General features: G+C 43.1%; 2 protein-coding genes and 1 long non-coding RNA gene across 5 annotated transcripts; 2 read left to right on the top strand and 1 right to left on the bottom strand.

The window, feature by feature from the left end:
- Positions 1–7,936: 7,936 nt before the first annotated feature.
- BCO1 (beta-carotene oxygenase 1) lies at positions 7,937–42,640 on the top strand. Its single transcript, XM_082232349.1, has 11 exons — positions 7,937–8,141; positions 12,776–12,904; positions 17,846–17,975; positions 20,716–20,863; positions 22,970–23,117; positions 23,837–24,063; positions 25,667–25,924; positions 34,314–34,419; positions 35,203–35,297; positions 37,345–37,456; positions 41,515–42,640. The coding sequence occupies exons 1-11, from the start codon at positions 8,057–8,059 to the stop codon at positions 41,709–41,711; spliced, it is 1,635 nt and encodes a 544-aa protein (XP_082088475.1). The 5' UTR covers positions 7,937–8,056; the 3' UTR covers positions 41,712–42,640.
- LOC309537527 lies at positions 38,384–39,643 on the bottom strand. Its single transcript, XR_014221957.1, has 2 exons — positions 39,232–39,643; positions 38,384–39,056 (listed from the first exon to the last, which is right to left on the bottom strand). It is a non-coding gene; the product is annotated as an uncharacterized lncRNA (long non-coding RNA).
- A 10,017-nt stretch (positions 42,641–52,657) lies between the features above and the next one.
- GAN (gigaxonin) lies at positions 52,658–86,673 on the top strand. Of its 3 annotated transcripts, XR_014221930.1 has the most exons (12): positions 52,658–54,088; positions 69,847–69,961; positions 71,723–72,073; positions 72,784–73,001; positions 74,343–74,464; positions 75,903–76,015; positions 76,199–76,348; positions 76,765–76,901; positions 78,186–78,314; positions 79,817–79,926; positions 81,432–81,988; positions 82,020–86,673. XR_014221930.1 is itself a non-coding variant. In XM_082232336.1 (11 exons), exons 1-11 carry the CDS (start codon positions 53,913–53,915, stop codon positions 81,611–81,613), a joined length of 1,803 nt encoding a protein of 600 aa, XP_082088462.1. In that variant the 5' UTR covers positions 52,658–53,912; the 3' UTR covers positions 81,614–86,673. The 3 variants fall into 3 exon arrangements, 2 of the variants coding, with proteins under 2 accessions (XP_082088462.1, XP_082088463.1); XM_082232336.1 differs by having other exon boundaries at positions 81,432–86,673; XM_082232337.1 differs by having other exon boundaries at positions 53,948–54,462; positions 81,432–86,673.
- The last annotated feature ends 31,048 nt before the right edge of the window (positions 86,674–117,721 follow it).

Here is a 117,721-nt window from a genome sequence, read left to right as displayed (position 1 = left end):
TGGGTCATGCTTCCCTTCATTTCTCTAGCTTTCCAAAATTTAGAATATGCGATCACTGGAGCACCAAAAATTAGGGAAGAGGCAGGATGGTGGCCATTAGTCAGCACTGCCATTTTTTTTGGTGGCAAATCTTATTTTCTTCTCAGAATATCCTGGAATGACAAAATGTCCAAGATATTCTGGAAAAATAAAATGATGGCTCCTGGGAGTCAGCAACTAAAAGAAGCTTTCCATACCCAAAGGATTCATAACTGAGATCCTTTTTTTCATATTACATATGTCTATCCTTTCAAGAAATCACCCCCTTTGATATGCAACTGTGTGAGTTGACTCTTACGCAGAACGAGCATTTTTTCAGGACGTAACACCTGCTGATCTGAAACATTTACTCCAAATAGTCCCAAAGAAATTGTCCCAGGATGGTGCCTCATTCCCCACAAGTTCTTATTATACTTTACAGCCTCTTGGCTCATGGTATAGACTGCCCTCAATGGAAGGACTGTATCAGGCCACCCCATTCCAGCCAGCTCAAAAGGGCATAAGAGGACAAAGGGACTTTAAGGTAAAGCATTATATTGTAAGTCACATCACAGTACACAGGCATGCATTGTTTAGCTGGTGGACTCCTGGTATGTTTTTCATTATGTTCCCTTAGCCAGAAGGGGCCATAGCTCAGTGGCAGAACACACGCTTTGCATACATAAATGTTTTGTGTCAGCTCCTGGTGTATCATGTAGGTTGTGAAAAACACAAAGGAGAAACACTCCTGGTCTGAGATGTCAAGGAAGAAGTCCTGGACAGACTCCGTTTAAGGCAGCTTCATATGTTCCATATGTTCCTGGAGGCAGGCAAATGTTGTCTCCATCTTCAAAATGGGGGGAAAGAAGACCCGGGTAACTACCGACTGGCCAGCTTGATGCTGATACCAGAAAAGGTCTAGAACAGCTAATTAAACAATTGGTGTGTGAGCACTTAGAAAAGGATTTTGTGATTACTAAGACCCAGAATGGGTTTCTCAAAAACAAGTTGTGGCAGACGAATCTCATTTCTTTGACAGAGTTACTAGCTTGATGGATCAGGGGGATGCTGTAGGCATAGTGTATCTTGATTTCAGTATGGCTTTTGACAAAATCCCTCATGATAGTATTGCTGAGAAGCTGGTAAAATGTGGGCTGGACAAGATAACTGTTAGGTGGATTTGTAGCTGTTTGACTGGCCGAACCCAAAGAGTGCTCATTAATGGATGCTCATAATCCTGGAAAAAAGTGACAAGTGGGATGCCACAGGGTTCTGTCCTGGGCTTGTTGTTATTCAACATCTTTATAAATGACTTGGGTGAAGGAATTGAGGGGATGTTAATCAATCTGACACCAAACTGGGAGGGGTAGCTAATGCTGCAGAATCAGGATTCAAGATGACCTTAACAAATTGGAGAACTGGGCCAAAACTAACAAAATGAATTTCAGTAGGGACAAATGTAAGGTTTTACATTTAGGCAGGAATAACCAGCTGCATTAAATATAAGATGGTAGACACCTGGCTTGCCACTAGGAGATGTGAAAAGGATCTGTGGTCTTCGTAGACCACAAGGTTAACAGCAGCTAATTCTATTCTAGGCTGCATCAACAAATGTATAGTATCCAGGACAAAGGGAAGTAATAGTTCTGCTCTATTCTGCCTTGGTCAGAACCCACATGTAGTACTATGTCTAGTTCTGCTCTCCACAGTTTAAGAAGGACATTAACAAGCTGGAACATGTGCAGAAGAGGATGACCAAGATGATCAACAGTCTGAAAACAAACCCTTATGGGGGAGTTGGGTATGTTTAGCTTGGTAAAGGGAGTTGGGTATGTTCAGCTTGGTAAAGAGGAGACTGAGAGGAAATATGATAGCCGCCTTCAGATATCTAAAGGGCTGTCACATAGAGGATTGAGCAAGCTTGTTTTCTCCTGCTCTGGAGGATAGGACCTGAACCAATGGATACAAGTTACAAGGAAGGAGATGCCAATGAAACATCAGAAAGTACTTTCTGGTGGTAAGAGCTGTTTGACAGTGGAATGGACTCCCTTGGAAGGTGGTGGACACTCCTTCATTGGAGGTTTTTAAACAGAGGTTGGATGGCCATCTGTCATGGATGCTTTGGTTGAGATTACTGCATTGCAGGTGTTTGGGCTAGATGACCTTCAGGGTTACTTCCAACTCTACAATTTTATGATTCTGTTATTCTACTAACCATTAGCCACACCATCCCTGAACATTGGGCATGTTGGCAGAGGCCGATGAGAGTTGTTGCTCTTGTTTTTCTTGTAGGAGAACAGTCATAGCTCAGTGGTTGAGCTCAGTGCTTGAGCCTTGCAGGTAAAACTCCCCTGCAGTGCTAGTGTTGACAGTTCAGAGCTAGAAAACCCAACTTGATATAAGGCAGCTTCCTATATCCCTCTATGCAAAAGTGGGCAATATTTGTGGTTCCCCATGCCCCCAGATGATGTTTAGTTACAACTCCCACCATCCTTTACCATTGGGCATGTTGACTTGGGCTGATGGGAATTGAAGTTGAACAATAGAAGGAATGCACCACTTTGGCTATTCCTGCTGGAGGGGAAAGACTGTGACTCAGTGAGAGAGCACCTGCTTTACAAAGAAAAGGTCCCAGGTTCACTCTCCAGCATCTCCAGACAGGGCTGGAAATGTCCTGTCTGAAACCCTAAGAACCACTGTTATTCATTGTAGACAATAGTGAGCTAAATGATCCAATGGACTGACTCACTATAAGGCAGCTTTCCATGTTAGCTAACCAAAAGGAAACTAGGTTAATCCATCCGCCTAAGGAGAGGATCAGAAAAGGTACAGACAGCCAAGGAGACTGATAGTAGCAGTTTTCATTTTTGCACGTTCCCATTCACCCAAATGTCCTCCTTGCCCTCCACTTCCAAGGCACCGCTCTGAAACGTGTCCCCTTTTTCTGGCAAAGAGATTTTCTTGATTCCTCAAAGCTCATTTCACAATATACATTCTTCTGAATTGTATAAGCTGAGTCAGCTGCTCCAGCTAGTGCTGTCACAAGGTTATTGAGGTGTTTATCTTAATTGGTAAGATGTAATAAACCTTCCCTTGATAAGCTATCTTGACTGGGTACAAAAACCAACACATTCTCAGTACACGCACCCAAAGTTAGCAACGGTAGGTTAGGCTGGGAGACTGTGACTGACCTGAGCCCACCTAGTGAACTTCGTGGCTGAGTGGTTTTCCAGCTCTAGACCAGGCATGGCCCAAGTCCGTTTTGGGGGCCTAATCCGGCCCGCCAGTCAGTTAAATCCATCCCCTGGGGTAAAAAACCTCAACAACTATTTCCTGGGGTAAAAAACCTCAACAACTTAAATCCCAAAAAAGGTCAACAACTTCTTTGGTTGGCCCTTTGGTCAGCCCTCACGGCCCTTCATCAAATCTGGCCCTCTTTTGGAAAAAGTTTGGACACCACTGTCCTAGACACATACCCTCAAAGTGTGGCAAATAAATAAATAAATAAATAAATAAACGTTGCTTAGCTGTCTATTGAAAGATTCAAGAGCTTCATAAATATACGGTTTGTTTACTAAAGAGCTGTTCTTGTGACACTTGTAGGTGGAATGAGTACATGCTTGGAGAGCAGAGTGGCTGCAGCTAGGGTTTCACATGGGTTTGTTTGAAGGTTTGAAGAAAGCCTATGTGTGTACAAGCATTCCCACTCTGGGAGGCAGCATGGCCCTGAATACCATTTGTTCAGCATCGCACATGGGGAGAGTTGCACTCAGGTCCTGCTTGCGGGTTCCCCATAGGCATCTGCTTGGCCCCAGTGAGAAAAAGATGCTGGACTAGATGAGTCTTTGGTCTGGTTCTGCAGGGGTCTTCTGATGTTCTTAAGCGGACGCACAGAAACCTCTCAGCAACATCAGGAAACTTGGATCAGCCCTCAGCTATTAAATACACTTTTACTTTATTGCCAACAGGTATCACGCCCGCAAGGCAATCTCTAACAATGATAATGGTTAGACCTTGCATCTCCTGGCACAAGGAGATAACAACTCCCAATCAATTCAGTGAATATATTGCTATGTTCTGAACTTACCAATTTTGCTGTTGCATCTGCTGGCTCATAACACGCTGCCCAGGCTGATTCATATATGCATCAAGCTTGCTAATACTTTTATTTACAGACCCTGCTCTTACTACGGAATTATGCAGTTTTAAGTGCACTTGATAAGAGAGCCACGTTTAAAACAGTTAAGTCTCCTCTGCTCCATACAGCAACAGAGATAAATGGCAGGTTCAAAGGTAGCTAGCTGTTACCTGTTGTCATTCAACTGCTGTTGACTATGATAAATAGAAGAAGAAATGAACGAGTAAGACCTGCAGTAAAATGTTGCAGTGCTGAGTACTCCTGCTCAGATTTCCAAACAGGATACTCCATTTTCCATTCCATCATCCGACCACCAGTGTTTTGCACTGGAGAAGGCTGTGTACCTTTGGCACCCAAACAGTTTTCCAGCTTTCCATTTCTTTGCCATGCACTGGATATGCTTTTGGGATTAGGCTGTTATAGACACTGACTGGTCCTGATAGCTCCACTTTGAAATATGCAATGGATAGCTTAATGCTGGAGCACAAACATGGCACGCAAAATGTCCCAGGTTCATTGCTTGTTTGGTTTGATTATGTCTACTGTACTCTGCTTTACAAATCAATTTCCAAAAGCAGCTTCCATCAAAAACCAAAATATAACAATAAAATACTGCATAGAAATAAAAAAAGACGTACAGCTGTACTAAATTCCAGCAACCCCTGCCCCTGCCCCTGGAATAAAAATATATTCGAACACCATATAAAATTGGGAAGAAAGAGAAAGTCTGTCAGCTTCCCATGGAGAGAATTCTATAACTTGTGAAAGCCTAAATAGTGTTTTGTTTATATTGGAGAGGCTGATGCTGTGAGTGTATCTTACATATTGATTAATTGCCACAGATTATGTGGGGGGGATTAAAAGCAGGAGGACAACACAGAAAGTGCAGAAATGCTAACAGTAAATTTGCCTGGATTCTCTATAAAAGGCAGAGATGCTCCCACTTGTTCATTCTCCACAGTAACGTATCTTCCTAGCCTTGGCTTTACAGCCCAAGGATAAGATCAGCATTAGGGCTCCTGTGGTTTTCTCATAATATGTGGCTCTGCCCTTCAACAACCTAGGAACAAATTTTGCAGATCTAAAATATTCCTGGACCTAGTTTCAAACTTATGCAGCAAGAGCCTTATTCAGTAAAAACTGCCATTTAGTTCTAGCAGACGCATATGTTAATTGCTTAATTGGTTATTAAGAGAGATTTAAACACATTCTGGGACAGCGGTTAATAAGCTTCTGATTTTCTAAGTCTAATTCACATGAGATTTTGTGACATGCAATGGGTCGTGCAAAGAGTCTTCATGTGGAGCATGTAACCTCACAGTTAGCGATGTTCAAGTTTCAGAAGGGAAAGAAGGGGGAGTAAGAGTCAACAAGAGCTACTTTTACTAGCATTCAAAGTTAAATTATTATTATTATTATTATTATTATTATTATTAATCTGAAAGCCTTTGTTGTGACTATCTTCTATTTTCTGATACAAATTACTGGTAAATCACTGTTGGATGGATATGGGATATGGGGGGGGGGAGCACACCAATTTTTGAAAAGTTGTTAGTGTAGGCATATTTGCCTCAGTTTCCCTTATATCTCCCTCCACCTCCTGTTCCCTGCCATAACTGTCTGTTTTCACCCACTTAGGCTTGTACCTTCCTTGTAGAACGGATCTGGTCTCATGACCCCAGACTTGAGCAATAGCCAAAGCACAGAGACTAAGGAGGACAAGCCCGTCAAATGTGTGGCTGCAATACTGCCAGCTGAAGGCCATGTCGAGGTTCTTGATACCAAACCTGTAGGGTTGTGGTAGAGCATCTGCTTTGGGTGCTGAAGGTACCAAGTCCCTGGCATCTTCAGGCAGGGCTGGGTCCTCCAGATGTTGTGGGACTCCAAGTCCAATCATCCCCGGCCAGCATAGCCAATTATTAGAGGCACATCTGGGCATCCACAGGTTTCCCACTTGACCACTTTGATCTGCAGAACAGGCATTTTATAAGTGTCAAATAATGCTTGCTGTGCAAGCACCTGATATTTTAGTGCGGCAGTTCCTATTCTCTGGAATACACTGCCTAATGATATTAGGCAGGTAACTTCATTGTACACTACTTTTTAAATGGCTGCTAAAAACTTGCCTACCCAGATGCGTAAAGTGGTACCTCAGGTTACATACGCTTCAGGTTACATACGCTTCAGGTTACAGACTCCACTAACCCAGGAATATTACCTTGGGTTAAGAACTTTGCTTCAGGATGAGAACAGAAATCATGCTCTGGCAGCATGGCAGCAGCAGGAGGCCCCATTAGCTAAAGTGGTGCTTCAGGTTAAGAACAGTTTCAGGTTAAGAACAGACCTCCGGAACGAATTAAGTATTTAACCCAAGGTACCACTGTACTTTAATTCTGTACATTTGTGTTTTTATTTAAAACTGTTAATTTTATCTACCGTATATACTCGAGTATAAGCTGACCCAATTATAAGCTGAGGCACCTAATTTTACCACAAAAAACTGGGAAAACTTATTGACTCGAGTATAAGCCAGTTCAGCACACCAGAGGCTGGTGGCAGCGGCAAAGGAGAAAGAACAAGCAGCCCAAAGGGGCTGCTTTTGGGCTGCTTGTTCCTCTACTGCCTCTGCCGACAGCAGTAAAGGAGGAGGAGGAGGAGGAAGGAGCAGCCCGAAAGGACCCTCACTCGAATATAAGCCGAGGGGGGCTTTTCCAGCATAAAAAATGTGCAGAAAAAGTCAGCTTATACTCGAGTATATACGGTATGTTTTGATTATTTTAATCTACTGTTTTTAAAACCTGTTTTTATTGCTATTTTTAAAATGGATATTTCATATGCCTCTCTTGATATGAACATAATACTCAGACCCTTAGATTTTATTTTATCTGTGGAATGCTCTTCTCCAGCTGGCACCATTGCTGGCATTGCTCCAGTGCTAGGAAACGGCTTACACTTCCCCCCAAGGCTTTTGATACACTAAGGCAGCGGTTCCCAAAGTTGGTGGTGCTGTGGTGGTGCTACCCAGGCAGGCGCTGAGAGGTAACCGGGCAGCACGAGGTGCTGGAGGTGCCAATGACTATCAAACTTTGAAAAGCTGGTATCCCTGGATCGAGTTCATCAGTTTAATTGAATCAATTAAACTACATCGTTTTAATTGGATTTTGAATATGTGCAAATGTTACTGTTTATGTTATATTCCTTAGTGGGTTGTGCAAATTGCTATTCTGAATAATGCTTTTCATAGAGTAGGCTAAGGGGTGCTGGGGGAGGGAGTTGTTACTGGTCTACTCCCAAAGCATCCTGTGGCTGTTACGGGTTTGTTTTGTTCCACTGTTGTGGTATAATGTATATTTATTTGTTTTAAACGTGTTGCAGGTAACTTGGAGACCTTTTTGCAACAAGCAACTAACACGTCTAATAACAACAACAATTAATAATACAATTTTATGTAAACCACTATGTGGTATACTATATTAATCTTGCCAAATAACAGTATGATTATAGCAGAAGTAGTAATCTATTACATATCGAAGCAGTGGAGACAAGACATGCAAACTTCCCAAGCTAAGGAGAAGCCGATGGCGATTTGGGAGGGATTTCCTCTCCTCTAAACTAGGTGATCCTAAACCCCGCAACTTCGGGGCGCGCGGACTAGCCTTTGCAGAGAAAGTGTGAAGCTCAGCAGAAAAGTAAAGAAAGTCCTGCGGATTAATACTCAGCCGTTTAGAAACCACATGGTCACCCTTTAGCCACTAGCAGTCGGCTGGGGGCGGACTTCACCCTTTTACCCCCGTAAATATAAATAACCAGAAAAATCGGCGGGTCCCCCCTTCCTTCTCCAAAGCCTTAGATGGGAAAGGAAGGCTGCAAATCGCACCGTCAGTAGCGCCGGCTGGGACGATGGCAGCACCTGTAGGGGTGATGGAAGCGATTTTTGCCAGAAATAAAGAGGAGCACCCGGAGCCCCTCCGAGCAGAAGTGCAGGGTAAGTGCAACAGGCAGCTAGCCAACTGCGAAGGAACTCAGATTTTTTTTTTTGGGGGGTGTTCCTGCCTTTCTCCAGAGAAGACTTCTTTTTCCTCGACGTGTTTACTCAGAGGCAGGTCTGCCTGAGCTGAATGGGGTCCACTTCGTAGTAAACAAATATCGGGTTGCAGTTTAGGGATCGCAGATAAATTATTTCTCTCCCCACTTCCTGTTTATGAGCATTTCCTATATCACCATCTGGGAGGGAATGTGGCTTCACTGCCCTTGGACTTGAGCCTCAAAGTCCGGTTGAGGCGGACAAGTGGCGTAACACTTGCCCAAATACATTTAAACGTCCAAAACAGCTGGGGGCAGGTTGATTTCCTCGGAGCTAAATAGGGGGAGGGGAGTCGTACTTTCACTTTTCCCTGGTGGTGGTTTAACGTCGTCTTCTTCCTCCCCCTCGCCTCTCTGAGCTTTCATCTGCCTAGTCAGCAAATTGGCCATTTCCTCAATGCTTGCACCGAGAGATTGCTACACACACCCCCGGCTCCATTTTTCTTACAGTTTTATTTATCTAAGGCATTTATATACCTAAGCAATGTACATGAAATAAACCACACAAAATAAAAATTCATCACCTTAAAATTCCCGCTGGGATAACTAAGGACGTTTTAGGCATGTGCGGAAGTTTAGCGAGGAGATTGAAGCGAAAAATCTCTCCTTCCTTACATTTTGTTTACTTACTTCTTTATTCCCCCCCCCCCCAAAAAAAAACCCACTCAGCTCCTCCAAGAAGTTCAGGGCAGCATACATGATTATTCACCCATCCACCTGTGATCCTTGTCTAACAATAAACCTGAGAGATAGATGAGGCTGAAATATAAGAATTCTGGGAACTGTACTTTGTTAAAGATGCTAGTAATGGTTGCATTGTGATAAGAGAATCATAGATTATTTGAGGAAGTAATGTGCTTTCAATGTGATTTAAAGTGTGCTGTGTGTGTGCTGTGTACACACAGAGAGAGGGGGGGGCTGGCTGGGGGACTCAAGTACAGTACACCCAGTGAGATATTCATGGCTGAGTTGGAGATGTAAACCTCATTCCCATCATGGTTTGCCAACTACTACACTGCACTGGCTTACACAACCAACAACACACACTAGACAACAGGTATAGGGAACTTGTGGCTGTTCAGATATTTTTTGGACTACAACTCCAACCAGCCTCAGGCAACCTGGCAGATAGTTAGGAATGATGGGAGGTGCATTCCATCAACGTCTAATGGGTGAATGTTTCCCCAACCCTGCATTAGAATAATATGTAGTATAGATTTGTTGCTCTCTCTTTTAGCAAACTCAGGTGGTAAGCACTAACAGGTTTGTAACCAAACTGGGTTCACAGAGAAGCAACCTCAGAGGAAACTACAGTTTTGCAGAAGTACCAAAAAATACCCCCAAAACCCTCTCCTTCCAGCAAAAGAATAAATCATGTTCAATATCCACATAAAAATTGACTGTTGTGGGGAGCACACAAAATGAAGGTGGGGATGGAATGGAGAGGCCCTGTGGCCATGGTTGGCTGGCACCCTAAAGCGGAGCACTACTTTTAAGAGGTGAGATTGTGCTGCAACCTTTCGTTGTGGCTTGCAGGCTTGGAAATTTAAAAGTCTGTTCCCAATATTCTGCCAGATTCTAGCATGATCTCAGAGGAAGTCTAAGCAGATGTTGAGGCAACGTTATATCGATAAGGCAAGACTTGATTCTCAGTAGCTTGATTTGCCAGAAGTCGATTTTCTAAACCTAAACAAATGATTCAGGTGTGTGGAGAAAGTTGTACCCAGCCATTGGGCCATTACTGCGCTGTGGGCAAAGTCTTGTTTCAACATTGCACATGAACAGGAATCTCATAGCATGGGTGCACAGCAGGTGAACCCACTGAGATGTCCGGGATTCCTTATGATGCACAAAGCATTCCTCCACCTGTATCCTACCCATCATAATGACAGACACTTTGCTACTTTAGTAAATAAAATCTCATTGTTCTAAAGAAAGGCTTTCTCCTATTTTTCCTACAAAACTGCAACCAACAACTAATGAGGGAATACAAAATATTCTTCATTGCATTAGCATACCAGATCCAAAAATAGCTTCAAAGCCAGACAAGTTCAAGACCCATCAGCACTGTGAAAGATTCAGGTTTAAAAGATTTGGTTGACTTCCACTGTGCATTGCCATTTTGATTTTTTTTTTAAAAAAAATAATAATCTAAATTATTACAAATCAAACCAAATTAAATTAGTTTAATACAAGTTCTTAAAATCCAAATTACAGAGGAACCAACCACAAATCATGCTGGAGACATGAAAGTATTAGCTCCCCCACCAACCCCTGCCACACATACCGTAGCACTAATCCACATCAGGGACTCTCACAAGAATAAAGCTAAGTTTGACATTTCAAACCTGAGACACCAACATATCCTGCAGTCTGGACTTCCTTCCTTCCCTATAAATGCCTTGTGCATGTGGCTAAAATCCCCATATAAAAACGGAAGAACAGCATCTTCTCTGCCTGCCTGCCTCCCGCCTCCCTGTTTGGTGTGTGTGTGCGTTTGCGCGTCTTTCACTGTCAATCATCATGTAATGCAGATAAGCACGTTAGATAAACCTAGCTCTTTCATAAGGCATTTATACTGGATTAGATCAAGCCATTTTATAAGAAATATGTTGCTCTTGTAAGAGGGTAGCTTGATTTGGGTTAAATATTAGGGCAAACATATCTTGGCACAAAGGATAGTTAAGTAAGAGAAAAGTTGCCTCAAGTTATAAAAGGAATAATAATTAGGGGAACACACAAGTTATGAGATTGACATCATTGGAAATGTTTGCGACTCAGACAGGATAAGTAAGCCTATGTAGTATTGCTGAGGGCTGCAGGGAGTTGTAGTCTGAACCATCTGCAGGGCACCAGCCTGCTGAAGGCTGGCTGAGAGCGAGCCAAGAAGAGGCAAGCTCCCTTGGATCATTTTCCTTCTTTACTTGTTCCTTTGAACAGCCAAGTTCCCTTCATTTTCAAAAGCACTTCGCAATGTGGCATGAGGAAGAGGGTTGTCGAAGGAGGGGAATTATCTAAAGCTCCCTTGAGTTTCACTGGCCTAGTTTCAGAGCCTTTGGATACTGGTTTCCTTTTTCTGGCATGACCAATGGCTTGAAGATATTGCTGTCATAAATTCTGCCATGGTCAGTGCGTCGTAAGTCTAGCACTGGCATTATTACTGTGACTTGGCTCATCTGGGATTTGCATCGGCATGAGTGCCTTTGTGAAGTGTGTTGACATCCACTTCTACAGATACACACAGAACTAAATGATAGGTAGATTTAAATGGACAGTGTGATTGTTATTGTTTACAATAAGAGAGAATTCCCCATTTGCCACTCAAGTGAAGATTGTAAGGATGTAGAGGAGCACTCCTGGTGGCAGCTAAATCTACAGAGGTAGTCTCTGTTTCACATACAGAAGGTTCAAGATTTAATCCCATGTAGGGCTGGGAATGTCCTTCATCCAAAACCCTGGAGAGTTAATATAGACATTACTAAGCTTGGGCCAAGGTTCTGACTCAGCATATGGCAGCTTCTTATGTTCCTATCTAGCCCAGTATCCAGTTTCTCATGGTGGCCAATTCTGTGTAAGGGATGGTCCACCACCACTGCCTCTAAACATGTAAAGTCCATAGAGCCGCACTTTAACTTTTCATGGTCGGAATTTGGGGGAAAGTGTGGCTTATATTAGGCCAATACAGTAACAAGTAGGACCTACAACAGACATTTCAGGATTCCAGCCACTTCATTCTCTTCCCCCTGGTTTTTCATTTCTGCCCCCTGCCTTGCAGCCACCAGTCAGTATTCTGTGGCGGCTGAGTTCTCATTGGTCTGCTTTAGATAGTTCCTCCGCCCCGCTCCCCCACTTGGGGTTATTTCTCAAGATTTATTTGCTACACTTGCAAAACTCTGGCTTCTCCAACTCTGCTGATAACACCCTCTTGCGTATGGGTGGTGCCATTATGGCTATATAAACAATGGCACTCACAACCAAAACATCAGAAATAGAAGAGATTATAGGCCTACCCTCTAAAAATCCGTGTAATCCATGATAATTGCTCAGCCAAACTGCTTTATTCCCCAGACTGCAGCTGGATGAGAGAGGTTCAAGGGTTAAGCCTCCCTTTTGGTGATCTTCCACTTCAGACTGTGTTGCCAGTAGCTAAATGGTTGGGGAGGGGTGTCTAAACATACTTACAGAAGTACTTGCAGTTTGTAGGTCCATCCTAACAGTTGGGAGAAACAGAAGTTTGAGTAGTATGGGGTTTTTGAATGGTTTCTTTATTGGGATGGTGCCACCCTACTGACTTGATACACCTTTTTTGCCTAATGCATCCGATACCTGTGTCTGGTAGCATCCTTCCATTTCTAAGATCACCAAACAACCTCCATCCTGTCACTTTTGACATGTTGCAAAATTGATCTCAGCCTGCCATATTAATTTGGCAGGAGTGAGGGCTGGGCAATTGGGGGTCATTCAACAGAAATACTTCTGGGGTTCCATTGAGGCAGAAACAAATATCCTACTGCAAAAAGTCCCTTTCTTTTCCAGGTGAGATCCCAAGCTGGATGGAGGGGATCCTTCTCCGTAACGGTCCAGGCATGCATACAATCGGGGAAAGTAAATACAATCACTGGTTTGACGGCATGGCTTTGTTGCACAGTTTTACAATTAAAAATGGTAAGCTTGTTTGTATTGCATATCTATTAGTAGTAGTAATAAAAACCTATCTGTCCACCCAGGCTTTCCCTGGGTTCCTGTTGCCTTTGGTAACTGTTGTTTACTAAAATCTATTTTTCTTATTAAATTTTGTGTGTGTTTTGATGTGAAGCTGTCTTGGTATTTTCTGGCATAAGTTTAAGGCATAGCTATCTTGGTATTTTCTGGGTTGGCGGGAGCAGTACAAAAATCCATTTTATAATTATTATAATAATAATTGTTGTTGTTTAATTAGTATTATTATTTAATGGAGGGCACCCTATTGACTATCTCTGGTTTCATGTATCACCTTCTGTATCTATTCAAAGTCCGTTTTGGTATCTTCAACTAAAACGATGCCACAGATCTTATCGTCAGAGGCATCCTGAGATGCCATACAGGTAAAATTGAATAACTCATTGTCAAATGCCTACAAGGTTGTGCCCAGCCTTCTCTTTTCTGCAGGTTTAAAATATTCAGTTTTGCGAAATGTTGGTCTGACATAGAGAAGGGCTTTGTCCAATATATAACTTACGGGTTTATGAACATGTGCCTTTAAAGAAGGAAGGCCAACTTCCATTCTGAAGAATGTCTCAGGTGTACAATGTGGGACTACAACTAGTGTACACCATAACTTATTTTTGGTTACACTGAATTCCTCTCTACTAGAGTTATCCCTAGTAGAGGGACACGGGTGGCACTGTGGGTTAAACCACAGAGCCTAGGACTTGCCGATCAGAAGGTCGGCGGTTCGAATCCCTGTGACAGGGTGAGCTCCCGTTGCTCGGTCCCTGCTCCTGCCAACCTAGCAGTTCAAAAGCATGTCAAAGTGCAAGTAGATAAATAGGTACCGCTCCAGTGGGAAGGTAAACGGCGTTTCCGTGTGCTGCTCTGGTTTGCCAGAAGCAGCTTAGTCATGCTGGTCACATGACCTGGAAGCTGTACGCCGACTCCCTCGGCCAATAAAGTGAGATGAGCGCCGCAACCCCAGAGTCGGTCACGACTGGACCCAATGGTCAGGGGTCCCTTTACCTTTACTAGGGTTATCCCAGATTTCTGCACAATATCACAAAATACAAGTTCAGCAACAAAAACATTTAATGCCAGTTTTAACAAAACATAGCCTGCTGTACAATACAGTATCTTTGTTATCCCTAATAAATAGGCAGAGTGCCACTGAGTGATTTTGCAAAAACGGAGTCCAATCAGATGTTGGATAGAGCCCCCTTCTTCCCCGCCACCGGCTAATAGACAAACTGAAGAGGAACATAGGAAACTGCCTTCTATTGAATCATACCTTTGGTCCATCTACCTCAGTATTGTCTGCACTGACAGACAAGGGCTTTCCAGGATTCTAGGCAGGAGACAGACCTGGAGATGTTGGGGATTAAACCTGGGACATTGCATGCAAAGCTTATACGAGGCTTCCTCCACCTCGGCCCTCCAAATGTTTTTGGCCTACAACTCCCATGATCCCTAGCTAGCAGGACCAGTGGTCAGGGATGATGGGAATTGTAGTCTCAAAACATCTGGAGGGCCGAGGATGAGGAAGCCTGGGCTTATACTCTGTCACTGAGCCCTTCTGCACACAAATGTGCAATGCAGCTGATTGGAGAGTGAGTGCTCAAAAGGCAGATTTTACCTCCAGTTACCACAGGATGGAGACACACCACAGGAGATGAGCAGCAAGGTGTCTTATGCCACAATAAATGCATTAGTCATTTGTGATGCCAGAGACATGCCATAATTAATGTGCTAAAGCTTTTGTGGGCAACAGGTCATGGCTATCTCTGTCAAGCTCCACATGGATGTTTCCCAGAGGCATTGGCTAGCCACTGTTGGACAGTGAATGCTAGTTTAGGGGAGAAGCTGAGATCTAATCCAAAGAAAAAGCTTCTCAACTTCAGATCCAGTGATGGCAATTTCCCTTTCTTTGTTGTTGTTTAGTCGTTTAGTTGTGTCCGACTCTTCGTGACCCCATGGACCAGAGCACGCCAGGCACTCCCTTTCTTTAGCATACATTATAAATATCTAGCACTGTTTGGGCTCATGACCTAGATCCTGTTTCCTTACACCCTGGTGCAGTTTAAAGGAGGAACTGCAACCCAGTGGAAGAACAGCTTGTTTGGGTGCAGAAGGTCCCAGATTTGATCCCTGGCATCTTCAGATATTTGCTCAGGTGGCAAGTGATGGGCAAGACCTCTTCCTGAGACCCTAGAGAGATGCTACCAGCCATCAGTTGGGGGTTGAAAGGAGTTATAGTCCAAAACACCTGAAAGTCTCCATGTTGGCAAAGTCTGGCCTATGGAATTGCCTGCTAGGCTAGAGAACAAATAATCTGACCTGGAATAAGACAGCTTCCGAACTGTACATGTGATGGTGGGAAAGTACTTAGTGACTTTCACTTCTGCGTGATAAAGGGGAAGTACTCCGCATATGTTAAGAGGCACAGCATTTTCTCTGCTCTTGCCTTTTAGGTTGAAAGTCAGTGAATTATTTTAAACAGGGATGTGGAACCTTTGACCTTCCAGATGTTGTGGGACCCCTGTCCCATCAGCCCGGCCAGCATGGCCAAGGGGTGATGGGAGGGGCATGAATTTCCCACTCTTGTACAGTTCTTCAGCTGTTTGGGACTATACTGCCCATCATCCCTGACCTTGGGCCATGCTGGAATTGTAGTCCAAAACATCCGGAGGGCATCAGGTGGGAGAAGATGGTTAAAGTCATTTTCCCCGAGCTTCTGAACCCAGTTGCTGAGGTCTTAACTCTGCTCCATGATCAGGGACCAGGGAAGCAGGTCTGCGCTGGTGATTTCTTTCCTTCCTGCTTCAAGCCATGAAGTAGAAGCCTCTTTATGGAGGCTGGGTGTAGCACCAGGGAATGCCAGGCTGCCCATAAAAAAATCTGTAAGATTCATCTTTATGGTGATGCACACAAGATCTGATGGGTTTCCCAAAGGTAAAAGGGCAACTTGCTACATTAGCCTAGTTTTCACTGACTTAAAGTCTGCCCTTCTGCAGTTTTTTTTTTTTTAGCTTCTGAAGCCAAGCATGAAAGTAGGCCACTTGTGAAACAGGTTTCACTCTTCAGCCTATTCATTATATAGTAATGAATGACCCCAATACGGGGAGTAGCAGCAGCCAAAACAAAGTGACCTTGGCTTGATCAGGAGCAAATAGTTCACATGATCCTTTTCTCTGCCTTCCCAATTACTTCTGGTCTGAACTTTGCCACAATTCTGAACATGTGAAAAGTAACCACTCTGCGCTTTCTGTTTAACACAGCACAAGCTTGAAGAGGTTGTATGTTTCCAGGACAGCAGATGCTGTGTTTTGGGGATTTCACTGTTATCATATTCTTATTCTGGTGTTTTCTTTAGTTTGTAAACGTGTTTCCACAATTTGCATTTTTACAACACAGCCAATGAAGTAGTGAAGTTTGATTTTTCTAATCAGGGTCATTGGCAGGCCCAGCCGATCGGGAATTGTTATGGGTTTTCTTCCTTGTTCTGAAACAAATGCCTTTGTGTGCCTTGATTATAAAAGCTTCTAACCTTTTCTAGACCCAGTACCTTCTTACACAACCTGGATAGCTCAGTCGGTTAGAGTAGACCGCTCCCCTTCCCCGGGGGGCGGTGTTGCAGGCAGGCCACACGCTCTCCCCATGTACAGTGGGGGACGTGGTGATGAGTCCTGGCTGCATCACGCCCCCCAACCGACCAATCCAGCTGACCAGGGGGCGTGGCTTGCATTATTTAAACAGCCGCGCGGCCAGAGGGTTCTCCCTTCTTACCTCCTCTTTCGTCGGATCTCTACCGCTGCTCCCGTTCTGCTTGCCTTAGCTTCCTGCTTCACTGTGTAAACAAGCAGTAGTTTTCTTTGCTTTTGCCTCTTTTGGGTGCTGAAGCAGCCGGTTGCCTTCGCTTGCAACTTGCGGTTAGGCATTGGTAAAACCTGGTTTACCTGTTCCTCCCCTTTAAGAGTATTCCGTTAAAGGGATCTGGGGGGGGGTGGATCTTGTCTGAAGCCTGGGTATGGGCTAGGGCCATGCCACGACCCCATCAGGGACCCTGGGGGAGCTCTCAGTTGATGTACATCAACAGGGCTCCCCCTACTAGTGGTTGACCCTTACTAGACTACCTGCATGGCAGGGAGGAGTCAGATATAGTCGGTTCAATTCCAATGCCTAAGCCAATACCACTCATATTCTTTAACCAATAAAGTTGTGGCCTTAATTATCCCATTTACCTGAAATACTGGTGGCCGTGTGTTTTATTATTCAACAAATGGAGGAGGGCTCGGGGCCTTGACATGCAATGGTGCTGATGCTAAGGTTGCAGGCTCAATCTCCATATGGGACATTTGCATATTCCTGTAATTGCAGGAGGTCGGACTAGATGATTCTCAGGGTCCCTTCCATCTCTACAATTCTATGATTCTAACCCTTGTCCTACATCGTGAGATTTGTATTTTTCATGGCAAGTATTTGGGATAGCCTATGTGATGCCTTCCAGATGTTGTTGGACTGCAATTCCTATTGGCCCCACTGGCTGGGGCTGATGGGAGTTGGAGTCCAACAACATCTGACTCACCTTTAAGTGTGAAGTTCATTGAATCTCTCCCCTACCTCTAGCTCAAGCGCTGTTTGCAGGCTTCCCATAGGCCCCTGGTTGGCCACTGTGAGAACAGGATGCTGAATTAGACGGCCCTTTGGCCTGACCCAACAGGGTTCTTCTCCTGTCCTTAATAAGAAGTCCCAAAATCATGGTTAGAACTATGTCTGCTGAGGTCAAACTAAGGTGTGCCTTTTATACAAAAGTATCAAATTCAGTTTGCATAATGAGTGGGAAATTGGAACCATATTAATCAATCCATGTGTGGTTTACATGTGCATATAAAGCTTTTTCTTTTCTTTTCTTATCAGGTGAAGTTTTCTATCGAAGTAAATACCTCCGCAGCGACACATACAATTGCAATATTGAGGCAAACAGAATCGTGGTGTCAGAATTTGGAACGATGGCTTATCCAGATCCATGTAAAAATATATTTGCCAAGTAAGCAATTCTTTCTATACACAATGTGATGCTCTTCCCTGCTTCCCTTTGAGGCCTAGCTCCTCAGTGCCCCTTCTCTCAGCTCCTTCAGAAGGAACCAGGGTTGCCCTCTACCCACCCTCTTGTCACCATCCCCATTACCTTGCATGAGTGGGAGGGCAACCATCTGCAGCACAGAGCCTCCTGTACTCAGGGAAACGCCCCATGCAATATAGAACCCTGATTTTCTAGGCTCATAGGAAGATAAGAAGCTGCCTTACTGAAACAGACCATTGGTCCCTCTAGGTCAGTATTATCTACACTGAGTGGTCACAGCTCTTCAGGGTTTTAGGCAAAGAGTCTTTCCCAGGCCTACCTGGAGATGGCGGGGATGGATCCTGGGACCTTCTTCATTGCAAAGCAGATGCCCTGCCACTGAGCTACAGCAAGCTGCAGATGGTCAACTTCACAACTCATGGAAGTTGACACTAGCCTGGTTTGCAGCTAATGCTAAACTATGGTTTATTAAACTATTGCTTAACATTATGTAAAACTGTTGTTTATTAATGATGTTTACCATTAACCATGGCTTAGCATTACATGTGAACCAGGCCACTGTCATGGCACAGAGTTGGCACACTTGTCCCTACTCTCCCTATTCTACTTACTTATGAATATAATGCCTCCTTACAAAGTGCTGCTTTTCATATATACACAGACACCTGCTCCTTCAGTTGACAGTGAACCACAATGAACCATTATGGGCTATTAACTTCTAGCTATAGGTTTAATGAAGGAAATTGTTGTCCAGCCACCTTAAAAATACCTACGTGAGAACAGGATTCCTCTCCCAACTTCATTGACTCAGAGGTCTCCACCTCCCTCTGCATACATAGGCAAATGCAGGAATTTGTTTAGTCCAATTAACATAACCATATCACCTGCAAACCCAACACTGGCATAAATCGGAGGGTATGTATGTATGGAATTTTGCCCAGGTCACAATGATTAAATTGTAATGCAAGCTCTGCATACCTGCCAGATACAAATACTATTTGCTACCAATCAGCTGAGTCTACACCTCCCCTCTCTACTATTCCACTTGTGCTGATCAGAGGGAAACAGTTCAACAACAAGGGAAAGGGGGCCTAGGAGGGGAGGCAGATGAAGGAGAGGAAGTAGGCGTGGGAAGTGGCTGTGAGTTAGAGGGGGAGGCCCTTTGGGTCACATAGAACCCTTGAGCCAGAAGTTCCTGACCCCTCCCCTATCTTTGATTACAATTACATGTGACATATAAAGTAGAGTGGGGAATGTATGGCCCTTCAGATGATTTTGGAATCCAACTCCCATCGGCTCTAGCCATCATGGCAATGGCCAAGGATGGGAGTTGTAGTTCAAAGCACCTGGAAAGCCAGAGGCTCCTCATCCTTGATTCCAAGCGTCACTACTTAAGCTGGGAAATGTGTGTTTATGTTTCAGCATCACAAAGATACCTGGGTGCTTTCCAAAATGCATTTTGCTGATGTTAGTAGAGGAATGTGACATCCTAGCTACCCAACACTCCATTATTCAGAATTTCAAAAATTTAGTAGATACTAGCAACATGGCAGACAGGACACATAAGAGTATCTACCAAATGCCGTTCTTAGCTCAACACACCTGGTGCCTGGTGTCAGGCTAAGCCCTCTCTGTTTACCCAGGCCTTTGGTTAATTGATGTTGCTTCCTATGGTGGTGCTCCTTGGTCCTTCGATTAGCATCTTATGTAGATTACATTGCCAGTGTTTCTTGTTTTTTCTGGCCTTATTTTGCTTCTGTGTGTTGTATTTTTACTTTATCAAGTCGATTTGAGACTTTTTAGTGTAAAACTTGTCCGATAAATAAAATATATGACATTTAATCCACCAATAGGCCGAATTCACAAACACGCCATCCCTTGAGTGGTGCCTTGCATGTGTGAATGACCCATTACAGGTGTCTTCCCCCAACCTGGTGTCTTCAAGATGATTTGGACAAACAACTGCACCATCCCTGACCATTGGCCTTGGTGGCTTGGGCTGATGGGAATCATAGTCCAAAACATCTGAGCAGCACCAGGCTGGAGCCATAGGTAGAATTTAGTTGCTGCCTGAAGTACCATCCTATTGAATGTGATGTATTTACAAGTTCAGCTGCAGGTTAACACACATCCGGGACGGATACTAGCGAGGGGAGGAGGCGCATTGTACGCCCCGACACTCCCCACTGTGGCGGGCGCTATACTGGCTGTGACGTCGCATGGGGGCAGTGCGTGCGTTAGTCACGCACCGTCCCAACGTCACCTTCCCGCCCGCCCGCCCGCTACATGGTAAGGGGCATGTACGCTGGTCACTGCATTGAAAGGGGGCATGTACGCTGGTCACTGTTTTGAAGGGGAGTGAAGAACACACACACACAAAAAGGTAACTTGTTAATTTAACGTTTATTTCTATGAGGAGGAGTAATTCTGAGGGGTCAAACAAAGAAATAATAAAAAGTGACAAAAAAACTTATTTTTATAATGACGAGTTTTGCGGCTCCCAGTTTTTTTTTCTTCGGAAACTGGTCCAAGTGGCTCTTTTTGTCTTAAAGGTTGCAGACCCCTTGTCTAACCAAATAATGTGCATGCATATGTACCACACAAGTTTTTCACATTTTCTTGGCATTTAGAGATGTATCCTGGGGAAGCTGATAGGAAAGATTATCACTGTGATGCAATTTCCCCTCCCTCCCCTTGACCACAGGGCGTTCTGTTATTTATCCCACACAATACCTGAGTTCACAGACAACTGTCTCATCAACATAATGAGAAATGGTGACGATTACTACGCTACAAGTGAGGTTAATTTCATTAGGAAAATCAATCCTCGGACTCTGGAAACCTTGGAGAAGGTAAGCATTGGTGTCTTACGAGTAGACCTCATAAGGCAAAAGGCCAGAAAATGAGAGCAATGGTAAAAATGCTCCTCAAATGATAAACCACTTTGCTGCAAGGAATGATTTGACAGATACAGAGGGTATAGTTGTAAACCTAATTCCAAAGGAACTTGTGTAGGAAACCCCACTGTGCTGGGCCACATCTGCACTATTGTACCACAATCATGGCCTCCCCCAAAGAATCCTGGGAACTGTAGTTTGTTAAGGCTGCTGATAGTTGTTAGGAGAACCCTATTCCCTTCACAAAGCTATAGTTTTCAGAATTCCCTAGGAAGAGGGATCAATTGTTAAACCAATCTGAGAACAGGCAAAAGAAAGGAAGCGGGTGTCTCTCAACACAAGCTCCTTCCAGAACCAAGCTCCCAAGTCCTTTCACACAAAAATCCACTTCAGGCTTTATTCCAAGCATGCCTTTTCATCAGCCTAAATTAGGAGGGGAAAATACTTTTTAGCTGTTGCTGTTGTTAGACAAATTGAGAGTTTGAAACCCTTGCAAATCACCCAGACATCTACCTTCTGCCCATCCCTGCTTCCAGTGTACCATTCAGTGCAATCCTATACGTGTTTGCTGAGAAGTAAGGCCAACCACAGTTTCAGTGGGACTTAATTCCCAGGGCTGGATCCTTTCTCAACATTTCTTTATTCATGTCTCATTATAGCACTCTGAAGACAACTAAACCTGGGAGGTGGGGATGCCACCTCCTGGCCAGACCCCTGATCTCTACATATGGATTTTCTCTTCTACACAGAGCCAGGCATCTCCAAACTGTGTGTCCATATGCTCTGTGTACAAGAGCTGTTCATGCATCGATGTCGGGACTGGAGCTAGCAAGCATGATTCAGCTCTGCCACTGAGTCCCGGCATTGATTATCATCATACTTAATTGTCCTCATAAATCTTACAACCTTGGCTAATGCAGATGAATCTGTCAGGTGTAATTAGGTTTAGTGGATCCTATCGCTGTGGGGTGCAGTTGTCTTTTTGCATGAATTATACTTTGGATTAGATAAAGTGAGCCTTCCATATCATCCTATAATTCAGTCATGCAGCCATCAGTGGTCACCGTCAGATGGCTTGTTTATGGAGCATCTTGATTCATTTGTGGGCATGTTTTATGATGCCCCACCTGGCAATTGTTGCCCCACACTTTCCAGTTTTCTATCCCTTTCATTGCTGCAAAAAGTTCATCTTTACAATAGTGAGTTTGTTGCCAGTTTGTGACTGAACCTCATGCATCAAAATAGTGACGGTCTGGACGGAACCCTTGTGGCCCACTGCCATTTTAATCTGTTAAAGTCCCTTTGATTCTAGTACTCTTAAACTTGCAGGATCTGAATGAAGTATAATTCTGAACCAATGCTTTAGTCTGGGGTGGGCAACCTTATCTCTTCTGCATTCCCTTAGGGGCCAAATGTCTAGTGAAGTGTCTGCGGACAGCGCTGGCTCCCGGCCTATAGAGTGAGATGAGCGCACAACCCTAGAGTCTGGCAAGACTGGCCCGTACGGGCAGGGGTACCTTTACCTTTATAGCTAGCATTGGATGGGCCATTCCTTCTCTCTCCCCACCAGTCCCACCTTTCCCCCCATCCTTTCCTCTTGCGTGATATTAAGCTAAAGGCCGCAGGTTAAATACCATTGTTTCAGTCTTTGCTCTTTCTGGTGAATTGCCCAACAGAATCCTTGACAAGGGTAGCCGTAGGTTCAGTGGAGGCTGGTTCTCATTAGGACTGGTAGGACAGAAAGCAAGGAGGCAAACTGTAGGTGGAGCCAAAGCCAACGTTAGCAAGGCTAATATATTTCTCCTGAGTTCTACAAGGGCAACACTGAGGCTAAGGAAGAGGAAGGCAGCAGCCAGTGCCACCCTCTGAACTGTTAGTTAAGTAGGAAGGGAGGCAGGTGGGAGTTGCATGCAGGTAGACGTGAGTCTGGTGGGGGGGCACTGTTCTGTTTGCCCTAATGGACCAGCCTTCCCTGAAAGATACCAGCACTTTCTGGGATGTGAATTATGATCATTAACACATCCCATCATCCTTCTGTCTTCTTTTGCTGTCCTGCGGTAGGTTGACTACACCAAGTACGTGGCCATCAATCTGTCAACATCCCATCCCCATTATGACAGTGCTGGAAATGTTCTCAATATGGGTACCTCCATTGTGGATAAGGGGAAGACAAAATATGTTATCTTTAAGATCCCTTCTTCAGCACCAGGTAAGAGGCACAAGGAGCTGGCATCTCTGAGCTCCTTATTAATGTGAAATAAAGCAGGATTGGGTGGATTTGTACAACACGTTGTGCTTAGAGAACACCAGGGACTCTTCCTCTCCTAACAGAAGTAGCAGCTTGGGGGGGGGGCATTTTAACCAGGATCATAGCAAGGGAACAACCATGCTATATGGGTAGGTGGTCTATGAATAAAAAAATGACCATGTGTGGGTGAGCAGGGTGTGTTTGTGTGTGTAGGGGATGAAGGATGAATTTGCATCTGCATTTTAATGTGCACTTCTCAAACTGAGCCATCCTTAAGAATTCACACTTTATTGAATTTTGCAGTGCAGTTCTGCAGCTGTTATGTGTACAAAAATGCATGTGCTCGATCAAGTGTGCATAAAAATACACACTATTGTGAAAATAGCATACAAAATTGAACTTAAGATTGGGGGGAAATAAGAAACTGAGAGAAACCGAAATTGACGGATTTGTTCCTTCCCTACTAAAGGGTTGTTTTCCTGGCCCCCTCCCCTCCTAAATTCATGCTTGAAAGAAAACTTCTGTAGCTGATAGAAAGCATTATTCAAGTCTCATTATGGCAGGGGGTACGGTTGTAAGGGAAGAACTGGTGTGGCAGTTCTCTGGTTTGCAGAAGAGCTCACATGCCCCAAAATGTTGACAACCCTCGGTGTATGTGTTCTTTTTATTTATTTATTTAGCAAGCGAAAAGAGGAAAAAGAAGTCGTGCCTGAAACACCTGGAAGTCATGTGTTCCATCCCCTCTCGCTCCCTGCTCCACCCAAGCTATTACCACAGCTTCGGCCTTTCGGAAAATTACATCCTCTTTATAGAGCAGCCCTTCAAACTGGATATACTCAAGATGGCAACAGCCTACATTAGAGGGGTGAACTGGGCCTCTTGCCTCGTGTTCCATAAGGATGACAAGGTATAAATATATACCTTTCCCTCACCCCCTCCTTTCTTGCTGAGTAGAGCAGTAGTGAATTTTCTGTAACTGCCTATTAGTTTTATACAGCTCCCTTACTCCATCCAACATATTATTTGTTATTAGCATGGACATTTCTTTTGGAATGCCGCACCTCACATTAAATTGCAGGTGCCAAAGCCCATATTTTCCTGAGAACATGGCTAAGCAACAATTTGCAGGCTGTTTGCTTATGTGAGTTTTCTTGATGTGATGACTCGGAAATCAATAAACCCCTGGAAGTACATTCATACAGTCTTGGCTGTCACCTCTGCAGTATAAGGTGGTCACATATGCATGTTGTCTAACTAACATTTGGAAGTTTATTTCCTTGCATTGGATTCTATTATTTTATTTTAAAAATTATATATCCAGAGCCGGTAACAATATAAAAAGCCCAACACTGACTAAAACAGCCTTTCCTCACCTGATGTTCTTCAGATGTTTTAGACCACAACTTAGGATGCAGAAGAGATTTGATTCCGCTTGCATTTTAATGGGAAGCCAGCTAATTTGCACTCTGCAAACCAATATATGAACTGAAACACAATTAACCTTCAAAATGCACATGTCTATGAATTTTGCAATGCGGTTCTCCAACTCAGTAATGTTTTTTTTAAAATGCATATATTTGCAGGAAAGTGTGCAAGTTAAAATGCACATTTTCATGAAAATAACAAAAAAATAATAGCATAATATACAGTGGTACCTCGGTTTACATACGCTTCAGGTTACAGACTCCGCTAACCCAGAAATAGTACCTCGGGTTAAGAACTTTGCTTCAGGATGAGAACAGAAATCGCGCGGCGGTGGCGTGGCAGCAACAGGAGGCCCCATTAGCTAAAGTGGTGCTTCAGGTTAAGAACGGACCTCCAGAACAAATTAAGTACGTAACCAGAGGTGTATGTTAAGAACTGCATTCAAAAATGTGCATATTACCAGAAAAATCAGATATGCTGATGAGTTTTCATGAGGATTAAAATAAAAATTACAAGCTGCTGAGGACATGCAGAGAAGTGAATTTAAGATTGGAAAAATGAAAAGTTGAGGTAAGCTGAAATGGACACTTTTATCCATCCCTAACTTTAGTTCCAATCAGCCCCAGCCAGGACTTGATGTCATTGGCATTAAAATGTCAGCTTGTATTCCACTCCTCCCTTTAATCTGGCATTATTCTTCATGGGTTAAAACTCTGACTTAGCCATTGAGCTCATTGGATGACCTTGGGCCTGTCACAGTCTGTCAGCCTAGCCTAGCCTACAACGTGAGGACAGAGCAGGGAGGGGAGAACAATATGCGCATCTTCAGCTTCTTGGAGGAAAGATGGAATATAAATGTAATAAATAAATAAATAACTATTGAGATTTATATGCTGCCTTTCAAACAGCAGTCCCAGGTTGGGTTGGAACAGCAGACAACATAAAATAAAATACAATCCATATACAGTTTTTAAAGCAAAGTATCTAAAATGAAAATACAGAATTATTCAGTCTGATTGCGTAATGTAATTTCCATTTTTATGACAGCAGCATTCTTAACCAGAAGTTCTGTTGCCATTTTGTAGACCTGGATCCACCTTATTGACAAAAGGACCAAGAAACCTGTGTCTGCCAAGTTTTACACGGATGCCATGGTCCTCTTTCACCATGTGAATGCTTACGAGGAGGAAGACCATGTGGTTTTCGACATCATCTCCTATAAAGACAATAGCTTGTACCAGATGTTTTATTTAAAAAACCTGGACGGTAACTTTGAAAACAACACCAAACTCAATTCTATACCAACCTGCAAGCGATTTGTGATTCCTCTGCAATATGACAAGGTAATTCTAAACTGTATCTTTTGGTTCTGATTCACATAGCAATGGTGTACACATCATCTACATGCATAAGAACAGAGAGGGCAAGTTTTGTCAAGGCAATGCAATGCAAACTTACATGTTGCAAAATGCAAACTTACATGTTGGATCGTTTGAGTAGGGACATTTCCAGACTATTGCTATTTTGGGATGAGATTCAATCACATGCAGTAAAATTCAGGTTGCAAAATCAAAGTTGTTTTGGAGTTCTTGCACAACAAATTCACATTTTACAATAAGCAAAGTGACGGGAAAATGCATCTTTGCTTGACACATCATCTAACCTCTCTGCAAAGAAATCAGGATGAATGCTCAATAAACAGATTATCTGGAGGCAACCTTAGATAACAGTACTCTTCTAGAATGTCATGTTTCCAGAGGAGCAGTCTTATATAAAACTTTCTGGTGCTCCCTGCAATGTCTTCTGCTGCTTACATGGAAACTCACTATAAGCTGAATTAATGGTAGCACACAAAAGAAAATTCTGATGAGGCCTGGGGCACTGCAGAGAGTAGTGACAAACTTCTCCAGCCAGGCCACACCTCTGAATCAGCTCTCTAGGAGCTGGGCTCCAGGCCATAGCTATTTCTCTTAAAGGGGCAGCATGCCTGATATAGTTGATAATGCTTACATTACACTTCCTCCCCAAATCATTGGTAGTTAAGGCCTGGCAGATCCAGGCCAACCATTAGTCAGAGTGAGGTGACTATCTCAGGCAGCATATGCTGGGAGGCAGTTGGTGGTCCTCAGTTATTCCTCCCTGACCATACCCTTCTGTTGGAGAAGAGAGCTGTGCGTCACAAAGCTTGCCCTCCACCCTGCTTATCTCCCTCCAGGGCAGAGCAGTGCCCGGTTTCTAGTACTGAAATAGGATTCGCTGCTATATGTGGAATGGGTGCATGTGTGAACCATGCTGTCATTTGCCTCAGGCAACAAAATTTATTGGGCCGGCCTTGAGATCTGGGCTCTGTGGGTGAATCATTGAGACAGTATGCATTTCCTTCCACAATCTCCAGCTGACCTGGCTTGTTTTCTGGGTCAGCCAAAAGAAAACATTGTCAGAAGCACGTTGCCTTCTGAATGACCTGGGCACAACCCAGGTAAGCCAAATAATGAAATTAATTCATTGCATTATTTACTTGTACTGCGCAATGTGTTTGTATAATTCTGGCAGCCATGTTTTGGCTGATCTATGCGGAAATCACACATATATCCACACACCCATCAGCCCAACTTGGGAGAATATCTTTTCCCCATGCAGTCTCTCTTGCCTGACTTTCTCTCCCACAAAATCCTAACTCCACTCTTTCCCACTCCCTCCTGCCCCAGGTCCCACTTCCCAGGTCTCAACACCATTAGCACCAAACTAGGAACATACTATCCATGACATTCATAGCTGCATGAACCGTTTTTTAAAAGTGAACTGCAGGTGCAGGGAGGGGTGGATCAGGAAGCGAAGAGAGCACCCCACCATCACTGGAACCGGATCCACTGGGGTTAATGAGACATTGACCTTCTAATTTCAGACTACCCTCAGCCAACCCCTATATGCCTGCCTTCTTACTTGTGCACAGTCCACTTCCTAGCAGCTTACTCTGAGGTGCCCCTTGTAGAATTCAGCAGGGAGGAGGATGGGGACAAAGCTAGACTTAGTTGGCTCTGCCTTTCATTGGCTCTGGCTCCACCTACTGCTGGCTTCCTTCTCTGTTGATCTACCTGTCCCAATGGGCAACAGTCATCACTGAACATCATTGCATGTTCAGAAGCTGACCGGAATGGTAGTTCAACCTTACTCCAACATTAGCAATGGGACAATGTCCGCCACAGTGCTTAAGGGCAGCAGCCTAGTTGAGAAGGTGCAAAATGTGACCCACATTGCTCCATCTCCCAATGGAGGCAGATGGCTGGAAGAAGGGGCCTCTGGAAGGATAGATGGCGTCTGTTGCCACTCAGCATCCACCACCTGAGGCAGCTGCCTTGCCCTGTTTAACAGGGCCGGTCCATTGTGCCACATTTTCTTTCAATGTCACATCCATACCATACATTTAAAGCACATTATTCCTCCCCCCAATCCTGGCAACTGTAGTTTTTTAAAAATGCTGGAAATTGTAGCTACATGAGGGGTAGACTATAGTTCTCAGGTTTCTTTGGGGGAAGCCATGTGCTTTCAATGTTATAGTATGGATGTGACCCTTCTCTACTTTGCTTGAGAATTACATTTTCTGAATGGTCACCTGGCTGCATTGCACACCGCAACTAAATACACCAGAAAACAGATTTATTTTTAAAAACATGAGTTTAAGTGAATGCAATGTGAGGTATGTTCATGAAAAAACTGTCCATTATTTCTAAATTGTTTATTAGATCCCATTTGTATAAGAATGAGGAGAGGGAATAAGATCACATTTTGGTTAATTCTAAGGTAACTTGAAATGTATTTCTTCATGTTTCTGAAGAGTGGGGAGTGGGGCACCGGCATGGGAGTGGCTTGTGCATAACAAATGCACATGTGTCTGTTTAGCTGCATGTATATGTGCTGGGGACCCTCAGTGGGCTGTGGCAACCAAGGGCAGCTGCAACATCTATTACATGTGCCTGTGCATCTGAATAGCAAAGTAAATACCGATGGTGTAATACTGTTGTTGTTTAGTCGTTTAGTCGTGTCCGACTCTTCGTGACCCCATGGACCAGAGCACGCCAGGCACTTCTGTCCTCCACTGCCTCCCGCAGTTTGATCAAACTCATGCTAGTAGCTTCAAGAACACCATCCAACCATCTCATTCTCTGTCGTCCCCTTCTCCTTGTGCCCTCCATCTTTCCCAACATCAGGGTCTTTTCCAGGGAGTCCTCTCTTCTCATGAGGTGGCCAAAGTATTGGAGCCTCAGCTTCACGATCTGTCCTTCCAGTGAGCACTCAGGGCTGATTTCCTTCAGAATGGAGAGGTTTGATCTTCTTGCAGTCCATGGGACTCTCAAGAGTCTCCTCCAGCACCATAATTCAAAAGCATCAATTCTTCGGCGATCAGCCTTCTTTATGGTCCAGCTCTCACTTCCATACATCACTACTGGGAAAACCATGGCTTTTACTATACGGACCTTTGTTGGCAAGGTGATGTCTCTGCTTTTTAAGATGTTGTCTAGGTTTGCCATCGCCTTTCTCCCAAGGAGCAGGCGTCTTTTAATTTCGTGACTGCTGTCACCATCTGCACTGATCATGGAGCCCAAGAAAGTAAAATCTCTCACTGCCTCCATTTCTTCCCCATCTATTTGCCAGGAGGTGATGGGCCCAGTGGCCATGATCTTCGTTTTTTTGATGTTGAGCTTCAGACCATATTTTGCGCTCTCCTCTTTCACCCTCAATAAAAGGTTCTTTAATTCCTCTTCACTTTCTGCCATCAAGGTTGTGTCATCTGCATATCTGAGGTTGTTGATATTTCTTCCGGCAATCTTAATTCCGGCTTGGGATTCATCCAGCCCAGCCTTTCGCATGATGAATTCTGCATATAAGTTAAATAAGCAGGGAGACAATATACAGCCTTGCCGTACCCCTTTCCCAATTTGGAACCAATCAGTTGTTCCATATCCAGTTCTAACTGTAGCTTCTTGTCCCACATAGAGATTTCTCAGGAGACAGATGAGGTGATCAGGCACTCCCATTTCTTTAAGAACTTGCCATAGTTTGCTGTGGTCAACACAGTCAAAGGCTTTTGCATAGTCAATGAAGCAGAAGTAGATGTCTTTCTGGAACTCTCTAGCTTTCTCCATAATCCAGCGCATGTTTGCAATTTGGTCTCTGGTTCCTCTGCCTCTTCTAAATCCAGCCTGCACTTCTGGGAGTTCTCGGTCCACATACTGCTTGAGCCTTCCTTGTAGAATTTTAAGCATAACCTTGCTAGCATGTGAAATGAGTGAAATTGGGCGGTAGTTGGAGCATTCTTTGGCACTGCCTTTCTTTGGGATTGGAATGTAGACTGATCTTCTCCAATCCTCTGGCCACTGCTGAGTTTTCCAAACTTGCTGGCATATTGAGTGTAGCACCTTAACAGCATCATCTTTTAAAATTTTAAACAGTTCAGCTGGAATACCATCGCTTCCACTGGCCTTGTTATTTGCAGTGCTTTCTAAGGCCCATTTGACTTCACTCTCCAGGATGTCTGGCTCAAGGTCAGCAACCACACTACCTGGGGTGTACGAGACATCCATATCTTTCTGGTATAATTCCTCTGTGTATTCTTGCCACCTCTTCTTGATGTCTTCTGCTTCAGTTAGATCTTTACCACTTTTGTCCTTTATTATGGTAATCTTTGTATGAAATGTTCCTTTCATATTTCCGATTTTCTTGAACAGATCTCTGGTTCTTCCCGTTCTGTTGCTTTCCTCTATTTCTTTGCATTGCTCGTTTAAGAAGGCCTTCTTGTCTCTCCTTGCTGTTCTTTGGAAATCTGCATTCAATTTCCTGTATCTTTCACTATCTCCCTCGCATTTTGCTTGCCTTCTCTCCCCCGCTATTTGTAAGGCCTCGTTGGACAGCCACTTTGCTTTCTTGCATTTCTTTTTCATTGGGATGGTTTTAGTTGCTGCCTCCTGTATAATGTTGCGAGCCTCCATCCATAGTTCTTCAGGCACTCTGTCCAGCAAATCTAAATCCTTAAACCTGTTCCTCACTTCCACTGTGTATTCATAAGGGATTTGGTTTAAATTGTATCTTACCTGTCCAGTGGTTTTTCCTACTTTCTTCAGTTTAAGCTTGAATTTTGCTATAAGGAGCTGATGATCTGAGCCACAGTCAGCTCCAGGTCTTGTTTTTGCTGACTGTATAGAGCTTCTCCATCTTTGGCTGCAGAGAATATAATCAATCTGATTTCGATGTTGCCCATCTGGGGATGTCCATGTGTAGAGTCGTCTCTTGTGTTGTTGGAAAAGCGTGTTTGTGATGACCAGCTTGTTCTCTTGACAGAACTCTATTAGCCTTTGCCCTGCTTCGTTTTGATCTCCAAGGCCAAACTTGCCAGTTGTTCCTTTTATCTCTTGATTCCCTACTTTAGCATTCCAATCCCCTATAATGAGAAGAACATCCTTCTTTGGTGTCACTTCGATAAGGTTTTGTAAGTCTTCATAGAACTGGTCAATTTCAGTTTCTTCAGCACCAGTAGTTGGTGCATAAACTTGGATTACTGTGATGTTAAAAGGTCTGCCTTGGATTCGTATCGAGATCATTCTATCATTTTTGAGACTGCATCCCAGTACAGCTTTCGCCACTCTTTTGTTGACTATGAGGGCCACTCCATTTCTCTTACGGGTTTCTTGCCCACAGTAGTAGATATGGTAGTCATCCGAACTGAATTCGCCCATTCCCGTCCATTTTAGCTCACTGATGCCCAGGATGTCAATATTTATTCTTGCCATCTCATTTTTGACCACATCCAACTTACCCAGGTTCATGGTTCTTACATTCCAGGTTCCTATGCAATATTTTTCTTTACAGCATTGGACTTTCCTTTCGCTTCCATGCATATCCACAACTGAGCGTCCTTTCGGCTTTGGCCCAGCCGCTTCATCAGCTCTGGATCTACTTGTACTTGTCCTCCGCTCTTCCCCAGTAGCATGTTGGACACCTTCCGACCTGAGGGGCTCATCTTCCAGTGTCATAACTTTTATATGCCTGTTGTCTTTGTCCATGGAGTTTTCTTGGCAGGGATACTGGAGTGGCTTGCCGATTCCTACTCCAGGTGGATCACGTTTGGTCAAAACTCTCCACTATGACCTGTTCATCTTGGGTGCCCTGCTCGGCGTAGTTCATAGCTTCTCTGAGTTCTTCAAGCCCCTTCGCCACGGCAAGGCAGTGATCCATGAAGGGGTAATACTACATAGCGTTTATTATAGTACTTGAGGGAGTGCAAAACACTTCACCAAAATTTATCAGCATTTATTATTGCCAGGATCAAACTGCATGTTGCGTGGCGGTTGCAAGACCTGAATGCCCTGCAATTTTCTGTTTCTTTGTTTCTTAAAAAGTATCTGGAGGCAGGGATTAATTGGATTGAGGTGGGAGTAGAGAAGTCTAACCCTTTGCCTCTGAGCTGGTTTCCTGTATTAAATCCCCTCCCACTGAAGCTGTACACAAACATGTACGTTTTCCTCTATGCAGCTAGTACCAATTTCATCAGAACATAGGAAGCTGTCCTATTCAGTATAAATCAGGCCATTGAACCATCTAGCTCAGTTCTGTCTACATTGGCTGACAGTATCTCTCCAGGATTTCAGATGGGAGACATTCTCAGCCTACCAGGAGATGTCAAAGATTGAACCTGGGACCTTCTGCATACAAAGCTGACACCTTACTCCTGAGCTACAGCACTTCCTCTTTCAAGCAAGAGGAGGAGTCAGATTAGGGCCGAAGTCGGAGAACAAAGATTTAGACCAGGAGTGGCAAACCTGTAGTCCTCAGGCCACACCCAGGCCCCTGTGAGTTGTTTTGTGGGGCTCCCAAGACCCAACTGCAGAGCTCCGAAATGCTATGTAACATAGCTTTCAAAAACACCCCTGTAAGGTCAACCAGCATTATTATCAAATTGTAGGTGGAGGGATATGAGATGATGGTGCAGTTTGGTAATTTTAGACTCAGGGTTTAATGGCCTTATTACTACCCCACTTTAGATGTTGATACAGCATCTGCCTTGCACACAGAAAGTTCCAGGTCAATCCGAAGAATCTTCAGGCAGTGTTGGGAATGTCCCCTTTCTGAGGCACTGCTAGTTTAGATGTCTAGATGGGCCTGACATCATATAAGACCGCTTTCTATGTTTCTATTCTGCTTTCTTTAAAATGTACGAAGCCACCCAAGCTGGGTTTTGGGACCCTCGTGCTCTTTCTACTGAGTGGAGCCCTGGATTTCTCCCCCCCACCCCAATGGCACCACTTGAGGTCACTGAGTGAGTTCACAGCTGCAGTGAGGTTTGCCCTGGGGACTTCCCAGTTCACAGTCTTAACTGCCAGCTCTCAAGTGACATAAACATGATTTCCAACAGGGAAGTGGTACCTGTGTCAAGAATCCCATCACACTTGAAGCAGTCCTGAAACTGCCTTGTCTTTATTACATTGTTGTTTTGTCGGGATAACTCATTCTGCCCATCAACCTGTCTGACAAGTCTTGGCCTGCCGCACGGTGGAATGGCTGAGACAGTGTTCCTTGCTACGCCTTTGAAACAGGGTTATATTAATGCTATGAAAACACAGCTCTGTACTAATAACTGAGATTGCATCAGCTGTTGCCCTCGATATTTTTCTTCCTTCCTGATCTGTAAAGAATGAAAGGCAGGGGGCAGGGGGGGTATTGGCAAAAGTGAACTTTTTTTAGTATTAAAAATCTGCATAGCAAATCTCAATGCCTTCAAATCTTTTCTACTATGGCAAGAGGATCCTGCAGCACACAGTCTTGATGTATTATCATCTCTCAATAAGTATGCTCCTGTTCAGCGTGCTGTCTAGCCAGCCAGGGCCCGCCCTCCAGCAAGCCATTCCATCTCCATCCCAGACCCAATTTCATCATCATTACTATTATTATTATTATTATTATTATTATTATTATTATTATTTAGTCACTTATCTTGCTTAGGAAAACCCAAAGCAACTTACAACCAACCAGACAATAAACCCCACATAGGTACATTAAAACCAACAAGGAAAGAGAAATACATTAAAAACATCCCACCCACTTAAATAGCTAAAGGCCTAAGGTCTGGTTATAGAGGAAAGGTTTTGCCTGGCACCTAAAGATATATAATAATGGTGCCAGACAAGCCTCCCTGGGGAGAGCATTCCACAAATGGGGAGCCACTGCAGAAAAGGCCCTTTCTTGTGTTGCCACTCTCTTGGGGAGGGGGCACATGAAGAAGGGGTTCGGATGATGAGTGTAGGGTTCAGGTCAGTTTATATTCTCTTTTTCAGGTGACACTCAGCATTCCATAGTTACTGTGAATGCTCAGTCCTCATTGGGTTTACTAAAAAATAACCCATCTCTGTGTTTGAAATGGGCCTCATTGCAGCCAAGTTGCTTCTAACCCCAATTCATAATTTTGTGAGCTGTTTTATACTATGAAATACATCCTAGTGCAAATTTTACATTTAGTTTAATGATAGAGTGGCTGCTTTGCATGCAGGATGTCCTGAATGTTTTCCTCAGCATCTCCAAGTAAAGCTGGAAGAAACCCTGGTCTGAAATCCTGGAGAGATGCTGCCAGTCAGTGTGTAAGCTAGACGGACCAATTGTCTGACTGTAGAAGACAGGTTCCTTGGTTCCTATGTATTCATTTGGCACTGGAAATGCACCCTTTGCACTATGTCTTTCTTTCAGGAGGCAGAAATAGGCTCGAATTTGGTCCAGCTCCCATCCACCACTGCAACTGCAGTGAAGGAAAAAGATGGAAGCATCTACTGTCAACCTGAATTACTATATGAAGGTGAGAGGCCATTGTGTAGGCAGTGGGGAGGGAGACACAGTGCATCTTCTAAGTCTCATAATTTCTTTTCAGGTATGTATAAAATATGACTGTGATTGAAAATATTCACCACCTTCCTTGTGAAATGCCCATTGAAATGATTAACGACCTTATAGGACAGGGCTAGCTAACATGGTGCCCTTCCATTAGTTCCAGCCAGCATGGCCAAATGCCATGGAAAATGGCTGTTGAAGTCCAACAACATTTTGAGGATGCCACGTTGACACCCATGCTCTAGGAACTTGACTCCAGATATGATCACAGTTGCAGACATGACCAGCTCCCCGAGGGATTACACAGGAAGTCAGTCTTACTGTATTCAATACTATGTTGTTGTTTAGTCGTTTAGTCGTATCCGACTCTTCGTGACCCCATGGACCAGAGCACGCCAGGCACTCCTGTCTTCCACTGCCTCCCGCAGTTTGGTCAGACTCATGTTTGTAGCTTCGAGAACGCTGTCCAACCATCTCGTCCTCTGTCATCCCCTTCTCCTTGTGCCCTCAATCTTTCCCAACATCAGGGTCTTTTCCAGGGAGTCTTCTCTTCTCATGAGGTGGCCAAAGTATTGGAGCCTCAGCTTCACGATCTGTCCTTCCAGTGAGCACTCAGGGCTGATTTCCTTAAAAATGGATACGTTTGATCTTCTATACTATAGTCTCTTTAAATATATTTACCCCTATATCAGCAGTGCTTCTGTTTACCTCTTGTTGTTTATGAGTACAAATTGTTCTACTTCCCTTGCAGGAATAGAGCTGCCTCGCATCAATTATGACTACAATGGCAAAAAATACAGATATATCTATGCCACAGAGGTTAAATGGAGTCCAGTTCCCACACAGGTATGCTGTCTAAAAGCACACTTCCTCTTATAACATGTCATTGTGCAAAGCCAATAAACATTATACTGACTTTATTATTTAAACAAAATCTGTTTAAAGCCAAGGCTACCTTTCCTCTGACCTACAACTTCGCAAGATACTCCAGTTGCCATTTGCAGGCCAGGGCAGTATTTAAAATAAGCTGCCTAAGGAGGAGGTGGCATCTCCTTCCTTTCAGGTTCTCCACAAAAGTGCTTTAGATTCAAGGTGGCTAACCTGTGGCCCTTCAGATTTTGGAGTCCAGCTCCCATCAGCCCCAGAAAGCATGGTCATTGGCCAGGGATGATGAGAGCTGTGGTCCAACAACATCTGGAAGGCCACAGGTCCCCCACCCTTGTTTTAGATGCTTCATTGAATCACGTCCGTTTCTATTGTCCGTGGCCCATTTTCTTTCTCTTATAATTGATGATGCCACCTAACACAATTATATGCATAGATCACAGCTTAAGCAACAACCAAAGGGCCCTGAATTAAATTTGCTTGACATGCATGTTTTGTTAACCCTTAATTAAGACTGTTGCTTCTTCCTGAGTTAAGGTCAAGGAGGACAATAGGGAGAAAATAGAGCTGAGAATAGACTTCTTTTTTCAGCAGCAAATCTGACCCAGAGTTCAAAGGTTTTCCAAGTTATTTTGGCAACTTTGGAAAGTTGCATGAAATGTGACTTTCATTCCATAATTATTGATCAAGCCAGAGATACGGAAGTGGGACCATGAAGTAATATCCATATGTCAAGACCATATCCTGTATTCTAGACTCCATCTTAGCATTGCCATATTTCAAAAAGTACGAACCAGGACGCCCCCAAAATTGTTGAGCTTTTTTAGACAAACCCCAAAGTTGCTGAGCATTTTTTTTAATGCAATTTTTCAATTGACTTGCCTAAGATCCAGGACAAAGCGCTCTCTTTTGGAAATTCCTCCCAAACATCAATTCTGCCTTTGAAATCCCGGTAATATCCAGAAAAATCCAGATATATGGCAGCCCTACTCTGTCTACATATAATATCTAGGGATGGGCAAATCTGTCCATTTCAGTAGCTCTCAGTTTCTCATTTTTCCAATCTTAAGTTCAGTTCCCCACATTTCCAACTCAATTTTCAATTGTGAGTGTGTGTATTTTTAAAGTCCTCATGAAAATTCATTAGCATTTTAGTTCAAATTTTGTCAAATTGACATGTTATATGCAATTTTGCCTTAATAAAAATAATACACACATTTTGGGAAAGCAGTTTCCACAAATATAATGCATTTTTGTATGTAATATATGCAATTTCATGCACATATTACCCCAGTATGTGCATTTTTGTACACATTACTTGGCTTGAGAACTGCACTGCAGAATTCAGAAAAGTCCAACTTTGAAGGATGCTTATGTTTCCGTTTGTGCATTGCTTCAGGAAGTGCGAATTAGGTAGGTTCACTTTTGAATGTGAATCTGAATCAATCTCAATATTTCTACACATAAAATAATAATAATGGGGATGTTGGACAGAAAAGTTAAATGAGTATGTTGTTTGATTATTTCTTACAATCGTAATTTTAATCTCACCTTTCAGGATAGAAATCTTTCCAAGGTGACTCACAATGTAATATTAAAACAATAAGAAATATATTTAAAGAAACTATATAATTTTATTTACTACTTCTATATACCCCATTTCTGCTCAGGATAGGTCACAGTTTAAAATCATGATTTATAATCTAATAGACACAGTATAAATAAAAATGGGGAAAAGAAAGCAAAATACATGAGCTGGGAGGGGAGGAACAAAATGCTAGTAGCTTCCAGCCAGGCCAACTGATAAGTCGTTGCTGTCTTGCGTCTTCCTCAGATGTCCCCGGACACGTTGAAGGGGGTAGGGATTTGCTGCAGCATCCCTCCCTCTGAGTCAGGCAGTTGGAATGGGGATTAATTTTATTTTGGGGAGGCATGCAAATCTAAATCAGGAAAATATTTGAAGAATTCTATCATAAGAATGCATTTCCCCTCTTCTTTGTTCACCTAGGTAGTTAAAGTTGACACTCTGACGAAGACGGCACTTCACTGGGAGGAAGAACATTGCTGGCCAGCTGAACCAATCTTTGTTCCTAGTCCTAATGCCAAAGAGGAAGATGATGGTAAATGACATGATGGTTCTAATGAGGGAAAGTGTGAAGATTTGCGAAAGTTAAGACCCATTTTTAAGGGAATGGGATTTCATTAGTCGCAAAAAACAATATTTTTATTTAAAGCCTTTCTCTTTCACAAATAGAACAGGCTTTAAGAAGCTGCTTTTACCAAGAATAGAGGCAAACAGTTTTTTTAAGGGGATTTGAAGGTAGTATAATACAGGCCTTGTTTACCTTACTGTGATGTAGATGCTCATTTATTATCCTGCTGCTGTCTCTGGTCAAACAAGTTTGGGAGGCTTTGGGAGCATTACGGAAACCTGCAAAACCAGTGACTAGACAGCCAGCTTTCTCTCTCCCTTTCTATCTCTCTGGTTTTGTTGTGGGAGAAGAAACTGCTCAAATTCTGCTGGAATCACAAATGCATACATACAGTGGTGCCTCGCAAGACGAAAATAATTCGTTCCGCGAGTCTTTTCGTCTTGCGATGCTTTTCGTCTTGCGAAGCACGGTCCGTTGCAACTGCGCCTCTTCAAGCGGCTTTAAGAAAAAAGCGCAAGACGTTTTCATCTTGCGAAGCAAGCCCATAGAGAAATTCGTCTAGCGAAGCAACGCAAAACCGAAAAACCCTTTCGTCTAGCGAGTTTTTTGTCTTGCGAGGCATTCGTCTTGCGGGGCACCACTGTATGTCATTTTATCGGTATGCTGCCTTTTTATAGTTGGGACCATGCTCAAGGCAGCTTACCACATGGGGGGGGGAAATATTACAAATATAACAAAGGTCATAAACAATAAATAAAACACATCAAAAAGTATACAACCAAACTGAAATAATTTCCACATAAAGCCTAAGATCTAAAAATAAAGATACGGGAAAAAAATCAATAACAGCAACAACCCCCTGCCAAACAAGAAACCACTAAACACAACCCCAACTCAAGAGCCAGTCAGATTTATTTGTTAAAATATATTGGTCATCATGCCAAAAGTACAAACTGTATTAAGGTATAGTGCAGATAGGACCTGGTATTCAGAGACGTGTTGCCTCAGATCCTGGAAGCAGTATATAACCAACATGATGAGTAGCCACCAACTCTTAGGTGCAGGAGAGGGAATCTGTCTTCCAGTCTTGCAAGTCAGTGAGTGTCCAGAATCTCAGGCAGATGGACTTACCTGATATTCTTTCAAATAGGAAGTGTTGAATTTATGAGCAGTTACTAAGGTACTGGAGTAGGTACTAAGATACCTACTCCAAATGGAGAACTGGATTTTTAATGACTAGATTGGCAGATGTCATCCTTCCATAACAGCCCCTAAACCTTGTTTGTATCACCAGTAGAAATTTCTCACTTATCCACGGACAATGCACAACTCAGAACAAAGCAAAGCTACATTTTGCCTTGACAGGCACAGAGGCGTGTACATGCAGCCTATTGGAATGGCTTATCATCAAAGGGCCTCGTCTTAAACTGTGTAATAGTCCTGGAGATTAAGGCTGTTTTGTCTAAGCTAAACAGCAGAGTCAGCAAACACAACAGCAGTTGTTTCATCACACTCTGCCAGTTCTGTTTTGGAAAAACTGCAGATAGGAGCAAGACATAAATATATGCTATAAGTAACTAAGGCTGTTAAATTAAAAAATTCCTTCCAGTAGCACCTTAAAGACCAACTAAGTTAGTTCTTGGTATTACCAAGTTGGTAATACCAAGAACTAACTTAGTTGGTCTTTAAGGTGCTACTGGAAGGAATTTTTTATTTTGACTATGGAAGACCAACACGGCTACCTATCTGTAACTAAGGCTGTTAGCTAATTGAATATATTTTAATTGACAATATCTGCCTTTTAATTATATATTCATTTAACTGATTACATGTAAATGTTTGAAAACCAACAAAACCTCAACACAGGAGCTTTTTGATGTATTGATGGAGATGTGAGAACATCCAGTTTAATAAACAAAAGTTCCTGCTCAAGATTATAAGGAAAAGTCATAGTTAATAGTTTCTCTACCTATTTCAGTAACCTCAGTTTTCAAGCAAAACTGATCCTTGGAAGTTTATCAGGGTGAACAATCCCTGGAATGTGCTGGAATGTGCAAGGGTTTCTTTGCCAGACAAAGTGCCCCTGAAGCTAGAGAGTTTGAAAACCACTACAGTAACACATAATAATAATAATAATAATAATAATAATAATAATAATAATAATAATAATGTGTGCCATTAACTTTGCATGGGTTCAAATCTCCTAAGTAATATTATAAAGTTATTATTATTATTTATTATTTCAATTTCTTTCCTTCCCCATAATGTCCCAGGATGCAACTCTTTGGATTTAAACTTTGCAGGCTTGTCGATGACTCACTTAGTCCATGGCATGTTGGCTAATGTAGTCTGAAAACAAGTCTTTATAATCTGGGCTACATTCCTGCTTAAGTGAGTGCTCAGCATTTGCACACATGTTGAGAAACCATTCCAAGAAGCTGCATGGAACCATTATATACTTGTGGTAATGCTGACTTAATTGGGAATCTTGACATCCACACATTGCGGCTTTTGACACATGTCACTTTCCTTTGTCAACTGTCCCCATTGCATTTATTTGTCACGTGTGCCCTGCACATCTTTCAAGAAGCTCAGGGTGATGTATTTGGCTTTCTCCTATTTTATCAACATAATAACAGCTCTGTGATATGTTAGGCTAAGGGACAACAATAATAATACATAGGATTTATTTTTTTTTTTAAAAAAAATAGTTTATATCAACACAACAAGCACAGCTATAACAGAAAAAGAAGCTGCCTTACACCACTTGCCCATCTCCCTCAGGGCTGTCTACTGTGATTGTCTACTGTGACTGTCTCCTGGGTCTCAGGAAAAGAGGGGTCTTCCCAGTCACCTGCTCTCTTTTTAAATGGAGATACCAGGAGCTGAACACACAGGCTTTTGCATCCAAAGAAGGTGCTCTACCACTGAGCTATGGCCTCTCCAGTTTCTTTACTTGGGGAGTATGTTTTTATTGTAATTTTATAATACTGATATCATACATGCAGCTACATATAAGAAAAACAAAGAAGAGGGTATCAGTGAAGAAAACAATGCAGGGCATATAAAATCATATCAAAGAAGCAATTGCATTCTCGTGTTAACATGATGTACTCCATTAAAGTGACCATTCAGATTTTTCCATCAAGTAAAAGTTAGCTTAGTTCCAAGTAATTCTTTTGTGATTTACTAGAGAGCCAGTGTGGTGTAGTGGTTAAGAGTGGTGGACTCGTAATCTGGGGGAACCGGGTTCGCGTCTCCGCTCCTCCACATGCAGCTGCTGGGTGACCTTGGGCCAGTCACACTTCTCTGAAGTCTCTCAGCCCCACTCACCTCATAGAGTGTTTCATTGTGGGGGAGGAAGGGAAAGGAGAATGTTAATCCCTTTGAGACTCCTTCGGGTAGTGATAAAGCGGGATATCAAATCCAAACTCTTCTTCTTCTTTTGCTTTTTAAGCAGCCAGCAGGCTATTTCTTCCATGCAGCAACAGTGCTTTCTTTTTCATTGCAGTTTAGTGGGAAAATATTAACTCACTGTGCCAGGGCAAGTTCTAAAAGTTAAGCATAAATTAATATCCATTCCATGCCCCCACTGCCCTAAAAAGGTAAAGGTACCCCTGCCCGTACGGGCCAGTCGTGTCCGACTCCAGGGTTGTGCGCCCATCTCACTTAAGAGGCCGGGGGCCAGCGCTGTCCGGAGACACTTCCGGGTCACATGGCCAGCGTGACGAAGCTACTCTGGCGAGCCAGCACCAGCGCAGTACACGGAAATGCCATTTACCTTCCCGCTATAAAGTGGTACCTATTTATCTACTTGCACTTAAGGGTGCTTTCGAACTGCTAGGTGGGCAGGAGCTGGGACCGAAAGACGGGAGCTCACCCCGCTGTGGGGATTCAAACCGCCGACCATGTGATCGGCAAGCCCTAGGCGCTGAGGTTTTACGCACTGCCCTATCTTCTCAAAAAAAGAGAAAAGCCATATTTCAGGAAAATCTGTTTTAGCATATATTCTGTTGCAACTTTAGGTATCATCTTGTCACCCATCGTAACGTCAGATCCCCAGAAACCACCTTTCCTGCTGATACTGGATGCCAAAACGTTCAAGGAAATAGCTCGGGCCATGGTCAAGACAGATCTGCACCTGGACTTACATGGTCTCTTCATACCTGAGAAAGATTTGAAAGTGGAGCCTGAGGCAGATTTGGACAACGAACACGAATAAAATAGACTGTTTCATGTTATAATCCGAACATTGTCTTGCTGCACACTGCTGAAAAAATTGCTGTGATACTCCAGTCCTCAGCACATGCACCTGTATATTTACCTGCAATGCTGGACTAATGGCCTGGTTCTTGGCATATGGTGCAGGCTGTCTGCAGTATTTTCTGGGTGCTTTTGCCAAGCTTTGCAAGATGTCTGTGCAATGAACATACGACTTAGTTGCTTGAACAAAGTGTGTTTACAATGTGGTGTGTGCACCATGAATCACACTTTCCAAAGTTTGAAATCTTCAAGGATTGTGTTCAGCACATAATTAGAAGGAAACCCTCGATAATCTGAGTTTGTCAGAAATTCTGGTGTTTAATTGCAATTCACTTGAGATTCATTGTCAGCTGATTACTTTGGTGCTTCATTTGCTAAATTCAACAACCAAAGTGAAATGTTAAGTTAAGGTGCTAAAAGATTTCTTGACCTGACATTCTGTATTATTTCAAAAGAAGGCAAGGCTTATCCTCCTTCCTGTGTGGAAAAACGTTTAAATCCAGAATGCTTTTATATTATTTTTAATTACCGTATATTGTAATTATATTTAAAGCAAGCCTTTTTCCTTTGAATCCTTCAGATGTACTTATTTTTAGATCTTTTCTTTAGGAACTTCTAATGCAAGTTCAGTGGGCTTACTGTCCTTACTGTCTCATAAGTAAATTATGCTTTGCTATTTCAGCAGAAGCGAGATTGTGCTCGTATATTTTTTTCTGTTTAAGAGAAATATAACCAAGCTAAGACTAAGCACCATATCCAAAGAACCTAACAATTAGTAGTGACAAAAGTAATTTTACATGCCGTAGACAGAAATACTTCTCTCATATGGTATTCCCTAAGGTATATTAAGCAAAATACTGTAATAAAATAAAGATAACCTTAGCTAAACATACTGTTCTGGAGCCAAGGGCAAAAGAAACCAGAATATGATTTGACTTCAATTTTAAATATGTCTGATTTTTAAAAGGTCCTAATAGGTAAGTATTGCCACAAATGCTTAACAAACGCCATCTGTCATTTTGCGAGCTGCAAAATACTCATGCAGAAGTCTTACTTCTGAATACATATAAAGAGCATTGCACTATTAATCTCAGATTCCCCCTCCACCCCCAACTGTACCCCACCCCTGGCATGTCTTTTGTTATTATTTTCAGATATCCAAACATAAATAACATTTTCCTAGTTGTTCTGCAACAAACCCAGTTCAACCACCTCCTTTTCATTCAAAGCACATTTAACTCTGCATCTCTTAAAGAAAATGAGCTGCTGGGAAAACTCTCTACCCATTCTGTAAAAGGGTGTGTTGTATAGCTGTCAACATTTCCCTTTTTAAAAAGGAAATTCCTTTATTCCAAATAGGATTCCTCGCAAGAAAAGGAAAAAGTTGACAGGTATGGTGTGTTGTTCTGTGGGCTTTATTTATTTACTTCATGAAATTTATACACTCTGAAAACCCTCAAAGCAGTTTACAAAAGAGAGAGAGAAATCCACAACAAACATACAAAAGTTAAAATACTAAAACACATTAAAATTACCTCGACTTTCTAAGCATCTGGATAGGCTTGTTTTAGCAGGTTTCTAAAAGAGTACAGTGAAAACGCCTACTTGATCTCGATAGGCAGGGAGAACGCTAAACAATCAAGTTCTTGCAAAGGCGGAATACGTATGTGGCATCTGTAGTAGTGCCAATTTCACTGACTGAAGTGGTCAAGTGGGCACATGTGGGATAAGGCAATCTCATTGGTAAACTGGTCCCAAGTTGTTAAGGGCTTTATATGCTAATAGTGGCACCTGGAACTTGGCATAGTAGCAAATCAATAGCCAATGAAGATTTCTGAGCACAAATGTTATGGGCTGACAAGGCCTCTTTGTTCCAGCCCTCCTCACAGCTCAATCCAACGCATGTTTACTTGGAAGTAAATTTCACCATAATCAATGTACTTGGCCCTTCAAAAGGATGCATTCTTAAGCACTATACAAGATCCAGCCCTTTAGAATAGCATTCTGCCACCATAGCAGTTGACTTGCCTGCGAGCCTTTTAAATTATGGACATTAATTCAATAACTCACTGCCCATTTTTCTATAGCAAGAAAAGTGATAGCCATAAATCTTAGAAAACAGAAGAGGGACACATAGCCCTGACTTCTTCCTGTTCTCATTTGAAAGCCACCATTTTGTGGCAGGGTCGTTGCCATTCTTATATTTTGACCCTCTCCTTCCTCCAGATTCGATTCCCTGGCATCTCCAGGAAGAGCTAGCAGAGACCCCCATCTGAAATCCTGGAGAGCCACAGCTACTCAATGTAGAAAGTACTGAGTATATCTGGCAGTTTCTTATGTTCCCAAACAGCCTCTGGAAGGCAGATAAGGCTCCTCCTGCTGTTATTAAATATTCATTCTCCCAGTACTGCTACATACACAAAAATGCACAGTTGCAATTTAAACCAGCTTTCCTCAACATGGCACTTACCAGGTGTTTTGGACTACGGCTTCTAAATCAATCCATAGGAGTAGCGTGGCAATTTGTTTATAAAAGCACAATAACGAATCCTCAATTTGGAAAGGAGGGTGATTTGGATACTGTATTCTAACTGGGTGGCCATTCATGGACAGAAATCAAACCTAATTCTGTCTTAACAAGGAACTTGGCATGGTACAAGGAGATTACAGCCCAGGTGCCATTGCATTATTCTGTCTCATGCTAGCTTAACTTTCACTTCGGCTCCACCTAGAATTTGATAAATGTCTTTGGAGCTGAAGAATGTTTCAAACCGGAGGTAATTTGGGAAATCACCATAATGTATATAAACACAGTAAGCTGTCAGATGCATTGAAATTAAGTTAAATATCACACAGTTCATGCTTCATTTGTTCCAATTAACTCCAGGGGGCATGGTATATTTACTGAGGGAATTTCTGATGGGAAGCTAAAATCCCAAGTATATTCAATAGAAACCAACATGTTTATTTTAGACTGTTAGCAATTGAGTACAGTTTGCATAATCCTTCAATGCTTTTTAAAAAAATTAAAATTACATGTGACAAAGGAAAAGGTCTGTGCAAGTGTTCCCCTGACCCACAGAGTCCCAGTTTCAATGCTCAGCCTTAACAATTGGTAAGCTTGTGGTAGCATCATAGCTTGAGCTTGTTTGACTTGGGTCTCTTCTTCTCAGAATAATTTGTCAAGATTTACAATTCCTGGTGGAGTATGACTAAAATGAATATGACTTTTTTAAAAATGCAGATAATTATGTCAGTTCATTTGGTGAAAATGAATATATCGATATTGCAGTATAATTTCGTTATGATGGCCAATGGTGGGGGAGGCATGAAGTAGTCTGCAAGCTTTTGTGTTTTGATAAGTGACAAAACAAATTTGGAAGGGAGGAAAGTTTGGAGAGAGAAAAGATGTTGTTGAGCGTGATTTTAAAAAATAAAACAAAAACAGTCTACTGTCACAGCCACACCATACATTTAAAGAACCCTGGGGAACTCACAAAGCTATGATTTCCAGCACCCTTAACGCAATATAGTTCCCAACATTCTTTGAGGGAACCCATGTGCTTTAAATGTTTTGGTTGTGACCAAAGATGGAATAGAGGAGTTATTATGCAGATCAAGGCTGGTTCTGGATTTGAGGGTAGCCTTCCTATGGGAAGAAAGCCAAATATAAAGGGTCATGACGATAGAGCTATATAAAATTAAGCATTGTGGACTATGGCGGAAGTGGATAGAGCATGCTTCCACAGGAAATTTTATAGTGGAGTTTGCATTGCTAACACAGGTAGCTTTTTTGCAGTAACCACAATACATTGTCTTTCTCAAAATGCCATCCCATCCTTCCTCCCCAATTAATTCTGGATTTACCATTTCCATGTGAGTGTTTTGTTTTGACTTACTGCATTTTATGTGTCTATGGTAAATCTGGATTAAGTGGGGAAAGCATATGGGATGGCATTTTGCTGAGGATCACTTCATGTGGATGCTGTGTAAAACTTTCATGCATGAGAAGCACCAAATCCACAATAAACTGCTGTGTGGAAGCACTCAGATAGCTATTTTGCTCCCTCTGTCATCATACTAGAAGCTGAATGGTGGTAGATGCAGGTCTGGCAAAGGGAAATACTTTCACCATGCAGGGATAGTTAAACTACAAACTATGCTGGAAGGACAGATCCTGAAGCTGAGGCTCCAATACTTTGGCCATCTCATGAGAAGAGAAGACTCCCTGGAAAAGACCCTGATGTTGGGAAAGATGGAGGGCACAAGGAGAAGGGGACAACAGAGGACGAGATAGTAGGACAGTGTTCTCGAAGTTACCAGCATGAGTTTGACCAAACTGCGGGAGGCAGTGGAAGACAGGAGTGCCTGGCGTGCTCTGGTCCATGGGGTCACGAAGGGTCAGACACAACTAAACGACTAAACAACAACAACAAAATGCTTCCACAAGATGTAGTGATGGCTACCAACTTAATGACTTTAAAAGGGAATTAGCAATATTCATGGAGGATAAGGCTAAAAACTGCTGCGACATCATGTGTACAGCACCCCAAAAAGCTTGTGAGCTTCTAATCAGCATCTGGTTGATCAGAATGAAAACTACGGTAGATTATGGACTAGATCAGTGTTTCCCAAACTTTTTTGGGCAACGGCACACCTGTTTAATGAAAAAAATCTCGCGGCACACCACCGCGGCACAGCCCCGTGACGTCAGCGCGCAGCGTCACGCCGGGAGGGACGCACGAAAGTGAAAGTTTTTTTCCTCCCCCTTGCCGGGGAACCTCCAAGCTTTGGGGGTGGGAGGAGGCAGCAGAGCGAGGGACTGAGGGACGGCGGCAACTGAGGCGGCGGCGGCTGTTGTGGTGGTGGCGGCGATAGCGGGCGGAGGAGGGGGCGGCGGCGGGGCTTGAGGAGCCGTTGCCGGGAGTTGCTGCTGCTGTTGTTGCTGCTGCTGCCCGGACATGCCGGCCTCCTCCTCCTCCGCTGTCTCGCGCTCCTCCCTTTTGCACGTGCTGCCCCGCCGCTCGGCACCACCACCGCGGAGCCACCCCCGGCTCGACGCGGATCCTCGCCGCCACCTCTCACCGCCTGACTCGCCCGCCTCCCTCCCACGGCACACCAGCCAATGTCTCACGGCACAGTAGTGTGCCACGGAACACCGGTTGGGAAACACTGGACTAGATAGACTTTTGCTCTGGTCCAGCAGGGCTCTTACTATCCCATTCTTCTTCCTCCCAAAGAAGCCCAATGGGCAAATAATAAAAACAATGCAATTAAAACATGTTGTGAACAATTAAATACAATTAAGAACATCTAAAACATGTTAAAATAGCCACATACAACTAATAATTTCAAGGTTGGTGAGAACAGTAAGCTGTAGCCAATACTACTTCTGCTCCAAGTAGTTCCATTGTAATTAATGGCCATGACTAATTTAGGTCTATTAATTTCAATGGGTTTGCTATGAGTAAAACTTACTAGTTGGAGACAACCTACTATCTTTCAACCATCAAATTCCTGGGTAATCAGGAAATGTTTTTAATTTCCTCCTGAGTGTTAATAATGTCTTATTTTGTTCTTAATACTGAGAGTTAGCTTTTAATTGATAAAATTGGATACATAGGGCACTTCCAGACATGCTATTTGGGGAAATGCAGGTTGCACAATTAAAGCTAATTTGGAGCTCTAACACAACACACCTGCTTTCCTGAAAGATCCAATTTTTGCACTACGTAAAGTGATGGGGAAATGCACAGGAAAATGTGGGATAATATTTGCTTGATGCAACATTGTCTAACTTCCTTCAAACAAATCAGAATGAATGCTAATTAAATAGCCAGTGTCATCTAATTCACCTGCAGTCAAATAAAGATAATGCTCAATAAAGAGGTTGCCTGGAAGTTCCATGCTTTGGAAATGGAAACTGAACCAAAGAGGGATGGATGACATTACCCCACACCATCCTCACTGAGTTAATGGTTAAGTAGGGCTTTGAATTCAAGTTACCCAGATCTGACTATTAACATACACCCATAGGATATGCTGGATCTTACAGGCCTTTGGGGCTTTCTACTTGAAGGGGTTTGTGCAACTTGAAAGCCTGCTACTCTAATCAACAGGTTCAATGCAAATGTGAGGAGTTGGGCTCAGCCAACCATGGCCTTGAAGCTGTGCCATTGAAGGTACTACTAGAAATCAACACTGGTGGGCCAAAAGTGGTGTTCTATGGCAGATGGCTGAAGGGATGTGGGTGGCGCTATGGGTTAAGCTACAGAACCTAGGGCTTGCCAATCAGAAGGTCGGTGGTTCGAATCCCCACAACGGGGTGAGCTCCCATTGCTCGGTCCCTGCTCCTGCCAACCTAGCAGTTTGAAAGCACGTCAAAGTGCAAGTAGATAAATAGGTACTGCTCCGGCAGGAAGGTAAACGGCGTTTCCGTGTGCTGCTCTGGTTCGCCAAAAGCGGCTTAGTCATGCTGGCCACATGACCCGGAAGCTGTACACCAGCTCCTTCGGCCAATAAAGCAAGATGAGCACCGCAACCGCAGAGCCGTCTGCGATTGGAACTAATGGTCAGGGATCCCTTTACCTTTTATGGCAGATGGCTACGTGATGTCAGGTGCAGACCTTGGGAATATGCCACCCTGTGCAAGGCCATTTGATGCATTCACAGTACCTGCTTAAGCTGGGCTTTGGGAAGGAGTTACGAGGCTCTGGCAGGGTCCTAGAGCCCACCTATCTCCTTCCCAAAGCCCAGTAAAAACTTGCCTGGCTTTGGGAAGGTAGAAGGAGCACTCTAGGACCCTGTCAGGGCCCACATGCCTCCTTCCTGAAACCAGGCAAACACTGACCAGGCTTTGAGAAGTTGCCCTTCTAGGTTGCATGCCCGGTGCGCAACCGCTTGCACTGCCCTAAGTCCACTCCTGCTGGTGTGCTCTTAACCTCTCCTCTCCCGGCTACATAAAGAGCTGGGACAGCAGGTAAGGCAGTCCTGAAGCAATTTCACAGAAAAAGCAGAGGATAGGTAGGGTAATAAGATCAAGAAATTGGAAAATCCAGCAACGGCAGTGTTTTACTCTCTTATATCACAGCCAGAGCCCTACATCCAGCCTTGCCTCAGATCAGTGATTGCATCATAACACAAGGTCACATCCATACATACCAGAAAATAATGGGAACTGCAGTTTACCCCTTACAGAACTACAATTCCCAGCATCCTTAACACACTATAGTTCCCTCAACATTCTTCGGGGGAAGTCATGTCCTGTCAGTGTATGATGTGACCTACGTCCATAAATCACTTTGCGATGTAAACAGTCTTGAGTCCAATAACATCCCTTTGTACTGAAAGCTTTTGTCAGACAAACTTGCTTTGGGTCTGTTTTAGAGCCTTGATTCCATTGCCACTGAAGTAAATTGCCAGATCTTTGTCTTCAGGGATGCAGGGTCAGAACATAAAGCTCAGCTTACAATTAGGGCTCCTGAAATCAATACAAGCACTTAAGGAGTTGCACCATACACCAATATCCTGGAAGAAATCTCAGGCAGAGGATTAAAATCAGGGTGAAGCTGAAAACATACCGTCACTTGCAGGCAGGCAATATAAGAGGGTGTGTATGTTTTTGTGGAGCAGGGCAAGGCTAGTCAGGATAACTTGCTTAACACCAAACCTATGCCACTGCAATGACTATCCTAAAGTTAGATCAGGTGATCTTGACATTAATTTGCATGAATAAAACAGGACGACTCTGTTTCCCCTCTGACCCAAATGTTGCAGTGCAAGCTCCTTCACATGATGTTTTTCCTGCACAGGGGTCATTAAAAAACTCACACATGCCCTACCAACTCCATCCTTGCATTTAAAGTGTAATGCTGAGGTTTATTATGGACAGCAGCTTCCTCGCCTACTTCCTGTTCCTCGGCTGTCAAATAGCCTACAGCAGTAGGCTATTACATGGCGAGAGAAGGAAAGCAAAGCCACTCCATCAGATCTACTGAGAGCCTTTGGGCTCATCCACACTTCCTTTGGGGCCGCATTTCTAAGCACATGTCCAGGCTTTCCAGATTCAGGTTTGATTAGTGGGGTTTTTTGTTTTGTTTTGTCCTGGCCCTTTCCCCAGGAAAACTTGACTTTTACCGCTGAATCGGAGCAAATGGCAATAGGGTTTTTCTGCAGATTGTCATTTGCTCTGATTCTGCTGTAAAATGCTGGTTTCCCAAGAGAAAGTGACGGGGGGGGCAGACAGGGGACAGACAAACCCTGCTCAGACACGGACCTGGAAAACCTGGACCTGTGCCTAGAAAGCATGTAGCAAAGGTTAGTGCAGACAAGCTTTTTTCCTCAGTGGTCACTTAGCAATAGCCGCTCCATCAGGCTGTAGCAGAATGAGATAAGAGGAAAGAATTGAAGCCAGTCCATCAGCTCTACTGAGAGACAGTTAATTCAGCTATATCCACCTCAGCTGGTCAACCTGCTATCTAAATTTTGGATAAAATTTGGAAAAGTGCAAATTTGGAAGGATTGCTGTGTTTTGGTTCAAGTAGTTTTGGAAAGTGAGAATTGGACAGATTAACCTACATAACTGTGAACTGAATCAAATTTCTCCCCCATCCCTACCTTCAGACCTCACCCTTCCTTTCTTTTCTCCTGGAGGGAGGGATGAAGGGAGAGAGCCAGCTGGAAGAAGATGGCTGGGCCATTTCCTGTTTTGTTTTCAACAGGCCTCTTTCCCATTTTTTGCATCTAGGTTTGTTCTTCCCTATCCATCTGTTACATCACCTGCTCTCCTTCTTGACCTAGATAGGTGACTTGAGAAGCCAAGTCATTGTTTACAAGTTGAAGGGAAAACCAAAAACACAGTTCTGCTTCCTTACATCATAATCATTAACAGGTGACAGCAGAAACAAATTACCATACTTCTCTTGAAATAATTAAGACAAGGTCACCCAAATTATTGGCTTTCACATTACATGCAGTCAAAGCACAACACCCTTGGTTAGGAAATTTCCAAAGCAGCTGTATTAATGGAAAAACACACGGGCCTTCTTACAGGTGAAGTTCCATGAGCATCCTCAGCTTTGGGAGTTTATTGAGCACGAGGCATTGGGTTGTTCCACATTTCTTTGTCTTCCAAGCTGACTGGGACAGATCATATTCAGTGCAGCACACCCCATCCCACACCCAAAGGAAATCATTGCATTGTGTGCATGCATGCATATGTAGGGTGTAATTCTGTGTTGTGCTATGCTAAATGTTCTTTCTGCTTGCCTGATGGAATCCCCCCCCCCGGTAATCCCTAAATACTGTTCTGCGGGTTTTCCTGACCACCCAGAGCCAATTTTAGGGAAGGAGAGGGGGAAAGCCCCATTTCACAAGCCAAAATCTTTCCACAGGGCTCTTAGGCGAATCCTGCCTGTAATGTCTGCTTCTTGTAATGTTATGGGCATTATGGACAGAAGCAGATTACCAAAGTTTGTGCTTTATGGTGGGAACTAGAATACTAAAAGCTGGTCAACTCCAACACACAGCCTCAGAATCAAGGGCAGAGGTGGGGAAATCTCAGGTCTAGGTGGGGGAATCTGTAGGCCTCTCTATCTGGCCTTTGGGACTCACTTAATGTCATACACACTCCCCAGTTACACCCCTCACCATCCTTGGGTGTTTTTGGTTAGCTGCAACATGTCCTCTATCTCTGATAATGGCTCTTGCTTGGATGGATGGAAGATAGAGTGGTTAGTGTGAGTGTGTAGAAACCAGTCTTCCGTACAAAGCTAAATTTACATTAATTATTCTACTCATTTTTTTCACTGGCCTCACAAAGGTTTTGTGACCCCCATAAAAGTTTTCCAGAATGAAATGTGGCCCTTGGGCTAAAAAGTAGCACCCACCCTGATATAGGATGATATAATGACTTTCCAAAGGAGCTTACAAGCAAAATAAAAGATAAAAATGGTACAAAAAGTAAAACTTTAAATCACTCCACATCAACTTCTAGGTGCACTATGGTGATAGCTGCCAGAGCTAGCATTAAGAACCTGCAAATCTCTGCACTGTTGCCCATGTGGCAAGGTACAAGGCCTGTGAGTTACAGCATTCCCAGGGTAGCAAATGCTTCCCGGACTTCCAATGCACCCATGCAGGCCACTGGCTTTAGAAATGTAATAAAAGGCTTCCTTTTCTGACAACAATATCCCCTGGCTTTTGATGTTTGGGAATGAGCCTGAGGGTGAGGATTGCATCCCTCCTCCTTTATGTGTACAAGTTTCAGTATGGGCCTACATGTCCAAATGCAAACACAGGTTTTATTTACATACGTACCACCCTTTCATAAAACATCAGGGCGGTGTACAACAATGTAAAAACATTTTTAAAACCAATAAAAGCAGCACAAAACAATCATTAAAAAGACTGGCTACTCAAGAAAAGTCTGATCGGCTGTATAGGCCTGTCCACATAAAAAAAGTCTTAATGTCTGCCAAATGTCTCTTTGAAGCGTGTTCCACAGCATGGGATCAGCAATACTAAATGCCCAACTTCTGGTTGGGGCCAGTGTAATAATTGGGTTGTACAGTGGTACCTCGGGTTAAATACTTAATTCGTTCCAGAGGTCCATTCTTAACCTGAAACTGTTCTTAACCTGAAGCACCACTTTAGCTAATGGGGCCTCCTGCTGCCGCGGCGGCGCCGGAGCACAATTTCTGTTCTCATCTTGAAGCAAAGTGCTTAACCTGAAGCACTATTTCTGGGTTAGCGGAGTCTGTAACCTGAAGCGTATGTAACCTGAAGCATATGTAACCTGAGGTACCACTGTATTATTACGTCCCAAGCAGAATTCACACACTGAAAAGAATGAACCTGAAAACGCTCAACCTCAAGTTACTTTAACCCGAGGTATGACTGTACATGCATAGTCTCTGCATATAACAACACACTCCTATGCACAATTAGAAGTACGTCCTATTAAGTTCAATCGGGATTACTTACAAGTAAATATGCATAGGTTTGTGCTGCAAATCTCTAAACATTATTTGTTGCTTAATGCTGTGAGCATGTTCATCTTCCACTCACCCCACACATCAGGAGTTTGGGCATGGCTGGCTAATCTTACATCCCTTAGAGAGTCTGAATATTAAGCAGTATAGAAACAGCTACAATAAATAAATAATAGCCTATGGCTCCCCGGATGCTGCTGGGCTCCCATCAATCTCACAAACACGGCCTCAGGGGCAATTGTATTTGTAATTTATATATATAATTTATTTATTTGCTTTTTCAAATTACAGTTTTACGATCACATATCCAACATACAACAGAAATACAAGATTCCATAGAATCTCCTGGACTTCCCTCCTCCCCTTTGTGAGTCCTATCGTTAATCATTTCTTCCTGCATCTTTTACAATAACCCAAATCTTCATTTATAATATATCCAAAATTCACCATTAAACTACAAGTGTTATTCTAACCCTACTCACAATTTCAACTGTTTACAGTAGTTTTTAAGCTAAATTAGTCAATTGGGCAATTGTAATTCAGCAACGTCCGGAGGGCCATAGGTTATGGCACCCCCCCCCATAACCTAAATGAGCAAGCTCAGCGCAAGGCAGATGGAGAGCCGCCTTGGTGCCTCTGAGCATAAGCAGAGCGCCCGCCCTGCTTTGCGCGCGTGCCAGTAAAGAATAGAAATCGTATGATGTTATTGTTGTTGCTGCTGTCATCTCGCGTGGTGTTCATGACACATGCCGTCCGTTTTGTCCAGCCTGGAGGGGATAATCGCGGCTGCCCAGTTCCTTCCCCTCCATCCCACCGGCGGCGGCGGCGGCTCCTCCTCTCCGGCAGGCGGAGCCGGGATGGGCCGGCGCGAGGATATGATGTCAAGGCCGGAGCCGGGGCTGGGATGTATGGTGGGGGACCGGCTCGGATGCGAGGAGCCGGAGAGCGGCTGAGGCGAGAGAGAAGACGCGAGGCGCGGAGGCAGCTTCGGCCTACTGGGCGGGAGAAGGGGGAGCGGAGAAAGGCCGCCTTGGCCTGGCGGAGTCAGGCCCCTGAGGAGAGAAGGAAAAGGCGCGAAGGGAGAAGAGGAGGCGGTGGCATCGGCGACCACCGCCGCCCCTTAACGCCTGCTGCTAAGAATTGGGCTCCGTCCGGTTGGGGACGCCGCGATGTCGAGCGGGGCGGCGAGCAGCGCCGTGTCGGACCCCCAGCACCCGGCCCGCCTCCTGAGGGCGCTGAGCTCCTTCCGCGAGGAGGGCCGCTTCTGCGACGCCCATCTGGTGCTGGAGGGCGAGGAGATCCCCGTGCAGACCAACATCCTGGCGGCCGCCAGCCCTTACATCAGGTGAGGCACGGCCTCGTCGTTGGGTCTTACTTAACCCCACGAGCATGTGCAGAGTGCACCAGGCGGGTGTGTTTGGAGGGGAGAGCATTTCCTGGCTGCACATGCGCAACACGCGCGTGTCATTGTTGTCGTTATTACCACCATCTCGGAATTAGCTGGCAAGCTCGGCTCGAGGCAGTGCGGTGTAGCGGTTAGAGCGGCCGCCTAAAATGGGGGGCGGGGGGGGGGCGGGATCCGCGTCCAGATCCCCATTTGGCCGCGAAGCAGCGCGGGTGACATTGGAGCAGTCAGCCGAAGCTACCTCACAAGGTGGTGAGGATAAATTTGGGGGAGAGGTTAACCATGTGGGCCGCAGTGAGCTCCTTGGAGAAAAGGTTAGGATGTAAACACAATAAATATGAAAGTCTGCTCCTCAGTAAGGAACTTGAGCCCTAGGAGTCCTTGGTCCTGCTCTCCTGTCAGCAACAGGGGGCGGTGAGATGTTCTCTGGGAACCTGGCAGGTAGCACCTGTTGTTTAAAAAACACGGTTTGTTTTAAGAATCGAACAGTTGGTTGGTTGGACCAGGACTTCCAATTGGAGTTTAAGGCAATACTTGCTAAGGACAGCAGGAGAGCCTTGCTGGATGAAACCAGGGTGGGTCTATCAAGCACAGCATTTCCAACCGTAACAACCAGAGGCTTCTGGAAACTTGACCTGCAAGTCCTGATCTTTCTAGCAGGATTCATCATGGTTTCTTAAAATGTGTTGCTGCTTGTGAGCTTCGCAGAGGCATGTAGCTTCTTGACCACCGTTGACAACAGCTTTCAGTTAGTTGCCTTGGAAATTCTAAAGTAGGTGATGGCAGTGATGGCCATCTCTAATTTTGTATGTGTGTGTATGCCGAGAACATACTTTTTATGAAAAAATGGAGGTCTCATTTAGATATGATTGGTATACAGTGGTACCTCAGGTTAAGAACATAATTCATTCCAGAGGTTCGTTCTTAATCTGAAACTGTTCTTAACCTGAGGTACCACTTTAGCTGCCACACGATTTCTGTTCTCATCCTGAAGCAAAGTTCTTAACCCGGGGTAATATTTCTGGGTAAGTGGTGTCTGTAACCTGAAGCGTCTGTAACCCGAGGTACCACTGATGAGTTATTCTCTATACTGATGAATTGCAACCCTCCACAAACACATCTTCAGGATTGAAGAACTAAGACTCCCAAGATGGCTTGAACCCCATCACTCCTTATTAATGCTGTGTGCCATGGCTGAGCCCAATATCTTTTGACAGAACAAAGACTTATTCTTGAAACTGTGTTGCCAGCTTTAAAACAAAACAAAACAAAACAAAAACTGCTACTGTTTATGACAGACAGAAAGTGTTTCCTGGCTTGTTTTCCCTTAAGCATGCATTTAAAAGGTGGAGTAATTTTTTTAACTCTCTTAACCACTCTGGATAGTTAATACTCCTTACAGATATGCAGACCATATTTAGTAATCTTGGGATGTACACTTAGTTAACCCTTTACAAGTCCCCACAATACTGGGGTTCCATTAGAGAGAACATTTATTTGATATATGAATGCTGCAGCTGCATGCCAGAGAATTAATGAAAACGGGGCGTGGGTTGTTATCTCCTTCCATTGTAAAACATAGGAAGCTGCCTTAGACAGACCATAGGTTTATCTGGCTCAGTACTGTCTACATTGACTGGCAGCAACTCCATTGGGTTTCAAGCTGAAGATGCTCTTCCATTGAGTCACAGTGCTTTGCAAAAGAACTAAAGTGAGACCTGCAGTTCCTAAATTTTCTCTCTCATCCAGACACTGACCAGGCCCAGACCTGCTTAGCTTCAGCAAACATACTGCTCAGTCTCCCTCCATACTTTGCCCAGGGACCATGGTTTATGGGAAAGTAGATAAGAGTATATGAATGATTAAAACATCAAAAGGAGCTGTCTGTGACAGGAACAAGACTATTAACTAGCCACCACATTATGGATTCAGATCTTTCTCGTTATTAGCTTTCATGGGTTTTCTCATTTCTTGTTGACCCAGTTGGTTAGCTAACAACCTAGCTGCTCACTCCCTTTTCTCTTTTTCTCTCTCCAGCCCTGCCCTGGCCTGCTGTTTTCCTCTTATCCACACATTTCCTCAACAACAGAAAGAGAATAGATTAAAAAGTGCAGACAAAGTCCTGACTGTTTTAATAAAACACCAAATAGGTCCATACACAGACACACAGAGTTGTATAGCTCAGCGCTGTCATTTTGACCCTATCTTGTATTGCATGCCCTTAAAAAATTTCTGAGCTACTTTAAAGCACATTAATCTCATTGTGCTGTAAACAGGAGAAAGCATGTAGCTGTACTTTATGATTCAGAAAGGGAGGCAGAAGCCTAGACTTGGACCAGTTCCACAGGTGTGTAGCTTCTGGGGGTGAGTGCTTGCCATAGTCAGGAGGTTATTGCCAAATTCATGCTCCCAAGCCACTTATGCTTCCTTTCGCTAGAAAGGAATACAGGAAGTATCATTTCTTTGTTTAGTAACATTACTTATGGACATTACTGCCATCAATCCCTGTTTGATGTGATAAACAGATTCTTGCAAAAATCAAAAGTGGCAGTTTTCATGGTGAGGGGTGGTTTTGAAATTATTGGTTAGAAACTAACTGAAAGGCAGCCACCTGGGGGATTCATGCTTTGTGTGCTAAAAAGTTCTTTCATGTATATAGAACTGACATTATTAAGACTGACAATAAATATTAGAGATGGGAGTTTCACAATTTGTTACATATATCTTGCAAATGCACTACTTATGCATAAGGCTAAAGTTGCTGTCTTTATAATGTTAACTATGTACTTCCTGTGCTTCATTATAAATATATGCTTTGAATATGCTTTAAATAAAACAACACACACCTGTCTAAAAGCTGACTGGACATTTTAACTTTAAAATGATATCCTTCATTATAATATGCAACTTGGTGTTTACACAATACAGTGACACCCTTAGAGAGAGAGTGTGGTGCTTTGTTATTTCCTTCTTGTGATGAACTAATAAATAAGCTCATCATCTTCAGCTGCCTGACCCAGCAGGAAAGGCCTGTCCGCAACATTTTCAGCATTAGATTGTTCTCTGCTCTCCCTACTTTGATAAGTAGTTTCAGATCAAATGCATGCTGAATATTTAATCATCACTCTTTGCATAATTTGCATTGAAGCCACTTTGCCTCTTTTTGAAGTGTTATGACAAATAAGCTTTATTAAATATTGGTATTTTGACAACTGACATTTCATCACATAGTTTATGGTTCTGGCAGCTTATAGGGCAGTTACTATCCTCCTTTATTGGTTTAAGTGTAGAAAAAGAAGAAGCTTGCTTTAAAATTATTTAGATTTGTTGCCAACACATTTGATGTCATGTTATGCTGATTGCCAATGAATATGCAGCCTAGATACTGAGGCCATGTGCACATTACCAATAATTCTGCCAGTGTTTAAAGATGTGTACATATGACATCAGTCACAATCTGTATCTGTTTTGTAGATTCTTGAGAAATACTCCTGTTTGGTGCATTTCCACTCAAACCAACTGTTAAACAGAGATGTGTACATTTGAGACAGCCATTGTGCATGCACAGATGACAGCTTCATGAATAGGAGGTTGGAGTGTGTGTTGCAGGCATGGAGAAATAAATAGGTAACACGCACTAGGTGAAGACATCCCTGCCCCTCTCTGGTGTGTACAGCAGCATGTCAGTGAGACTTGAAATTAGGCAGGAGGAAACCACCTTGCTGCATTTTAAATGCTCTAAAATGCACTAGTGTTGACCTTAAACAGTATTTGGGTGCCTTCTAAAGCCTCAGTTGCTAATCCTTAACCACTGTGGTAGCATGTAGTTTGAGTTCACTGGAGAAATCGAAAACATAGGCGAGAGCCTAGCATAGGCAGTCTTTTAATTGACAGTATTTTTAGCATCAGATAGAAATAATCTGATAATGAATTATAACAATATATAAAAACATTTCTCTATACAGTGGTACCTCAGGTTACAAATGCTTCGGGTTACAAATACTTTGGGTTACAAACTCCGCTGATCCGGAAGTAGTACCTTGGGTTGAGCACTTGGCCCCATGATGAGAACAGAAATTGCGCATCAGCGGTGCAGCAGCAATGGAAAGCCCCATTAGCAAAAGCGTGCCTTGGGTTAAGAATGGTTTCGGGTTAAGAACGGACTCCGGAACGAATTAAGTTCGTAACCAGAGGTACCACTGTAATCTGAAACAGAAAACATGAACAACTGGCTCAAAAACATGAAAAGTTAGTTTATCTAGTGGGACTTGTTCAGCTTTAGCCTTAGTGAGCTAAAGTGTTGATGCCTAGTGAAATAAAGAGTTCTGTAGTTTTTTTTATTGGCACATCACACACAATAGTTTTAGGGACAATAATAGGAACAACAAATAAAATATTTGTAGATGGTTGTAAGCATTTGTATCCACATTTGTTCCAGAGAATTTGAGAAGGACAAGATATTTTTCATTGACTCAGTTATTGTGGGTGCAGGAGTGTGCAAGTGTTTTTAAATGCATAGGGTTTGTTTGTTTTTTAATTTGGAATGGTAACTGGAAAGGGAACAAAAGTGAATATTTTTAGTCAAACTGCATGTTAGATGATGCTAGGTGTACATTTTTAAAGTGTTTTTTTTTACTGCCTGTAGTTTTAAGAAAAGGAGCTGTTTGGGAACCTAATAAGGAATGCAGAGAAGAGCTTTCAACCCTGTTCCCCTCAGTGCCACACCTTTACAAATCCATTCACCTCTGCTACTTTTCCTGAAGGTGCTTTCTGCTGTGTGTAGTAGTGGGGCTGGGCTGGGATTTTCAGATGGAAATGGTGTGAGAGGAAAGGATTAACCCATTATCATGGGCTGCAGTCCCTGGGCTGCAGGACCTGTGTAGCTACTTTTTCTAAAAATAGGTGCTTACCATAACATGTAATTTGACCTGCTGTAAAAATGGAAAATAGCTAAACTAAAGCAAATTTCATTGAACAGTAAATAGTATTTTGGCCTAGCAGAGGACCTATTCCTTAATTGTTTGTGGCTAACAGAAATACAGCATATGATTTATTTATTTATTTTAAGTGTCACTTTACTGTACATCATTTATATTGACAATGTCCTTTAAAGGCTCAATGCATCTTGAGTGCACTGAGGAACAGACTCCTTTGGAAGCTTGTGGTCTCTCCTTCCTTGGAGGTTCTTAAGCAGAGGTTGGATTGCCATCTGTCATGGATGTGTTAGTTGAAGTTCCTGCATTGCAGGGGGTTGGACTAGATGACCCTCAAGGTACATTCCAGCTCTACAGTTCTATGATTCTATCTGCAAAGGACCCAGGCTAGGAGAAAACCTCTGCATTTTCAAGTTAGTCCAGAGTTTCGTTTTCCCATTTCATAAATAAGATTTCTGAATAGATTATAAAAATTAGTGTTTTATAGATATTACTAAATTATAAGGAAGGGGTTTATTTAGATGGTTATTGTATTCTGGTACAGCGGGTTTAATAAATATAACTCTGCATAATTTAGAGGATATTTTTGCAGTGAAATCCATTATGCATATTTGAAACCAAAACCAGGGTTTCCTATTAATGCATCAGGATTCTGTGTAAGGAAGCTCTTCCTCCTGAAGATATGTTTTATAATAGGGCATTTTGCTAAAGTATATGTAATGTGCCCCCAGACATAATGGGGAAATGGAAATGCTGATGGATGAAAAATGAATGTCAGCCCACATGTCTAATTAAGAAAGGGAGAGGCCAGAACCAGACAAAAAGCCTGTTGCCTGAAGCAAGGGGACAAGAATGAGAATTAAAATTGCCTGAGAACAAATCCTAGCTGCACAGTTGCTAGAAATCACAAGGACTTGCCAGAGATATGTCTGTACTTATGATACTGTAATGGCTAGGTTTGCAAAGATGCTGGTAAAAGATGCAGAACAACAGTTTTCAAATTCAGCTGGGAAGAATTGACTGCTTTTAATGAAAGGGCTGGTGCCATGCTGCTTTTATTGTAATTATTTGTATGTTTTAAACAGATTTTATATATGTATATAGTTTTAATTCTATTAACGTTTAACTGTTTCAGTGATTGGTTTTCTATGTTCATGGCAATTCTTGTTGTTATTTGTAAGATACCTTGAGTCCCGTCAGGGAAAAGGCTGGGTATAAATAAATTAATAATAATAACAACAGCAGTAATAAGACATTATCATTTTTAATTGAAGCACTTGTTTATACTGTTAGGCATCCTGGGACAACACCCCTGAATTTACTCCAACCTTGGATTTGCTTACATTTAAATTTTTGATTCAGAAACGGAAGTGAGTCAAAAGAGAATCAAGAACAACTGGCAATGACTTTTTTTTTTAAAGAACACCATCTTTTCATCCCAAGATCCGTGAACTTTGGAATGTGTGTTTGTTACTGTTTTTGAAAAAAACAAAGGGAAAGGTTGATGTAGCTCGCGGTTTTGTAGAGAAGTATGTGTACCTGTGAATGACTTGGAATAGTCTGCAAAATGATGTATGGATTAGTCACCTATGGACGCCCCTTCTGCGATTAATGCTGGATCTAGATTGAGTAAGCAACCATTAGGGGTGTTTTTTTTTGTTTTTTGTTTTTTTGCTATAACAGTCTCCCTTTGTATCCAAGATAATATGGTCATATCATCCAACCCAAAATAACAGTCCTGGTTCATATGTTGCAGTAAGAAAGAATGTGACTTACCATGACTGTGCTAATGTGTTGGCTCCTGGAGAGGAGCTCACACCAATGTTGTTCTTCCCTGGAGTCTGACTCTAGGTCAGCACAAGACAGCAGCTAAGCCCAAAGTTTGGCTTTAGTGTGCTGTCCAAAGTTGTGGGTTTTCTCTCCTGCTTAACCATAGAACAAATCTTGGCTACAGATGATGGTTAGGAAGGAGAGTTCATCACCATGATCTTGGGTTCAGACAATACTTGGGCTTAGTTGTTGTGTTATGCTGGCCTAAAAAGCCCAGGGAGGGGTAAAACAAATGTGATCTCCATTTCCGGAATGAACATGTTTGTACTACTCCATGGTTTGGCTTAGTGTGAAGGTACAAACACAGCCAGTGAGTAAGTCCCAGGTTCTAGTTTCATCTCTGCCACAAATTCACTCTCCCATGACCTCTGCTCCCTATCTTCAATATGAGAATACAGTGGTACCTCGGTTTACATATGCTTCAGGTTACATACGATTCAGGTTACATATGCTTCAGGTTACACTAACCCACTAACCCAAAAATAGTACCTCGGGTTAAGAACTTTGCTTCAGGATGAAAACAGAAATCATGCAGCGGCGGCACAGCGGCAGGTGGAGGCCCCATTAGCTAAAATGGTGCTTCAGGTTAAGAACAGTTTCAGGTTAAGAACGGACCTCCGGAACGAATTAAGTACTTAACCCGAGGTACCACTGTAATAATGCTAGTCTACCTTTTGTTGTGTATGTTGTGTAGTGGTAACAGGGCTGGCCTGCCCATGAGGCAGACTGAAGCAATTGCCTTGGGCAGCAGAATCCTGTGGGGTGGTGTCCCTCCCGCCTCTGCTAGGGTTGTGCAGCTGCAGTGGTGGCTTCCAATGAGATCTCACAAGAGTTCCACCAGTCTTGCCAGAAGCCACAGCTGTGTGACACTAGTAAGCAAGTCTTCGCGGAGTGGGGGGCATTTTCCCCTTTTTCCTCAGGCGGCAGAACAGAATGGGCCACCTTGGGTGGTTAATGTTCGTAGAGTGCTTTGAACATTCAAATGTGCTATACAGATGCTAATTATTAGTATTGTCATACATCCTAAAGGGGCAGGTATGAGTTTAGTAGCTGGCAAATAGAATACAATTTAAGCTATTTTTATCCTGTGTAAACTATTCAGATATCCAAAATATAATAAGAATAATTCTCTTTCATTTTATAAGACATCTAGCCATATATTAAATCAGTGCTTCAAGTATTGTGAGAAAATGGAAATATGTTTGATATGAGTTGGATACACTGAGTGTGCCAGTGAGTTGGCATATTAGCATATCCATAGAGAGCCTTGTCTGCGGGGTGGGTGGGTGGGTGACTTTCAATTTTTTTCTTTTCTTTTTACTTGGCCTATTTCTGTTAGGTGTGGGTCTGTAGAGCAGAGTAACATGGGTTCCCACTGATCTGTCGTGAGACTGTTTGGAATACAATTCTAAATTCTGATGTTTCAAGGACTGAATAATTAAACAACTAGCATTTATACAGAGCATGTGTGTTAAAAATGATATCCATTAATTACTTCATGATCATTGCCCAAGTGGAACTTATAATTTGCAGATAACCACTTGCTAACTGCATTGTTCTGCAAAGAGGTGGTAACAATTTTAGCATCCCTCTACTTCTTCCAGATCAGGTTCACATATACACTGTGATTACATTCAAGACACAAGTGTCACAGTTAACAATGCTGCTGTTTGCAGGGTCAGGGAAATATCTTATTTAGTGAAATTCCTATTGCCAAGATCCTAAAATAGCCTTTTTACAGGTGCTTGATACTTAAAATATAGTTTTAATATTTCTACATCTTAATGTAATGTTTTGTCCTGTTATTAGCCCAAAATGCTCAAATTATTCTTGAGTAATTGTGCTGTAAACTTGTTATTTCTGATGTACAAATGTCTTCCTAGAAGACTTGGTTAAAAACTACTAACATAAAAGAACCATAAATAGATCTAAAGTTGTTGCTATCTGCTGTGGCTGAAAGAGGGTGTGGGCCTGCCTATTCTGTCTCAGACTTCTTTCTTCTTTCTACTTGGCATTGTCTGATTTTTATAGCATTTTGATTGGTTTTTATTGAAGCTTGTGAGAAGACAGATGACTAAAGCTCCTTAGTCATTGCATAAATTTGGTGGTGTGCATCACTTGGCTCCTAATTTTAATGACTGAGTGAGATTTAAATTCAGTTCTGGAGATTATGTAAGAACATAACTGGGTGAGTAATAATGGTAGTCGTGCTGTTACTTTGAGTGTTTTTGGCTAATGGAAGTGTTAGGCAACATGGGTTAGCACATTCCCTTCTGCCTTTATGTGTGGAATTACCATTTCTGTTACATCTTGGCATACTAGGTTGTATTTTGGTTTTTTAATGTGATTTGTAGGCTGTTGCAGTTTAAACCCCCAAATACCCTGATTATTTTTAAAAAAACTTAATAGATCAGAGGTTTTGTGTAGCGGTTTGTTTAACGAAGACAGACCCTTTTTATTTGAGCTAGTTATCCAAATTTGCATTAATATCTGAAAGATAAACATATCTCCCCATATTTATCCTTTAAAAGTTGGTGTGATATAGCTAAGAACATTTGTTCAAGATTACTTTTGAACATAAACTTTTTTTCCTTGCTGGTCAGCAGCAGCCATTTCAGAAAGAAACCATGAAAGAGGGGGAGATTGGACAAATAACGGATTAGAAATGTTCCCACTGGAAATAATGGAAATTGTCAGCTCGTTATGTGAACACTCGCCTAATGAATGATTTCCTGGGAATTTCATTGTGTTCAGAAAGGGAGACCTGCATGTAATATATACAGTTTCAGTTGTGAAAAATGTCCAGGGTGGACCCTGAAATTACAGCATACAAATTGAAGGAATGTCAATTTAGGAAGGTGGTAGCTGATCTCTCTTGTTTTATCCTGTCCTGCTAGAAAAGCAGGTCTTGTGTTTGTTGTGCATTTAATTGTGCAGAATCCCTAGTCCCATTTTCTTATGATATTGAAAGTGCATTAGCTGCACTGAATGTACCCCGTGGCCTTGATTGAAATTCCCTGTTGCTCTTATCCTAATTTGCTATAACCATATTTTCATGCTGTGAGCACAACAGGTTTTCCAAGTTCATACATTTAGTGTTTGCAATATACAGGGAGCTCCATGGCAGAGGATTCTGGGGTTAGAATCCTGTTGCAGGGTGGACATTCATGTTCAGTTTGGCAGCCTCCTCCCTCCACTACCAGTGCCCATCACATGGAGGGTGGAACAATGAGGATTGCCCCGGCCCCATGGGGCACTGGGTGAAACCGCTGCAGTTCTCTCTGCCACCAGCACCCAATATGCAGAGGTAGGGAGCAGGTGGAGGAAGGTAAGGCGCAAGCCTCACCCATGATATGCTGCCAAGTGAAGTTGCCATCATGCTCTGGCCCTCAAACTGGTCCTGGACAATGTATTGATACATTGTCCAGGCCTAACCACCTCCCACTGTTCCACCATGCAGCCCAAAGCTTCCCAACAAAAACATGGCGAGCCAATGGCTTACACCACCTAACAGACTTAGGTGCAGAAATGACAAACCTATACCAGCACAAGAAATACAAGATAAACTAGGGAACACCCAAATACCCTGGTTGAACCAACACCAACTACACACCTCCTTAAATAGCCCAACAATCAAAGCAGCAGGCACTAGACCTCTCACCACCTTTGAAAAACTCCTCCTGACAGCAGAGGGACACAGCAAGTGGATGGTGTCCACAATGTACAAAAAACTACTCCAAGATTCTACAAAGCTCCTCAACACAATCAACATCCTATAAGTTATGAAATAAACCCTACCCAAGCTGTGGTCTAAACTACCCTTTTAAGTCCATCTCATCCAAAAGAAGGGAACTCAGTTTGAAACTAATTTATAAATAGTACCTAATAACTCGGAAGCTGGCACTGATACACGCAGGAACTTCAACTAAATGCTGGTGAGATTGTACCACCACAGGAACATACCACCACATGAGGTGGGAATGCCTCCAAATTCAACCCTTTGGAACATCAGTCCTTCAAGAAGTATTGCACTTGGGCAAAAAAAAATGAGAGGCACAAATACAAGATGGGTGACACCTGGCTTGAGAGCAGTACATGTGAAGAGGATCTAGCAGTCTTGGTTGACCACAAACTTGACATGAGCCAACAGTGTGACGCGGCAGCTAAAAAAACCAATGCAATTCTGGGCTGCATCAATAGGATATAGCATCTAGATCAAGGGAAGTAATAGTGCCACTGTATTCTGCTCTGGTCAGACCTCACCTGGAGTACTGTGTCCAGTTCTGGGCACCACAGTTCAAGAAGGACACTGACAAACTGGAACGTGTCCAGAGGAGGGCAACCAAAATGGTCAAAGGCCTGGAAACGATGCCTTATGAGGAACGGCTAAGGGAGCTGGGCATGTTTAGCCTGGAGAAGAGGAGGTTAAGGGGTGATATGATAGCCATGTTCAAATATATAAAAGGATGTCACATAGAGGAGGGAGAAAGGTTGTTTTCTGCTGCTCCAGAGAAGCGGACACGGAGCAATGGATCCAAAGTACAAGAAAGAAGATTCCACCTAAACATTAGGAAGAACTTCCTGACAGTAAGAGCTGTTTGACAGTGGAATTTGCTGCCAAGGAGTGTGGTGGAGTCTCCTGCTTTGGAGGTCTTTAAGCAGAGGCTTGACAACCATATGTCAGGAGTGCTCTGATGGTGTTTCCTACTTGGCAGGGGGTTGGACTCGATGGCCCTTGTGGTCTCTTCCAACTCTATGATTCTATGATTCTAAGAAATCTGTAAAATAACAAAGCAGGTACTAGAAGCAACTCCAGACAACAATGCACACTCCGATGACAAAGAGCTCATAAGCCACTTACTTTCAGCAGCTAGGAGTGTCATAACTAGACACTGGAGGGACCTGTCAGGAGTAAACATGGACCACTGGTACCAAATTGTATGGGAAACAACCCTACTAGGAAAGCTAACCAACAAATTGAAGCTAACCGGGGGACAAACAAAAGAGGATGCCTTCACCCTGGTTGTTGTTGTTGTTGTTGTTGTTGTTTAGTCGTTTAGTAAGTATTGGAGCCTCAGTTTCAGGATCTGTCCTTCCAGTGAGCACTCAGGACTGATTTCCTTAAGGATAGATAGGTTTGATCTTTCAGTCCATGGGACTCTCAAGAGTCTCCTCCAGCACCATAATTCAAAAGCATCAATTCTTCGGTAATCAGCCTTCTCACCCTGGTATAGCTCCCCTTTATTACATATACAGGCCAACGAGGCAACAATGTACACGCCCCAACAGCATACAGATCAAAATGATTAACCAGATCCAACAACCCCACCCCTTCAAACAAACAAACAAAACCCACTGCAATTGACTAAATGCAACCAACTAAGCTGTGGATTCTCCAGTCTCTCGCACCGCCTTCAAAGAAACAAACAGACAAATGAAGGACCTATCTTCACAATGCTGACACAAAAACTGCACGTACTGTATACTAAGCAAAAGAATGAACGTTTATCCCCTCCTTTTTTCTCCCCCCTCCGATTATTCCCCCCCACAACCTCACAATGTGTATGACAGCAGTGTCTCACACTAACTGTGACTGACCTGTAGAAAGGACTCTGTGAATTGAAAACGGAAGCATTGCGTGTACCCTTGTTAACTATGGAAATCCTTTGTACAAACATTTTTTTAAAAGGCTATGTTGCTAAACTCTGCTACTAGTCCAGGCACTGCCAGCTCTTAGTTTTGCAACATTGTAATTGAGATATTGAGACATGACCAGCTATGTCATCATTAGCTTGCCTTTGGCCTATTAAATGCTACAAATTGCAAACTTTATAATACAGTACCTTATTTGACTTCACAAATTCTGAAAGATTAAAAAGCTGACTTTTCACCACTTGAAAACCAATTTTTTATTCCTTATTTTAAGAATTTGTAAGCTGTTTAGTATAAACTAAGCAATGAACAAGAGTATACAAAAATACATAAAATATACGGTAATCAATAATGAAGCAGAATGACAAAACATAATAAAAACCCATCATAGATGTTATCAGCTGCAAACTAAAACAATAATTCAGCTTGGAAAGGGCCAAGTGGGGAGAGAAAAAAGATAAATTCCATAATTCTGGTGACACCATACTGAACACATGGCACTGCCAGGAAGGCCTCACCAGCTGAGTGCAGAGACAAGTACCCTGGTTTTTATACAGAGATGCTGCAAGGATTTATTTTTATTTCCTTTGAGTTCTGAGGTTGCTCATCATGTACAGAGCATCTGAAAACAAGTACGTAAGCAAAATTTTTGGAAAATTGCCACTCAGAGCAGGGTGTGGTGAAAGTTGATATCTTTAATGTGCACTGCCAAAAGGCTAGGGTGTGACCTGGAACAGAAGGTGAGGGGAGACAGAAACCCTTGTTAATTTGTTGAACAAATCTTTATGGGGAAGGGGTTTAACCTTAAAGTGCTGCATCATGTTGATGTGGAAAATAATACTCCCTGAAACATTTTCATGAGCCAAAGGCAGAATTTACAGCAAGGAAGCATTACAGCCATAAAAACAATAATGATGGCTTGTCATCTTTTATATAATACAATTAAGCAATACTTCATTAGGACTAACATGGGGATGTTTTCTGGCAGATCACAAATCTTCATAGAAATAAGTTAACCTAACCGTGTCTTGGCGCTGTCAGTTGATACCAAAAGCTACCCATATAGACTTCAGCAGTAGAGAAATCTGCAGTCATTTACACTGACTTGCAGCAAAGGGCACCTGGTGGCTTTGGATCTGTGTGTGTTTATGTGGATCTGCCCCCATAATAACTGAGGAGGTGAGATATAAAGTGCAAAAGGCTAACATTGGCACAGAGTGCTATTCACGCCCCTCCTTCAGCCCCCTCAAGGTGATTTTCTTCAGACTTGGATAATTTCCTGTATTCTTAGCTGGGGGGGGGGGAGAGACCCTGGACAGTAGACGGAAGGCGAGGTAAAAGTGGCATAAGTAGAGAAAGCTTAGCACCTCAATCTTTGTGTTCCTTTGTGGTTTCGATTCCATACCTGCCCATTGTTTTACATATAATTGAGGCAGGTTGTCATTTAAAGCCTTGTATCTTCTGTCATCAAGTGTAGTTGGGCCCTGAACTTTGTCATTAGTAAGATAACACGTGATACAGAGCAGGATTGTTAATTACCTCTTCCCTGTGGTAAAGGAGTTGGGTGTATGTGAGGCCTGAGACGCAAATCAGACCGAGACTTCTCTTTAAATTACAACACCTAAACAGACCCTGAAGTGTTTCCAAAAGCTAATACTGCCTTTGAATATAGGCATGAGATCTTCATTCCAGGTCCTATTTATGCCTGTGTAATGTGTTTACTGAAAAAGATACCATTCTTTTGTTCAACCTTAAGCAATAGCATTCTGCTGAGTCAGTCAGTGTTTACTTGAGTGATTTGTAATAGATTTGTATATCTGATATTACTAACATTTTTACTTTGTGTTTTGATATCCTGCCTGGTAGCTGATCTTTCCTTAACGAGGAGATGTAATTTCAGAAGTATATAGCTTCTTCTTCCTATATGCATACACACAGAGAGATAGCTAAAGAGAGAGATGCCTAAAGACACTTCACAGACCACCTGTAGCTCTGTGTTACGCAAATCCCACTTCCCACTTCGTGTTATATACAAAGAAATGAAATGGGAATAAAGTACTCTTCCAGCTGTGTATTTCTTTTTCCTTCCCATTTTGTTTTCCTGAGCTGTTTGCAGTTGCCGGTTGAAAGCTCATTGAGAATGGGCTTAGATGGGCCTCTTCAGACAGAGATGATTACTTCATTACTGCTGAGGCCTGTTGGCATAAAACTTCAAAGGCCCTGCCATTAGCTGTCTCAGATTACACATTGTGATAAGATGGAACTTGCAATATGACTGAGAGATAGTATTGGACTGAAACCTGGGAGACTGGGGTTGTAGCCGCCGCTCAGCCTTGAAGCTCACTGTGTGACCTTGAGCCAGTCACTGCCTCTCAGCCTATCCTACCACATAGTGAGACAACACATGTGCACCTTGAGTTCCATGGAAGAGAGATGAGATATGAATGTAATAAAATGTGTGAATGAATGGCATTGTCTACAGATCAAAAAGGACATGTGGGAATGAGCATTGATTTGCTGGATCAAATTAAGGACCAACTGATTCACAATGCCCCCCCTCCCAGTTGCAGCCAGCAGCTCACAGACCTAAGGCTTCACATGCCCCTAATGGATGGATAATAATTTCTCATTATAGCATATATCAAGACTATTCAATGCAGGCATTGCTAAGTATGTTATATTCTTGTACTGGCTGTCCCTTATATGTGCTCCAGTACAACTTATGCCTTTCCCTATTCCAAGCCTTTCATTGTGGCTGGCAAAGTGTGGTCTCCCTTAGGCATCCAGTTTAGTGTGTGGTCATTTCCACTGTAGCAGATTTAATGAACGTTGTTTCCCAGGAAATCTGTGAATTGTTTTGCAACCTTAGGTTTATATCTGATTGGATTTGGAAAACTTTATCTTTTTATCACTTGAAATAATTCTGTACAAATCCTGTGCTGTGAACTGAGCAGATTTAGGGAGTGTATGCATAGCAAATAATAAATAATGTGTTAATCAAAATTCCTCTTAAGAAAACAGAGTTAACTTGTTATATTTAACAGCTGGCATGAAAGAATTTTATGCTGTGCACTAAACATCCACAGGCTGATACCATTAAGTGATACTAAAGACTTAAACAGCTGCTTTTTCTCCTTTTCTTAGTACCTCTGTTTAATAGTGTGTGTTCATATGTAATTGAAAAACCTATTCTGAAAACTAAGAAATTTTCGTATGTGACCTTCCTTTGTTTATGTCTTGTTCTAATCGTTTTGTAAAAACAGCTATGTTTTCTGATTTCAGAACAAAGCTGAACTATAATCCTCCAAAGGATGATGGCTCAACATATAAAATTGAACTTGAAGGGATATCTGTTGATATTATGAAAGAGATTTTGGACTACATCTTCAGTGGTCAGGTTTGTGTTTCCAAGGTTATTCCTACATATCTCTGTATTTCAGTTCTAGTCATAATCTACACCTTCAAAAAACCCTTTGAATAGAATGGGCAGAAAGTAGATTGAGGCAGGACGTATTATCTGAGTGGCTGGTCAGATCCCAGTCAAAGTAAAAAAAATTCTCATGCAAGTGCAGCTTGAGCTTGAGCTGCTCTAACAGAAAGAGTTCCTTTATATCGCCAGCTTCAGTCCAAGCTGTGGGGTTTGCTGATACCAGTGGGGCTTCCTGTAAACTCCATTGAGCAGATCAGTGCTAATAACAAGCCCTGCTTTGGGCAGAGGATCTGTGCTACAAAGTTCCTAATTGCAGCTGATCCCAAATAACACAGCCAATTCCATGGGGTTTGCTTTCACTGCCAATCAGCCACATCAACAACAAGCCTCCCTTGCAATTAGGAGGACACTTCAAGGCTCCTGGTGGTTCCTCTGCATCCTCTGCATTGGGATCTCTCCCTGCACCACACCTAATGTCAAATATGGTGGGTGTTGTTTGGGGAAAATAGCCTTGCAGGTCAAATTGTTAACCAAATCATCAGGCCTAATTTGGTCCACAGGCCAGAGGTTCCATACTCCTGAAGTAGACTCGTAGTGGATTGCAGGCCAGTTTTCCATGGACCATCTCATCCCTGTTGCTTGCTGAGATTCTTGCAAAGTTTGCTAAATGAGGTGGAAGCTGGTCCGATCCTTACATTATTTATCAAGAGGGCACATTGCTTTGTTTTAACAGTTGAGAGATTGTGAACATGATCTTACATACAGTAAAAGCACATGAAGACTGCTGGATGAGACCACGGGTCCAACTAGTGCAGGGGTCTGCAACCTTTAAGACAAAAAGAGCCACTTGGACCCGTTTCCGAAGAAAAAACAACAACTGGGAGCCGCAGAACCATTGCAACATTTAAAACAAATATATCTCCGGAGCCATGATCTGACAACGGGCAGGAAGGTGACGTCGGGACGGTGCGTGACTAACGCACGCACCACCCCCATGCGACGTCACAGCCAGTACAGCGCCCGCCACAGTGAGGAGTGTCGGGGCGCACAATGCGCCTCCTCCCCTTGCTAGTATCCACCCTGGAGCCGCAGCAAAGATGTAAAAGAGCCACATGCGGCTCCGGAGCCGCGGGTTGCAGACCCCTGAACTAGTGTAACATCTTGTTTCTCATAGTGGCTATCTAGAAGCTTTTAGGAAGTCCAAATCCTGGGTGTGAATGCAAATGCCTTCTCATGTTTCTTCCCCCGTGACTAGCATGCAAAAGTATACCACCTATCAACCTGCAGGTTTCGTTTAGGTGTCATGGCTTGTGTCTTTTGACAGACATATCTCCATGAACATTTCTGATCCCCGTCTTAAAGTCATGTAAGCAAATGGCTCTCGCCACATATTGCAGCAAGCAAATTCCAGTATCATACTGAAGTCATCCTACCTCTGACTCCAGGAGTCAGTTTATATCAGAGATGATCAATGTGTAAATGTATGACAAGTGACACAGGCAGTATACTGGAGGTGGAGGAAAGAAGGCCCATGGCATAAGTATGGCATACACTTCTACTTCCCTCTCCAGTGCTGTGCTGTTACCTTCTCATTAAAGTAGAGCAAAACTCCACCAAGCTACGAAGGGGGAAGACAGTTAGTTGCAGTAATGGACACTAGTGCTGCACTTTCATACTTGAAACTGAACTAGTTGTAATTTCCTCTCCTCCAAAATAAACCTTTTGCAGATCAAGCTAAGTGAAGACACCATCCAGGACGTTGTGCAGGCTGCTGATTTATTGCTGCTTACAGACCTGAAAACTCTGTGCTGTGAGTTTCTGGAAGGTTGCATTGCTGCAGAGAACTGTATTGGAATCCGGGACTTTGCACTACACTATTGTCTGCGTCATGTTCATTATCTTGCCTCCGAATATCTGGAAACACACTTCCGGGATGTTAGCAGTACGGAGGAATTCCTGGAACTGAGTCCTCAGAAAGCAAAAGAAGTGCTGTCCTTGGAGAAGCTGAATGTTGGGAATGAAAGACATGTTTTTGAAGCAGTTATTAGATGGATCTCCCATGACCCTGAGTTAAGAAAGGTACAGAATTTGAAGTTACGTAATGCTGCTTCAGAAAAAATAATCCACACTTCATTGTACTTGAGTGCTTCAAACTGCAATGTATTGTGGGATTTGGGTCCATATTGTAGACTACTGATGTTACCACCGTCATTCTGTCTGTACCCAGACATTCTTCACTAAGAAATGCTGAATTCTGCAGCATATATAGATTAATCTGGCCAAAGAACTTTACATGTTTTGTTTACATTAATTTCCTTAATTCATTCTTTATTTTACTAATTTGTATAATTCTAGCCATGCTTAGTCATCTTAGAGAGGAGCAAGTTGCTGCATAGTGGACTCCTGTCCTGCCCCAACTATTCAGCTGCCTGAGATTCTGAGATGTAGGAAGGTATTCTTCACTCACTTTCTAGCCTATTTTCTCAGCCATAAGCACTATGAACTTGTTTTAAAATGAAAAATTAGATTAAAGGAAGCTGATTTGTGCACCTAGTGCCATATTATGTGCTTCTGCAGAATTGCAAAATAGAGACAGCCCTCCATATTACCAAAATAATGCATATGCTGTAGCATTTTTCATGTCAGTGCTTCCTCTTCCAAGTCAGTATATCCTGGTATTGTATAAGCAGGAATTCTGAGAAATAAGCTTTCCATAAAGCCATATGCTCCTGTGACTGTTTTATGATTCAGCTTGTTTGTTTGCCTGAAATATCTTTCTGCCTCTTCAGGTTCACATGAAGGATGTAATGTCAGCTGTGTGGGTATCTGGGCTAGATGCTACCTACTTGCGTGAGCAAATGATGAATGACCCACTGGTACGGGAGATTGTCAAAGAATGTAGCAACATTCCACTCACTCCGCCACAGCAGGGGGAGGCAATGCTAGCATCTTTTAAACCCAGAGGATACTCAGAGTGCATTGTCACTGTTGGTGGTGAAGAAAGAGTGTAAGTGGCTCCAGGCATGCTATTTCAGATCTCAGAAGTGGATGGGGGTTGGAGAGGGATGATACTCGAGTAAGTGTCCTATTGTTGGTTATATTTGAGATTAAGCTGCAAAACTACATTGTGCTTTATTTTTTCTTGTATGCCTTATAACTATAGGTTGTATACAAAGATGCACTTCCATTTGTGGGAGGTTTCTTCTGTTCACCAAAAGGGCAGTTTTGTGTTTGGACCAAGGTGCTGCACAAGGAAAATAAATAAACCAATTCCAGATATTTTCTTTTGTTGTACCACCTCTTGCACAAGTGGAAGCATGAAAACTACTCTAAAGCCTACCTGCTACAGTGCCGTGTCCACTTTTATGCAAGTTAATGTGCAAATGTTTGTGCAACAGGGCTAACAGCTATTATCCTTCTGCCCACTGTTCCTTGAATCCTGCCTGTTAGCAGTGTCACCAGTGCAAGGAAACAGGCATTTTTCTTCTGAAGCAAAGGGTTATGTGACTTTGACATGCATACTACAAATACTACCATTTACTTGTTTATAACATCCATTCAACATGAAGAACTTGTAAACTGGCCAAAGACAGAGGTATGTAAGCTGAAAAACATGGAAGGTGACTGACTTATTCAGAGTTCATTTATTTTTACAAATTATTGTCTAAGTCACCAATGTGTGAAGCCCTGTGGAAAACCACCTCCTCAAAACACTAAGAGGGAACAAATCACGTTTTATTTCTATAGGAATACTGCATAACTCATATCTCACCATGCTGGAGTACCAGATAACCTTGCAACCATGTCTACAAAAACTGCCTGCTCACTGTACTTGTATGTACAGTAGCCTAAAAGAGAGAAGGGAAATGTGCAGCTTCTGTGACTTGTTGCTTAGAGGCATTTGTCACTCAACACAAGTGACTAGGCAAGTGTCTCTCTAGAAGCCTGGTCTAAACACACGTGCTTGGCAGAATAGAAATGCCAGGCCATAACATCTAGCTCAGTATTGTCTGACAGTGGTCCTCCAGGGTTTCTGACTGTGGACATTGCCAGCCGGGCCTGGAAGTGCCAAGGATTGAACTTGCAACATCTGCATGCAACCTATGTGCTTTACCACTGAGCTCTAGAGCCTTTCTCCTGACTTGCCTGACCTATTGTGCCATCCTCCTGCCACACACACAAAAAAAGGATTTAAGTCTCAAACAAAAGTCAGTATAAAGTATACAAACAGAATGGATGCTTCTACACTGAAGTAGAAACCCCATCTCCTCTGTATTGTTGGGTTCTAATCAAGATTTGCTGTATGGGCAAGGTAGCTGAGTTAATTTATCCTTTTTCTCCTGTTCAGATCCCGGAAACCATCAGCAGTAATGAGGTGTATGTGCCCTCTTTATGATCCTAACAGACAGCTATGGATAGAACTGGCTCCTTTAAGTACACCTAGGATAAATCATGGTGTGCTTTCAGCAGGTAAGAAAGTTATTTGTTTCTTTAGTAGGAGAATACAAGGCTAAATCTGTTAACTCAGGGGTCAGCAAACTTTTTCAGCAGGGGGCTGATCCACTGTCCCTCCAATCTTGTGGGGGACCAGACTATTTTTTTTCGGGGGGGGGGAATGAACAAATTCCTATTCTTCACAAATTACCCAGAGATGCATTTTAAATAAAAGTACACATTCTACTCATGTAAAAACACCAGGCAGGCTCCACAAATAACCCAGGGGTGCATTTTAAATAAAAGGACACATTCTACTCATGTAAAAACACACTGATTCCTGGACTGTCCGCGGGCTGGATTTAGAAGGCCACTGGGCCAGATCTGGCCCCCGGGCCTTAGTTTGCCTACCGATGTGTTAACTGTTTTCAAAGCCAATATTGTTTGTTTGTTTGTTTGTTTGTTTGTTTGTTTGTTTTGCTTCTTTGATCACAACCTTGGAGAATATTAACCTGTGAAATACTCAAGAAGGTTCTCAAGTATTTTGGAGGACAACCAAAGGGTGGAGACTCAGTTAGAGTCAGGATTGGCGACATATTTGGTAGATCCTGCATCTATCGTTTGTCCCCACTGCCCCCAAAGCTCAGGGAACTTTCCATGAGAGACAAAGTGTCACCACCAAAAGATAACATTGGCAAAACAACAACCACAACATATGTGTATCAACTTCTTTGGAACTTCCTCATATAGTATATAATGTATACAAATAAAATAAAATTCGACAAACTTGGCAATAGGAAAACTACACTCATTTCAGACTTTCTGTGTTGCATCACATATTCAAGCATCGATAGATTTTGTAAGAAAGAATTTAATCAGTTTAAAACTGGTATCAAAACCCATGGCTTTGAAGTATTCTTATAAGCTTTGAAATGCTGTTCGGTATCTAGTAGAAACTTGTTAAACATGTTATTACAAGAACGTTCTGCTTTAAAACAACTGGAATCTTGCTCTGTGTTATCTCCTAAATAAAAGAATAAAACTGTTCCCAGTATAACATTTTTATTTTTATATGTTCATTGGAATATAATTGCCACAAACTAGTGTTCTAGAATAAATAAAACATCAAGCCATCAATACATATAAGGTATAAAGACTAAGCAGCAAAAAGAAAGAAATATCAACACTGATTTGGACCTGTAACTGCCCTAATTCTGGATACCTGATAAAAGATCATGATGGTCATTTGTGATTATGGTTTCCTGGAACCTCCATGTCCCAAGGCAGTATGAATACTCATTGGTGGAAAGCAACCACAGAAGAGGGCTATGGCCTTCCATGTCCTGTTTGTGGGCATCTGTGGGTGATAGACCTCTGGTCTGATCCAGCTAGGCTCCTAGTTCTCATGAATACCAGCTAGATGTGCCACCAGTGCAACTTGCATTTCCAAATCATTTTGTGGTCTGTTTTTCAGAAGGGTTCCTGTTTGTACTTGGAGGTCAAGATGAAGATAAAGTCACTTTAAACTCTGGAGAAAAGTATGATCCAGATACCAATTCATGGAGTTCTTTACCACCAATGAATGAGGCAAGTCTGCCTTTTTGTTAGCCGTCGCCCCCACCCACCCCAATTTCTGCAGTTTCGTTCTGATCAGATCTTTGGATATCCATTTATGTTGGTTAACAAAAACTAGGATAGTTATTTCTGTTAAATTCTTCAGTTTCTTTTGTAAGTGAATTTAATAAATGCTACTCTACTTATTTCCAATAGGCACGGCACAACTTTGGCTTGGTAGAGATTGATGGAGTGCTATATGTTCTGGGAGGCGAGGATGGAGAACGGGAACTCATCTCTATGGAGTCCTATGACATTTATAATAGGACTTGGACGAAGCAACCGGACTTGACAATGATTAGGAAGGTAGGAACTAAGCAAAAACAGGATGCTATTTTTCAAACTGTTTCTAAACTGCTGCATTTGGTTTAATGTTGCTTGACATTTCTACACTTCTTTCCCATGTTCCTAAGTTCAGAAAGCTGGCTAAATCTCAAGCTGATACAGAGCAAGGTTGAATTCCAGAAGAGCAATCTTGAGCCAGATAATGGCTCAAAACACTTACCTCATCAACTGTTGTATTTTCTGTTTAAATTGCATCAGGAACAGTAAACTTATCTGTTGGTTAATGTGTGAGAGAACTCCTCCCCCCCCCAGAAGTATTTTGATTTTAAAGGGCTCGTGCTTCACTTTATTTGTTTTCTTACTATTATTACTGTCTGACATATACATTAACCAGATGACAAACAGTGCATGATAGCTTTGGATTTTGCTTTTTTAAGATTGGTTGCTATGCGGCTATGAAAAAGAAGATCTATGCAATGGGCGGGGGTTCGTATGGCAAGCTTTTTGAGTCCGTTGAATGTTACGACCCAAGGATCCAGCAGTGGACAGCTATCTGTCCGCTAAAAGAGAGGAGGTTAGTAAATTACTAGTAACACGTATCATTGCCTTAATCCTGCATACCATCCAGTGCTCCACAGGTGAAAGTAGAGGAACGTATATGTGTTTATAAACCACCCTTATTTCTTGCAGCAAGGATCATTTCCTGAGATGCTACATCTCCCCAATTGCTGAAGGCTCCTCCTCTTTACATGGTCTACATAACTGACCAAAGTATTGTTGTTGATGTTGTTATTGTTATTGTTGTGGTTATTAATTTAAATTTATATGCTGTCCTTCATCAGAAGACTACAGGGTAGTTTACAACATGGAATGCAAATGAAAGTACATAACATGATAGCTATACAATGTGAAAATCAAAACAATTATATAAATTATTATAATAAGAAATATGTAATAAAATACATCATAAGAACTAATGGATTTTAGAGTGTAAGCTGCAACTCAAAACACTGTCTATTGTTAGGCAGTTATGGTTGCAGATTTTGTCTGTGGGATGTTGTCTTTAGTTTGTGCAGTTGATTGTTCCCTTTTTGGAAAGCTGAATTGCATTTTTGTAAATAATTCTTAGTGTTTAAGTTGCTGCTACCAAGGGAGGAACTTGTTAGGTCTCAGGAGTTACGGTAGGTTTCAGTGGATATGAGATTCATAGACAGATGAACAATGGGGATGGCAAGGCAGCTTAGAAACAAATAGTTATACTTTTCTAAACAATCAATAAACTTACAAGATTAAAATAATGGTGATGAGCAAGTGTGAAAGGCTTGTCAGCTCAGGTAGCTGATGTTGTGGTTTTTACATGTGTGTGATACTGAGATCATACTGTCCTCTTTGGTTTTCATGCCTTCACCTATACAGCATGTATTACAGTGGTACCTCGGGTTACAAACTTAATTCGTTCCGGAGGTCTGTTCTTAACCTGAAACCGTTCTTAAACTGAGGTGCATTTTCAGTAATGGTGACTCCCGCTGCTGCCACCGCCGTGCGATTTCCGTTCTCAAACCTGGGGCAAAGTTTGTAACCCGAGGTAGTACTTCCGGGTTAGCGAAGTTTGTAACCTGAGGTGTTTGTAACCTGAGGTACCACTGTATTTTTCTTGACTTCATGTTGCTTTTATTTTACGAGTGACGGGGTCTCTCTTTTTTATAGCATGTATCTCACTACATTAAGCCATAGTTTGTTTGTTTTAAATCACTCCAAATGTTAGTAGCTCTGTCAAATTCTGCTTAATGTCAAGAGAGCAGGAATTCTGAATTAACCTGGACACCCAAGATTCCTCTTACATCTTTTTTTTTTAAAGGTTTGGGGCTGTGGCCTGTGGAGTTGCTTCAGAACTCTATGTCTTCGGTGGAGTGAGAAGTCGTGATGACAATCAATCCAGTGAGATGGTGACGTGTAAATCAGAATTCTATCACGATGAATTTAAAAGGTAACAACTGCTAAGATAGCTCACTAACATGATCTTACAGCCTCTAAAATAGCTGTTGACCTTTTTATCACTTACAGTTTAATTGAATAGTTGTAATGCAACTGCACATGCAGAGGTGCCCTGTAGAGGCTGTCTTTTTCTGAGTCTAGCCCAGCGCAGTCTGCTCTGATTGAGAATTTGTAGAGATGCTGCCAGACAGATATTTTCCAACGCTGAGTGTAACCTGATATTATTTAGCTTGAAATTCCAGCCAGGGACTGTCTGCATGCAGTACATGGGCTCCAATGCTGAGTTATGGTCTCTTCCCTTTTGGGAAAAAAATAAAATATATGCCCTGTTGCATGAGTAAATCTAACCCCTGGCATTTTTTCCAGATAGAATAATAGATTTATTTTTATGAAGTATTAGTGTATGCCAGCCTTGTTTGGTTTTTCATTTAAATCTTAACTTGACCTGTAAGCTGTGCCTGCATAGTTTTCATGAGAACTGGTTGAAAGTTCTTGCTTCTGTGGGTTATGCCTGAAATAATAAGCAAGACTGAATACTTAACAGTGGTGCCATACTAATTGTGTAATGTTAATCTTCCTGTTCTGGGAGCATGTCTGCATTCAATAAATCTTTCTATACATGTAGTTCCACTTGTTTACATCTGTTAACCAGAAGATGGTGCTATTTTACAAGGATGGACTGTTTTTTCGACCTCACTCTCTCTATTCTCTTGTTATAACTGTGTGCCAGACAACCATTTTTGTGTCCCTGCTTTCTTCCTATACTGGGACTGCAAGCTGCTCTTTTGTTCGTGCACATCTTTAAAGTTACTCAAGCAACTCTGTGCTCTTAAACACATGCCAGCAAACTTGCTAGATGTGAATACAGCAGAGGAGGAAGAGTGGCTCAACAGTGAGGATTAGAGACATTGCAAGAAATTAATGAATACAAATATTTGAACCATATATTTAGATTTTGAGTTGCTGGTCATACTAGCACAGCATTGTCTGCTCCGACAGGTGGCAGCTCTCAGATGGAGTTGTCATACCACCTGAAATCCTTTCATTTGAAGATGAGATTGCGCCTACGACCTTCAGAATCCACTGAGTAATGAAGCCTCCCATCATGTAAAGGTTGACGCCTGTTAGATAAAATACTAATATTTGCACTAAAAAAATGGAGCACTGACAAGGGCAGGACACAGGAAACAGTGTACATTTCAGGTACTAATTGTACAAAAGACAGCTTGTATGGACATTTTGACATCCACCTGCTTTATCCAGAAAAGGATTCTGGTATGCATTCAAGACCCAACCTAGATGAGTAGGGAGCTAGGCCTCGAGGTGTAACAACATCAGGTTAGAAATCCTATTCTTAAGATATCCGTGGACTTTCATTCATTTTCTTGCCCGGGGCGAGTAAATTTGTGAGGCGAATATCTTTGGCATCTGTGTGTCTCTTGGTTGCAAAAGGCCCTCTACAAATTATACTTTAAAGGTTGCCTTTTCTTGCAGGTGGATCTACTTGAATGATCAGAACTTATGCATCCCAGCCAGTTCTTCGTTTGTGTATGGAGCTGTGCCCATTGGGGCTAGTATCTATGTGATTGGGGATCTTGATACAGGTTAGAGTCTAAACAATATATATTGTGTGGTTTTTTTCCCTTTATTGTATGTATTTGTTTCTCAGAGGACATACTGCAAGGCAGAGGGAGCTAATGTGCTCCTCAAGAGTTTGGCTACTTACATTTTTGGAGTACTGATAGTATGAAACTCTTTGGTGATTCCATGTTTAATTCTTTAGTTCTTTTGTAACTTGTTCCACTTGCTTAAAATTAAATCCCACACTTAAAATATATAAGGCAGATTAGGGGAGGAGACTTCATTCATCACATTTCTATCTGAGTGCCTTTTGGAGAGCAACCATGCTAAGTGTTTCACTTTAATGAACATTGTTGATGTGAAATTATAGCTGGGAAAGCAAATTATCTTGTTTTCACTTATTTCAAATAAGTATAACCTAGCTTTCTTTCTTTCTATTCTATCATGCATTTTGTTCTAATAAGCTTGACTTGTTCAACCAAAGTGAGGGTAATTCATTTTTGCCACCGATCCCTGTCTCTTTGAAAAAAGTAGCCATGTTAGTTCACTTCAGTGAAAATGACCGTTCTGTGACATCTTAAGTAATTTGTTATGTAATTTGTCACTTGCAGTTCACAAAAGACTCATGTGATAAAGTTGACTCTGGTCAATGAAAACTCATTGCACAATAACGCATATTCTGGGATTTGAAAGCACCATGTACTACTTGAATTGCATTTATCTGCCTTGTTCATTTATCTGTTTTGGCCAAGGCCTTTTTTTGTATATTCAGAGTAGTTAATCTTGCCAAAGGATTAGGATATCGGCATTCTCTCATCAGCTTGGCAAGTGAGTCAACATAGGCTCCAAAAACCATCTGTTGGTCATGTTCAGCCTTTACTCATCCATCCAGTGTTTTCCTCACATCTTTAAAAACAGTCACTGAAAACTAGGACATAAAAGGAAATTTTGAAGCCTTCTGCAGTATCACTGCTAAACCACGTGTCTGGCTTCTTCCTAAAAGACAAGCCCAAATGTCATCTCAAGAGCCAAAGGTGTCCATTAATGCTGCATTTGTTGCATCTTAGCCTTTTAACATTTTGCTATAAAACCTTTTCAGAGCTGTGCTATGCAAACTTGAATGGGGGGGGGGTTGTTCTTAGGATTTGAATAGTTTATATTTTGCTAGCTCCTGTTCTTAAATGGTCCACCATTGAAATACCACATTCTGTATTCTCAAATATCATTTTACAACTAACAACTATCTCTTTCTTGGTGTGTTTAGGGCACAGCAAGTAGGGGAGGGGGTTGGGTAAAGGAAATAAATATATCCTTAATCTGAATATTTGCAATAGAGCCTTCCCATATAATAACAGTGTGAGATGCAAAATGCATATGTTTTTGAACTTGGTATTGCTTTGCATTTTTTTAAAGTGAGGGAAACCCAGATCTGCAACAGGTTTCTATTTTGAATTCCACTGATGCTATTGAGTAAATCTTTCCCCATATGCTGTTTAAATCCTAAAGCTAAAAATATATTTCCTAATAGGTACCAATTACGATTATGTTCGAGAATTTAAAAGAAGCACCGGAACTTGGCACCATACGAAGCCACTCTTTCCATCGGATCTTCGCCGTACTGGATGTGCAGCTTTGCGTATAGCAAACTGCAAGCTTTTCCGGCTCCAGCTCCAGCAAGGATTGTTCCGCATCCGTGTTCCTTCTCCTTGAGAGAACTTCAGAAAACAGAGGAGATGGGAATAATTTGAGAGGCACTCCACCATAACAATATATCTTTATATAAAGGAGAAACAAACATCTTGCGGCAGAAACTTAAACTGTATGCTCGGCTTTGGTATGGTATCTGTCCTGTTTTTTTAACTGCTTAAATGCTTAAGCCTCAGCATTTGCTTTGGGGCAAGTCATTGTACATTGAGAAACATGGTTGAGGAGGTATCTTAAGTTCAGTTTATCTAAAGATACTAAACCATGCTATTGAAGCAGTTCCTTTGCTTCAAACCAGGAGGAGTGGATTAAAAAAAATGAAACCTATTGAAATTGGGACTGTGGGGGAATCAGTAAGGGACATTTTCATCAAGGAGAATTGTTACAAATAACTTTGCTGTGTTGACATTAGATGACATTGATAACACAGGAAATCCTGTATGAAAACCGATCTCACTAGTATGCCAAAAGAGACTGTTAACTCTACTGTGGAGAAAGATGGGCAGTTGCACCTTTTACTTCAAGGCCTTCCTGACAATTGAAGGCCTGTGCCTGAAAGGATAGAATTGTACATATGTCACTTTTCCGTGTGTTTTCACTCCTAAGAATCTTTTTAAAAACATACCAGTATGTTTAAAATGGACTAAACTGAGCTAAAGATTTCAGTACAGTAGAGAACTGAGAGTGACACAGATTTTTTTGTAAATCTTGTGTACGTCAAATGATCTAAAATGGTGTGTCATATGTGGACCAGCACAAACCCACATGCTGCAGTAGCCACTCACTTGAAAAACAGTGAGTGAGGTTGGTTGGGTGGTGGGTGGGTGAAGGCTGGGTTTTCCGGAATTGCCATGCTATTACTATCAGCCAGTTTACGCAGCACACAAATCTGATTCTGATTCTTTCTTTTTTTTTAAAGAGAAATACAATAAGGAGTGTTTTTCCAAACAACTTGAAAGTTGCTGCAGGTTTACAGGGCTGAAAACTTTAATACCTATACTAGTGCAAAAAGTGAGGAATGTAAAAGACTGATTTTTAACTTGTGGGGAGGGTGGGAGTGGAACTATTAAACAGTAATACATTTCAGACTTGCTCTGGAGAATTATATTGGGATCAAAAGCTGGTGTACAAATGACCTATTTCTAAGATATAGTCTTACTGAGTACTGTTGAACTTTAGAGTGCAGTTATAGTGAAGTATTTTTTTCTGGGTTTTTTTGTAACTTTTTGCTCACAAATAATAATATTTAATTGATAGCAATTTTTTGCTGGTAGAACACTGTTTACCTCACTACTGAAACTTTATTTTGTTACTTTGTTAGTGAAACACAATAATTTAAAAAAAGAAGAAATGGAAAAGGGCACAGTCTTGCACTACAACCTTTGCAAACTATATCCTTATAAGATTTAGTGCTTTCCACTTTGGAAAGTTGTAGGACCTCAGTTGTGCCTGTTGCACTCCAGTGTTGCAGGGCCAGATGTTGCTCTTGTTTATGCTACCATAAACCCAGAGGGGTGCCTGTTGTCTTAGAAGGTAACACTGAAAGAGAAGTGACAACTAGTACCACGCAACAATGCTGTATTAATACTGTTAGAAGAGACACTCCAGAATCTAGGAAGTTTTGACAAGAGTAAGCACATTTTAAGCCTTATTTAGTTCAAGGGAAGAGATTTGCCACGCAATTTTGTGCATGTCTACTGTGAAATAAGTCCCATTAAGTTCAGTAGGTCTTGCTCTTCAGTAACTGTGTTTAAAATTGCAGCCTTAAGCACATGCTCAACATGTCCACTGTATGTTAGCTTGATCATGGCATTCATTCTTAATAAGATAGGTCAATCATGTCACACTTACACAAAGTGTGTATTCTATGCATTTGTGCCATTGGGGATACAATTCAGAAATTGAAGTATCAGAATTCTGACTCTGCTCAGAGGTTACAATCCAGAATAACATTTGGCTTGACTCATGCAAGCAATGGAACCACAACTCTGCCCCACTCCCCAAACAGTGGGAACTGAGAGATGCTTCTAAGTTCATTCATATAATACTATAAACTATTTTCTCGTCAACTTCAAAAGTTTTGCAGAAAATCCAAAGGCTGCAATTCTCAAGTAATCCACCCTATTTTACAGTCTCCCAATTTTCCCTCTCAGCTACTTATTCCTTACAGGCAGCTATTCCCCACCCCGTTATGCTTTGTGCTTTTGTGTTGAGGGATTCTTCACATATTTTCAGGCAGAACAAAGGACTAGTGAGGGATAATCTTGAGTTGCTTATGATCCTATTGGGGTGGCAGCATAGGGAACTTACCAGATAGTTTCCAACTGAACCCTTACTTGTGTGTTGTCCTCCCTTTGGCGTTAACTGAGATGCACTCCAGTCTAAACTTCTAGACCAAAGAAGACCAGTTTATGTACAAAAGTAAGAGGGAGGCAACTGACAAAAGGGGGAGATGTGTGTATTGTTTGCTTAGCTCATGAGAAGCTGGTTCATTAGAGGTGATTATGAGTTTCGTTCATATGCTCTTTCGGGTGGAGTTTTTGGTGTGTTTGCAGTTCTGCCCTCTTAAATTTGCTTGTCCCTTTGGAAGTTAACAACTGGGAAGAGCGTAGGAGTGGCCAAACCACCCCAAGGAGCCTTTCCTTTCCATGGCCCAAGGCTGCCTGTTTCGCCAAGTAGCAGGGAACATCCTAATTCAGCCTTCCCTAATCCAGTGCCATCCTCGCAACTGTTTTGACCTACACTCCCATCATCCTTGACTAGCTGCCACAGGCTGATGTTTGAAAGCTTAAAAATCTGGAGGGCATCAGGTTGGAGAGGGTTGCTAATTGTTCGGAGAGGCTGTCCTTGCCCTGTCCGTGTTTATAATAGTGAAATTCTAGTGTACCTTACTAAGGAACAAAATTCCATACGGTGAATCTAATGATGCTGTGAGGAGCAATCTTATTTTGATTTCGCTAACATTTCAGAGAGTGTTGGTTTTCTTTTAAAAATAAAAAATAAATGCAAGGTTCTTGTTGAAAGAGAAGCTGAAAACATAATTTATAATGTATTCCTAACGAGGATATCTTAGTCTTCTTGCTTGTGAGCTGCTGCACAGGAAATATTTAGGGTGAGATGCTGCTACTGCTATGTATTGCATTGTTAAAGCACACTTAATTGCAGAATACAGTCACTCAAACCAGCGTTGACAAAAAGCTGTTGGGTACATGTAGTTGAACAGAGGGGCAGCGTCTGATTGGGAAGTGACTAGTAATGAGTTGCATACACAGGTACTGTATTGACAGTCACTGCAGAGCAATGAAGTCAGTGCAATTTTAGGTACCTAATATTTGGTTTTGAGCTTTTCTAGAGGAACTTGCAGCTGATGAGTTAGTACAGTAGGACTAACTGGTCTCATTTGCCAGCCTTGGGATCCTACAGTTAGCTACACAAGGAAAAGCTTCTCTGTCTACCATCATGGCCATGTCTGTAGAACCATTTTGCCAACTTGGATCTTGGAGCCAAACTAGATGTTGTGACAGCAGACCTGTGTGTTGGAATTGGATTGCTGCCTCATAAAGCAGTGTTGTAGCAGCAACTTAAAGCTGGTGGGAGTGAGGACGGAAAGTAACCTGTCCCCACCTTTTCTCCCCTCTATCATCTCTCTCTCTCTCTCTCTCTCTCTCTCTCTCTCTCTCTCTCTGTATTTCTCCTAGGGAGAAGCAATTTCAAGGAGAAAGGCATTGGAAAAGGGGTTGGTTTTCTACTTGTGGCACTACCATTTCTAGTTTTGGTCCTTTAAGACTAGGGTGCAGATTCTGTTTATTCCACTGGACCCTGCACAGAATAATATCCACTCCTTGGTTTTGAGTTTAGCATATGTTGCCTGCACTGCCAATGATGGCTTGATCTGTGGCTTTGGTTGCATAGCAACTATTTATGCTTCATTTTGATTGTGAAATAAGCCTTAGTTAGCATCCTGCAATAGGTGTGCTTCTGGATGTAAATCAAAACTACTTGTTTATCTTATGCAAGCTCTGCTTTATGTTCAGTTTGGCAAGAGCAATCAAAGCCTGTTGAAAATGTGATTGGAATCACCTCTGAGATCCTGGTTTAAAATACAGTTATAATCAATTTTATCGTCACAATTTTTAAAGTTAAGTGGAGAGAATATGAGCCACATTCTGCAAAGAATGGGGTGTATATCAGAATCCTTAAAGAGACAGCCAGTGGTAGAAATAGGAATATTTATTTGTTACTGTTTCTGTCCTCAATACCTGTCAATATAAAGCTTCTGAAAGCATGGAGCCTACATTTGTTGCACATAATACAGTATGCAATAACGAAAATAAGTGCCAAGAGTTCTCTTTCTACGCAGGTATTGTGGATCTCATCCGTTAGAGCACAGGGATGTTTAAGACCTTGAGCTGCAAAAAGAATGGTGGAATTCTTTAATAAAGAAACTTTGCACATCTTAGAACTGTTCAAATCAAAGTTCTGCAGGGCCTTATTATTTTCTCTTAATTTATACTCCAAAACTGCCTCAGAAAACATCGCTGCCTGTAGGGCATATGGGCACGCTACTGCCCCATTGGTATTCTATGCCATGCATTTAAATAGTAAATGGCAGCTGACCATTTTTATTTTTAACTTCGTATAAATATTGTAAAGTGTGAACTTGATCCATTCCCTGTGGGTGTATTTGGACTCGTGGGAAGGCATCATCATAGGTCTCATTGCAGCCTCCTTCTCTCCATCTCCTTTCCATGTGCTCTGCAGCATGCCAGCAATTGCTCTTAACGAGAGCCTGTTACTCACAATGAGTATTTCATGGCCAGGGCCCTTAGAAGAAGAGAGACGTGGCTGGATGTGTATGTGAGAGCTGCATACAGGACTCTCGTTGCAAGTTTTGGCTGAGAGCAGCAGTCCACATACCCCAAGGAAGAGTGAAAAAGAAGAGAGTCCTTTGTTGATCCCCATGTCAGTCCCCTCCTGAATCTGCAGCTCTTTCCACTGGGCAACAGATCATGTCTAGTGCAATTTATTTTAACTGATTTTGCTTACAGAAGGAAAGTTGCACATCTCAGGTTGCACATCTTAATCCTAAATTAAGGAACTGAAAAGAACTGCAATTTGTTCTTAATCCTAAATTAAGGAACTGAAAAGAACTGCAATTTGTTCTTAATCCTAAATTAGCCTGTTATTAACTTGTTAACATTATGAAATTGACAACATTTAAAATAGTTTTGAGGTATTTTTCTTCTAAAGAAGCCTCAATAGTAAACAGGAAGTTAGGATTTTTAACTGTTACTTAACTTATTTTATCAAGTGCTCTATATCCAACTGTAAGGGACAGGTGTAAAAGTGCCAGATAGATCTGTTGTCTGGTTGCTTAAATTTCAAATGTTTTACTTGCTGTGGGTGCAGTCCAGAGTCATTAAAGTCGGTCTTCCGTTTGACCATCAACTTGATATGCATAGGATTTTAATGTTGTGGTCTTTGCCTTTTTATTGTAAAATCATACTAACTGATTTTAAAGTCTTGGGTGGTTTTGAAAGTTTGTTAACTAGGAATGAAAGTGTAGCTGTCCCTTCTGAGTCCATACCTAACATACACTAGATTCTTCAAATAAAACATTCCTCATGCTCTTTGTTAGAATTCACCATTTTAATATTGCTTTGGCTGATGTAACTATTTAGTGTGTTTGAATCACCTGGGACAAACTAGGCAATGCCAATTATCATTGGCATTTAACGCTGCAATCCCATACACCCTTACCGGGGAGTAAGCTCCGTTGAACACTCTGCGGCTTACACCTGAGTTGACATGCACAGAATTGCACTGTAAGTATTCTTGCTGGATAGTTAATGTGTTAAGTGGGTATTTCTCTATAGGCGGCCTGTGGGTTCCCTTTAATACTCTTAGTAACACAAAAAGGAACAGTTACTTAGTTTAACAGGAAGAAGATTGCAGAGTGGCATTTTTTCTTCTGTTATTTCTTTAGAAGCTAGCAGAAGGCCCATCATTACAGTGGTGGTGTGTGTGTGGAAGTAGGCTTTGCATATTCCAAAGGGTGCAGAGCACATAGATGTTGAATCCTGCCAGGAATGCAGTGTGCAGGACACCCAGAAGAGAGGTTTTGGTGTTACTGTGCCATTATCCCCAAGTGAAGAGGCCAATCCTCTTCTACTTCTCTGTTCCAGCTGCCATCCAGACCCTCTTAGTCTCCATCACTTACCAACCCCTCTGCAAAAAAGGGGAGAGGGCAAGACCCCTTCCATTTCCATTAACCCAGTTGTGTTATATCTAGTTTGGTAATCACCTGAGACTAAAAAGTGGTTGGATATAACTCAATAAGCTGAAACGCTATGGTTAGCTGTACAGTGTAAAAATGAAATTCAGCATTCTGCTCCATACCATGTTTTGACTTCAACTGCACTGAAGTAAAAATTACTAGTGTTATGTCATAGCTTGAATTTTTACTATTAACTATAGCAAAATAAAACAACCAACAGGCTAAAGCAGGAATTTCCAGCCTTTGCTTCTCAGGAAAAGCAGAACGATGGCTTAACATGTGTGCAAAGACAACCTTTGCTTACCCTGTGTGGTCCAATCAGTTGTGTTTTTGTTCTGCTTGATACCAAGAGCCTTGTTCTATTCTTTAAAGGTGCTATTTTGACATAACTATTGAATTCTTTAACACTGTGCTTGAAAAAATCAAATTGATCCTTTACTTGAATGTTAGCTATCAATTGATGGTGAGTGGTGGCTCCTTTGTTCTTTCTTAGTTGAGGTCAGGGAAATTGTCCATATTTAAGGTACAACTTTTCTCTGTGAACAGCCTGTATACTGTCCATACTTACACCCTTCATGAAATAAAATAACTGCCCTTCACTGAACAATAGGCTTTTTTATCTAAGTATTGCTGTAAAATGTTGAAGTGTTCAATTTACATGGGGACTCTTTCTTCATGTATCTCATTCCTGTGAAATAGTTTTCTTGAGTTGCATCCAGTTCCCAGGAGGTGTCAGATAAGTACGAAACATTTACCTGATTGATTCTTTTTTTAAAAAGTTACTTTGAATGCACTGTACCTTCCTCTTGTAGACTTTTAAGAAGTCCTATACCATTTCACTAACTATTAATCATGGAAAGCTAAGCTGCCCATCCCCAAATACAGTGAAGGTAGGATATTAAAGAGAGGCAAATTGAAAGTTTGTCAAGTTTTCTGAACTTAATCAATGGGGGAAGGAACATGCCCAGAGCAGTTTCAGACAGGTTGATTTTGGGTGGCAAAATTATTCCCCACCTGCTTCCCCCTGTTTGCATAATGGCCCCACTCTGAATTGAAGCCAACTGCGGCTGCTGTTCTTAAAAAGGAGAAAGGGCAGGCCAACAATGACTTGTCTCTTTTGGAGGAAGTTGACTGGAATTTGTGCCTGCTATGCCTAGTTGAGGAAGAGGGAGGCTTTTGTAGAGGTAAGATAAAAGCAGGCAGCAATACTTTAGGTTCTCTTCCCAATTTTGGTGACAGTGGAGAAATATGAATATAATCTTCCATGCCATTTATGATCTCCCTGGGTAGGCTTGGTGTGGGGAAAACCTTTCACTCATTCATTATTATTATTTTTAACCAGATGTTATAACCATCGGGGTGAAAAACACAATACAGTTAAATCAATTGCTTCTTTGTCCTCAGGTTGTCCTTGCAATTTCACTGCATCAAGGCAAGGCTGCTATTTTAGTAACTTTCTTATCATTGCCTGATAAGGGAGAGAAAGAAAAAGAACGTAATATGGATCAATAATTTGTTCATGTGTTCTGAACCCTCTTAGTGGAGCCTCTCATTTATTGACACCTTTCTGACTAAGTTTTTTGTTTTGTTTTTGCACTGGGATTTGAAACTTTGTTTTTATCAATAATAATTATAGTTTGTCTTCTTCAAGCACAGATCCATTCCTGGCTGCCGCAGGAAACCCCACCAGGTGGAGGCTGCTTCATATTTGGGCAGGATGTTTCCCATCAGATCTGTATTTCTTCAGTGTAGGTTTGGTTTGCTCTATGCCAGGGGTAGGCAATCGCCTTCTAAATCCGGCCCGCAGACGGTCCGGGAATCAGCATGTTTTTACATGAGTAGAATGTGTCCTTTCATTTAAAATGCATCTCTGGGTTATTTGTGGGGCATAGGAATTCGTTCATATTTTTTTTTCAAAACTTGGTCCGGCCCACCACATGGTCTGAGGGACAGTGGAGCGGCCCACGGCTGAAAAAGGTTGCTGACTCCTGCTCTATGCTGTAAGGCTGCCTGCTATTCTGAGCTACACATTTGCATCCATCCAACCATTGGATACAAAAATGAAATGTCCTCAGACTTTTCTAGTATTCAGGATGTCATAGCAAAAAGACAGAGTGTGTGGTTTAATTTTTTTATAGGGAATATGGGCCCAATTTAATGATAAATACATACATGTAACAAATCTCCGATAGATCTCCACCGTCACCCATTTTCAGGGGAAAAAGTTTTGGTGGGGTTTAACATCTTCCCTACCTACCACTTATCTGCCCTTCCAATTCTCCTCTCCGCCAGGCAGCTGTGTATTTGGGGAGGGGGGGGTATTGAGTGTCTGTTGCATTTGTTTTAAATGCAGCATCTAATTCAACCCTCTCTTTTCCAGCTGGAACTTAAGATGTTTATTCAACTTTAGAAAGACCTACTTACATTATCTTTATAAGCTAATGCCAACTTATAGCATATTCAGGTAAATCTCTTTTTTCCTATACAAATCCACAGTGGGCAAAACTATGACAAGAACTGTATGCAAGAGGAAGTTAGTAAACCATAACCACCTCTCCACCTTCTTGTTCAGCTCAGCTATGCAACTTTTGTTTGTATGCTCTTCTGAAAGGACTATGCAGACAAAAGAGAGCAACAACCTCTAACTTCTCTGTAAGTACCTGTGCTAAGAAATGCCTTCTGCCTCACCTCATTTGGCTATTTAGCATCTCCAGTCAAAGGGATTAGTCCAGATTTGGAAGGGAGTTGGTTTCTTGTTTCTGCTGAAATGCGTTCAGACATGCAGAGGGACGGGCAGGCAGACTGGTTAGTGGGTTTTGTGTGTGTGTTCCATTTACCTCTGAGCAAGTATTTGTCGTGTTTGAGCTGCTTCACTGTTTCACTTAGCACAAATGTAACTAATTGTTTTTTTGTGGTCTCTTGTTAATCTAAAAATTGCCTTCCAGAGAAAGTTGTATGCATATAAGCTTTGTTGAAATAAATGGGAGAGCACTGTTTTTAACCCTGTATTTATAGCAAAATTTGTTTCAACAGGACTTCAGTGCAGCTAATTTTCTGTGGATTGTGCTCACAGCTTTCTTTCAATGAGCTCAAAGAGAACTTAGATTTAAATATCATGTTTCTTTTCTTAATTGAAAAATGCATTAGATACTAGGATTTTAAATGTAGTTTGACTCTGTATAGCCAAGCCAAAAGGTAATTATACATTTCTTGTTCTTCCGACACATCCACAGTGTGTGTTAACAGAAATGCAGGTTATTTAAGGAAACATACAATTTTTGTACTTTGTCAAAGTGGCCTTTTTAGAGGAAGCACACAGTACATTGATTAATGTTGTGTAGCTGTATAATTTCAGAGGAACTTTTTTCGTATTGTATTGACAGAATTTGTATACATTTTTCAAAATAATATGCTCTTTTATTTAGAAGTGTGTAGACATAATGGGCAAAATCCAAAATACTCCATTCCACAATTCCCATCATTATATATTTTGCTTGGCTCTGTATATGTTGTGGGCAACCCCACAATCCTCAGTGGCATGTGTATTCTCTAAAGACTATTCCCTAGTAGTGAAGGGGATGGACCAGCTGCTTCCTCCCATGCAATATGAGACTTACAAAGTATCAGGGCTGTTGGATGTCTATGAGAACGCTGTTAACTCCATCCACTTAGTTTGTATATTTACAATATTAAGGTAGTGAATTGTAGACATGAAGTGCAGCTTTAAGACCCTAGATGTACAGAACAATCTCGTAAATGTATGACGTCTTCCATTGGGGGAAGAAGAGAGATTCATAGCTTCAGAGTTGTCAGACGCAAGCAATTTGCAAAAATAAGAAGTTATCACTACACATAACCAGCCTGGGGGATGCAGGCCACTCCCAGCTTTTGAGACCCCTGGCCATAAAAATAAAATAAAATGATACACAAAAACAAAATAAGGCACCAGAAATAGGAATTGAGTATAATTTGGGGGGGGGGTGTATTTAACAAATGTTTTTCTATCCTTTTTAAAATTCATGATATTTGGTTCTTGATGTTTATGGCTGACCTGCTGAATTTCCAAAAACTTTATTTTTCTTGCCATAGCTGCTGCTTTTAATTGCCATCTTGACAGTTAACATGAAAAATCCAGAAATTTTAATGGTATGAGAATCGGAATCAGACAAAATTATCTATGCATATATTCTGTTGCTTAGTGCTCAGTTTGCTTTCGTCTATGGATTCTACTAGATAGCATTAGGGGCAATGTTGGCAAACTGAATAATTGGAAGAGTCATACAAGAATAGGTTTCTGGGTTGGATTTTAAAATGGGATGTAAATGTCCCTCAAGTTATTTATGCAGTTCCACTGGAGTGTTTGCAATGCTAAGTAAGGCCTGTAGATTGCCAAAAATAATAGCAGTAATAATATTAATACCCTTGATGTTGTTGATGCTAATTCACAATTCTCTGCAAACCATAAGGGAAGTCAGTGTTTACTAGTGGACCTCCAAGATCACTTTTGTTTTATCAGCTCGGTCAACTGGGTTTGTTCAGATATCATATGTCTCCACAAGACACTCCAAGGAAGCCCCTCCTGTGCTGAATAGATGGGGCAGAAGATGAAACCAAACCAAGATGTGCAGATATGGCTAGAAACTACATTGAAAGCTGTTGTGTGGAGTTAGTCCTGAGCTAGCAGGCCCAGTGCTCCAGACTTGGACCAGTAGCAACTTTCCCATCATCTTGGGCTCAGTTTTTTTTCTAGCCACACTAGCCAACATTCCACCTTACCACATCTGCATCTACATACAAAGCCAGGCAGAAGTTTATTTTTTTAAAAAAAAAATTAAGTTAGTGGCATGCTTCTGGCTGTGTTTTTTATTCCTTGCTTACCCTTTGTAATTCAACTATCAGTCAGTGCTGGTGAGTATAATATATTTACTCTGCTGTGGGTGTCCCCGGCTCCCCCAGTCATGGGACAGAGCCCATTCCCATGGCTGCTCTTCCCATGAATGACAAAGTGATTTTAAGCTTCCAGCAGGTTCTTGGTAAACTCATATGGCATCTGAACAAATCCATCGTTAAGTATGCATGGCTTGTTTTTTCCTGATTTTGTTGTGTAAGGGATCCCGCATCTCTCTTTTCTTTTTTTTTTTTTAAATGTAAGAACAGCTGAAGTTGGGCTAATTTGAATGTTAAGCATGCTATCTTGTACGGTTATGTTTGAAGAAGAAAAACGTGCAATTCTGAAGGCACTTTGTGATCAGTTTATGAAAAATGGGCTTTGCAATGGAACATATGATATTAATGTGTAATCAATAAGTAGTGTTGTCTTTGCTATCTGTATATCCTTCTCAAGTGTTTTGTCAATGCCTCTTTTTAAAAAATGTTGTGCTTCTGAGAAATCTTGTTCAACTTTGTTAATTAGCTAAGAAAAAACAGTGGCTGTGATTCAATGTGATGCGCACACGTAACACTTAAGTACAGGGGTTTCCCCCATTCTTTGACCAGTGGAATTCTCTGCTCCCAGTGGGAAATTGCCTTATACTCGTAATGTGTTTCTCTTCCTAGAATAAATATAGATGTAACATTTGAACTGAGGTCACAAAAGATCTTTCACCTGTATCTTAATCTTATCTAAAGCAAAACTACAAATATTTCATGAACAGCTGCAGTATTGCTACAGTGAATTTGTGGGGAAGAAAGGAGTGTGTTGGTAACATCTCAAGTACTAGCCAATTGGCACTGTTCACCTAGGACTTTTCTGTGTGCACCTGCCCTGGGACGGGAAAAGTTTTATGCTTGGCTTGTTCAGATGCTCCCAACCCTTCTCTTCCATAAAAACAGCCATGTTGGATCAGGCCAAAGGCCCATCTAATCCAGCAGCCTGTTCTCACAGTGGCCACCCAATGAGAAATCTGTAAGCAGGACATGAGTGTGATGCACTCTCCTACCTGTGTACCCTTGCAACTGGTATTCAGAGCAATACTGCCTCCAGCAGTGGAGATAGAATATAGCCATCAGAGCTAGTAGCCATCTATAGCCTTAAATTGATATATACACAAACTCATTGCTCTGCAAAGTTTACGTCAGCCTTCAGTCATCAAAGAGAATCCTGTCTGTGAATCAGAGTTTATGGGGTGTTGGATCATGCTGAATATCTGAGTTTGTTTGCTTTAGGATCATTTTCACATGTCCTTTGTCCATCAGTCTGTTTTCATGGATAGCCTTGCATGGCAGGCATTTAAAAATTACAATTCCTTCATTCTCGTTGGTAATACTTTTGAGGTTTACATATTCTAAAGATGCAAAAAAAGGGATACAAAACAGTTCTTGGATTAAGTAGCACTTTGTTTACATGTTCAGTATAATGTTGGGCAAGTAAGGGTCTTTTATTTTTTATTTTAATTTAAAGCACATAGATTGTGCTCCAGGGGCTTTGTAGCCACTGTGTGTAAATTTGGTGTAATGTTGTTTTAAGGACAGGTGAAAGTGTGTGATATTTTTTAATGTAGTTTGTATTGACCGGGTTTTATAAAAATGTAAGAAAAAGAGTGTTGTATTTTGACCTGAAATCTGTGTACGGTAAAGTCACTTTGCTTTATGTATTGGAGGTTTGTTGAAAACTTGAACTATTTTATAGAAGGGTGCAGACCAAAATTGAATTGTCTTAAAGTTGAACTAACCAAATAAACATTTTATGGTTTGCGTACATTTATTGTCTCTTGCATTAAATATTTTCTTTCTTTTACTAAAAAAAAAAAGGATACAGTTGAAAATAGTCTTGAAATGAAGCTGAAGTTATGTCGAGAGCCACCCTGATCATGGAAAGAGGGGTTGTAGAATCAGTTTGGTACAGAGATGGCCAGCATCTGTCTTCTTAGAAACCAGTTTTGATCTTTTCAACTACTTGCTCTGGGAAACGGAAGTGTGCTTTGCCTCTCAATCTCCTAAAGCAGGACTGGGGAACCTGTGGCCTTCCAGGTGTTAATAGATTCAAGCTCCCATTGGCATCAGCCATCATGGCTAATAGTGGTGGGAGTTGGAGTCCATCAACATCTGGAGGGCTACAGCTTCCCCAACCTGTCCTAAAACCTCTAGAATCAAGTCAGCACCACTAATTATAGGCATGTCATAGTGGCCACAGCGTTACATAGAAAACTTGCAGATTAATCAATTTATAAACAGCAGCCCTGCAGTCAGTTGACAGCCTGAATTCAAACCCTAATAAATGCAACCTTTCCTTTGTGGGTAAAGATGGGGAAATGGTCAATAACCATTTAAGAGCAAAAGAAACTGCTGCACTTAACAGTAGCAACAAATGTTTATCCATCAGGATGCTTTTTATCAGCAGGAAAGGCTGAACATTATATCTTGGAAAAAGGGTAAGAGTCCGTTCCCTAGAGCTCAAATTCCCACTCACCCAGCTTTCCTGTTACAGTACAGCTGAATTATTTTAGGAAAATGGAGTGTGGCCGTGTCTTGCTTACACTTGTAAGCAAAATAAAGGTTTTACCCCTCAAACCAAGTTCCTGAAATAACCTGTGTGAAGCAGCATTGATATGCAGGATATTCGATAAAATTATGACACTAATGTTTAGTGCTGATTTCCACTGATATCTCAACTCTCCATACACACACAATTTGAGACATACAGTACTGTTGCTTTGTGTGTTCACAGTTGTGTGTGCATTGGTGAGGGAGAGAAGTTACAGTGGCCCAAAGGGTCGGTGCATCTGGCTGTTTACCAGATCATTTGGTTGTACGAGCCAACCCAGGGAAAACTGGGGGCAGGATTGGTGCGTTGCAGAGGGTTGGATTAGATGACCCTCAGGGTCTCTTCCGATGCTACAATTCTATGATTCTCCATCCCACAAAGATCCTTGCTTCTTGAACAGGAACCTCCTGTCACCCCACTTCACAGGAAATTACAGGAGTGGTGAGCTGTGTGCGTTCACATGATACCGGAAATATTTAAATCTGGGCATTCTCAGAGTGTATATCTCTTACTATTCTTTTGTTATTATTTCCTGTGATCCAGAACCAATCCTGAATTTTTTTTTGCATAGCAGTTAAAGCAATTAAAAAATGTTGTGGCAGTTAAGACCATAAAAAGACACTGCCTTTTCTTCCATTACTGTGCTTTGATCTATGAACTGGGCCTATTGATTCCACCTCCTCAAGATGGCACCAGAGCTCAGCATCACTGAATGCAAACCTGGGTCCCAAGCAGCCATTACTCTGCTGTAGAAATGAGATGAGAATAATCTGGGGATTACATGTGGATTTTGAATAGATAGGGTTGTTTGGCATGTCAGGTGTTTAGCAGGAAGTTTCCTTTCACTGAATGGTTAGTGCAGGGGTAGCCAACATGTGCCCTCCAAATGACGTTGGCCTACAGGTCCTGTCAGACCAGACCTTTGGCCATGTTAGCTGAGGCTGATGGGAGTTGGAGTCCAACAACACATAGAGTCCACTGCATTGGCCTCGCCCGGGGTAGTGTATACCTGTGAGATCTCGGTCAGCAACTGATTTTGCCTGTGGCTTGCTTTGTCAGGAAGTGGAAGCTTGCAGAACATAGCCCTTTGCCCAGCCTCAGAGTGGCCTGCCACCAGGTGGCATTGCCACAGAAGTTGCTCTACCATGCTTACCTTCTGCTTCTCAATTTAGAAATGATGGCTAGGGGACCGCATGCACAATTATGGTGGCTGGTTTGGCCCAAGAAGCTCCCCACATTGATATTTGTGGAAGCACGAAGACTCATGGTAGTAATTACGCCTGAACACCTTTCAAGCATTCAGATGTCCCAGATATCAGGAACCATGTTTCCAAGGCCTCTTATTTCCAGTTACAAAAAGTTTTCATGGAATTTGAGGGTTAAAATATTACATGGTTTGTTACCTGTTCATTCTGCACATGTGTGAACAATTGGTATCTCTTTCCACCTGTAAAATGTGTGGTGAGTTGAGTAAGAATGTGGAGGTACACATTCAAATGCTAGAGGGACAGACTGCATAAGAATTACGATGCAGTTGGTTTCAGCCAATGATGTACACATACTGAAGTCTGCCTAGATCTCCATATTTGGGATCTCCAGAGACTCCGGGTTCTTTCAAATCTAAATCTTTTTGCAATCAAAATCTAAACAACAACAACAAAATAATGGTAATTGAATGGTGGCGACAGACCTTTTTGTAATGCAATAGAACCGTGTTAAATGTGCATGCTTTCTCCTTAAAACAAATGCTGCTTGAAAACAACAACAAATGCCTCTGAATGCTGCAAAGGTGTGTCCTAACTGGAATACAGTGGTACCTCGGGTTACATACGCTTCAGATTACATACGCTTCAGGTTACAGACTCCGCTAACCCAGAAATAGTACCTTGGGTTAAGAAATTTGCTTCAGGATGAGAACAGAAATCGTGTTCCGGTGGCGCGGCAGCAGCAGGGGGCCCCATTAGCTAAAGTGGTGCTTCAGGTTAAGAAGAAGAAGAAGAAGAGTTTGGATTTGATATCCCGCCTTTCACTCCCCTTCAGGAGTCTCAAAGCGGCTAACATTCTCCTTTCCCTTCCTCCCCCACAACAAACACTCTGTGGGGTGAGTGGGGCTGAGAGACTTCAAAGAAGTATGACTAGCCCAAGGTCACCCAGCAGCTGCATGTGGAGGAGCGGAGACGCGAACCCGGTTCCCCAGATTACGAGACTACCGCTCTTAACCACTAAGAACAGTTTTAGGTTAAGAATGAACCTCCAGAACGAATTAAGTTCTTAACCAGTGGTACCACTGTACAGTCATACCTCGGGTTGAATACGCTTCGAGTTGAGCGCGCTCGAGTTGCGCTCCGCGGCAACTCAGAAGTAACAGAGCACGTTACTTCCAGGTTTCGCCGCTTGCGCATGCGCTCAAATTGACATCATGCGCATGGGCAGACGTGGCAAAAAGCGACGTGCGCACGCGCAGACATGCTGTCGCTAGTTACGTTCGTATCTAGAGGTACCACTGTATAGGAAACTGCTTTATACCAAGGCAGTCCATTTTTCCACGTAGCTCAGCATTGCCAACACTGACTGCCAGTGGCTCTCCAAGGTTTCACACAGGAGTCTTTTCCCAACCCCAGAGCATGTGTGTACCACTGAGCTTCCACCACACCTTAGACTATGCACCTGTCATTTGCCCAGATCACCAGGCACTAGTTAAAAGCATAGCCGCCCTCTTCCCTTTGGGCAAAAGCAACCATTTTGTCCATAACATATGAGCTGAAAGTTGCACGACACGGACAAGGAATGTGATGTGCCCACGAAGAGCTTTGTGAAACCGCTGGCGTGGAAATTGCCCGTGGGTCGTGATGGAGAAATGGTTTCTCCCTTTTTCCTCCGCCCCTCTCGCCTTCTCTGCCTCTCCAGACAAGTGAAGAAGAAATGTGAATGAAGGGGATGAATGGAAAGAAACGAGGCAAAGCTCCTTTTGACATGAATGAGAGAGGCTTGGGAGTTGTCTAAGGACAGGCAAGCTGCGTCTGAGCTTCCCTTCGACATGTGAGGAAGTGGGACACAGTCCTCTGCACGTGGAGTTGCTGCAGCTAGAGCGATGCACTCCCTGTAGCCCAGATCCTCATTCTGACAGGATTTAGCATTTCAAAGCACAGTGTTGAATTGCAAGTCCTGCCAGAGGCTTAAAAATAGCTTTATGGTTATTTATAGAAGCCACACAGCTATTCTGCTTGGGTATCCTGATAGGGATTGCATGGCAGGGAGTGGGGGAGAGACCCTTTCCCCCCCTCCCCTTCTCTCATTTCCAACAGCCTGTATAGGAAATGATGGGGCGGTTTTGAGGTTTTGGCTTGTGCATCTTCTCAGCATCTTTTTAGACCGAAGACTGCAGGTCAGAGACGGTGAGGGGTAAACTCTTTGGCCTTCCTTTCATTTACCGTAGGTCTTGTGAAATTCCTCGGAAAGAGAGGCTGCCAAAACCAGAATCTTCTAACATTTTCTCAGTGAAGTGTCCCTTTTGTAAATGGATGCGCTCTACTTACAAACGTCTCATTCACAAATAGGTGACAAATTTCCTTCTTACTTTTAGTCAAAGTCTTTATACATCCCTTTTCCCCCATAAGCCCTTCTCTGTGCCGCCCCACACCCAGTATGTTTGGAAGGTGGCAACAATAAAACAGACCTGTTCTGTGGTAGCCCCTCGCAGATGGAATGCTCTTCCGGGGAAGGTCGCCTGGCAATGACTTTTGCCATCCATCTGGTTGGATATTTTTATTCTTACTTAGCTTGTGCACAGATCCGACACTGATGGCAACCCTTTGGCATCCACTGCCTGAGGAGACATCTTTATGTTACTTCTAAAGCCCCAAACTGGGAGAGAGGCAGCAGAACACATTACTTCTCGGGACATATACAGGAAGTTTGGAGCGAGCACAGCTGGCTAGGATGTTACACTATTTCTGTGGAAATTGTCTCATTATTTGGCTGTTGATTATCTTTTCCTGGGATCTGACCAATGCTTAAATTGCATTATTTCATTTTTTAAAGGGCAGGGGGGGGGACATTGATTTTCTTTTTTTATTAAATCACACGTACACAAAAACAGAGAGTGAGAAATTATGCACCCCTTTCCTTTGGGGTTCAGTAATAGCAACAATGATCAAGTTTGTAGTTCCGTGTGTGTGTGTGTGTGTGTGTGTGTGTGTGTGATCCCTACCCCCACCCCGTTCCATGTTCTTCCTTTGATCATCTTGAAAGAGAAAAGGACAAAAACTCGGTGATGAAATGATCACTAGAGCAGAAATGTCAGCATGTCCCTGGCTCCTTTTTTTAAACTACTTATTAGGAATGGAAATCCAAATGGTAAGATAAGAATCTTACTGATTTACTTACTTACTTACTCACTTACTTACCTATTGCATTTCTATCCCACTATTTTCTCCAAGAAACTCAAGTACATGGTTTGCTCTCTTTCTCATTTTAATCTCAACATTAGACTGAGAGGCTGTGACTGGCCCAGGGTCACCCAATGAGCTTCATGGCCAAGTGGGGATTTGAACCCTGGTCTCCCAGGTCTTGGGCCAACACTCTTACCACTATACCACATAAGAAGAGCCTGATGGATCAGGTTGATGACCCATCTAGTCCAGCATCCTGTACTCACAGTGGCCAACCAGATGCCCATAGGAAGCGTGCCAGCAGGACCTAAGCCCAAGAACCCCACCCCCTTCGGCAGCAGACTGCAGTGCCTCCAGCCAGACAGACAGGGTATAGATGGCTTGTGTAAGCGAAACAGAAGCAAAACTCTGATTGCAGTTGGGGCGCATTGTGTAACTGCCCACATTTCTAGAAGTGAGAGCAGCACAAGGGATCATTCTGCAATACCCCTTCAGGTGTAGGTTGCTAAGGGCTCTAGTTATCTCCCGCTTGGACTACTGCAATGCGCTCTATGTGGGGCTACCTTTGAAGGTGACCCGGAAACTGCAATTAATCCAAAATGCGACTGGTGACTGGGAGTGGCTGCCGGGACCATATAACACTGATCCTGAGAGATCTGCATTGGCTCCCAGTACGTTTCTGAGCACAATTGAAAGTGTTGGTGCTGACCTTTAAAGCTCTAAACAGCCTTGGTCCTGTATACCTGAAGGAGCGTCTCCACCCCCATTGTTCAGCCTGGACACTGAGATCCAGCGCCCAGGGCCTTCTGGCGGTTCCCTCATTGCAAGAAGTGAAGTTACAGGGAACCAGACAGAGGCACAGAGGCTTTTTAACACTTGATTGGGATTCGCCCAGAGTGGCTGGGGAAACTCAGCCAGATGGGCGGGGTATAAATAATAAATTATTATTATTATATAAGGGCAAGCACTTTTCAATGGGGAGAAATATGCTGCGCTATCTGCCTGCTGCATCCTAGCACAACTCATGACATTGCATCAGCCCCGGGACGTTTTATGAATCAGAGACACAGCACTTTAATCCAGTTGCATTCCAGCCCTCTGTATGCAATGCCTGTCAGTTTCAGAACCACGCCCACATGGTTCTCCAGGTTAATGATTCAGGTATGTTCTAATCACACAGTATCTTTATGACCCCCCATAACTTTACTTTATCGGTGGAAATTATGGCTGAAACTCCATCATCCTCAATCCATGTTGATGAATGGTGAGCTGCTTACCTGGAAACTCACCTCTCCTTTTAACAATTTATCGTGCCTGTTTGTTTCAGATGAGGTAAGAAGGAAGATAGCATGACACCTTATGTGAACCTCTCAAGATTTCATTTGAACTGGGGGCTGAGGCCAAGCATCTGCTTTTGACGGAAAGTTTCAGTAGTAGGTTTTGGTAGCAGAAACAAGGTTCAAATCCCTTCTCAGCCGCAAATCTCACTGGGCTGGTCAATCTTACAGGCTAACCTACTTTACACAGCTGTTGTGGGAATAAAATGGGGAGGAAAAACACATGCAGCTCTGAGTTTCTTGGAGGGGTATAGACAATCTTTCCATTAATTTGTTTAGCTAGAAAATCTATGCTCTCCTTTAATAAGTTAATTCAATCAATCAATGTCACAATAGACCAAATTTTCTGAAACCAGTGGGTTGTATCCAATTAAGCTCTACTCAGAATTGACCTATTGAAAGAAGGGGGCACAAGTTAGTTGTGTCCACTAAGTTCCAAAGGTCTACTCTGAGTAGGACTTTGTTGGATGGAACCCAACATTTTTAGCAGCCATTCTATATGGTTGTACCCGATGGAGAGAAGGGAAGCAGGGTGACCCTCTTCAGCTCCACTGAAAGACCAGCTCCATTTTGTTCCTCCTCTCCATTCAGGTTGGTTATTAAAAACTACTATATACTTTTTAAAAAGTGTCAAGTTTGTTTTCTTCCCTCCTCATTCCCTTTTCCTTTGGTGTGTCTTTTTGATTAGTATAAGACTGTGGGTATGGTCTGTCTTATTTTTATTGGTGGTGGGGAGTTCTTTGTTCACCTCAAGCTGAAACAAACTGCAGTAAAGTACACTATCCTTTACTATCCCAAAGGCATAAATCCTGTACACAAACACAGCAATGGCAGGGGAGAGTAGTTCAAGAGTATGGTGTGTGTTACTTAAATTGCCTTCCATTGGGCCTGTCCACTTGGCTCTTGGAAGGTTGGCCAGATAAAAATCTGGCCCTAGAACCACCAAAGGTTCCCCAGCTCTGGACTAAAGTGCCCTGCCAGTCAATTATGTAGCCCCAGTGATATGGCAACTACCAGTTGGAAATATTCTCCTCATATTATCATTTAGCAAATTGGGGAGGTGTGTTGTGTGTGTGGTTTGATGTATTACAGTATTTTATTATTTTGTTGGAAGCCGCCCGGAGTGGCTGGGGAAGCCCAACCAGATGGGTGGGGTATAAATTATATTATTATTATTATCATTATTATTATTATTATTATTATTAAGTGCTGGGTCTAAGATTAGAACCAGTGACAGCCTGATTTGCAGCCCAGTCTCTTTGCTGCTTTAGTAGACCATGCCTGGCAAGTCATTGCAGAATTTCTCAAAAGGGTTTCTGATTCTGCCTTCCTCCAATCCCCCACGCCAATCCCTTTGTACCTCTTTCTTCAAAAGCCAGTTGCGAAAGTGACTTAGTTCCAGATGAATGATTTGCATTTACTGTCTTCTGGCCACGAAGAGTTACGGAGGCTTGCTGGCCTGTATGACTGCCATCATTCCTTTGACATGTTTACTCCCTTTGCAAGTCAAAACAAGTTTCTCTCTCTGCTGGCTTGCTCTCTGTAGCCTTCATAGTTATCAACCCTGATGCACTCGTTACTATTGTCCATGGCCAATTAGTATTTACGCTTTTCTGATGCTGTGAGAAGCATAAAACCCCATGATCATGATAAGCGGGAGAGGCTTTGAAGATAATGCTTGATAAAGTCTCTTCTCTTAATGCAGAGGGAGGGAGGGGAAAGCCTACAGAATGATTTTAAAGCTGCCCCAGAGTCAAACTAATAAGACCAAAACCAGTTGAAAACTGAATGTGAAACTACCATGTTGCCCGTGGTTTCCAACAAATGGCATTGAGAAGCATATTATCTCCAACCGTGGAGGCAGAACAGAATCACCATGGACTGCTAACCTTGACAGCTGCGTTCTCCCTTCGTTGTTGTAGGTCGTTGGAAACCACGGGAGGGGAGAGTGGGGCTGTGCTCAGGCTCTGCTTGCCAGCATCCCATAGGCATTTGGTTGGCGACTGTGAGAACAGGGTGCTGGACTAGATGGGTCACTGGCCTGATCAACCAGGCTCTTATTTATTTATTTATAATTTCATTTACACCCCCACCCTTTCTTTTCTCCAAGGAGCTCAAGGTGGCATACATGGTTCTCCCCCTCCTCATTTAATCCCCACAACCACCTTGTGAGGGAGGATTGAGCTGAGAGGCAGTGACTGGCCCAGGGTCACCCAGTGAGTTTCGTGGCCAGCTGGGAATTCAAACCCTGCCCTCTCGTCTCCCAGCCCGATACTCTTAACCACTACACCACTCTCATGTCTTTACGCTAAGCACAGAAACATAGGAGATGTAATAGTGCATTTTAAAGATTAAAAATCTGACTGTACTATCATAGCTGACTTTACCACCAAAGCCTTGCTGCTGGTTGTGCAAAAGCTAAAATCTTCCCTTTAGCGTTGATGGGCAGCATTGAGCAACTCTATGTCGTCCCAGTAGATCATGCTGACCCCTTAAATATGCCTGAAAGTGAATTTGAGTACTGCAAAGAACTGTTAGCCTGGATATGTTTGCCTTGCATGCATAACACCACACCCCTCCTTCCCCTCTCCCACAATCTAAGCTTCAGTGGCCAAACTTGTTTCCTGTTGAAAACAATGCTCTGAATCATACTTCTGAAGCAACAGTAAAGCGAAAGCCCTTGGGGGGGGGGGATTCTTGTTTGCATATCAGTCCACCTCCCAGCCTTTGCATCTACATGGAATACTAGTATACCAGGGGTGGGAGACCCCCTTCAGCCCAAGGGCTGCATTACTTTCCAGGGGCACATGCCAGTGCTGGGTGGGGCTGGAGGCAAAAGTAGGCGGAGCAACAAATGCTCATGTTACTGTTCTACAGTAGTCTAGTTTCCACACACTGCACTCTAGCCTCCATCCAGACAAGCAAAAAACTGTATCAGAGTTCAAGGACAAATTGCAGCCAGGCAAAAACTCTAAAAAAGGGTGCGAAGCAAGGTCAACAGAAGGTGTGGCTGAAGAGGGGGTGTTGACTGAGGAGACTCCTGAGAGCTAGACAGAGAGGATTGGAGGTTCCCTAAATCTGTTATATACCTTGACTTCTGGCATTTCATAGATGGAAGGAGGTGCAATAAGTGAGAGCTGCAACATAATGTTGCAGTATGAAGTGCTCCTGCTTTCCAGGAATTCCATTCCACCACTCCCTCCTATTTTCCTCCCGTAAACCCTGGCACTTTCCCCAAGCCGGGTGCGGGGGACCTTTGGGCCTCTAGAGGTTGCTGAACCCAGCAAGCATGGCCAGTAGCTAGGGACAATGAGAGTTGCAGGAAAGGTTCCCCACGCCTGACTTCTGATACTGCCATCTTTTTTCTTTCTTTTTTGTGAATGGTGGTGCTGTTTTAGTTACACAAACAGAGACCTCATGCCAAGGATCACTTCCCAACCCCCAACCGCACTATTACAAGTTGCAGAAGGCTCTGTCCCACCTGCATTATGAGTTTACTTTGTCAACACGTATCCTCCACTGATTTCAAAGCTCAGGGGGTATTTGTTCATCTGGGAAATGATATCTTGGCAGTGGCAGGTGTGTGTGGCAATTGTCATACAATCTGTTATCCACAGTTCAAAATGTACCTCAGCAGCCAGCTGTGGAGTGCGTGAAAGGGCAGGCTGTGCACTGCATGGTTCCTTGGGGTTTATGTGTGTTCATGTGCATGTATTGCCATGGAGGTGTGCTACTCACAAAAGGCCTCTGTCCTCCCACTAAATCTCTTAGCTTCTAGGTCGGAGTAGGGAAACCTGTAGCCTTACAAAAGTTGTTGTTGGACTCCAACACCTATCAACCCTAGCCGGCATGGCCAGTGGTCAAGGATGATGGGAGCTGTAGTCCAGCAGCGTCTTGAGGGAAACCCTGTTGCACAGGAGCTGGGAAAGGAGCTAACTCTAGAGGCCCTGTGGGCAACTCTATGGTTTTATTATTAAGTTGTGGGTTGACATAGCAGCCGGCACAGCGATTCCTTCAAGTAGCTCTTTATTAAGGTAAGCTGGAACAGAACTGACTGTGAACAGCTCAGCCGGCCTGTATTTATAGGCAGCCGGCTGTCAACATTGTAACCACAACAGCCCAGAGTTCCCGCCTAAAATAACTGCCGCGGACCTGAGTGAAAACTATCTACAGACCTGAGTGAAAACTATATACAATAACCCCCTGTTGGCCCAGGGTGAAACTACACTACATAACACCCCTCCCCACCGAGATAAGGCATTAGTTACAATCGTAATGGTTTCCTTATATACAGCACTACGCGTAATGGTTCAATTAGGCACAAAAGCATATCGGTTACATTTCCCATACTTAGACCAACAGTGATACCTGTCCAACAACATAGTCCTTTAAATAAGTTGGGCGCTTGGAAACTCTGCCAGACCGCCGGGGACTGGTAGCGAAGTCCGGAGGGCCACACAGTTCTCGCTGAGGCTGTGGTGCGACCCTAGGTGGCGTTGGAACCAACTCCCCTGGATCCGCTGCTGTGGGTGGAGTCTCCGCAAGTGGAGTGGTCTGAGTCTGTTCTGAAACGGCTTGGTTCGGCTCCACGCTGGCAGTTTGCGAGGGAGGTGTAGGTGGGGCCTCGCCATCTGTACGTGTCTCTTCTGGAGCCGCAAGCGCAGTTGGGGGCACCTCGGTAGTGTCCAAGTCGCCAACCCTGCGCCTAAGCTGGTCTATGTGCCGTCGCCACAAACGTCCGTCTTCGAGTGCCACCTGGTACGAGCGAGGTCCAGTGACTCCCACTACTGTGGCTGGCACCCAAGGGATGTCCCCCACATAGTTCCGGGCAAAGACCTGGTTTCCTGGGACAAATGACCGTGGTGCGTTGGCACAGCCTGGGGGTTCAGCCACGGCAAAGTCTGGGTGTAGCCGGTCGAGCGGTGACCTGAGGCGGCGGCCCATAAGCAGTTCAGCAGGACTCCTCCCTGTGGCCGCATGAGGGGTGATGTGTTGCACGAACAAGTATTCGGCGACCCGCTCATGCCAGTCTCCCCGGTCCAGGCGCGCCAGTGCCTCTTTTGTCGAGCGCACCATTCTTTCCGCTTGCCCGTTGCTGGATGGATGAAAAGGTGCCGTTAGGGCATGGCGGATGCCCAGTCTCAAAAGATACCGCTCAAACGTGCCTGACGTGAACTGCGGTCCGTTGTCAGAGACAAGGACATCAGGACACCCATGCGTTGCAAACAGGCCTCGCAGCACCCGGATGACAGCTTCGGTAGTGGTGGAGGGCATCAGGGCGACCTCCAGCCATTTGGAATAGGCGTCCACCACTACCATAAAGGTCCGGCCGTGAAAGGGGCCAGCCAGATCGATGTGCACCCTCGACCAGGGTGTCTTTGGCGTCTCCCAGGTGTGTCCCTTAGCTGCCGGTGGTGCAGGCCTCGACTCTTGGCACGCTTGACAGGCGGACACCCAGGCAGTGATGGCATCGTCCATATTAGGCCACCAGACGTAACACTGAGCCAACGCCTTCATTTTGACAATTCCCGGGTGGCCAACGTGCAGAGCCTCCAGGACGCGCTGACGGAGTCCCTGGGGAATCACGACGCGGTCTCCCCACAGCAGACAGCCGCGATGAGCTGAGAGTTCATGTTGTCTGGTTGCGAAGGGCTGGAACTCCGATGCAAAAGGCCCTTGTGGCCACCCCCTCCACACCCAGTTGAGCACCCGGCTGATGGTGCGATCCTGGGCAGACGCGGAGGCCACAGTGGCAGCCGATACAGGCGCTGCCGGAAGATCCTCAATCAGAAGGAGCGATGAAGCTGGAGCCGGGTCTTCCACAAATGCTGGAAGAGGGCAACGGCTGAGGGCGTCGGCATGGCCCATCGATTTCCCTGGGCGATGGATGAGCCAGTAGTGGTAGGCAGCCAGGAAAACAGTCCATCGCAGCATGCGTGGTGAGAGGACCGGTGGAGTTGGACGATCACCGGCGAGGAGGCCCAGGAGTGGCTTGTGGTCAGTGATGAGGTCAAAGGTCCTGCCATAGAGGTATTCATGGAACCTCTTCACTCCAGCCACAAGTGCCAATGCCTCCTTGTCGAGCTGGCTGTAATTCCGTTCCGTCGGAGATAGTGTCCTGGAAAAGTAGGCGAGCGGTGCTTCTCTTCCATCTGGAAAACGGTGACTAAGGACAGCACCGATGCCAAAAGGTGAGGCGTCGCAGGCAAGGACCAGCGGCCTGGATTCACTGTACTGTACCAGCACACTGTCTGAAGAAAGGAGGGCCTTGACCGCGTTGAAGGCCGCCGTCTCTCGATGACCCCAGGCCCAAGGCGACTTAGTGCTAAGGAGTCGGTGAAGAGGCTCAGCCACTGTGGCTTTGTGGGGCAGGAACATGTTATAAAAGTTCAGCAGCCCCAGGAATGCCTGCAATTCCGTTTTGTTCTTTGGGGTGGGGGCCTGCTGGATAGCGCGGATCTTGGATGTGGTTGGATGAAGGCCGGAGGCATCGATAAGATAGCCCAGGAACTCTACCTGTGGAACGGCAATCTGGCACTTCTCCCTCTTTACCTTGAGCCCGGCCTCCTGGAACCTGGTCAGCACGGCACGGAGGCGCTCGAACAGCTGCTGGTGTGAGTCTGCAGACACCAAGACGTCATCAAAATATGGTACCATGCCAGGAAGCCCTTGCAGGAGACGCTCCATAAGGCTTTGGAAGATGCCAGGAGCCACACTCACCCCGAACTGCAACCGGCGGCAACAGAATGCCCCCCGGTGGGTGACGATCGTCTGGGCTTCAGCAGTGGCATCATCGACTGGCAGTTGTTGATAGGCTTGGGCAAGGTCCAGCTTAGCGAAGACCTTACCCTCACCCAGGGAATGCAGCAGGTGTTGGACAACAGGAACCGGATAAGCGTGCTGCGGAAGTGCCTTGTTGATCGTGCACTTGTAGTCAGCGCAGATTCTCACCGACCCATCTGGCTTGACAGGCGTGACGATGGGGGTTTCCCACTTTGCGTGGTCAACTGGCTCCAAAACTCCTTGGGCGATCAGTTTGTCCAGTTGTTCGTCCACCTTAGCCTTGAGCGCAAAGGGAACCCGGCGTGGCTTTAGCTTGATGGGGGCGACTTGTGGATCAAGGCTAAAGGAGATGGGCGTACCTGTATATTGTCCCAAGGTGCCATCAAAAACCTCTGCAAAGTCTTTGACCAGACCCTCAGTCTCTGCGTTAGAGATGCAGTTGATGCCGGTGACTTCCAGGCCGAGGGCATCAAACCAGTCTAGCCCTAGGAGGCTTGGCCGCTGACCTTCGACCACCACCAACTGGAGCAGGCCCGAAAAATCCTTGAAGGCGATCCGGAACCGGCCAACGCCTACCACGGGAACGTCGTTTCCCTGGTAGTCTCTCAGGTGTACGCGGTGAGAGTCAAGTTGCCTTTTGGACACTCTGGGTACCAGTCTTTTGATGGTGCTCCATGACACGATGGACAGGGCAGACCCGGTGTCGATCTCCATGTCACATGGAGCTCCTTCAATGAGCACCGTGACGTTCAGCTTGCGTCGCGTAGGCGAGTTGGTTTGGCCAATCGTGGTTCCAGACGGGCAGCGGCAGTTGGTGAGAGCGAAACAACTTTCCTTGGCAGACTGGAGTGAAGACTTGAACTTGCGAGTCGATGAAGGGGGGGTGTCAGACGGAGCCGATCGGCAGACCTTAGCGATGTGGCCCCTTCTGGAACACTTCCTACAGATGGCGTCTCTGAATCGACACTTGGCACGGGAATGGTTGCCTCCACAGCCAGCACATTCCGGTTGGCCCTTGGACTTCTGTTGGAACTTCCTGCGCTCCCGCTTTGTCTGGTGCACGTCATCGTCTTCACTGGAGGATGCCTCATCACTGCTGGCCTCTTCATGATGCACCGGAACTGGCTCCCTAGCAAGACGCGGGCTGCTGGACTTGCGGATCTCCTGGGCGGAGCGTTCAGCAGCTTCTGAGGCCACAGCCTCCTCAATGGCTTTCTGTAGCGTGAGGTCTGGCTTGGCTAGGAGACGCCGTTGCAGATGGATGTCCCGGACCCCGCAGACGATTCGATCCATCAGGGCATCGTCTAAGTCTCGGAACTCACAGTGCATTGCAGCCTGTCGCAGGGCGGTGGTGTAGTTGTTGATTGACTCCCCCTCTGCCTGGTTCCGGTGGTAGAACGCATGGCGGGCAGCAATCTTGGACGGCTTCGGTGCGTAGTGGTTGCGGAGCTTCTCTTGGATCGTGTCCCATGGTGTTGCCTGGACTGCTTCAGGCGCAACCAATGCTCGGGCCGTCTCAAACACCTCAGGCCCACAGAGGCTGAGGAATAGGCCCCGCTTCCGATCCGTTGATACTGCTGTCAGCTCGTTGGCTTGGAGGTAGCAGTCGAACCGAGCGAGGTAGGAGTCCCATGATTCAGAGGCTGGCGCAAACGGCGGTAGAGGCACAAGTGAAGCCATGATTCCGATGCCGACGTGAAGGGCGATGGATGGAACACAGCGCTCTAGCCAGAACAGTCAGCTCTGAATTGGTTCTGCCCAGTGATTTCGCTCAGTGATTTCGCTCAGTGATTTCGCTCTGTGATTCAGCTTAGTTCAGAGGCTGGCCGCATCTGGCTGTGCTCTGATGTCCATCTATCCCACCTTCGTCGCCAGTATTAAGTTGTGGGTTGACATAGCAGCCGGCACAGCGATTCCTTCAAGTAGCTCTTTATTAAGGTAAGCTGGAACAGAAATGACTGTGAACAGCTCAGCCGGCCTGTATTTATAGGCAGCCGGCTGTCAACATTGTAACCACAACAGCCCAGAGTTCCCGCCTAAAATAACTGCCGCGGACCTGAGTGAAAACTATCTACAGACCTGAGTGAAAACTATATACAATAACCCCCTGTTGGCCCAGGGTGAAACTACACTACATAACATTTATGTTTCTAGTTGTCTCTGCTTGTCACTGGATCTGGCTCCATCTGCCCTATCCTGTGGTTCCCAAGCAACTGTCATGCCATCTCTGACAGTGGAGTTAAAACAGAGCCATCATGGCTGTTAGCCTGTGACAATCTATCATCCATTAAATTTATCTGATTTTAAAGGCATCCAAGTTGGTGGATATATACGAATATATATTAAAGCATCAGGCAGCACTTCAGACAAGTTTGTTCTAGATCCCAGAAGGATGCAGTTAATCACTATGATCATGTATTTATTACAGTGACTAATTACACTTCTAAATATTCCACCCTTTGCATTCTAAAAGTGCCCCTAGCTACCATACCCTTTTATTCGCATCGGGAGGTGGGAGCAGAAACACTTTGCTTTAAGAATTTAACATGTATGTTATGTTAGTACATATATTTGCAGATATTGATTTTTAATTATAGTGAATTTGATGGATATTGGAAGTGTACATTCTATCTTATTGATGCATAAGACTATGTCTACTAATGGAGCAGATGTTATTCTATGATTCTTAAGCCTCCCTTGTGAGAAGGAAGTTGGAAAGAAAATGCTGGGCTTTTTAGTCCTTGGAATCAAGTTATTACATTTAAAAGGAACCCCAAATTTATGGGATGAAATATACCGTATTTTTCGCTCCATAAGACACACCTTTTCCCTCCTAAAAAGTAAGGGGAAATGTGTGTGCGTCTTATGGAGCGAATGCAGGTGGGAGGGAGGTGGGTAAAGCCCCCAAGAGCTGAAAACACATTCCGCGCAGCTCTTTTCCCCAAGGAGGGGAAAAGCCTGCAAGCGCTGCACACACGCTCCACGCGGCTCGTGAAAGGGAGCGCTGAGCAGAGCCTGCGATGCATACAGGTTCTGCTCAGTGCTCCCTTTAATTTTTTTTTTTTTTGCATTCCCCTTCTAAAAACTAGGTGCATCTTATAGTCGGGTGCATTTTATGGAGTGAAAAATACGGTAGTTTGATTCCCATGCCCAATTAGCAAAGCAACGGGATGTTGGAGATGCAGTGATGAAGCTGGCAGCATAAGAACCGAAGGTGCGCCTGCTGCATCAGACGAATGTCCCACCTAGTCCAGCATCCTGTTCTCATAGTGGCTGACCAGATGCCTGCAGGAAGCCTGCAAGCAGGAGATGAGCACAACAGCCTCTGCCCACCTGCGATTCCCAGCAACTGGTATTAATCATTAATACTAAGCAACACGTAAGTGCCAGAGATGAGCAAAAGGTTACGGAGCTTTCCAGAAAAAATATACTCCTGCCATGCTCGTTGCTGAGATCAGAGTCCAGGAATCATTATGCAATGTCCAGAAACGCACTCGACTGACTTTCATCCCTAGGTTGCTAATCCTCTCGGGATTTCCACGCTACTTCTCCACCAGAGAGAAACTGATCTGGTTTCTGTTAGGTCTTTCCGAGTTCTGCCTGGCATACATATCAGCCAGAGCTGGAATTGGTTTAATGGGAATCGCCTGCCTCTTTGTCAAAAGCAGGAAGGCTCAGAGAATGCGTGCGCTGTTTGGATCCTTTGCTAGAGCAAGGCAACACGAGGGAGAAGCTCCGACTCTTCCCAGGAGAAAGAAACATGCTGTTCTGGCTTCTGCCCTCAGAGACGCAGTACTTGGACTCCCGGCTTGAGGAAACCTGAAAGCTTTACTCCAGGAATCAGCACACGGCCTGAACCTCAGCTCAGAGAACAGGACACACAGTTCAAAGGTCCATAGGCAGAGCTATAGAATATCTTCCCAATAGCTGACACGCCCTTCCCATTTCACCTTTAAAGAGTGGGGCAGAGTTCATCTTTTGTATAGTTCTTATGCTTAAGCAAGAAGACTAAGCTGCAAGCAAGTGCTTCTTTGGCAGTTGCTAAATCTGTGCACGGCAGTGCAAAGAGCAGCAACAGGGCCTGAGTCCAGTTCTCTAGCTGCCTCCATCCATTGGCCAACCGGCTTTTCAGCTCCCTTGGGGAGGTCATTCTCTGAAGGCAGGGTAGAGACTGACTCAACCAACTTTTTCCTCATGGTGTCCTGCGATGGCAGGACAGAGCCCCATCCCTCTCACTGCCTGAACTCCAGTCCTGGGGTCCTCCTCACAGACAGGTCCTGCCCCACCTTTCTATCACAGTTGACAGCACAGGGTCAAATATGCATACCCCCTTCGTTTGTTAATTGTGCATTGTAAATGAAAGAATCAACATACGTTAGGGTAATGTTTTACTTATATCTGTATCTTTTCTTATTTACACACAAATGAGGGCTGCAGCAAAAATTTGTTGTATAGAGTGCTCCTGTTCAGGGTTCCAGCCAGCCACGACCCTTTCCAGCATACCTTATTCCATTTTCCTTCTCCTCAGTTTTCCCACCCAGTCAGTCATCCAGCATTCCATGCCCACAGAGGACTTTTAGTCTTCGTTGTGCTATTTTTGAGTCTCGCCCCTGCCCCCTTAGGGCTTTGCCCCAAAATATTGCTTGTACATTGGGTTCCCCTGACCCTGCTGATACCTCTTTTGTGCATGGGTAGTGCCATTTTTGCTACATAAGGATCCACATTCTGCAAATGGGTTCACAACTACTCTGTAGACCAAGGATTGCTGAACTTTCTTAGCCAGTGGGCACATTTGGAATTTTGAGGAAGTGCTGTGGGAGCCAGTTACAAAATGGCTGCCATGGGGCATTTAATAACACAAAATGGCTGTCATGGGTGCATGTCACTGCACACACACTCACTGAGATAACCTCTCCTCTGTGTAGGACAGATAGGAAAGTGGGCATCCAGTCCTGGGATCCAATGAAATATGGACATGTTTAAGGTGGGGTGTCCAATTTAGGAGAGGCTGAACCAGTGTGAACAGTCTCTCATGTATTATAGACTTTTGAGGAGAAATATCTATCTGGCTCAGCTCATTCTTCTATTATCCCAGTGAGATTCAGCTGATCTCTGTTAAGATATTCCACAGCAACTAAACCTCCTCACAATCTCAGGCCTTCTGTGGAGGCCACGCTCCACAGTGTGACATCATCTTATAAACCTAAGCTGGGAGCTGGGAGGAGTGGCAAACCTTTCTGTCATAGCACCACAGTCATAGAATTCCATCCCTAAAGTGACTCATTTGATTTTGCTTACCTTCCAAAGGAGGATGGAAAACTTCCTCTTCAAGAATGTCACTTGTTAAACATTTGTGCCATGTTTCTGTATTTTAATATCATTTTGTTGTGCCTGTGCATTTTCCTGATACTGGCTTGCTTCACTAGAAACAATTATGCTTTTCTCAGTAAAACAGGAAGTGGCATTAAAATGGCTGTTCTATGGACCCCCTTTATTATCCAGCAATGCCCTTCTTTATGGTCAAAACCCTTCTGCCATATTTATTATTAAGGACATCTATTCAGCAAAGTTCCCCTGAAATGTTAGTTAAATGTTTTCTCTTTGCACGTTCAGTTCATGTTATTGTTCCATATTCAATGTGGCTGGGGTACTTAAGAGTGAATTACCCTCTAATTAGTCAGCTGACGTCTTTTGTAACGGGTGTGTGTGTGCTTTAATTGCTTGTTTTCTTTCATCATTTCCCTCCTTTTATTTCTTATATAGTGAAACAGCATAATTTTGTTTCAGGGAAAAGGGGGGGCAAAGTAAGGAAGCCGGTAACTAAAGCACACACAGGAAGACTGATGGGGAACAGCAGCTGACTAATTAAGGGGCAATTCATCACTAAACCTGCAGCTGTACTAATCAATAAACAATAAAACAGGACAAACCTGCAAACAGAAAGCTTTTGGTTACAGGCGGAGTAGCCCTTAAAAGCTTCAATAGCACTTTGCTTGTTGACACTGGACAAACTGCTCTAGTTGTATTTTTTTACAACCCCACCAATCACCACAAGTCAGGTCTGAAAAGAACACAAGAGGGCCACACAGAAAACAATGGACTGTAGAAATTTGGCAGTGATGTTATCTGACTCTCAGCAAAAAGTGGATGAACAACGGATGCTGATTCCAGAGAAGTGAAGATGCAAATGATATGTTGAGAAAAATTGGCTAAGATTACTACAAGAGCGACCTGCAACAGCATTTCATGTACAACTCTCCCCCACCCCTGCTTTTCTTGCTCAGGGTTGCAGACAGCAAACCATGCTCTCTACCATGACACTATATGGAGGGCACCATTTTTATTACCTTTGTTTTATAGTATCCTTCAGTTCCCCTCTGCCTCTTCTGGGACCTGCCACAAGCCTGTCCTTAGATTACACTTCTGGCTTTTTTGGACCTGGGCCAGAAACTGGACTCTCAGTAGTGAGCTGTCTTTAAAATGTGACAAGGAAGCTAGTGCTAATGGCTTCAGGCAACTACAGAACCCTGAAAAGAGCCCTATGCACCATGTTAATCTCCCCAGTGTATTGGTAAGTAACAGTGGACTTAGCTATACAGCTGCAAATAAAAACTTTTTAAGTGTGTTGTAAAGTGCAATATACTAATGGGACACTAGATGGCGATGGTGAGCTATGCCAAATTCAATATATTTTTTAAAACTTTTTTAAAAAAGCATTTTCACTGTGGTTTTTTTTAAATGTGTGTGGAGATTCCACCAGTGACCCGGTTGCCATTAAGCTATCATAGTGGCTCCACTCAACCTGGCAAGTAACTTCTGACCTGCCTGATGTGAAACCCTGTTGGTAACATGTATTCTTGCAGAGTACCTGGATTTTTTTTCTTTTTAAAGGTAGGAGTGATTGAGAGAAGAAGCTGGGGGGGGTAGGGAGCCCCAAACCACCCAGATACATTCCATCAAGCTCCATCCACTGCAATGAATGTTATGGCTGAAAGAATGGGAACATGTGGAAGTGAATGCACCAAACATGCACACAGAGAAAACCAGATAGGAATGTCATGCTTTCATATCTGGAAGCACCCTAAAACAAATACACACGGGTTCTGCTATGCTATGCATACAAAACTTCAGTTTTCTGCATGTAAAGGATTTCTACCCTATTATCACTACAAAAGTTTCTGATTCAGGTATCTGAACACAAATCAGTGAGCAGTTTTTCAGCACTTGGAAAGATTCTCCAGCCTAGTGCAATCTTGGGAAGCGCAGTCAGAGAGAGAGCATTAGATGGACAGGAACGCCTTGGTTTTCTCCATAGGGAATAATGGAATTTGCCAGCTCACTATACAAATGCTTGCCTTACGAACTATCTCTTGGAAACCGATTATGTGCACATAGCAGGACCTGCGTCTAGTAACAAAAACACCAGTACTATTGCCTTGCAAGGAAGATGCCATAGGACTTCCTGTTGGAAGGAGGAAATGGGCACTAAAGGCCAAGCGCAAGGGGTGGAAAGGCTCAGCCACAATTCCCTTGAAAGGTTGATCACAGGAGTCTCCATTAGTCAAGAGGGCTTATGGGAGTGTGAAGTACGGTACTTTATTATCCTTCTGGCTTTGACCTAAGAGTCTGCAAACTCTGAAGAACTTAAATAAACCATCTAGCCCCACCACTTCCTCCTCCTTCATCCAAAGATTTTGTTTTGATTGGAATCAAACCTTCTGAAATGCTCTTAAGCTATTGGGATCTATTGGTGCTACAGAACGCAGATTTTCTGTTCCATGTTCCTTTGGCTCACCTTTTGGCATGGGCTCTCAAGAAGCCACATTTTGATGTAAGGTGTTGGGTGCCTCATATCATATGTGAGGGACCAACCTCATTCTTTAGTCAGAATTCCCCCCCCCAGCATGTTACCTGCAATGCAGAATACATTTTCAGCAAGTTAAGAACCAAAGCCAAAAGTGACAGCAACATTTCTCTGCGGTTAAATGCAGAAGTGTCTCAGCTCACTTAGATCGTAAGTGGGTGGTGTTGGTGGTCTGGCTTTAACAGAAAAAGAAGTTTGCAGGTGAGGAGAGGAGGGCTTCTCCACATGCACAACTTACCTCCCCATAGCTTCAGTTCCCATTAAGCTGGAGGTTGCAGACTGACTTGTAGACATTTTTTACAACATAAACCCCAATTGTTACACAAACAGTTCAAACGTTTTCTTCTTCTTCTTCCAACCACTACCTGGAGTTGGATCATGCATTCAGATGTTTTCCAAATTTGCCAGTCACATACTTACGTGATATCAACTCAAATTTAGTATACAAAATAATTTTGGTCTCTGGTTTCCAAATAAATTGTTGCAGTTGCTCAATCATTTCCCCTTCTTGCTCTCCTATAATAATATGGTTATATTAAAATATTTAGTACTCTCTTTATTGGTTGCTGCATCCTTATCCATCATACAAACATGGGGGGAAATTCAGGACTTGGACCTTATGCTTTGGTACAAGAACGTTTTGAATATTTCTATTTTGGAAAAAGTTACACTCCATCTTTGAACATTGCTAGGCACAGCTACACTGGATACTTCTTATGTAATTGGTGAAATTTTATTTTGTACATGAACAAACACCACTTACAATAGCAACTTACACTGGATTCCTGTAAAATCTGGAATGCTTGAGTAATTATTACTATTTTATTACAAAATACGACATCTGATTTGTGCCACCCATCATTTCTGTAGTTCCTATTGGGTTTTTGTTTCCCCCCTCCTCTCCTTTTTCTTTGTGTAATACAGTTTATATTACTCTTAAATCAATACAAAAGATTGTAAAAATATTTTAATTTACCAAATCAAGAGATGACAGGGTCGCACTTGGCTGGAAGATGAGTTACACACTTTGAGTGGTATTTTTGTTTCCAGTAAGGCAACGTTTAGAGGAAGAACAGTGGTCAAAAGGCTCACCACAGATACCGGCTTCCTATGCCTTTTTCTGCAATGGTTGTGACATACCCTGATGCAAAATGTAAGAAAATCAGCTTGTGAGGCTGGGATTTTTGCTTGGTTACTGCATTTCAGCAAACCCACACAGATGTCTAAACTGTCTCAGGTGAGCACTTTCTCAGCCCAAAGTAACTAGGTCAGAGGTAGCAAACATGGCATCCTCTAAATGTTGCTAGGCTACAACTTCCACCACCCTGACCATTGGCCATACTGACTAGGGCTGATGGCAGTTTGGTCCAAAGATACATGGAGTGCATTAGCTATGCCTGAACTGTGCAGTCCTGCCAAATGGTGAGGTAAATTTCAGCACACATGATAAAAACTTGCCTATCTGTAGTAACTAATGAGTGGGGGAAATTCCGGAACGAACGCTGTGTTTTGTCATCAGACAGTCTCAGAATTGTAAGTTTAACAGACTTTCATTTAGATATACATGAATTTCTTTGTACGTGATGTTTAAAAGGAGGGTTATTTGTTTGTTTGTTTTAATGGGCACGTTGTGATTTGCCAAGGAAATCTGACATCTGAAGTTTGTTTTTGCTGCACATGGTGTTATTTGCATCTGAGTGAGGGCGGGCCCAAGACATTATGCCACTTGAGACCAAAGAGACAATGGCACCCACCGACCCACCCACCTCCTCCTCTACTGCCTGAGGAGACTGGAAGCGGCCCCAGCACCCTGAAGGTGGGGGGGGGATAAAAATGAAGGGCAGAGAGGAGCAGGTGGTAGCAGCAGTGGCCCTGCTCTTCTCCAGGTGGCAGGGCAGAAGGCAGCGAGTGGAGCGCTCCTCAGGGGCCTGGATCTGCCACCTCGCCCAGCTGTCCCCATCCTGCTTCCTAAGGTAAGA

Source organism: Podarcis vaucheri (genome assembly GCF_965113315.1).
Source record: "Podarcis vaucheri genome assembly, chromosome: 7".
NCBI lineage: Eukaryota > Metazoa > Chordata > Lepidosauria > Squamata > Lacertidae > Podarcis > Podarcis vaucheri.
This window is presented reverse-complemented; position numbering and strand designations above follow the sequence as displayed.

What these genes read in the sequence shown, in the direction of transcription:
- BCO1 (XM_082232349.1), top strand. Translation starts at nt 8,057, where the DNA reads ATGGCAGCACCTGTAGGGGTGATGGAAGCGATTTTTGCCAGAAATAAA. An exon ending in GATCCCTTCTTCAGCACCAG is followed by an intron (nt 23,118 to 23,836) that starts GTAAGAGGCACA and finishes TTATTTATTTAG; the next exon opens with CAAGCGAAAAGAGGAAAAAG. An exon ending in GGAGTCCAGTTCCCACACAG is followed by an intron (nt 35,298 to 37,344) that starts GTATGCTGTCTA and finishes TTGTTCACCTAG; the next exon opens with GTAGTTAAAGTTGACACTCT.
- GAN (XM_082232336.1), top strand. Translation starts at nt 53,913, where the DNA reads ATGTCGAGCGGGGCGGCGAGCAGCGCCGTGTCGGACCCCCAGCACCCG. An exon ending in GCCGCCAGCCCTTACATCAG is followed by an intron (nt 54,089 to 69,846) that starts GTGAGGCACGGC and finishes TTCTGATTTCAG; the next exon opens with AACAAAGCTGAACTATAATC. An exon ending in ACTTGACAATGATTAGGAAG is followed by an intron (nt 76,349 to 76,764) that starts GTAGGAACTAAG and finishes TGCTTTTTTAAG; the next exon opens with ATTGGTTGCTATGCGGCTAT.